Source organism: Pagrus major, chromosome 6 (assembly GCF_040436345.1).
Source record: "Pagrus major chromosome 6, Pma_NU_1.0".
Lineage (NCBI taxonomy): Eukaryota > Metazoa > Chordata > Actinopteri > Spariformes > Sparidae > Pagrus > Pagrus major.
This window is the reverse complement of record NC_133220.1, coordinates 25662112-25806290: the sequence shown is the minus strand read 5'-3', so window position 1 is coordinate 25806290 and position 144179 is coordinate 25662112. Positions and strand designations below refer to the sequence as shown.

Sequence of the window (144179 nt, the reverse complement as noted above, 5' to 3'; positions counted from 1 at the left end):
GATTGTTAAGATACATTTTACCTTTAATAAATGCCTGAGCACTGAATCGTTGCGAGTAAAGTAATCGACAACGTGCAGAGTTTTCTGGCCCTCAGTGTTTTCAATCTGACTTCATGGTGTTCGAGAACTTTGCAGTTAATTGTCAATTTTGCCAGCTTTCCTCCGAGAAGTTCGAGTGGGCCTGGTTGGATCCCTCAACCACATAAGATTTAACTCGTAATTAGACGAAAGAAGCGGACACAAATTGAATATTTAACTGGAGCAGAAAATCCCTGACTTCACCCTTGCATCCTGGGAGTAATGGCCTCCATCTTGTCTATAATTTCACTAACCTATGTCCAACAGGAGGAGGTCCTTTAAAACATCCCCTTGCCCTCAGTCCGACCTGAAATCAAGGTAGTGTGAGCCCGGAGCAATTACCTCTCTCTCTCCGTAGCTCTCTATCTCTCTCTCTCTCCCCAAGAGGGAAGCACATCTCCATAAGTTATTTCATTATCTCACCGGCTCTGCTTTCTCCCTCTCTGCTTTGTTTTTCTATCTCCCTGTGTGTATTGCTTCCTTTGGGAGGTCACATAGAAGGGTATGGGGATTATCTACCAAATGGAGGGCATTCCAGAAATGATTTTGCTTATTTGTTTGATATAATAATCTCAGCTGCCACACGTCGACACCATTTAGAGACTATTTGCCAAATGAGTTTGTTTTAGTCGTCACTCTTTAATTCATCACGCAGGAATGCTGTACCCTTTTTGTTTCCTTTATTTTGCCTGTATGTAGACGATTATCACGAGCCTGATGGCTAAATTTGAGATTAATTCAAGGTTGTAGAACCGGCTGATGCCGACTAAAAGAAAGAAATGAACACAGAGGCTGTGAAATAGTCAACAGTCAGATGGATACAAGTGTGAAATGGTCAAAAACACAACTTGAGCATTCAAAATAACACTCATTAAATCCTCGCAGGGCACCAGATATTTAGCTCCTTTATTATTTCATAGCTAAATAATCCGCAGGACTGTTAAGTGGGAGGTGGTTTAATGACTTTCGAGTGCCATTAGGATGCAAAGAGTAGAAATTGCCGGATCTGTTGAGTGTGAGGAGCTACAGAAAATCACCTTTTGATTGTCTTATAATGTAGCGTAGGCTGTTATGTTGTAATTAGCAGAAGTTTGTAATCTGAGGGAGACAAAACAGTGTCTCCCGATACAGCCTTGTGTGGTAAACAACAGCTTCGGAAATGCCGCAGTGAAATCAGTTATGCAGTTAAAGCTTAACTCTTGCAGCAAGTGAGCTCTCATTGTAAAAAGTGACTTTTAATCATGATTTTCCTGTGTTTAGACGTGTTCGTGTCTGAGTCTGATGACCACACGAGGCGGCTTGTGGCCCTCTGGATTTTTTAAAGTGTGTTTGAGGGTGTGTGTGCATACAGTATGACTGTGAGTGTTTGAAAGTGTGTGTTCCTGCATGTCTCCCTTCTCTCCTGGTCTGACTCTGTAGTGCTTTGATTTGAGCGCGGTGATCCAGCTAAGACTCGGAGCAAATACACGGATTAGGCCGCAGCGGTGCAGATAACACTCTGATCAAAGTGGCCCCGCTGCTCCGACAGGCACAGAGAGGAAAATATGTTAAAGGAAGAGGCACTGCACACACACACACACACACACACACACAGTCAGAGTCACACATTTTTTTTTATCTCCACCAACAGACGGACAGATAGACAGGGGGAGATTGTCCTGCTTTATTTTCCTATTTTCCGACCGCTCTGCTGTCGATAGCTCGGCAGAAAATTCACTCCAATCAGTCCGGGCAGGGTCCGTCCCCAGGGTCGCCGAGACCAATAAGAAGATGCTCTTCTTCCCTAATGGGGCGCACTCAGTCACTCCCTCTCCCTCCGTTTTCTTTCTTATTGTCTTATTTTACAGTCCTGTCATTCTTCAACTCATGCACGCTGATTTAAAAAAGAAGAGGCTGCAGAATCTCAGCAAACACTTATCAGTTTTTACACCTGTGTAATGGTCAAAAGGGGCCACACATTATACACTTGACTTCTTTGCTGCACCTCCACCTACATGGTCCAGCCACACAGGTGTTTTTACTCATGTTACCTCACTAAAACGTTACTCAGGGCAGTGTGGGCGTCTACAAACTGTGCTTGACTGACATCTCTCTCAACCTCGTGTTGGTTTTGTTTCATCTGAGGGACGACTCACATCACTGCAGGTTTCACAGCGGACATTTTGACCTGTTATAGAAGGAAAAGCACAGGTGTTACTAATAACATTAATGATGGTTAAAGTACCTGTCCAAGGGGCCGTCTTCCCTGCATGTTTTAGTGAGTTCCCTGCTCCGACACACCTGATTCAAATGATCAGCTCATCATCAACGACCCGTTCGTTTCAATCGGGTGTTTAGCAGCAGGATGTAACTAAAACATGCAGGGCAGGAGGCCCCTGGACCAGGTTTGAAAAACACAGCTTTACTGGTTTACCACCTCGAAACTTCGATGACTTTTCAGTGACACATAATAGCAGTGATGGGATGTAACTAAGTAAATTTACTAAAGTACTGTACTCAAGTACAATTGTGAGGTATTTGTACTCGAGTATTTCAATATTCTGCTACTTTATACTTCCACTCCACTAGAATTGTGCTTTGTACAAATATTGTGCTTTTTACTCACTACATGTATTTGATAACTTTAGTTACTAGTTACTTTGCAGATTACACATATTATTTACTTTTTCATGTACTGTTGATTCTTAAGTAAATTTTTTGGCAAAAAATTACTTTTAATACTTAATTACATTTAATATCAGATACTTCAAGACTTTTAATGTATGACTTTTGGGTTCTTTCTACAACACTGCATAATAGTCACTCATCACATTACTCATATTTTTTGGCTTGACAGTAGGAAGAGAGAAGCTGCAGTCGTTTGTCTGCCTGGCTGAGGAACATGAGCAAACTTAGATCATTTTAAATTCAGGATGATGTTTAAATGCTGAGATATGTTTTACTATAAATTGCTTACATAACTGCAATTATATTGAGCTACCTAGAAAGTCTTTAAGAGATTTACAGTGAAGAGTTTGACCACAAAGACCTTTGACACCGCATCATCCAAGTCATTTTCCTTGTGTTACCTCACCCTCATATATCAGCTTTATGTTTTATAGTGTTACAGTCAAACATTTGACTGATTCTTATTGTGTATTATTTGTCCACATTGTATTTATTCCTATGAGGTACTTGGACTGCATCTATGCAGCTAAAGTTATAATTATTCTTTGTTTCTCATTACATTTATAATTTCTGCAGTTTGTTAAAGTTCTCGTTATATTAGTTTTTTGTTACACCCAAAACCGGCAGTTGCATCGACTCTGTCCTTCAGAATTGGGATGAGCCGGTCAATAATGGCTCTGTTGGCTTTTGAGTCAATCTTTGGCTCGATAAATGTCAGTAGGAACAGAGAAAATCAACTTTCTACCAACTTGTCAACTGAGAGGATGGTTTCTAATATAATTGTAAATTTCCACTCCAGCCTGTATATGCAACTCAATCACCAGAATAAATGTTGCTTTCTGATAACCACAGATATGCTGAAACTATAGTTCTTTATATTGCAGCTTCAGGTTTCTTTAGGTCCAATTTTTTTTTATTTTATTTAGTGACAAAGCTCTGGAGCTTGTGCTCTGGTCAGGTTAAGGCACAAAAACCACTTGGTGAGGGTGAGGAAAAGATCATGTTTTAGCTTAAAATACCTGTTTTGGTTGCTACAAACACGACTGGAGATGTCCCGAGGTCTGGTGGTATCACACTTAGAAATTTTGGCAAGAATCTTGGCAGACTTCTTGCTTATCTCTACCATCCTCCTCTCCACCTGCCAATATGAAAGTGAGGACATGAACTGTGAACCTGATATGACACATATTGTAGAAATGTCAGTGTTGTAGCCTGTGATATGCGCAAATAGGTGGTTTGCAGAAACCTTAACTGCCTACATTTTACCCTGGTGTCTGGGCCGGTGGATGTATATGGATGATAATCAAAGTAAAGACTGAAATTTAAATTGTACTTTGGCACGCAGCTCGTTAATGTAATACTGAGTGTCATGCCCCCACCCAACTGTATACCATATTTCAATTGATTACCGTCACACTCACTCCTGCTGCCACAGAGCGGTACAGTACCAATCATCAGAGTAACTTGCTGCAGTCCAGCAGCAGAGCTGAGGAGTTAAAGGGTTGAAGTGCTCTCCCTCCATCAGCAGCAGCTCATTACTTATCCATGAAGGACTGTTAACCACACTGAAATGGAATCAGATCTATTCACAACAATGGTTTTAATTAGATCTGTGTGTGGGTGTGGGTGTGGGTGTGGGAGTGTGTGTCTTGATGTACACTACAGCGCATGTTTGTGTGTGTACAGAGCGCGCACTTGTCAGTGGACGGCAGCAACCTTGAAACCCAGGAATCCCATGTGAAACGTGATGGCGCGCTTCTTGTGTTTATCACCTAAGACTAATTGATTAATGTGTTTCACCGCTGATGTCGTCTCGAAAACAAATGGCCTCCCCCGCACACACACACACGCGCCTGCGCACACACACATCACTGAACTTTATGTAATTAACGTCTGAATGGACCATGTTTTTCAGATGCGCCAGTGCTGATGTGGAAAATAAGAGGGGATTAATGCAGCCCTCTGTTAATTCCACAGCCTGCTTCAACACAAGAGGCTGACCCAATATAGACAGTGAATCCTATGTAGTTAATAGGGTAATTAATACTTAAGTCTTCTTAACACTGTTCTCTATGGTAGCGTGACGCTACACCTTGTGCCCACGAAGGTTGTCCAGGGATTTTGGTACAAATCTCCTCTTAATCATCCAATTAAAAAATCCATCAGCCCTCTTATATACTGTGTTTTGCTGTTTGGTGTGGCAGCTAAATGTTTTGACGAGTGCAATCAAGTTTATTAGTGTTATTAATGTTAGATTTGTTTTTAAAAAATAATAAGAGAAAAATACATTTTCAGCCATGAAAGTGTAAAAAAAAACACTGTTTAAGATGATTTAAAGCTGGAAAATATCTCACATTAACACCGTCACATATCATATTTCATAGTCTGATGTCCAGTCCAGTCTGATCTTTGAGCAACACAAAGTGTGACATGTCAAGGACTCGCGTGAAAGAAAAAGAAGCTAAAAGTGTCCCTGTTGGCCGAGAAAGGATCAGAGGGATGGATGACAGAGGAAATGGGGAGTGGAAAATAGAGAAGAAGAGTACGAGGGAGGGAAGGTGAGAGGCAGAGAGGGAGAGAGGGAGAGAGGGAGAGAGAGAGCGTGGTGTGATTTCCTGTGCGACAGAGCCCCACAGCAGACATGGGAGGAATAGCAGGTAACCAGGCGATGGAGAGAGGCTTAAAGAAAATGATACAATTTTTGTTTTGTCACATCACTTGATCCAGTGTGGCCTGAGAAGTCATGTTTTTTTTTTTTTTTTGTCCTTTTGTCTAAAGACTAGTGGACCAACAGTCCAACAGGTAGATGATTTTTCACCTAGAACTAAATTTGATGATCATGTAGAAGACTGACAGTGCCAGCTGGGCCGAACGCACCGCTAAATGCTAAATTATGAATCAGAGCTAAACATTTACAAACCTCTCATCGACGGGAATAAAAGCCACTGGGAAGGGGAAAAACATAATTTCACTATTGTCTTCTAAAAGAACCGAGGAGGCTGCTGGGTAATAAACCTAAGCCTTTAGTAATTCTTTAAATCCCGTTTGATTTAAACTGTTGGGAGCTCTCTTGATGACTGTCTTTTTGGCAGTTTTACACTCTACACACTTCCCGCTTCCTTCAGCACTGTACAAACTGAATGCTCTCACTCACATAACACACATACACAGTGTCTATTTAAAAGTATTCATGAATATTGTATTGTGTATTGTTCTTTTGTGTCTAATCCCCACAGGTGATTGGTTAAATATTCATCGCTGCATGCAACTGTATTATGTCAAACTATAGTAGATATGTTTCAGGACGTTGTGAATGTTCAACTATACTTTTTATTTTTTAGACTCAGTACAGTTTGATTTAAAACTGTTGAATGCAATATACATATGATGTAATATTATATGATTTAATTGTATAATATATCAAAAGTTCCATTTCTCATCTACTGAATTTATGTTGCTCGGTACACGGAGGGATTTCTCAGTCAATCGAATAAGAAATTAATCAATTGCTATATAAGAGTAGAGTGGTATCCACATTTTGATGAATGTAGAGACACTGTTGAAAAAAAGGAAGTTGAAATCAGTCAATGTAAATGTATCTCTCAAACAGTTCATGTTAATTGTTAATGTTTCCCCTCCATGATTAAGACAGACCGCTAAGACCTGCAACATGAGGACCAGCTTGTCTGCTGGCGTTGTAGAAGACGGTAAACAGTAAAGAAACACAGACACAACTGTTCTCTGAAAATTACTTAAAACACAGATAAGCTTGGTAATCAACTGCAGTTTTCTCTTCTCCCCTCTATTTACTTTTGACAAAGAGTCATTCAAACCATGCAAAAAAATGACAAATGTAAAAGCACTGATCATGAGAGAAACAAACTTGTAGCGAAATATGACATTATATCAGCTATACATTTGAAAACCACATTCAAGGACCGTGTCACGGTTTCTGTATTCCAGTTGTATTATGACATCATTTTCCCTCAGATACTGTAATGTTTGGGTCAGCGTCACTCGGCAAGACATCCACCAACTCTGTTCAGGATGTCGATGTGGAGAATCAAATTCCATTGTAATAGACATCAAAACTTACTTTTACCTACTGTAATGATCCCCTTCCTTATATTTTTTAATAAAGATTCATGAAACATATTGTTCTCTTTTACATAACATTGTGATAGTAGCTCAAGCAGCCAATGGTTACCCAGCAGTAAACATGCTACCAGACTGGCTAGCAGTAAGCTAGCTTGGCTACCTCCATCCACATGTGGAATGTCCAATGCACATGTGACGTTTTTATTTTCACATGTTAAAATTTTAGCTGTGAAACTCACATGTAAAGGAGCAGATTTCACTTTCGCTTTCTTGTGCGGCATTTTGTTTCTTCTTCGAATTCTAATCCACATGTTAGAAAAAAGTGACTCACATATGGACGGATGTAATTCACATGTGAAAATGTAAATTCGACATTTGCATTCATATGTGGAAAAACAGACTCGCTTGTGAAGTGATCCAATTCAGATGTGACATTATTTTCTTTACACCTGTAAAAATCGCAGCTTCATTTAGTTTAGCAACTTAATCTAATGTGACATTGTGATTTTTCACATGTCGAAAGGTATATTTCACATGTTGGTCACCATTTTTACATATTGCCACACAAAATATGAAACTACAATAAAAATAAATAACATCCTAAACCTGTTCTCAGTTGCATTCTCTCACATTCCTCACAGCAAACATACAGCAGACGAGCACAAAGAGGTTTGTTTACTTAGAGGTAACCGGCGCTAACAGGCTTGTGTCATTAACCCTCACCAGGCTGGCAACGCAGACAAAGACCGGCTTTGAACTCGGCAGCAGACTAAACAAATGACATCACTACAACAATATACAGAATGGCTGGCTTTGTCACGTTCAAGCAGCAGCCGTGTCTTAGTAGCACATTAATTCTGGTGGTAGGAACTGGTGAATCACTGCAGCCTTAGTGGGGCTTTGTTGTGACTTCTCACCTCTGAATGAGTGTTATTACACAGATTTGTCATATTTCGCACAAGATGATATTGCTAATTTCCTATTGTGCTTCAGGAGCGACTATTTGCATGTGGATAAGAACAGATATTTAGTCCAAGGTTATAATGAAAGACTATGAAAGCTGCTGAAAGGTCAGTGTGGTCAACACAGTGACCACAATACTCACGGACTGTTCGACATAGCCTGTATCTTTGGAACAAGAGCATTTTCAACCTTTAAATATGACACGTCCAGGGAAAAGCCTATGAGACAAGTGTGACCACTCTCAATTGTGTGCCTCCTCCAAATGTGATGACTACACACAACGCTGCGGCACAATAGTAAGTGGCATAGCCGGGTCCAAATAATCAGCTGAATGAATGCATTTTTCAGAAACCATTATTCGGATGTGGCGATGCGCGCACAACAAACGTACCCCACAACAAACGGAGGCATCTGGAGGAGGGAAAAAAGTTCCTTTCACTGAGCTGGCATGATAAGAGTGTCTGTATTTCCACTCCCTTTATCACTTCCCGTCCCAGACAATGGATTGAATTTCAAAAGCCAATAAACAAGGGAGATGTCCATTCTGCATGGCAGTTATCACAAGCCAGCGTCCCACTCTCATTTGCTCACCCTCCCCTACCCCTCCCTCCGTCTTCTCCTTCCCCCTTTTTTTTCTGAAATGAGTAGGAAAAGAGAGATGAAAATTAAAAGTGGGGAGGGAGAGTTGAGAGAGAAGAAAAGGAGCAGAGGAGATGAGACGCCTTCATGCTCCGGCTCTCCTTTCATTGGACTGATAAAGGAAAGCATCAAGGCCAGGAGTGGATGTGTTTTTTTCTGTTAACTGAATGAGGCTTTTGAGGGTGATAGTGAGGAGCCGCTCCCCTGAGAGATGTTTGGAGGAACGGGGAGTGGTGAGCCAACATAATAAATATTCTTATCTGTTATTGTCATTGTAATGGGACAGGGCAGAGGGAGGGAGGATGCGACAGCGGATAGCTCTGTCGGTGCCAAGGGACCTGACTGTGTTGACATGCAGAGGAGAGAAAATCAAAGGAGAGATGGAAAGTGAGAGAGGAAGGAGAGGGCGAGAAAGATTTTAAGCCAGAGGGAGTTTGCGTGTAATTATTGATGGGTCGTCCTGGTGGGAAAGAGGATATAAACAAGAAAAGGTGACAATGAGGCTTTTCTCCTGCAGCCTATTGCTTTACTGTATCGCTCACTGCCAGGTGTTCTCAACAGGAGGGAGGACGTGTGGTTAAATTCCAGGCATATCATAAATGGGCAATTATGTCGGCTTTCTTATAGCGTCACTTTGATTGAGGAACGATCCACCGTACGACTGTTTAAGAGCCCGGTCACACCGGCGTTTGTGACAGAATACCAAAATCAGTGGAAGTGGATTCGTTTAAGGAGGGCATGTGTGAGGAGCGGTCACGTATAGTTCAATTCTGACACACAAATTCATGTCATTGACCAGGTGCGAGCCGTCTCTGCAGTGCTAACCTTTGAGGAAAATGTGACACAGAGAGTCCAAAGTGGAGGAAACTCATCACAGCTGTGTCACACCATCCAATTTTATATGATCCCGCTCTGTTGGATTATAAACCACTCCACAAAGGAGAGGCACTGTGATCTCCAGCCAGCCATGACACAGAGTGGATGGGACAAGTATGTTCCCCTGAATTAACTGTGTCATCAACCGGTTAGCAACCCTGTGTCTGCTAGAAATGTATATACTACTAAATAGTTTTCACAATTACGTTTGGTCCACACAAGCACGATGGTTAAGGTTAGGCAAAGATTGTGGCAGGACATGATCTTAACCATAACCATGTGCTGCCAGTGTCCCAACAGAACCATACAGAGGTTTAATAATGCTGAAGTTGATGTTCTTAAGTTGATGACTTCCCAGGTACACAGATTAACATTTCTTCATAAAATAAAAATAATAATAATTTGGACAGCAGTTACCTTAGCATTCTGGAAATGGAAATGGAAATCACTCTGTCCAATGGAAACTAAATTCAGGCTGGCTGTTGATGCCTGTTTTTAGTCTTTTGGCAGTAAAGGTAATAAGATTATTCCTCAAAATGTCAAACTGTTGCTTCAAAATAAACACAAACATTAAAGGTGCAGCGTGTAAGAATTGGCCACCTGTCCAATTCATACTACATCAAGTAAGGGGGCAGCATATCACAGAGTAACCGCTAACTGCTGCGAACTGTGACTGTCATTAGGTAGTTAGCTCAGTTAGTTAGCTTTGGACCGTGATGGGGGCTAGCTGGTTAGCATGCTATCTACAGTAGATATCTCTGCAACAATACACAGACATCACAACATCAAAACAGTTATTTTCCTCACACTTGTTTATAATCTGTTCATATTTGAATGTTGTCAACTAAAACTTTTAACATTTCCACACAAAGGGCACACTACTTCACTGGCAGTCAGTGTAAGCTTAGCGTGTGTGCTACCATTGTTAGCTATCTTGTTCCTTTGGGGCAAGAAGTGACCATATTTGAACAAGAGGGTGGAGCTGTGGAGATAACCGTAATTGGATCTGACTGAAAACCCAAGGACACACCGTCGTAGCAACTTGTCAATTACAAGGTAGCAATGCCCTAAAGAGTACCCTGCTTTGTTGTCTATTTAAATGAGACCATAATTTACAAAATAAACATCATGATGGATTGAGGAAAACTTCAAACTAAAGATTTGAGATCATAAACTCATTAGGAAACTGTTTACTGAGGTAAATAATCAAGTAAGATGTGGGGTCATTTTCTCATAAGCTTAAATACAATCAAAATTATTTTTGCAACCACTGGAGTTGCTGCTGGTCGTTAGAAAGAATGCAAATTTAAGGCACTTCTTCACTGGCACCATTTTCAGATTGGAAAGCTCTGTCCACATTTATTCTGCAAAGGATGTTACAGATGTTATGTTCATCCGTGTCCATTTGTTGGTTGGTTGGTTGGTTTGTCAGCAGGATTACACAAAAACTACTGAACGGATTTCCATGAAACTTGTATGGAGGAAGTGTCTCAGCCCAGAATAGACCCCATTAACTTTTGGTGCCGATCCGGATAAAGGGACGGATCCAGGAATTTGCAAGATGGAGCATATTTCAATATTTTTTGGTTAATTTCTCAGGGAGTGTATTGATGTGATGGGCCTCAGTGGAGGTATGTGCTCTAGTGAGTGCCATTCTAACACTAGTTGTCACCGCCGCACGAGAAGATGTTAATGATAACACCATTCCTATCAGTCAATAACAAGTATTTTAAAAAGAAGGCTCCACTCTGTCTTTTAATCAAACCCCGAAGATTAACTTTGTTGAGCACCTGAGGAGGTTTACTCTGAGGAGCAATAAGGAGGCAGCAGGTGAGTCAGGGGGCTTGTATAGAGCAACCATCAATCCACAGACTTCGACGAACGCTTCCCAATTTCTCCTCCCAGAGTAAGACTCTGCTGATGGCCCCCTAATGGAGCGTCATTTTTGTGCACATCTCCTCCCCTTCATATATTATCATCCAATATATTGATTCATCATCCGTACACAGCACGCTCCGAGTCTCCTCTCTCCCTTCCCCTGTTAAATGGTCTGCTGTGGACAGTTAATGTGAGTTATCATGGTGAGGTTCCACCTATAGGCTCAACAGACTATGGTCTCCAATGCCCAGTGGACAATTACAGTGTCCAGTGTGCAACAATGTATTTTCAGCTAAATGGACTTGCTGTAACATATCACTTTAGCCCTGGGACTTAAACGTATATACATTCTATTAACAAGTTCTTGATGTATGTGATGTATATGCCATTTAAAGCACACCTTAACTCTCTTCTTTATAGACAAGACGTCACGCGGAGCTTTTAAAACATGAAATAGTCTGTGTTCTGGTGGTCTCACAGCCCGATACACTGACACGTCAAAGCTCCTCTCAGGGACTGCCTTGCTCTCCCTCGCTTGTTTTCCATAAAAGAGAGGAGGGAAAATCATTGTAGAGAGAAGCAATTGTGTGTGTGTGTGTGTGTGTGTGTGTGTGTGTGTGTGTGTGTGTGTGTGTGTGTGTGTGTGTGTGTGTGTATACGTGTGTGTTTGCATGCCTTGGTTGTCTGTGAGTTCTAAGGCAGAGAAAACAAAGAGCGTGGTTGCTCTACTTTGTATGTGTTTGGCTGTGCTTTCATGCGTACATGTTGCTTTAAAATTTGTATTACAAAAATCCACCTACGTTATTGATTTTGTGGTGAGGCTTCACAAAGAATGAGCACGAGCTCGTGCACAAACACACAAGCAAACACAGACGTATAGTGTTCTCTATCTTATTGTGATTTCCTTGTATATTAGGCAAGCTGGCTGCCAGGCTGCATGCTCAGTCTGATCAATTATTTAAGCTACCTTGAGCTCTCTGGGTTTTCCCAGGATTTATTAGGTCCAGCTGCTGGAAGTTTGGCACAATGAAAAACATGATGCATGGAGAGGGAGAGACAAATACCACAGAGACTCTTCAGCCATGTGCCACTTATTGCAAAGCGGGGAACGTGAGAAGTGTAACATCAGATTTTTAAAGCGGCGAAAAGGGATGATGTCTTTGCTTCTCAGAGATGGGGTAAAGTTTGGTTGGCTCCCACTTCGACATGGTAGCAAACTGTGCTGGAGATATGTTGCTTTTAACTGGAGAGAATGAGATATGTGTGTGTTTGTTTGCTTGAGCACAGTGCATGTGTGCACACACGTTACAGTATTTAGCATTTGTGTGTGTGTGCATGTTTTCTGCCGCACAGTGGCAGCCTGCAGCTGTAATAAATGGGGCCTGGGGATAGCTGAGAGGATGGGAGGTGGCAGATCATAAATAATCATTTATCCCACCGTTTCCCCTGCTTCGCCGCCTGACAGACCACTGGGTACAGGCAGGGAGCAGCCAGCAGCGCGAGCCGAGACGCAGCTGCAGCGTCCGCGACGCACATGTGGCCTCAATGCTCTGGGGCAGATTTTCTTCACAGCGGGTCTATCTTGCTGATACACCAGTGAAATAAGCAGAGAGAGAAACTAGACAATTGTGCAGATACGGGGCGAGGTGTGATCGGTGTGACAAAAAAAAAAGAAAGAGAACATTTGCAAGGAGACGAGCTATCTGATGAGAAAGGCTGCCATGAACAAAGAGAGAGGGGTATGAAGTAATGAAAAGGTAAATGAAAATCAAAAAGCTGGCCTGTATTGTTATGTGTGTTATTTATCTTAAAATCAATAGCCACCTTACCCATTAACTTTTAATGTGTACTTCCAATTGGAGCCTGAAATTAAACAGTGCTGGAGGAAATCAGCAGCACCTAATGGCAGAGCCCTGGGGGGAAATTCACTCATAAACACAGGTTCACTGTTCCTGCAGAGGAGGAGTATTGGCTTGTGAGTGGCAAAAATTCATTCTGAACACAGGGGTGATAAACTGAAGATCTATGATGCACTTAGGACCATTGTCAAAAAGCTTAGTGCTATTAGTCAAGCAACATGAAGCATTCACAATCATTCACAGTAGTGTAGCCCATTGAAGTGCAATGGCTTGTGTATCACAGCAGCATGACGCTGATGAAAGGAGATGCAGAGATAGAGTATTCTCAGTATCCACAAGTCCCAGTGCGCCAAACTTTGTATTGCATTTACATTTGATGTAGGAAGACATGGGAATGAAACAGAATTTTGTGAGAGAAGTGCATTATTCAGGCTTGTACAGGGCTAGGTTGACACAGGGAGGCTTTTTGTAAATGCAGTTTTAAGCCAGAGGTATGATTTGATCTTCTTTGCTTCCCCAGCTTCAGTCGGTCTCTGTCCTCGTCTGTCAGTCCGTCTGACCACACGCAGACACATGTGTGAGCTCTAACTAATACGAAGTACCATGACGGTGCTCAGCACTCAAAGGGAAACATTAATCAGCGCTCCAACACCTCGGCCTTCTCCAGCCAAGCAAAGTAAATCAGGAAGAAGTTGGACGGAGAGAAAAGAGGAAATAGCTTTGATTTAATTTATGGCCTCCGCTTTCATGTCGCCACACGCCTGACTAAGTGTCAAAGTGGCATTTATGATGTATGAAATTAAATTACGGAGGAACACCACCACACACAAAGCACAACACACCTGCAATGTGTTCTCATCTCAGCGGCTTTACTGAAAAGGCCCTTCATTTCTCTGAGTGTAATAAGTCGCTCTCCATTCATCTCTTTTTGCCTGTTTCTGCACAACATAAATTTGGCCAACATCAAAACCTAAGAGAAGTCAAATTGATGTGTTGAAATGATGCAGAAGTGCTCCTTATGTTCAACAGCTGCCCGGGCAGACCTAGGAATTAAAATCCCACACTTATAAACTTCACTAAGAAAATTATATGATTCTACCTTTAGGTTCAGACCAAAGAAAAGAGAATTTGATTTGAATTTTTTGTAACAAACTACTCCTGCCAGTGACCAGTGGAGCAGAGGTCAGAGAGGGAACATGCAGTAAAGACTGGAACTTCTACAAGAAATAATGATGTGACACTTTAGGGATCCCAGTTAAGAAATTCTCTTTATGCTCTCTCCTACTAGGTGCTTCAAAGCAGAGGGTCAGCTACAGTTCAGTGCCACTACAGCAGGCAAATACCCAGTGGGTAGTTCATTTGTTTTGTTGTGCTGTACAGTATGTCTGCCATAAGCACAGTTTGCAAGGTGAAAGTATGCAGGCTGGAGTGTCTATAAATTATATGTTAAGGGAGCTAGTGGCTAGCAGCACCAATGTCAGTCGGTGGTCCACTATTTTGGTCCAGGCTGAAATATCTCAGCAACTATTGGATTGATTCCCAATTCATTTTCTTCAAACATTCATGATCCCCAGAGGGGATCTCAAGTCATATTCAGGTCAAACTTTTAGCTTGTCCAATATTTTGGGTTATGATGTATACAGTACCTGCAAAACCAATAACATTGCAATTGGCTTCAGCTGTACATGGCTTATTGTGTTTAGTACTGATTAGCAAATGCACTAGAGACTTCCACCGACTGAGCCGGCTAACTTTCTAACTAGAAAAGCAATAAAATGAAAAATCTTACGGCTCTTCTAGACTTTCCAAATTATATTAGACCAAATGGCTCGAATTATGAAAGTCGAACGAGTCATTTTGCAGGGGTTGTGAAAATACTTTATGTAACATTTTATAACGGCTTCTTTCAGAATGTAAGCTTATGGGAAAAGTCATTTTGAGCCGCGGTGAATCACGTGACGTTGCAGTTACTCGGTTTGGCCACTGTAAAAGTTGGCTTCAAAGTCTGGCAAAGCTGGGGGCTTGATGTGCACACTCCATGAGCTATGCAGCAGATCCTGGTAATTTCAACCCAGGAAGTCACACTTTTTTGGCTTCATGTGCCACAGAGCAGCTTCAATAGGACTGAAGAAGAATCAGCCTCATTGTTATTAGATGCATGGCAAAACTTCAGCATCTTAGCTTGTCACTGTGAGCATGCTGGCATGCCGACGGTAGCATTTAGCTGAGAACACCGCTGTTCATACTGTAGTCATAGAGCAGCTAGCATGGCTGTGGCCTCTTCACCTTGTTTTAATTCAATACATGTCAGAAGTTTATCTTTCTGCCCTGCCAACTTCACTTTACTACGTTCTTTATGTGTTCACAGCATGCAGGAAAGCTATTCATAAGGGTTATGCACACGATCACATCAGTAATAGCATTGCTAGTAATTACATCCATGACATTTTTCATGCTACCTGGGTTGCAGAGCTGGCGATCATAAAACCACAGGCTGTTACACTGCCCTCCGTTGTAAAGTCGTCATGGCATTTATTTCTACAAAGCTGCCCTCTTCTTGGTGATTTTACACAGCAAAAGAGAGAAATTACACTAATGTGGCCTTACAGCTGTACATATTAATGTCACTATTCCTCTGTCTGTCGCTGAAGCACAAAGTCCAGTGCCCATCTCCACAAAAGCACAACACCTGCGTCCATCTTCCTTGTTTATGTCGGCCTTAGGCACTCGGATGCACGGCCAGTCATAATTATGACTCCGCAAGTTGCGAGTTTACGACGAGCCCATGAAGGCACGCCCTGCCTTTCATATGCTGGGCTGACAGTGACAGACTGCTTCTGCCTGGCATAAACTGTCAGAGAGTCACCCCAACAAATTAACACATGCTGCCTTCAGTTGCCTGGTGGAAATAACAAAATTACAAGTTATGGTGTAAATATGAGGCAATATTGGTTCTATCCAAGCTCAAAATCACAGATTTATGTCAAACATTGTAAAGTGTGAGGTGGCTATCTGCATGTGGGCTGGTTGGAATGGTTCAGATACCCAGGACTGTGTTTTTTAACTTAGTCTGAGGCTACAGTTATGTAGTGTAGGTGTATGAGAGGTGTGTAGATATGACACTTATGAGACATTAGATTAGAGTGAGTCATTATTCGGACATACTAACAAGCCTAAAGGCCCACTTCATTCACTTCATAGTGAGGGTGCAGGTTGAACTGTTGATTCATACAGTTAGAATAGAGTAATATACACTTATCATAGACAAACAAAGTTGGTAAAAAAAAATACATTTCCCCATTATAAATGTGCTTCTAAACTGTTAAATAGACTGCATTGTGAAGACCTTTCCTGCATCGCTGCACAGCATCACAGCTGCGGTCAGTCAGTCTCTTTATCTTCTTCTGCGTTGGATCACAGACGTTTTGATAAAACCCACATCCCACCACGAAATCTATACAGCAACAGTACACCGTGAAAGTTGGGAGAAAAATAGACTTTGAAAGAGTCTAGAAAAAAAAAGCTTCTTGACACAATTATGTGCATAAAGTTTCAAGTGTAGGTGTAGACAGCTGCACTGATTAAAACTGAAGGTATTTATTTTGACGCAGTGGCGGACTCGGGGGGTTTGAGGGGCAGGGGCGAAAAAAATAAAAAAGGCAACATATGTATGGGGGGGTTGGGGGGAAGTCGCTTGATTTAATATACTGTTTTCCTTTGAATGCAGAGGGTCCTTATGGTCTAAGTGAGCACTGAATCGCTGTCACTGAACACAGAAGCTTTGGATAAGCTGTTTCCAAGTTACCATTCATTACCACACACAGTTCAGTTGTGTTGTGAAAACTAGCCTCCCAAAGACCTGTTGCATTACTTATTGTACAATTTGCAACATAGAGGCGGATATATCAGCTCAAATCATGTGTTTTATATGACGTGATAACTGAATCTATTACTTTGCCCCATAACTTTTCTTCCAGTGGGTGAAAGTAACTGAACCTCTACTTAAGACAGTTTGACCTAGCGTTTTAGATTTTATGCAGTACTTAGCTGTGACCAGAGGCGTTAATCTTTGGCTAAAATTCATCCTGGCCCTTCCAGTCTGAATAATGAGCCTGCTTCTAATCCCCCACCTGCTAATGCTTCCCCTCGTTTCCTCTGCGCTTGGACTCTTCCCACTCCAACTTACCGTCCTTAATCTTGTGTCTGCTTCTTCTCACAGGCAGAGGCCACCTTTTTTACAGGGCTGGGGAAAAAAACTGCTGAGTAACTTCACCCCCCTTCCTCCACCTCTTCCTTCCTCCTCACCCCCCACACACATACACACACACACACGCACACACACACACACACACAAACACACCCACTGGGCACCTACAGAAAGTGATGGGAGGAAGAAGGGAGGAGAAGGTGCAGGGGGGCTTGCTGCTGCTGCTGACGTTACGCGGCTCACAGGACTTGCCCGTAAATGAACTCATTTTTCATCCTGCCTCTCTCCCTCCTCCCCCTCCTGTTAATGACTGGCACTTTCCTCATACGGAGCACCGGCCCTCTGAAGAGCCTGGCGAGTGACAGAGCACCATTCATCTCCTCATGACGGAGGACGGGGGGGTAGGGTGAGAGCGGGAGGTATAGGGCTGGCAGACGGACACGTGGACAGATGCTGGGGAAGAAAGAGACAGAGACAGGTTGCAAGCAAGGCTAGATTAAGGAACACTTCTAACAGTGGGAGCAGGTAGGAGATAAAAGAGTGGAGGAGAGAGGAAGTGGCTGCCACAGATGGGACAGGCACATGTCCTCCCTCTTTTTTCTGATGTGCCAAACAGCTCAAATGCCAGATGAGCCATCAAGTAAACCAATAATCAGCATGTTTTGATATAGATTTTTCAATCTTTGGTTAAAACAATAGGCATCCTGCCTTTACCCGGCTAATGAAAGCTTTTGTACTTGCTGCTCTAAACACCTGGTACCCACAAGGACGTTTCTCAGAACAACCCTCCGAGGCACAGAGGGTGATGCAGTTTATGTTTACAGAAAGAGCAACGGCAGCTTGTCTGGAATAAATATGATGCTGCTGTCAGGTTCAAAACTTTTCCCCATGATGTCAACTTTTCAAGAAAATCAGCAATGATTTCAGAGTTAAAGATCCCCTCAAAAGATGTTTTAAGATGCACGTAAAATACTCTTCTTTGACAAATAAGATATATTTTTGTTCACAAAAAGTTTAATTAGTCTGTTAAAATCCTGAAGATGAGATCTGTACTTCTTCTCCCTCATTAAAACAAATCCAAAGTGTTCAACTTGTACTAGTGGACACAAGATGTCCATTTCTTCACTGTGAAGTGCTCAGTGTCACAAAGCTTGCTCATAGCTGCTGCTTAAAATCAGATTTTCAGTGATCACAGAGAAAATTACACAAAGAAAACAGCCTTTAGCCTTCATTCCACATAACCGTTGTATAAAGTACCCAAAAGTCGTACTTGACTAAAAGTAAAGCTATTGTGTTCAAATATTAATTTGGTAAAAGTGAAAGTCACCCATAAGTATAGTACTGAGTGAAAGTCTCTGATATTAAATGTACTTAAGTATTAAAAAATAATTTTCTGGTCAAAAAATGTTCTTACATCTAAGAAGAACAAGTAAAAGTAAAAATGACAAATATTCTTACTTTATTTATGTATGTAGATACTGTACACTGTGGGTCGACCGATTAAGATCAAATCTGATATCTAGCATTTTTCTCATAATCAGAATGTGTTTTCTTTGTTTTGTTTTTGTAATTTATGTAATCTGAAAAGTAAGTTGTAACTACAGTTATCACATAAACGTAGTGGAGTAAAAAGTACAATATTTGTAAAGTACAACATACAAAGTATAAAGTAGCAGAACATAGAAATATTCAAGTAAAGTACAAGTACCTAAAAAATTCTACTGAAGTTCATTACTTGAGTAAATTTAGTAAATAACATCCCATCACTGTGCACAACGAAGCTCAAACATTCAACTGTAGGAACAAGAAGAAAAACACATTTGTGAGTGGAGGCGGATCTTAATGGAAACGATGCAACGTGAACATAATGGAGGTGTTAGATTCTCACATGACAGCACGGTTAGGAACAGTAGTTAGATTACCCAGTAATCAGAAAAATTATAAATAAAAGGCTGTTAACCATAGAAACTCAAATAGAGGAAAGCAATCATCTCCAGTCATCTTCAGTCAATTTAGGCCTAATTGATTTTTTTTTAAATGCATATAAGTAACAAAACATGAGCAATAATTGCAGGTGAATTAAATGTACGGTTGAATATGATGACTGTGTGTCCGACCTACCATTTAGGCAGAGTCCTGCTTTTTGTTTCACTGAGTCACAATATGCCTTGTCTCTTGCTGTCGATGTCGGCACAAATCTCAGATGCTCAGCAACGCTCCACTCAACAGGACAGTCTATCCTTTAAGTATCAAAGACTTGCCCTCTGTGGGTTACAGAGATGGCTGGTTAAACTTAAAAGTTTCCTTCTTCGGAGCACAGCAGCTGTGGTCAGCTTGAGTTCAGCTACATTGTATTGGAAACATGTTTTTGGTGGAAAAAATATAAAACACGAACACTGCTTCTGTTTTGTAACTTGCTAGTCATGAAGGATTGACAAATTGAAACTCTTGAGGTTTAGGAGGGTTTAGGAGGGTTTCAAGTGTCAAAAGTCACATGTCAGGCTTGACCCATGTTATGTGACTGGGGAACATGGTAATACCACAATTTCAACATGTTTTATGATTATATATACATATTATCCTACAGACTACAACACTGTCATGAACATTCACTAGCATTGTGCGATCTGCAGTCTATTTTCCTCTGCGTGCATATTCCAAAGAGGAAAAAGCTATGTAGTGATAGATCAACAAGTGTGGTTGATGATGGTATGATACTGAACTTGTTTGCTTACCGTCTGTTTAACAGTCACCGCAGGATGATCAGGTTTTCTGCTTTTTAGCATCTCTATGAGGCTGAATTCAGACATATCTTTTCTTTGATTTAAATGCTAACATGCAATGGCAATGCTGTCATGTGGTTTGGCTGCTAGTATTTACCAGGTTTCCATCTTGATTTAGCCTGTTAACATGCTAAAATTAACCAACTAGCACTAGAGACAGAATGCAATAGAAACTGATATGATGCATTAGTTTTGCAGGTATTTAGTCATTAAAGTGTTGGGTAGAGTCAAATTCTGACCTGATATGAAGCTAGGTGAACATTCAAAAGGTCACCAAAGTCTGTAGGTTTCATCATCTGGAATCATGCACAGGACTTTGTGCACTGCAAATTTTAAAAGTCGATAGTTTCAAAAAGTCAGGAAACAGATTACCTCAGAATTGCAGAGTAAAGTAGAATATTAAAATTTAAGTTTACGAGGTACAGTAAGAAGTTTTAACAACTTCAAATTATTAGTCTACTTTACTTGGTAATTTTGAGGTAATCGGGTTCCTCGATTTTGAAAAGTAAAGTCACTCTGTCAGATTTTACAGTGTAGACATGGAGCTGTTTCACAGAATAAATGGAAACTGTTCGACTAGATTATATTTTTTTTTATTATATACTTTATTCCAGTTCCTGCAGACCTTTCAGCTGGTTTATGGCACTTTTGTGTCCACTTTTCTATCTCTTATCGCTGCTGTAAATACAATTCAAACAATAATATATATACTTTTTAGACATGAAGTTTGCGTTAATTAGAATTTAATTAAAAGATCACAAACCCTGATTGTAGACAATTTCATGCACCAAATATTTTTTCAATGCAAAAGACAATTAAAGATAATTCTCATACACATACAGTAACAGAACGTATGTCAAAAACTAGCAAGTCGCTGGAGCTTCATTATATTTATAAGGTTATTTGTAAGGAATCTGTGCAGTTAGTCCCACATAAGCCCCGAGCCAACATCTCAAATATCAAATTACCATAAGCGCTTGGAAGATGTCTGCCTTTGGTAGACTAGAAAATCATCCCCAGCTCTTGATTAAGAGCACAGTGCAGATCAAATACACCCTCTCTCATTACATATAATTAAATAAAGTATAAATATGCATGAGCCAGTGATGAGCATCTCCATCTCTTGATCACTTTTCGGGGTCGACCTTTTGCTCTTTCGCAGACTCTGGAACGCTGGCAGGTGTTTGCCAAAATAGAAGCGTTATTAAAAATTCAAGCATGCGGTGGAGAAAAACACGCCCCACTGTTCAACACAAATCTAATTGTGCTGCCTGTTTCCTCCACTATCGTATTACCTGTTGGTGGGATGACGGATCGCTGAGCCCAAACAATGCTATTAGGATGGGATGCATGTGACTCAGATCCGAGGTTCGGTTTTGGAAGTAAACAACATTATTGTGATACTGGAGAGCGTGATTAATTATGATTATACAATTATGATTATAAAACAGACGATGTGCATCAGAGAACTTGTGGTATCTTGCATCTTTGAATTATTATTTTTTATTTATTTTTTTGTGAAAGTGTCTGAGAGCTGGCGTGTTTTTAATGAAATCTGTCAATTGTAAAGTTATGTGACCTAACAATTCATGTGAGATCAGTGCTGAAGCTTAATAAAAGTGACAGATGGATTGGTGGCTGCTTCACCAAGGAGGGTTTATGGTCAAAATAGATCAACCACCAATCACACAACAAAGACTGATGTGTGTTCAAAGGGCTGAGCATCCTTTTTGAGCTATAATGTTGCGTAAAGAACATTTAAAAGAAAATAAATTGAACCAGAGCGAGCACGAAAGACAACAGAGGAACCACCATATAAATAAAAATAGATGAATTTAGAATGAAAATCGGAATGTGTAAACACATGTGATGTGATAAGATAAACAGATGATACCAAACCTTAGAATACGCATAATCTGCTGTGAGCACATCAATGTCTGTATGTATTTGTGTGTGTGTGTACACGCTGTGAAAAAGAGTTTGTTTTTGTTTTTTTTGTCTTTTCGCCTGCTGAGTGTGGCAGATGGAGTCAGGCTCAAAGTGACACAGCTATAAAGCAACACCTGGTGGAGATGGGCTGGTCACTGCTACATCTGTGGCCATCAGGACTGAGTGTGCGTATGGGTGCGCATGTGTTTGTGTGTGTGTCCTACGGCCAGCACAAGTGTTGGCACACCGTGGCCGGTGCGGGTGACGGTGCCAACCTGAATTCTCTGTGAGAGGCGCCAAAAAAGCAGGAAAACACATCAGCTTGAAGATGCAAACGAAGAAGAAGAAGAAAAAAGATAGAGGCAGCTGTGGAAGTATTCGCTGTCTGAACTGGCAGATTTGAGCCTATTTTATTTTATTTCCTAATATTTTGCCTCCGAGGAGCGTTTGTAACTGTTAGATCTTCTGGGCTTTTTCATAAGAAAAAGAATATAAGAAGATATATGTTCTTGTTTGAATAGGAGTTGAAACAAGCTCTTCATACTTCATACAAAGCATCCAAACTCTTGCCACGATGACTTCTTGAACTACTGCTGTAATCTCACTAAAAAGATATGTCTGGTTTGCCATCTAGTGTCAGCAACATTCATTTTTCATGTCATCTTTGGTTGAAACTATGCAATGGAGAGAGAAACATCAGGCTGTAGAAGCTTTCCAGCGCGCTCGAAATGTTTTTATGTTTCATCATCGCACAACTGTCGTTCAACAGATTCCACATTACGGCACTGTGAGGAGGGAAATGTGTCCATGTGGGCTGGGAGGAACAGATGATATAAGATCCACATAAGAAGAGCTTTTTTCAAACGTTAAAGATTCTCAGTAGACATTTTAAAATAACTGCATACGTAGTGTTTATAATGCATACATAATAAAAATCCATACTATAGTAGAATAAAATTAAGGTAGGATAAATTATGCATACATTAAAATGCAGGGTAGCGTTTACATAAAATAAATTACAAGCAATGGGGAGAAAAGACACAAAAAGACAGGGCCGTAGCATATCATTTTAAGGGTAAGAGGGGTCTGTTGGGCCCAGGACAGACTGACCTGGTCAATCCTGTCCATGTGCGTTGTTGCTTTTCTGCTGGCGTTCATGCTAATGCTAACACAAGCAGCTATGTACGAGGGGCACAAACTGGAGCTACGGCTGTCAGGGGATTCAGCATGGGCTGATTATAATAACGTTGGAGATTTGCTTATTTTGTCCCAGTTAGTGAGCAGCGAAGAAATATGTTCAATATGTTCTGGTCGGATAATCAAGTAACTAGCTGACTGATTGATGAATGTAGGCTAATATTGCTCAATTTACACATTTTTTTCTTTGTGAAAGGTTTGAGGACACATTTTGCTAACATTGGTAGCATGCTAGCTGTGTAAGAAAGTAGTGCTTCATATGTCTTTCATCAAAATATTTCATAAAACCAGCTACACACCTGGCAGGCCGACCTCCTCACTCATTTGTCGCAGTGCATTATTGATCCTGTACTTTTCTTGATCATGCTCCATACGCCCAGAAGATTAGTTTGTCTCCCACGTCTGCGGTGGCAAAGAGCTGTCCTACTGTGTCTATTTTACATCTGGTGCTTTTGTCCTTTACTGCACCATGAAACACTTAATGACATCTGATCTAGAACGTCGCTACATAAACTTTATTTACTGTCTGCCCTGTAACAATCTACCATTCCTGCTCCTGAGACAATAATGCTATTCTAATCTTTGACAGAAAACATATGTGCATCAACACACACGTGAATTGCTGAGTAAAGTTCCTTAAGTACTGAGTCCAGCTTCCCTCTGTTTGCTCTGTCAACCACAGAGTGTTTCCCTACCTGCCTGTGCCCACCTTGCTCCACAGTTAGCCATTCGGAGCCTCTCCTGTCCCGGCAGCCCGCAGCCCAGCCAGTCAGAAGTCATTACACCCGCTATTAACTCCTGCTCAGCTTCATTAGGCATGCAAATTGAGGAGGGACAAAGACTTGAAAAACTTTACTCTGTCTGACGCCCTCCTCCTCCTCCTCCTCCACCTCCCTTCTCTCTCTCTCCCTCTCTCTCGTCCTCGTTCTCCCCGCTGCTAAACTCTCACCTGTGTTCAATTAAGCCTGGATCTGCATCGAATGGTCTGATGTGAGAATTCGTGTCGTGTCTCCAACCGTGGAGACTCTAATTGGCAAAGTACATGAGAACCGCAGGCTCAGTGGTATGACCTTAAAGTCCTCGAAACAAAAACTTGTGTGATTTGCGTCAGTCTTCTGCCGTCACACGCAGCTTCACCATCAGTTGAAAGAGTACATAAATGCATTTTAATGCTTCTTCTCACGCCGTACAGATTTACTGGGTTGATGTCACCTTCCTCTCAAAGATTTCTAGATTCGTTAAATTTTATATTATGAATATGAATCATTTAAAATCGTGCCATTTTTTTTTTTCTCAGAGGAAGGATGCTACAAATATCCTCTTGAAATATTCATGAAGTTCACACTTAACTCAAACTGTGGCAATGAAATTACACTCGGTTATATTTGATCATGTGCGCCTGAAAACTAACACGGAGCTCCACGATTTATTAATGCACTGGCTTGTCATAATTTTAAGTGGAGGAGGTTTCTCTTCTCACACTGTTGACCTCCATCCCTCTTTAGTAACCCTCTCTCTGTCCCTGCTGTCGAAAGCCACCAACATCAGAGGCGAGGCCAGCATGGGTCAGGGCCAATCCTTTGCTCTGACGGAGCATAAATGCATTACCAGCGGGCTGAATTACCAAGGGATAACACGGTGTGTCGCGCCGTGCCACTGTGCATCACACAACAGGTTCAAACAGGTAGAAAATGTATTCAGAGGAGAGGAATAAAAATCAGCCTCTGTCAGGTTGCACAAGAAACACACCTTTAACATAATCTGGATTCGAGTGTGTGTCGCACTGCGAGACGAGCTCCGAGCAGCGGTTTTAAGATTAAGACGTAGATTGATTTCACGTCTCAGATAATGAGAATTGTTGATTTAATGTCAGAAACAATTAAACCATTTTGAAGGCTGTCACTGGGTTAGAGTTCTTTTACAAAAGGGGTCAATAAAATCTTCAAATGTTTATATCTTCATGTGTTAATCTTGTGATCTCGTGATTTTTACCAAAAGCCAATGAGTCCATCCACATTTGTCATCTGGGTTGAAGCGTTGTGAGCTGTGACTGTTTCAGCAGTCAGCTCAGCTGTGGAGCTGTGGAGCAGGTATTCTGTAGTAAACAGTGCCTTCCGCTGATTCTTAAAAGAACTACACTGACATGACTGTCATCTAAAACAGAGGGAACGTCATGTTAAGGTGTTACTGAGATCATTGGTGCGCTGCAGAGTCCTCTTTTTACTCTTGATTTCTGCAGACGTTGATGATTGACTTGTAAATCTATAAACCAGTGGGACCTGTAGAGATAATGTGTGAATAAACAAAGCCTGTGACTGAAACTAAATCAATCATCTGATTTAAAAGTTTGGACTTTTCCAACATAACTTTTGACATTACTTTTAACGAAGCATAGGTTTCATAAATTCCTGCGTAATTTTTCGAGACCTTCTCTCCATCAGGCCCACAGTGATGAAGCATGTCTCTCTGAAAATCTTGCCAGTGCTAAATGGTGCCGTGACGCGCGCGGCCCGGAGGGCAAGGGCCAGCCGGAGGACAGGTGGCAAGCTAATCATGTGGAAAATGAGAGCCTGGAAGGCAAGTGTAGGGGTGGGGAATGGGGGCTGATGAGGGGTGTCCACCTTGTGCTCACAGGTCCTGGCCCAACTGGGAACAAGACCAGCGCTGTGATCCTCCATTCCGTCTGCCAGCTCGCCCCCTTTCCACCCGACAGTCCCACAACTCTATTTCCCATCCAGCGCTTCCCATCCGGCCTGTTGCTCCACCGGCCTTATCTTTTCCTCGTTAAACAAATTCATAAGACACTCACTCATTAAGTCATTATACTGAAGTAAAGAGGATGAATGATATTTTAACCAACCTGTCTGGTCAATCCAGTGTTTTCCATTTGTTCATTATGTAAAACAAATCAACAAGTCATTACACAAAGCCCACACAGTAACAACGACATGCTGATACTTAACCCTCACAATGCAGCTAATTGCTACTGAGCTGTTTTTGGTTCGAGCTTTGTCACTGTCTCATAGAGAGGTCAGCAGTGTTATGCTAAACTATGTAACTTTCGCTGGACAGCAGCCACTGCAGCCACAAGTAATAATTAGCTATATTTATTTATTGTTGCAGTATTTGTGCCTCTTTAGTCTGTGATAAGTGTCTCTGGGCGTAGCAATCCACTCTACTCCTCCAGCCCGCTGCAGTCAGCTCACCTGTTCCTCATCAGCTCATCAGCCTGCGTTTAAAGCCTGGTTTCTCACTCGTCACCAGATTGTTCAGTCTGCCTGCGTGGTCCAGATGTTCAGGCCTCCTTGTGCTTTGTTGCTTAGGTTTATGTTTAGTTGTGTGTTTCTTCATTTTCAGTATTTGAATATCTTCTGCACTCCAGGTCCACTTCTCATCCTGCCTGCTGATCAACATCTCCACTGTGACACTCATCGCCTGCCCGCCTCTCATTCCACCTCATCGTACTCATCTTGCTTTGCCTTTACAATAAACCCTGTTCTAATTAATCACCAGAGTCTGTGTGGCGCTTCTGGGCCCTTGCACTCATTGGTTTTAACAGAAGTTAATTTGTTGTTTTCTATTTCATAGGGTACTTAGTCTCACTTTAAACTTGGAAAAATCAGCATAAGACATGTAACATAAGACGTAAAACAGTACATCGCAGTCAGATGAAGAAACATTTTTGAACATTTACTTTATTTGGACTCCCTGTGATGCCAAAGAGCTGCTAGTACCACCGTCACCACTGTGAATCAACACAACACTATTCCAAGTGCGGTTTTGGTACACTGGAACCACAAAGCTCAATCATCAGTGGGTAATCACTGTCAGCCTAGAAGTGCTAATGGATAACACCACTAACATGTGGTCTTGATCCAAAAACAAATATCACCAGTGTAGGTCTTGTCAATACTCATTTAAAGGTTTGGCGACATTTAGTGGTGAATGTTACAGATTGCAACCAACAAAATAGCCCTCGCCTCACCATGAAAGACCCTCTCTAGAGCCAGTGTTTGGTTTGTCCATTCTAAGCTACTGAAGAAACATGGTAAACCCTGCGGAGGACGACCTGCTTCCTCTGTAGATAAAATAGGCTCATTCGAAGGTTACAAAAACACCACGATTCTTTTTTTAACACCTCTGAAATCATAATTATGAGTATTACAGTCCATTTCTACCGATAGATCCCCCAAAATCCTACCACTTTGAAGCCACTGGTTCAGATATGTGTCTGATACCTGAGTGAAAGAAAGAAGCTGCAAGATAGTGGCTTTCACAAAACACATCAACTCAGAGAATGATAACATCAATCTTACAACAGAGGGCATGTCAAAAAACAAACAGGTATTTCTAGGCTGTGTTGTCTCCCTAAAGAAAGTGTGTGTGGGGGGAGGGGGGGTGAAATTGAGAGCCTGTACCTTCTGTTTGATTCCCACCATCCACATGATAAATTAGTAACTCAAAGCCTGCACCGTCAAGCAGAAACAGAATGACTATCACGTCTCACATGGGTGCCACGTGAGAACAATTATCACGTAGCCTCGACAACTACCATGTGACATCAGAGTGTGAATGAAGCACAGAGGTTTTAAATGCTTGGACGAGGCATCCGTGTGAAATGGGTTCGGATCAATGAGGCCTCAATGTTTCTCCTTCTTGCGGGCGAGTGTGCTCAAACTCTAGATTTATTCTGATATATTTCAAACAACATTTTTGTATTAGGACTATCACTGAGGGCTGGGGACTGTATCGATTCATTTAGAGGAAGGCAATTTGGTAAAGCAGGGCATGGTGGGTAGTTATACAATGCACGACAACAGCTATTTTTTTTCTTTGACCATAGGTAATTATGTGATTTGGTAACAATTTAGCAGTAAGTGGAACTAGAAATAGGATCAGTGCTTTTGTGCAAAAAAAAGGAGGAGGGAGACTGCGTTTTTTATACTTCTCATATCGATCCCACTCTTTTGAAAATCAATAGTTTTCTAAATGACACCAGTATTACACGATCAATACTTTTGGTATTGATCTGTTCATCACTAATACCTGCAAGCTCACACAAGCCATTTGTACACTCCCTGTCCATCTTGAATGGGCAGGAGCCAAAGTAAACAGACGACTGAAGAAAGTAGAACATTTAAAAATAGCTAGGACGAGCACTTAAAAAGATTTTTCCTACATTTTTGAAAAAATGCAAGTGTTTGAGTGCTCTCTTTATCTTACTTGTGAATCCTATGGATTTTTTGCTGCTGGCTGTTAGTACCCAAACAGACTTTTGATTTTAAAAAAGGTAATGAGTAGAGCCTGGTGGTCTCTAGATATTTTTTCCTGGAGTTGATGAACCAGATCAGAGCTAAAGGGTGAGTAAAGATAACACTTACTGCCCAGTCAACAGGTGACAAATGACATGACAGAAGCACAGGTGTAATAAATAACATTAATGATGGTTGGGGTGAACCATGCCCTTACAGTTGAATGGAACAGAATCAACATTAATGGGTTTAATTTGAATTTGTTTCAGCTGTTGTAATCACCTGTTTCCCCTCCTTCATGCTGGGAGTTTTTCATTGTCTTTGTAGTGGTCAAAATTGGGTAATTTCATACAAACTCACCTCAGGCCTCCAGGTTAATGTCATGGATTTTCTTTAACAAAAACAAAATCATGTTGAAACTTCTATTAAATTCACAGGACCTTGTAAAATCCAATACGCCAAATAATTTTTAAGTAATGAATTTTTGAAGTTTGTCTGTTAGAGCTAAATCTCAGCATTTTTGTGGTTCTTTGTATGTGTACTGTAAGCCTTGGCAATTGCTTATTTTTCACTGGATTGGGTCAAAATTTGTCCTGAACATCCAAGAGACCATGTCATATCTTACCAGAATGAAAAAATGTGTTATTCTTGTGTTGTCATTTTCAAAAATCAATTTTCACTTTCCTGAAAACAAAGTTTGATTCAGTGTAGTATTAATGTAGCTCTCTCACATCTAAAAGTTATTTGGTCCTGCATAAAAAATTAAGTGCCACAGAGCCTGTTAAATATAGCTTCTGAGCTGAAAACCCCAATTTTTTTTATTTTAATTTCCTTGAATTTCTTTTATCTGAAAATGTTGCAGAATTAGCATTTATTTGGAATGATGTTTCAGGCAAAGTGTTGAATGCAAATCCAATATTCTCTCTCCTTTCAGTTTGGTTCTGCTCTCCACCGAATCCTGTGGAGAATTATCCGGCTCTTTCACTGCTCAATGCTCCACTATGTTCACCAGCTAGTCGTTAACTTTGTCTGTGAGATATTTGGTGCTAGATAAGGGGTTTTGTTTCTGAGGGGGGGATTTCATAACTAAAATATACTGTCTACTGCAGCTGGAAGTAAGGGTGATGGGGGCAGTGAGACTGAATCAAAACATTAAAGCCCTGTGCCATAAAACCAAAACAATCAGCTAAAATGCTAAAAAGCTTCATACCACTGAGAGCAGCTGTGATAACTGTCTGTGGGGTGTTGTCTCTGCAAGCTTTCACATTTAATCTCTTTTTTTCCCATTTCTTTCATTTCCATAAAATATTGAGTAGTGAAGCTTTAAAGGTTTTACACCAGTGCAGATTATACCATTCATCACCATGGATGAGATGCTGGAGTAACTAAAAGTTTTGTTACTCTCACCAGTGAAACTCAGAGTGTAGCAACACTGATAAGTCCCCTAAAAACAAATTGCAGGTGGACTAACAAGCTCAGATAAAACACCTATTATTAAATTGTACTTTTCCTTTAAAACTCTCCTAAATGTCAACCGCAAAGAATTTATTGCAGGAGTGTGACGGAGAAACTGCGACAGAGAGCCTTGGAGTTTGAGCCATTAAAGCCGGAAAACCTGCACAGAACAGAGGGCCACAACAATGTCTGTCTCCTGGGTTAGCCCTTCTTTGAGAAAATAAGAAGGGCTGCGGGGCAGGAAAAACGGGTCAATATCACAGTGTTTTTCAGGAAGGAATATTGCTGTATGTGTGTTTGAATAACATCCTGAGGGGAATTATCGATCAACACTACAGCATGAAAGAGAAAGGTCCCTCAATGGCTTCAAATTGTTCCTAAATTGCTGTCAAATGAATGCCACTCACATTAGGTTAGCTGCATTCGAGGAGGAAGAGAGCCTTGGGTGAAATCGAGTGTGTTGCATTTGCGAATAATATTTGTTTTTTGTTTTGATGCGCGTCGGAATATTCAGATATTAAAGCAAATGTTTTCTGTGACTGTGATCTTGCATTCATTATATAGTCCCTATAAATATAAACTGAGAAACCCCCTGATCATATACGCATAATTTAGCTTCTTACCAAAATAAAATGGAGTCCTCATTAAGCAGCTCATATTAATGTCATGTTGGCGAGAAAATCTGCTCTGTTTTTTTGATCAACATAATCGATTTTGCCACAATTGATGTGATCGGTGGGAACAGCAACAGCAGCTCTATCTCATCTTCTCTCCACGGGGAAGAAAAACAAAAAAAACAATACAACGCGGTGTGATGACATGAATTGCAATTTAGGAGTAGCTTTGCCCCCCCCGACTTGAGAAAGCAGAGGAAAATTAAATCCTGTAACTGAGGGGTTCTTTTTCAGTGCAGAACCCAAATTAGAAATTTTTCGTCTCTCTTTCTCTCATCCTAGGATACAGGCTCATTAATATTTATTGGTACTTTTACTTTGTGGGACGACACTAAAAGTAGAGCCGTGACCCACTTCGGGCTCTGATCCATCGTTTAAGAATACACATTATGCTCCATTTCAGATGCGACAAAATAACCCCCGCATTAAAAACAAGAAATAAACTGCAAAAAAAGGAAGAATTTCAATGACATCAAATCCCATTTAGTGGACATGACAAGCGGAATATGAAAGTGAGGAGAGTGAGAGACACGGGGAGGCAGAGAAGATGTGTTATCGAACTTGCCAGAAGGGGAATCAACTCCCCTGTCCCTATCCATATGTTGCTACGGTGATGTTCCATGACATCCATCCTGACGCAGACACCTGCCAGCCGGAGGTTCTCGCACTGTTCCCCTGCACGTCCATCTGGACCACTACTACCATTGGCAGCTGGAAAAGCAGGACAGGAAGAGGGAGGTTAAAGTAAAAATGTGAAAAGGAAATAAAGAATAGTCTGCTCTGGTGAGGTCTTTTTCTCTTCGAGAGTTCAACAACATTGTTTCAGCTATCAGATGTTATGAAGCGTGCAAGGTGTTCTTTTTGAAATGAGCTTTAATGGCGTATTCATTCATCCCAGCTCGAGTAGAGTGTTTGGCTGTACTCTAAGCAGCAGCTCCCTGTCTGTTAAAGATAGATCAGCAGGCGAGACAAGGAGAGAAATAACGGAGGAAACAGAGGAGGAAGGAGAAAAGCCGTTTTGTCCCTGTCGCCCTATTAATTTGAGGAGAACTAGGAAATGCCAGCAGGATTAAATGTGTTGCTCCCACGGCTTCCCCCCCCCACTCCCCTCCCCCCCTTACTTATTCTTTCTCTCTCCGAGTTCAAATTAAAGCATGGGGTGGGGGGGGGGGTGTTGGGTGGGGCAAGGAGGAGGGTGGAAAAAGAGAAGAAAGGTGTTAATTGCTTGCCAATCGATAATTCTATAATTACTTTGTGACAAATGGCTGGCTTGCGGTGCTAGGGTAGGTTCAGAGGAGGGTGGGAGGAGGAGGAGGAGGAGGAGGAGGGTGGTCAGTGGGTGGGGATGTTAAAAGGGATTGGCCATGATCAGGAACGGAAATATTTGCTTTTCTGCCTACAAGCCTGGCTGCCCCGGGGATTTGTGACAGGGAATTTATGTCAGGTTTAAACGTGAAGCTGAGCCTCCCTGGGGGGGGAGGGCGTTGAGGGGGTGCAGGGCGCGTACACACATGCACATAATGACACCACACAAAGTAGTTTTTGCCTCAGCATACTTTATCCATCAGGTTGGATGAGTTACAGAATCCCTTTATACCGCAGTACACGAGACAATAGCCACACAGAGTATGAAAGCATATTAAAGACAGGCTGGCAGATTATCATTTTTGCACCATTAAATTGTCAGACCGGTTCAAGAGAAGAGCGAGCTGTGAAAGGAAACCTGGAGCGAGTGGTTCTGAATTTGGCTTGAAGACTTTGAGTCCACTACCGCCTGTCACAGTTCACTATCTTCCAATCACAGTTTCATTATGCCAGCCGAGCGTGAAGTGATGGGAGTCTCTTCTAGCCGTAGGGGGAGCTTTAGGCAGACAGCAGGTGGGCTATCTGGAGGCCTGTACAGGTCAGGGCACCATGACACCTGGCGCCCCCTAGCTGCTACAGCTGGGCGGGGGAGGGTCATAGGGGCCAACGTGAGATTGATGGCCCACCTTCACTCATGTCAAATCACCTGTCAGCACGCCCCTGGCACTGAATCCATTTTGTTCCGAGCCACCATTAACCTTGGACCAGTTGGATTCATTCCCCCTCTCCATGGACCGGGCCCCCGCAACCTTTGTCTACTACAGCTGCCAAACTAGTTACTGGCCTCAACTTTTATCATGTTCACTGAGCTTCCATCAACATGGCTGACTTTTAAACAGTAAACAACGAGATAGTTGAGGCAGAGTTGTGCTATCTCAACCAAGTCATTGGGCACAGAAAAACAAGACGGACGGCTTTATGCGACGTAAATTTTGGCTTTATTGACCCAAAGCCTTAAAAAGTGACTCTGTTGCTGATGAAGTCAACCTCAAGGCCTCTTACACCCCAATCTATGGCTGTGCACACCTTTGGATAAATGCACTGTATGGTCATTGTTATGTCCTGTTGTGCAGCCTGATATCATGCAGAATTTGATATTGTGTATGTATGATCCATCTATATATGAAGCATGGTTATGAGCAGATGTTTGATCATTTCACAGGCCTATAAAAGGGCGATTGGGCTGCCAGTGGCCGCTGTAATATTGATTGATGGTGGGCAGGTGGGGGCCACAGTGCTGCCCTCAGACAGACTCTGTTTATTTATACAGTCTGCCGTCTGCCCACCTTACCCACCACAGGGCTACATTCACTGAATTTACAGTCGTCAGGAGGGGAGAAAAAATATGCTAATGATGCCGCGTAGCCCTGAGGAGAAACAAAAACATTTTCAATCCAAACTTTCCACACCCGTGTCAGTTATATCGGCCCGGATCTCGTGCACGTTCGCCACCAACACGGCGCATACAGTATCTCGGCTCTCCACAGTACAAATCCATTATTTGCTACTCTGTCCCCTGGGGCATACATAAATTGGATCCAATAATGAGAGGCAGTAATGATTGTCTTTGCATATTTGGTCTTGATTTTCAATTATATATCGCTGATATTATTGTTCTGGATGCTGTGCGTTGTGGTATTAAATTGAACTTCTCTGTAAAAAATTGACTCTTATTGAGCATGCAAAGGAGGCAGCAGTTTCAGGCAAGGACCTTCCAACAGACTTATTCCAATAATGAATCTGTGTGACCACTGCATGAACGTTTGCATCATCTCAAAGGTGCTACTATAACGTCTGCATCTAACCTTGATCAGATAATGAACGCACTGTAAAATCTTGTCACACAATGCCAATATAAGTCTAAGTGTATATTCCCTTGCTGTGACACACACAGAGACAGAACAAATGAGAGAGGGGAGATAGTCCTCTCCACACCATTAAGGATGCTGAATAGTGAAGTCCTTGTTCCATTCCAATTTTCTAAGCTTTGAAGGAGTCAGTGGTTGGATGCGGGCTGCCTCACAGAGCGTGTCTTCTGTTCCACTGAGCACACAGTAGCTTAGGGATCAGCCTGTGTCCCTGACAGGAATGTGTGCCACTGAGTGTTGGCCTGTCCACTGAACAGAGCTGCGAGCCTCAGATCAGTGGCATTGGCTGGCCCACGGGTTGTTCTTTATGGCTGTGTCGCTGAGTGGCTGGCTCTCCGCTGTGCACACGGCAGCCCTCCAGATGGATGCTGGGACAGCGGAGGCCACAGGGCTGAAAATCCCATCAAGCGGCAGTTCCAGGCCCTTGCACTGAGAAGATGAAGCGCACCGGCTCGCCAGGGGACACGGGCCAAACCCTTCTGCACCTCCATCACCCCCCAACCCCAATCCCTTCATGCCCCTCTTTTCCTTCCTCCCTTCATCCCTCTCTTCCTCTTTTTTCTTCCTTTTACAGGAGAAGACTGCGAGCCCAACCAGCCAGAATATGGAGTGTGGCCCTCGGGGTCTGTGGCCCTCGCTTGTTAAATAAAGGAGCTGACTGGTTGATTGATAGACCCTCAGCAGTCCCTGCACCTCACATGTTTCCCGGTTCGCTGCCTTATATACGAATCCTTTGTTGGCCAGGCCTGCGTTAGCGTTTGTTAAATGCAGTGTTTGATGGATGGCACCAATTTTCCTCCAAAACCCAGATGAGCCACCTAAGCACCTTTCCCCCTCCCCTGGTTTCTCCCCAGGTAAACCCCATGAGCACAAGGGGACAGGAGTGTTCTAAAACGGTATCAATCAAACAACCTTGTGCACGGCTGCAGCGGCAACGCAATGTTTCAATTATGCATCTGTTCCTCAGCGCCTGACATTTCGTTCAACCTCTCACCCCCACCAAGGCACAGAGGAAGTGCCCTGCCTGTTGTCCTCACCTAAGTCCTTAATTTTTTGTATGCATATCTGTCACCATTTGCTTTAGCTCTATACCACATCTACTATCTGCATGGACTCAAGATTCAACAGGGTTTTATTGTTATTGCCCCAAAAAACACAAAACAAACAAAAGGAGAGGAGGGCTACAACTAACAATGGCTCAAACTAATGGTTTTCACTATCAAATCATTTGCCAGTTATTTTCGTGATTAATCGATTGTTCATTAAGAAAACAGTGAAAAATCTCCATGATAATTACCTAAAGCTCAGTGTGTTGGTCATCAGTTTGCTTATTTTGTCAGAAAATAAGTCAGTTTAGAAAACAAAGAGAAAGCAGCAAATCACCACATTTAGTCAGTGAACAATGAGAATCTTTAGCAATCTTTTGCAAAATTAAAGCTGCAATATGTAAGAATTTACATCTATGTATTGTGTTGCCAAGATACGTACTGATATTAGCATGCTAACCAGCTAGCCTGACCTGTCCCGGTCTAAAGCTCCTGTGCTAGTAATGTGAACATTTAAGTTCCCCCGAGTTCTCCAGTTTGGACTGCTAGAAGCACGGCTACCTGAGCTAAATAGCTAATGGCAGCTACAGTTAGCAGCAGTTGATGGCTGATATGCTGCCACCTATTTGTTTTGAGGATAATCTCAACAGGTTACATAGTGCACCTTTAACCATATGTGAAAATATGTTTATGTCAATCCACTGATAACTTAATCAAAGTTTTAGAATTGGTGGACAAAAACACAATAAGAAAACAAATATTTAATTGGACCCACGATGCCACCATGTCCAGTCATAAAGTTAACAAACAGTGCCACCAGCCAATACTGACTATCTCTGTCCCTGTAATGCCAGAGGCATGCTCTGAAACCCACAAAGGCTGCAGAGGAGTGTAAGCCTGATGCAGTGCAGCGAACCGACAGGTGAAAAAGATAAACAGATGCGAGACCAGTCTCTGGGGTGTTGGGTTCATTTGTTACCTAGCGAGGACAGACATATTCCTGTCAGACAAGCCGTGGCAGCACCAGATGCGAGGTCATTCTAGTTACGGAGTGAAAATCTTGGGTTAAGGACAAAGATTCTCGCTTCACACAAGAGACGGCCATGGGGTTTTATTTCCCCTGTGGTCCCCTACAATAAACGTTCATTCCACACTTAACTCCAAGAAGCCGGAAAGCTTTTTTAATAAAACTGAAGCTTATTCATCATTGTTTGTCTCTTGTTCATTTCGGTCTATAATTGTGATCAAACAGCAATTTCGATGATGGATTCAGTAGTTGTAATGTTCATCTAGAATTATTTTAGTGATTTATTTTTTATGTGGGTATAAAAGTGCAATATATTTTCCATTAATTAGCTTGTAGCGATTGTTAATTCAAGTCCAACTGAGCTTGGCTGCACAAATTACAACATACATTGATGTAATGGCACTGTAACCCACAGAAACATACACTACAATACAGCATACAAATACTTATATTTCACACTAATTTTTAAGCATGCTCATTAAGTAAGCTGGTGCAAAAGATGTATTTATTTTAACACGTGCTTTCTGAGTCAGCAGTGTTTTTATGGTTTTTGTCCTGAGCACCACTTCTCTTTCTTTGTGTAATATATATATTTGCCTTACTGGGGAGGACAGACAGCAGACAGGCTCATAGAAGGAGGATATGGGACGGTACTTGAGACACACTGGCTCCTAACCAGAACAACTGGCGTCTCTCCTCTGCAGATGGACACACAGGTGGGCTCACAGGTGGGGAAGGAAGGGGGGGAGTGCTCTGCCAGTTTTGTGTCCTGCTTGGTGTGTGCGCGTGTGTGTGTTTGTCTGCATACAGTAACATCTGGACCATGGTCCACTGACATGTCAGAGAGTGGAATTATCAATGAAGCTACACTGCACCCTTCTGGACGTCTGCAGCACCACATTGCCAAAACAGCCACAGATTTAATGTCATTGTTTAGATTGCAATGTCTAAATTCTCTTTTATCTTTATTCTAACTGCTCAGTATTATAGTTTCATACCGTTACCTGCCATCAACAACAGGTAAATCTGCATTTTCTCCTTCATTTAAATCAACAAATTCATAAGATAGTGAAAAAGGTAAAGCATGCGCCTCCACACACTGAGCTAGGCACAAATATAATTACTACAGGCCCAACTGTTTTAACATAAAATGGTCCTTTTTTCTAATCTTCTTTTTCAGCCCTTCCTATAGAAAGTTCCCCTTAAAGCTTCTGCATAAATGAATCGTCCAGTCTATGAAAATATGGGCAGAACCAAACAATATGATTGCAGAAAGCAAACTGACAAATAATATTGATCGCTGCAACACACAGACAGCAAATCAATGAATGTATGTCCTCCCCGCACAGGCTGCGAGTCTAGATCAATGTTGAAGAAAGATGAGGCATTGGCAAATAAAGCAAAGTAGTTCTGAAGCATATCCCGCTGCTGTGAAATGGAATAAATTCCCCAAACACGTGAAAGATCGACCATAGCTGCAAGAAGTGGTCCAGCCAGGCTGTTTGAACTCAAAAACAACAATCATACTTAATGCTGTAATTTTACTAAATACTGCTCTGCTGCTGTTTATCGTTTTCATTCTTGGTGTCTGGTTGTACATTTTTATATCACTTGCTCCCTGGCCTCACATCATGAACCACCAGATGATTTATTGATCTGAACACCGCCTCCAAATAACCTGCACAATTGTTTCATCACCTTGTCATTATTGCCCCATGATGAGGTGGCCGCCAAAAGTTGGAAAAGTCCCTCAAGGGTGTCTCTTTCAATAGTGAATTGATAGGCATATCAGTTTTCATGTGTTGCAGACTCATAAGAGGTTACAGGTTGTTATTGGCTTGCCGGTTGCACGGTCAGCTTACTGACCTGAATGTCACGTCCATGTGTCATTTCTTCTTCTATTTGATTTGTAGGTGTGTGTAAAAAAGTAATCGGGCATATATTGACCACTCTGGGAGGATTTTAAATCAGTCATCTGGTATTGGTAGTCGTGGCAGCACAATGTAAAATGTGATCTTTAAAAAAAAAGATTCATGTGTACTCCATGCAAGTTAAGCACACAACAACAAACAGCAAAAGTCAAACTTGTATCTTTTAATACATTCACAAAAGATTACATCAATTATGCACTCTTGTGGAAATTAGTTCTGCCCTTAAGTAACATGCAAATGTTGCCAATGTTCCGTTACAATAACTCGAAGCAAATAACAGCACACAGTGGGTCAAAGAGCCAAAAAGCAAAGAAACATTCAGTCTGAGACAAGGCGTCTCAATGTTGTCATAAACCAAGACTGGCTGGGACAGAAATAGCCTCAGAGGTTGGCCTGGCCCAGATGCTGAGTGAGAACTGCTATAAATAGGCAGTGATGTTACGATGAAACTATGTCAAAAGGCACAAACAAAACCCACTTAGGTCAACCCGTGAGCCACAAGTGAAAGTCAGCACAGGCACACATAATGGCTGAAAGGCAGTCACCATTTAATTACCTCCAAATGAGAAAATTGCACCATAAGAATTTGCTGAACCATGTTACCAATATTATTCTTTATTGGTGTTCCTTTGTGAGAAGTTACTTAAAGGGTAACTCCGCCAATTTAACACATTAAAGTTTGTTTACAGGTCTTGAGGCATACTAGTGTGTATGTCATAATAGTAGTATAAAGTCTTTTGTGTAATCTGAAAAATTGCCTCCAACGATGTCACAAAGTGGCTAAGTTGCCTTGTGGGTAATGTAGGTGCCAGGCTTTTGAAAAGGAATAAGAATGTGTGGAATAACAAATACGATTTTTGTGGTTCTGCTCTATGGATTTTGATCATTTGTTTATAAACTGTCCATAGTGAGTCAAACAGTGTTAGAGGAGTGCTATGCTAAACCAATGGACTGCTTTTCAAAACCTGGTGCCTATATAACCCACAATGCAACTTTATCAATGAGTGACATCACTGGAGGCAATTTATCAGATTACATACAGGTTCCTCTGGAGACACAAAACTTTACTGCTACTGCTGGTTTTTACTTTTACTACCTTTTCCCATATATTCATTAGTACTCCCCAAGACCTGCAAACTTTAAAAAGGTGCATATGTGTAAGAATTGGCCAATTGTCATATTCATACTCAAAACAAATAGGGTACAGGCAGCAGATCACTGGAGTAACTGCTAATTGCTGCTAACTGTAGCTGCTCTTAGCTAGTTAGCTTAGTAAGCCATGTAGCTACTGGGTCAGGCTGGGAGGGAAGTGTTAGTATTTACACTGCTAGCACAGGAGCTATGGATCGGGACAGGACGGGGCTAGCTGCTTAGCATGCTAACTTCTGTAATGATCTATGCGACACCACACATACACATCAATGTCAAAACTGCTATTTATTCACATTCTGTTGATAATTGAGTTTTTCACTAAAATTCTAATGTATTGCCCCTTTAAGGAGAATAACTGGGGGAGTTACCCTTTAAAGGAATACACTTGTAATCTTAAAAGGAAAACTTTTGTTCTGTTGACCATGTCATTGCACATAAAGGTTAACTTACCCCATTAAGGGTGAAAATAACAATAATATTGCATAATGAATGTACAATATGCAACAGTGTAACAATAATGAATATAGCATAACAGCATATCACACAAAGTACGTGGCAGTAATTATTAACATATGGCACTGGGCGACATCACTGCAGTTTCAAAATATTCACATTAACAAAACACAAGGTGACAAAGAACCCTGTAGTCAATTCATTTGATCATTGACTGCTGCTAAATTCATTGCATCTATAGACTTCCACACTACATACCAGACAAGTATTAAGTAATAGTGTTTCAGAATTACAAAACATCAGAAAATCTTCCAAAGAGACTTATTATTTTGGATGTGGAAGTCAATGTATTATACATTATAGCAATAGCTGTTTAGCTGCATTCGGAGGTCAGCAAAGCACAATAAAGGCAATTACCAGACACTTAAAAAAAAAACACTACAGCCAGAAAAAGCTGTTACCTGAGGAGGATCATAAAATATTTAGTGCCTAATAAAAGGCATCTTCTACTGGGCTAAGAGTAGTTACATGACACTGTTACACAAATGAGAGCACATGCCGTTTGTAATGATTAAGCTTCAAGCATTCATCCTGTTAAGTGAAGCATAAAACCTGACTTCCTGAAAAGTATCTGGTAGCAGACGAGCAGAGAAGTCATTAGTGTCAAAGGAAAGTAGGATATCTCAGTCAAACTAAGATGTTTTTTCATCAATGAAGAAAGTGTTATGTGGCCTACTCCCTGCTTAATGACAAAAATGACACCCCTTCACAGTTGTCCTCCCATAACAAAGTCTGTTTGGCTTTCATTTAAGTTAAAAGTGCAGTGACAATCAATGATTATAACAACTTTATGGCACACAATGGCAATTATGCCTTACTCAGTTCACAGTTTGCACATTCCCTTTATGACAAATGACAAAAAAGTAAGACTAACTTATGAAAGATTGAGAAACACATCCTTCCTTGTATAAATGAAAATCTGAATTCATATGCATTAAAAACATATCCTCATTCACTTTTTTACATGCTGGGGTTTTGCACAGCCTTACTTGGTAGCTTATGGTGGTGAATACTAGCTAATGTTAGCAAACTTTAAGTAATTGGTTAACCGACATTATTAGGTCAGTTTGTTGACTTTACGACTTTTCTCTACTTGTGCTACTGTCATATTATATTTTACCATTTTGTTAACTCATGATTATCACTTATGGCTAGAGTAGCTGCCAGTGAGCAACAGTTACATTGTAAAGAACACTTAAACCACGAACGACGCAAAAGCATTAATTAGTTTAAATGAAATAAAACATTCATGAGGTTTTGAGCATGTCACGTAGTGTTAAAACTTTGTTGCAGAAATGCTTTTCCATTTTCAGACAATGTCCCTCCTGTCAACCATAAAAGCTAAATTTGCTAAGCTTGTCTTACAAGCAAATTGGATCATAGGCTAATCAAGTCTGTTTGGCTCAACATTCCCTTCTTGCTACACCCAAACAAAGTAAGCAATCTCATCCAGATCCACAGGATAGTCTGTGAGGTGTAGTGGCTCCTTGATATCAAATCTCTCCCCCTTGTAACTTTTCCAACGGCCGGCAGGGAGGTAGATGTCACGTTCTTGCTTTCCAGGCTCTAAAACTGGGGCTACCATGAGGTCATCCCCAATCAGGAACTGGGAGTCGATTTTATAGGCCGTCTCATCACCTGTGGCAATCCACCACAGGGGCCGTATGATTGGATCCCCAGTGTCCAGCACCTCACCAGCCAGCTCCAGGACCCGTGGCGCCACAATACTCTCATGGAGGGCTGTGTATTTCCGAGCAATTTCAACCACCTCGTTGTCGTATTCCCATGGCGGAATAGAAAACTGCATGGAGGGCATGAAGGCTGACAGCTCCAGCCAGCGGATATAGAGTTCTCGATCAGGTAATACACGATTCCCATCTGTGCGGTTCAGATAGGCATTCCCTCCGATCATGTCTGGTAGAATAAATTGATAGCCAAGAATGCTGATGGTGAGGACTGTGGGGATAAGAGACTTGAGACCCAACTCATATCCCCACACAGAGTCTCTGTCAATTGGTCTGAAGAAGCAGGATATGTTCTGGGACTGGTAGCCGCTGCGCAGCTCGGCTCTGTCATTATAAGGAATAGCCATTTCCGTGTAACGTCTTGTGAAGAAACTTGGGTCCCGAATGGGAGTTCTGGTACTAAATTTCCATGGTAAGTAGTTGGTCTCCCCTGCGTCAAATTTAAAAGATGACACCCCATACCTGGATCGCAGCGAACGTAGCTCATAAGAAAACCAATCACGGGCTTCTGGATTTGTAAAGTCCAAAATGCCGCCAATGCCATTCCACCAGCGCACCAAGGCTGGCAGCTGGCCAGTTGGTTCCCGCACAAACAGCCCCCTCTCTACACAAGTATGGAAGTTTTTCGAGTCGTAGTTAACAAATGGGTGAATCCATAGTGACACCAGAACTCCATCTGATTTAAGCTTTTGGAACATGTCCGAGGCATTGGGGAACTTTGTCTGGTCAAACTCAAATTCTCCGTATCGGCTGGTGTAGCGATCGTCTAGTTCCAGGTGGCTACAGTTAAAGCTGTACTTGCGGATGTTGGCAGCGTACGCCAAGAGTTTCTCTTGGTCAATGTCAGTCTTATGTAGCGCCCAAGTCGACCATATAGGATGGCGAAACATGACTTTGGCAGGCACTTTGTTTGGTTTGTTGAAGTATCTACGGACCATGTACTTGTGAATGGATGTAACATCCAAGCCCACGCATACTCTGTAGCTAAGTTCAGCACATGGTATCTCTCCTGGGTTTGACTTGAAGGGACTGTCGTTGTATCGTGCCTGGAAGGACATGGTCTTCTCTGTGTCATTCCAGCCCAGGTGGAAGGGCACAGAATTGTTGATCTTGATTGCCGTAGCGTTGGATGAAAGCCAGTAACTCTCCAAAATTCCACCAAATTCATTGCGGTTTTTGTAGATGTCACTAGTAACAAAGGGTTTGGGAGCCTGTTGGCCAGAAATAGAAATAGGCCAGTGCTGAATTGCTGACACTGCACCACCATACCAGTGTGCAAACTTGTATGTCATGGCATGCTCAACAGGAATGTCAGGAACGAGTTCCTCCCAACGCACACGGTAGCATTGTACCGTGTCCTTGGGTCGTACTGTCTCGATGAAGAAGTTCAGTTTTCTGTCTGTGGTGCTTTCACAGCTCAGCATCTCCCCCTCTTTGGAGCATGAATCCAAATCCAGCGTACCTGACCTGTCAAAATTTAAATATAATTATATTTTCAAGCAATCTCTCTCAACACACACCTCGAATTTGTATTGTATCAGTGAAATAACTGAAATTACATGTGTGTATTGACATTTTACTTTTCTAAAATATTTTTCATTACAGAACATCAAATTTCAAAGACCGTTGTAAATACCAACCTGAAATCCATTCTGAAAACAATAGACCCTCCCTGGTTGCGGATAATGTAGCCATCTTTATTCAGATCCAGCAACTGAGTCTTAAGCAGCTCAGCTTTGCGCAGGGAGGCTATGTAGTAACACCATGCAGTCACTGCCGCAATCACCAGCACCAGGCCAATCACTCCAGCTCCGACTAAGGGTCGAGTGTCCTTGCTGTGTTTCTGCTTGGGGATAACATCTGTGATTGTCCCTCCCGCTCCTCCCGGTACAACTTGGTACATGACTTGTGCTGTTCAGTGGGCAAATCTGAGAGTTGCTGTTCTACAGGTCATTGAAATGTTTTCCAGGGAAACCTGTGTCGTTATGTCAGCTTGTCTTACCTGTATTGAGAGAGAGATAATCAACATTAAAAAGTCAGTGTCGAGGTCTTATATGCAATATTTGCTCTTCCTATATAAACATTGTTTTTAGGAAAATTGTGTTAAAAATAAAATAATTGCTACAAAAAGAGCCTTTGTGTAGTACGTTCACCTAATATTGGTCACTAGTTCTGGTCAGCCAAGAAATATCAGCTTTAAAACCACCTAACTATCAGAGGCATTCAAATAAACAGTCCCAGTCAGACCAACAGATGAGATGTCAACCTGCTTCTCAGTCTATCTTGTTTCCCTGTCAGTTCAAAGCCTCCATTACATTTCTAGAATTGTCTTACATGATCTGCATTGCTGCACAAAGTGATTTCACAGCACTTAGAGGTATTACGCTGTCAGGAAGTAAACTTTAAAGATGTGTCTGAGATTTAACAAAACAAATCTGCTGCCAATTACCCATAAGAGGATAAAGTGGATGTTCCCAGCAGTAATTCTAACATATGAGTTCGATTGAAAGAAAACTCATTAGTATGTAAGGAAGTAGAGAAGCAGAAAAAGGGGATTTTGGCCTTAAAGCTCTGCCAGTGCCGGGAAGGAGAGGAAAGAATAATAAACTTTGTGCTCCATCAAGCCGGTCTAACTAAACCTGGACATAACCTGGTTCGTTCTCACGAAAAATCGGACATTTTATCAATCCTGGCAACATATCCAACAAAAACAGAAAGACTGACGTTCATTTCTACTGCAGCAGGGATACAGCAAAAACTCTTATGGGTAATTAAGTAGTTGATGTTCATTATTATGGCTTTAGCTCGTCAGAATAGATTAGATTAAAGTGCACAGCTGACCGAGGGGAGTTCAGTCTACTGCAGATTCCCTGTCTGCTGACTGGTCCTCACTGCAATTGACCCTCGTGGTCTGCCATGGCAGCCAGGGTCGATAATAAAACATGCTTGCTATTAATTAGCAATCTAATTGACTAATTCTGTGTTCAACCACCCTTTGTATAGATTTCCCCCAACAACAGGAGTGATAACATAAGCCCACCATTAATTAACAGAGAACTAACCATTTGTTCCTTAGAGATCCTCTCAGGCTGCTGGACTTGGGGAAAATTTGACCCCGAAAGTCATGGGAAGACTAACTAGATATTAGGCCTATTCTATAAAATGCATGTCTTTTCATATATAGAATTTTTTTTTTTATTAGAAAAGTGCATTGTCATAAGAACTTATGACAAACAAACACTTTAGTGGTTGCTTGTCTATGTCTGCTTTATTGTTAGTTTTTATGTCAGTAGTATTTGAGTGTTGTGCCTCAAAAGCCTAACCAAGGATTGCAAATTAGCCACAGCTAAAGCCCAATGTACACTGCATCGGTTGCATTTGAATTAGATGTAACGATGCCTACATGCCAACATTTGATTCCCAGCTAGGGAAGAAAGTTTGCATGTTCTCGCCGTGCTTGTGTGGCTTCTGTTTTCCCCCCACTATCAACACATGTATGTTAGGTTAATTCCTAGCGGTCAGGATCTAATTAGCTTAAATCCTGTCAGGCATAGATCTTTAGATAGTCCCCGGGTTGAACAGGACAATGTGTTAAATACAGACAACAAGTTCCACTGTGTTGTACTCAGTAGGCACTTTATTAATTTTTAACATGGGGGCGGACCTGTTTCAGTTCATTCACCCATGACTAGCAAACTTTTGGTTCTTTTGGTTTCAGAGCCATCGTCCGGGCCATAGATTCCAACTCGCACAAACCTGAGGAAGAGGATCAATAACTCAAGCAGACTAGGCAAACATATTCAAATACACAACCCATCTGCCCCTGCACTCTCTCTGCTACTGGGGAATGGAGAGGGGGGGTGGCAGGTTAACAAGGTCATTTTGGCATCCCACCTCACCCCCTCGTCAAATCGCCCACTGACTGTACTCAGTATTAATCCATTTATCATCACAGCTCTAGAGCAAATATTCACATTTGGAACCAGAGGAAGAAATAATTGATACAAACGACAATCAATTATCAAATGAATAAAATAATAATAATAATAATATTAATTTTCTGTCACTTAACTAACTGAAGACTGACTTTTCATTCCAGCTCTAAATAAATGTGTCTGTGTGCACGTTTTTCACACATCTAGGGGCTTTTCTGAACAACAATCTTTAACACAAACATGATTTTCTCACTGAAATAGTGTGAGAAAGGCAGAAAAAGCTCAGACTGGTACATTTCTCTGTTTTGGGTGTGATCACGGGGGTTCATATCTGCCACTTCAGCCTATTCCCTATCTGATCTGACAGGAGGGGAAAACAAACACAGGAGTGCTGATGCAGTCAAACAAGTCTGGGAAAGACTCACTACCTTAAAAAAACAACAACAAAAAAAAAAAACTGGGAATTGAGTAACTCGATACTTGAATGTTAAAGTAGCTTCCTAGCAGAAGTTAAGCAGATATAAACAGTGGCGACCTTCACTGTGGACGTGTCTATTTTTGTTTGACTGATTACGAGCTGAGCTTTCTACGTGCGTATTTTTTGTTTTTTCCATTAAATGCAAACCTACAATGCATGCGAGGAGTGTTTTTTGAGCTAAGAGCCTAATAACACAGACGAGAAATGTCTTCTTAGCTAATGTACCCGCAACTTCTACACACGTCTCGTGTACAGAAAGACCCCGTCGTGGCGCGTCGTGGTGGGCTGTGCTCGAAAGTTAACGAAGGAAAAGTAACGGAATGAGTGCAACTAAAATGGCGTTTAAATATCTTTTGTATTAGTCCTGTTTTACTTTCAGCTGCTCGTTTAAAAAGTAGTGTTTACCTACCGTCAGCAGCCCCCCTCTGCAGCTCCAGCCTCAACTTGTTTTGCACAGTTCACAGAAAAAGACCATCAAGGTATCTTGTTGCGTTTCCGTCTTGGCAACGCCCACGGTAGCATGGGAAATGTAGTCCTGTCGGTATTTTCTCACTCAGCACAAATTAGCCCACAGTTGTTGTTGTTGTTGTTGTTTTTACATGATTTGAGCAAATCACACAGGTTGAAAAACATTTTTAAAGGAGCTGGACAACAATTAAAAAGAAATTGCACGTTTAGAAAAAAATATCTTTTGGTATTTCTATGCAACATTATGACTTTATTAGCACTGGTTGTTTATTGTGTCTAATGTATGGTAGGTGTCACTACTAAGCGCTTAATAATAATAATCACCTTAATAATAATCACCATTTTTGTGATGTTGTAGGTGGCAAAGCTGAGTAAGGAACAGGACACAGTTGCTACAGCGTGGTACTAAACTGTCACTACACAGGACGAGAAAAAAGTAAATGACAGCCAATTCATCTTGTCAGAGCTTTGCAGGGATATTGTGGAACATGATTTGATTTCATTAGTCGAGAAGATACTGGTTTGAAATGAGGCATCCGAATGAAGCTGCATGAAATCAGCTCACTTGATTGTAGGAGAAGAGGTTGTCTTGGTGCCACTCATGCCATCTTCATTGGTAAAATGAGCTCATTCATTTATTAGTCATTAATCAAACCAGCAGTTTATCCAACAACCTGTGTACAACACTAAAATTATAATCCAGCTACTGTATTTCAAATTATTCTGTTGGCAGTAATCATACACGATCATAGTTTCCATTCTGACTTTCATACAGTTTATTTCTAACAAATGGTCACAGAAACTTTTGTTTTACTGTAATAAAACGTTTTACAATATGAGTTAAAATATGTTACTGTTGTTGCTCAGCAAGTCATTATTAGACCCACAAGTAAGATAAATGCCAGGTACTGACTGTTAAGGAAAAATATATTTTTTAAACAAGATTAAAATTTTCAAACCACACCAACAGATGTCAAACCACTGCAAAAACAACTGTAGATACTTCTTTTATCCAGCACTGTCTCTGTTATGCTAATTTTTTTGTTGTAAATATATTATTCACTGTAGAGAAAATCAATAATATCTGAACAAATAAAGATTTGGATACAACTGTTATTCTTTTATTTTCTATTTTTATTTATTTATCTTTTTAAGTTTTGAAGAGTGGGGTAATATGAGGATGAGGGAAACTGAAGGAGGAGTTTTTTCCCTAAATTACAGACAGTGTCTCAGAGGAGGTTACAGGTCCTTTGAGACATTGCATATCCAGCCCACGCTCTCTAAGAAGACAAGGAAAAAAGAGGGAAGAAACCTTGGAAGACGCAATTCAAAGAGAGATCCGTCTTCACGGATGGCTGGGAGGGCAGTACCCAGAAAGCAAAACTGGTGCTGCCCAGATCTGGCCCACACCAGATCTGAGTCACAAGCAGGCCATAGCATGGCCAGATGTCAGCCAAGAGCGAACAGAATAAACTGGAACTGCTGCTCTTGGCTGACATTTGGCCATGCTATGGCCTGCTTGTAACTCAGATCTGGCAAACAGGAGTGGACCGTCCAAGTGCCATCATTCCACAGGGTATGTGGGCTGGATGAAGGTGTCTGCAACAATTTTGCTATCTGGATATCATCTGGACAACATGATAAGTCAAAAAGTAATGTTTCATTTTTCTCAGTGCCATTTCTGTATTTAAAGCTTCAAACACGTAATGAAGAATATCACGTCGGGGAGATATCATTTTAAAGGATAAGTTCACTCAAAAATGATTATTCAGTCATTATCTACTCATCTCCTTGACGATTAAAAATTAGGTATGTTTTTGATGTCCATATGATATTTTGGAGTTTCACAACTAAACAGAATTCCAGCATGCTGCAAAACAACTGAAGTGGATGGGGACTTGTTTTAAAGCATTAAAACAAACAACTAAAAAGTGGCTCCATGCAGCTTGTCCAGTGTAATCAAAGCCTCCAGAAGCCCTGAGATCCCTAACTGTTCTGAAAAGACGTTACTTACAACCTTGACGTCAGGTGGAGTTTGTGCACCCAGTTCAGACAGAGTGCATGCAATTGCTTTTAGCATAGCAGCTACAGTGAAAATGTCAGCTTTCAAAAGGATGTAAATAATATGTTTTCAAATCAATGTGGGATCTCTGGGCTTGTAGAGACTTGGATTCCGCAGAATGAGCTGTATGGAGCCGTCTTGTGTTTTTTGGTTGTTTGTTTTTTGCATTCTTGACTGACTTATAAAGTGCATACTGCCACCTACTGCACCGGAGTATGTAGTACGGGAGATAAGACACTACTTCACATCATAGAACAAAATAAAATTAAATAGAATCCTCCCTTCATTCTATGGAATATCCCCATCTCATTATTTTTATTTAGATAATAACTGCATTTTTATTTTTGGGTGAACTGTTCCTTTAGTGTCATTGACTGACACACGTTAGGCCCACAGGGCCTCATTCAATTTGATCACGACAAGCCCCCTTGTGGGGAGAAGATCTTTGCTGCTGATTCAGTACTGAATTGTAAGTGTCCATGCTGTATGTAGGGAGATAATGGTGGTGAGAGTGCAGCCGGCAGTCACATTATTCATTCTTGCACCTTGTCTCACTGGGTTAATTTGTAGAGAATTAAACAATAGTGAATTTAATGATCCCTCATTTTGCTGGGGAGCCTCCAGAGCCCGTCAAAGACCTCTGTAGGTCCCCAATCCCCACACTGGAAGCCCGTGCTCTAATAGTCCTAACGAAGGCACTCAGACACAAACTCCGGGTGTATGATGTAGTGGCCAGCCTGGTAGGGCTTCACCACGTGGAAGCAGCTGTAGCACCCGCTGTTGAGAGATCATCAGAGCAAAAGTGGTCATTATTTATAGCACTAGGAAATCTTTCCATCAACACAATATTTAAAATGAAATACGCACCTATAATCCAGGCTGCTATTGGAACTCGACCTCCAGTATTGTGTCCGTGGAAAGTGGCGTTGAGGGTTGCTGGTTTGAGGTCTTGTCCGAAGCTGAATAGCTGAATGTTGCCTGTGAAAAACAATGTCGAGTTTCAGTTTTTTTTCACACAGTAACAGGATTCAGATATCACCCAATAATGTTCATCAACTTATCTGGAGTTTTCAGGGTTTAAAGGCTATGAAAAGAGGTCAGAGGTCGTTCTCTCACCTGAGTTGCTGTGCTGAGAGTGAATAAATATTCCTCTGGTAATCCACTCTAATGCAAAGAAAATCAATTAGAATCAATGAGTATTTAGTGTTATCTTTGGACCAAAGATTAAACTGATCAACTGCTACCTTGCTGGGTTCTTCAAAGCCTGGTGGAGTGTAAATCCAGGGCCCACAGGCGGCTCAGTCAGCTGTAGTTTCTGCATGCCGTCAGCAGAGGGCAGGGCCTGTGCTGTGGATGGGTTGACAGGAGGCATGTGGTTTGGTTTGTCCGTGTCCACTGTATTCAAGTGGTTGTCAGGATAAGTCATAACTGGACTGTGGAATGACAAATGTCTGACAGGGGGGAAGAGAGGGCGGCCAGCGTCCACAGGGGTTGAGGGGGGTGGAAGTGTGCGGTGCGACCTGTAGTTGGGCTGGAGACTCCGAGGGAACAGAAAGTCCTGCAGAGGTGTGGGAAAGACGGACATGTACAGTGTAGGCAGTGATGTAAAGTAACTAAGTACATTTAATCAAGTACTGTACTAGTAAGTACTAGTACTAGTGTTATTTTGAAGTACATGTACTTTACTTGAGTACAGAACTTAAAAGTAAATGCACTTAGTTACATTCCATCACTGTACTTAAGTACATTCAATATCAGATACTGTAACACTTTTACAAGTACTTATGGGTGACTTCCACTTTTACCAAAATAATATTTTGACACAATATGTTTACTTTTACTCGAGTATGACTTTTGGGTACTTTTTACAACACTGCGTACAGTTAGAAATACAAGAAGAAGAAGATATGGGGAAGAAACTGGATAGCACTGTCACAGATAACCTCTCCTCCTCATTATCTGATGGAACATCTTTACATGTACTGTGTACAGAGGCATTTGAATTGGTTTAATATGGCAATTTTTATTTATATTTTTTTTCTTTTTTTTCATTATTCTCATTAAATGAATCATTTGGATTTCTCCTGCGTGGCTTTCTTATCTGTAATCATTAAAACACACTGAAAACTGTGAACAAAATGAGACCTTAATGTGCAGTCATTAAGTTGTTCTTTTCTTTACAGTAGAGTGACTGTACTCTCCTCCTTGCTCTGTTTACTGCGTGTCAGGATAAATAAATAGGCATGAAGGAGGTACTGAATAATAGATGGGATACAGCTTTCAATGAGCACAGGGAAATGTAAACAACCAGTCGCCAATTAGTGTAAGACACCTTACTCTGGCTGTATAAAGAGCAATAAAGAGAGTGCCAATAATAAGTGACCCGTTTAGTCTTGCTTGACCTTAAATGCACCACCAGAAATGAAATGCTATGTTACATTAGTTTGGAGACATTATTTGCTAAATCATATCACATATCAACATTTTTTTTTAACAATCATAGATAAATACATCGTCCTTGGTTGTGCCTCTTACCGGCCGGGGCTGGGGGTTGTTCCTGCGGTTGGCAGAGGTGGGTCGAAGTGGTTCTCGTTTGGTCCTGCCGGGAGATGCAAACTGCTCTTTGTACGCAGTGATGTAGAGCTGGGGAGCCATCTTCACTGATTGTCTTACTTATTTTCCACTGCTCTCCTCCTGTCCGTCTGAAAGTCATGAACATCCTTCTCCTCCCCTGTCACCTGCTGGCTCCTCCCTTCCCCTCATACATTTGTATATGTTTAACTTCCACTTTTGTCTGCACAAATGCCAAATATGTGTTTTTTTCTGCTTGAATTTGTTGCTATGTTGCCACCTACGTTGCTTGTATATATCACTCTCACTCTGTTTAATGCATCACAACATAGTATTTATATTATGCATGCATCAGTTGATATAAATCCTGCGTGGATCCTACCCAGTAGGTAAAAAGATGGTAAAAATGTTATAAAAACGTGTAGCTATTGTGATGAATCTGCTATGTTGGAGGTAGAGACAGGTGAAGAGCATCCTTGCTGAACCAGAACAACTCTTTGTTGCTACCTGAGCACTCAGCCACTAATCCTCCTAAGCCCCGGGCCCCCTGCAGAGACACACATACCTGGGGTCACTGTCCATGACCTACTTCCCCTCACAGGGGCTCTCGCAAACCATTCAGCACTGATCTCAAAACACTAACGCTCAGCTCCCAGCTGTTTAGCCGCCTTGCAGTTAAAACAGAATCAGTCTTATCAGATCCACAGAACTGGAGCAAACCAGGAGAGATTTCTAAAAATCTCCCACCACCACCACCACCACCCAGGGTCACCTCCACTCACTGTCAGCATGCCACACGAGCATCAATAATTCACCAAGCGCTGTAGGGTGCCTTTGTGTCTCCACTGCTCCCTCTGAGTTCTCTGTGACAGGAACTGGCTGTTCATCTCGCTGCAGTGGCTGGGCCTTGTTTGACAGCCATGTTAAGCCCAGTCAAATCCATGTCAACAGATGCAGAGCAGAGGACAGGGGGAATCATAGCAATGATGTGGCAGGAACGTCCTTCACGGCTGCTCAAATCAAATCCTATCTCTAGCTCGTGTTCCCTTCTGCAGCACACTTTGATGCGAGGAAAATCCCGAACGTCTCTTTTTATTTGTTTCATTTACAATACAATGGATTTATGAATAATGAAAGGTACAAAAATCTTTTAAACAATATACATTTCACAGCAAATACACACTGTATAAGACGTGCACATGAGCAGTCTGGGCAGATTCTTGTTGCAACGCTTTCATGTCCTGCGCAGGCTGTGTAGCATAAGTCCATCATGTGCAGTGCAGACTTCAAAGCCCTTGTCATCATACACTCGGTGTGCACAGTCTTATTTACTGGTGCTTGGATTTCACTGCTGCTTTGAGCTTTGTGTAGAGATAGCCGAAATTCTGGAAGACAGAGCAAACAGATACTGTAAGAAAACAAACCCAATACATCAACCTGCCAGCGCTTTGAAAGTATTCGACAACATCCAAGGTAATGCAATACAATATGAATGATGTATAAAAGGTGCATTAACAAACCTGAATGGCATAGTAAACAATCCCCAGATAACCAGCAATGCAGCCGCCAAGGAACAGATCAAAGGCTGCAGGCTTCACTCTGGAATAAAAAGTGTCATTGTCCAAGTGTCTATTGAAATTTACCACATGCACAAACTGCATAAGAACACAGATATTTACCTGTACATAACTATTGGTTGGTTCATTTGATCAAAAAAGGTAATATCAGGGTCCCTGTATGAAGAAATATAGATGATTAATTGTTGTATTTCTTTCCTACAGTACAACTGAGGACATAGGAGAGGCTTCTTTCACCATGTGTTACCTCTTGTCCTGTCGGAAAGTGTGTCTGTGAACCTGCTGCAGGTAACGTTTGAACTCGTGTTCCAGCGAGTTGACCAGCAGGATGTGACTGGGCTCCTTATCCAGCAGCTGGGTGGCCCGAGGGACTGATGTGAGGAAGGACATCAGACTGGACATGCGGCCGTCATGAAAGTCCTGCGTCAGGGTTAAGACGTGGATTTAAGGAAAGGAGCATGTAGGAAACGTCTCATGTGCCAAAACTAAAATATAAAAGTCATTGTATCTCAAGGAGTGCCAACATTTATCACTGAAATCCAGACATCAAGCTGAACCTAAAATACAAAACTTTCTACATTTTAAACCCTTTACAGTCCAAATACACTCAAACAAATGATTTTATCAAATGCTCCCAGTATTCAAATGAATCAAATTAACAAGCAAAGGTTATTACTAAGACTCAGGCCTCAAGACACAAACACATTCTGCAATTCCTGTAAAGTAACACCAGAGGTCAGCATTTATCTTTGCATATTGATCAAAATAACTGGGAACTTACCATCTGGCCCTTAAAGACCTGCACATCTTTTGGCGTGCCCTTGTAGAAGGTTAAAAAAGATGAGACACACGTTAAAATCTTGACGAAAAAATAAATAAATAAATGATGAGAACCACAGTTTCAGTATTCGGACACATGCACTCTGTTTCCATGCATTTAGCTACCTTGTCAGAGAGATTGTACATGTAACGTGCCAGTGCTTCAGCTATGATTACGCCATTGCGCTTTAGTTTCCTGAAGTCCACTTGTGACCTGTGAGAAGATACAAGACGGATGGTAAATTGACTGTATTTATATAGAGCTTCTGTAGTCTTACCAACCACTCAACCCACAAGTTAGCAATCACACACATTCATACACTGGTGACAGAGGCTAGCATCAGGAGCAATAACCATTCATACACACACTCACACACCAGTGGAAGAGCCACCAGGATTTGGGGTGTGGACATGTCAACTGCAGGGGCGAGGGATCGAACCACCAACCCTCCTATTAGTAAACAACTGCTCTACCTGCTGAGTCACAGCAGCTCTGTATCACTTGATTGTGTAATTCCTAACAAAATTACAATGTGATTGCTTCAGTGTGATGGCTGAAGCCTTGTGCACTTGTTCTGGGGATCGAACCGGCAGCCTTGTGAATGGTAGTCAACCTGCTCAACCACTCAGTTCACTGCCACCACTACCATCTCATATCATCGCATAGTTAACAAAGCCTTTGAGGACATAGTCATGTAGTCAATCACACAATAAATGTAGTATAGTACAATTTATTTCAATGAATGTTACTGTGCAATTTCAACTAGCTATTTTTGTGGTTACTTTGTAAATTAGGACCCCAGGAACACTAGCAATCACTTTGTGGAAGCTAATGTGGATCCAATAAAGAATGAACAGAATCTGGAGCCTACATGGTGTCCAGCATGGAGCCACGGAGCTCAGATTTGGGGTCTTCCAGGTGAGACAGAGTGAAACTGGGTATCCTGCGCAGGCTGTAGCGCTCATGCTCCCAGGCCACTGTGGACTCCACAAGATTGATCTTCTTATGGACCAGTCCCACCCTCACCCAGGGAAATCTGTAGGTAACCACCTGGAGGAGGGATCACAAATTTAAATTCATAAGGACTAACATAAGTCTACTCCATATTTTGCAACTGGCAGTAGAGCTTGTTACCTCCTCCAGCTGCTGAATGAAAGCATGTATGGGAGTGTCAGGTTTAGGAGGGCGGGACACGTGCATGTACAGCTCATCACTGTTGGCCAGTGTGTCCAAACACAGAACAAATGCCACATTGTCGTGGAGAAGGCTGGACTCTGGAGAGGAAAAGTTTGGATGAAATGCATCAAGCTGGGCTGCTCATATTCAGATATGTTAGTACTGTTTGGCACAGGATAGGCCCCAAATCCCAAACGCTTGAAGAAAAACTCACCAGCATGGTCCAGATTCTCTTCAATCCATCTCTTTGTGCCAAGGAAATTGTATTTTCCTCCTCCGGTTAAGGAGAACATTAAATTATATCTAAAAGACCAAAAGGAAATCTCACATCAAATATTTTATTCATGATAAACCCAATTCTATAATATGATTTGTACCAAAAAACATGAGTCAGTCTGAAGATAACGAGATAAGCAGACATTTGTTTATCTAGCAGTATCCTCCTAAACAGATGGTGATCGTCTACAGATGTCTTGAGAATGGGACTAGGTTAGATTTGTTATTTTCTGACTATTACTTTCTTCACTCATAATAAAATTGCATGTTGTCATAGTTACTTACATTTCAGCATTACTGGCTGCTTTGGATACATGACCAAATAGCATACGTTTGGTTATGTTAAAAAGTCCTTCTATGTGGGAATTATAACTCACGGTGGTCTGGTGCTTGGGCTGCTAAAAAGCTTCTGGAAGAGACGTGCCAGCTCCAGCAGGATGGTGACCCCACTGCCATTAGAGTCTGCTCCATACGACAACCACTGTGTAACACACACACACACACACACACACACACACACACACACACAAAAAACATGCATGAATATAGTATTATTATAGTGCAAGCAGGGCCGGATCAAATGGATACATTCGCTGGGCAGACTGTATTTTTGCCCCCCCCTACACACACATTTTGATATCTAGTAAATAACCCCAAAAATATAATTATTATTTAATCTATTATTTAAAAATGTAGTTAGGCTTACACAAGCATATCACTTAATATTGTTGTATTCATATGTCATTGATTAGTAACCGTTCTCTACGAAAAGTAAAGCCCTACATTGTATATATTTAGTTTATATGCATGTTATATTTGAATGTCTTTACTTATTCAGATGTTAATATTTAAATACAATTAAATAAATGATAAATAAGGTAAAACAACAATGACCTTAACGCTAACATTGTGTATGTTTTAAAAAATGAATAAATATATAAACATTGAAATAAAGTTTTAAGTCAGGGATTTTTTTTGTTTTAGAATTTTATGTCTATAAAATATGTGAAACATTATTTTATGTAGGTAGTTGATGTTCCTTGCCCCTCTCTCTGGGCCCCCTAGTGGCAAAGAGGCCCTAGACATGTACCTAGAATGCCTGTGCCAAGATCCAGGCCTCAGTGCCAGAGTGCAGAGGCTGTAATTTTTGTCTCCGCGTGGTAGAGCTTTGGAACCTGTGGCTAACACATGTTTCATGAAGCGTTTCATCAGTTTTATGTAGCTCACCGGTGCCAGCCCATAGGAATCATAGTGGGCAGTGATGACGATAGTGGGCACATCCTCTCCTGCACCAGGGAGCACTCCCTGAAATAAACATTAGCGATTATATAGTGCAGGACTGAGGAGCCAAAGTAATCAGGTTTGTCTGAAATACAAAATCTCACCTCCAGTGCAACTATGGTGTTGTCAGTGATGGCTTTAATAGGGACATTGTTGCTCACTAGGATCTGAAAGGCCGTAGCTGTGACCATGCTTCGAAGGACTGCCAACAGTGAAAGCGTACAAAGTAAACATGCTGTTGTTTTTAATGTAAATGTAGATCCATGTTTCATCTTGCTCCTCTCACCTCTGATGAATATAGATGAGGTCCTGGTGGCTGCAGCTTGCTTAACCTCCTCATACATGTAAAGCAGCTGCTCATCCTCAGGCGCCACGTACACCGGCATGAGAGTCTCCTTCAGCAAGGCTTCACTCTCACCCACCATGAAGGACTGAGAGGGAAAAAGAGATATCATTTCACAAGGCACAAATCATTAATATTCTTTTTCTCATAACACAAGCTGTTACATAATACTCTGGAGCACTTGGATAAGATTATATTCAGAAACTCTTAATAGTGTCTGATGTCATTTTTTCCTTGTTGCCTTGCAGCAGGTCCTGGAGCACACCGTCTGATGACTTGTTACCTGTAAGGTGTCATGGGGGACACCAGTGATATTTTTGGGCAGCAGGATCAGAACAGCAGCAGCGTTTTGCCTCTGGGCCTCGAGGTATTTCTCAGTGGTGAAGTCCAGCACCTTCATGATGACACAGCGGCGGGTCAGCACCGGCTCGTCGGCTGAGCGTGCCTCGGCCACCACAATGGCTCCACGGCAACCTGAGCAAACACAAAAATACACTCAAACTTCATGATGAAACTTTTCTCCACTAGATTGTGGTTTGAAATAATGTCATTTTTGCTCCACTACTCTTATCTGACCGCTAGATTAGAATTATTAGAATTAATTTTTTTTAAATCATGATTTTACATATAGGATAGATGTTACATAAATGCATCAGTAATTATCCAACCCTACAATAGGCCGACATATAATATTTTGCACTCTGAATGAATCTCTGGATAATACAAAGTGTAATATGTGTTAATACAGTACGGAAATTTTAACCTTTTCATTTTCTTTGCTAGACTCAGCTCTTCATGTTGATGGATCTGTCCCTGAAGATAGGACCGACATCTACAGTTTTAGAAGATTTACTTAAAAGCACTAAATAATATGTGTGAAGTTAGTGAAAGTACCAATACAACAGTGTAAATAGAACCAATGAGAAGTCTTGTATTCAGAGTCCTACTTATGTAAAAGTATAGAAGCATTATCAGCTAAATTAAATTTAAGTTTTGAAAGTAATAGTGCTCAGTCAGCAGAAAAAGGGACTTCGGCTGATATCTATGACATTAAAAAATTGCAATTAACAAAGTTATGCGCCACAAATTTATATTAATTTTTCAGACCTTCCTCTGACCTTTGCTTTTTGGGAAATATTGGATAATTTTATCTATTTGGGCCTTACACAGTTATTCAAAGGAAACCACCAGAGAAGTTAGAGGGGAAATCTCTCTTTAACACCCCAACTATACACTGCTTTGGAATGAGGGGTCACAAGCCAAAAAGGTTGGGATACTAGTTTGATCTTTAATAATACATTGTAATTTATAAGATTATTGTTTGTTGTTGGGTGTAAAATGTGGATCTATAGTCTATAAGTGGTAACTATAAGCTGTCAGATAAACATAGTTGAGTAAAATGTACAACACTTCTCTTTTGAAATCTTGTGGAGTACAACTATAAAGTAGCATGAAATGGAAATATTCAAGTAAACTACCACAAAACTGTACTCAAGTACAGAGCTTGACTACTGGTATTCATTTGCCACCACTAGAGGTGAGGATTAGCTCTCTTAACCAGCCCAGTTTACATTTCTGCAAACCCCAGATACATTCAAATTTGTATGTATCATAGGCGACGTACCGTTTTTGACATTTCCACAAAAATGTCTCATATCACAGTCACATTACATGTCTTACATTACCTGACTTTCATGTCGGGAGTTAAAGGGGGCAGCAAAGCCAGTGACCGCAGTTCGAGTCTGTGTTTCAACATTTGTAAGTCTGAAGCCACTGGATATAAATTCCAGCTGCGTTTGTGTTGACAAAACACCTCTTTAAGCTATAACATGATGTTACCAAGTGGGTTTTGTGCCTAAACCTAACCAGACGAGTGTTGTTATAACATAAGAAATGTAAAGTTGCAACATAAAGAAATATAGATTTTATCTTATCTGCAGAAACATACTTTGCCAACATTTATTTTGGCAACTGGGTTGCTCTGAACTTACCATGCTTCTGTTGTACCAAGTTGTACTGCTGCATCCTGTAGGCAGTAAACTCATAGGAGGACACAGCAGGAAGAGCAGAGCCGTGCAGACTCTGGACACAGAGCAGCAGCAGAACGGCGGCTACACTCACATCTCTCGGTGACATGATGTCACGTCCTGCCTCGCTTTTGCTATAGTTTCAATCTACGAAGGAAGACTAATGTTACAATCACTTCGTACAAGGCCAGGCAGTCTACTAGTATCATACTGGGCATGGAAGTTTTCCTCACCTCTCTCCTCGGAGTCCTGTGTCATGAGCTCTTCTTACTATGTCTTCCTCAACTTCACTGCTACTGCTTACAGCGTGGACACAAACTAAGGCTTCTTCTGTAGGTAAGCCACCATTCACCATCTGCTCCCAAGGGATCAACTCAAGGCTAATCACAAATACCCAACCCCCCACCCCTCACACTCACTACTCCTCTTTCTATCATCTATCCATCTATCTCTCTATCTAGCCATCCCTCCTCCTCCTCATCCTCTCTTTCCTGGCTGCAGTGTTACACCCATTCACTCCAGTAGGTAATCACATATCTCCAGCAGAGACTGTGTGGGAGGCAGGCAAACTGTTTCATACAGCAGCTATTTGCTTCGTCTCCTGCAGAGACAACAGTTTGGAGAGACTGAGGCTTTACAGAGCCTTCATGCCTCTAATCATTGTGTCTGAAACATGTAACATACTGTTTTAAAGAAATGTCTGTAAAAGGTATTATTAAAGGTGCAATACGTAAGAATTGCATTCATATTCTCAACAATTAGGAGCAGCACATCACCAGAGTGACTGCTAACTGCTGCTAACTGTACTCTGTTTATACATCCTTGACTGTAGCTACAGTTAGCTCATTAGCTCAGTTAGCCGTGCAGCTAACCAGGCTACTAGGGGAGTGTCGGTATACATTGCTGAGCACAGGAGCTTTGGACCGCGGGGCGAAAGAGTCTTACAGGCCAGCATGCTGACTTCAGGAGATTCTGTATCTCTGTAACACATTACACAGACGTCTATGACACAACATCAATATCTGAAATTCTTACACGTTGCACCTTTAAAAATGATAGAAAGACGTGGCACAGTCAAACTTGAGATATCTAATATTTATTTTTTGATATGTTGCACTATACACGGAACTTTGAACACTGTTAAAATCTAAATGGAACCAGTTCACAATCATCATAATAAGCACCTGACAAATAAAAAGCATCTGTCTGCATATGAATTACTTCCCATTCTTGAAAAATAAATTAAAAAAACGCACAACTGCAAATAAATAGCTTATCTGTTACAATGCATTACTTTAGACTCCCCAAGTGAGACGACATTGGCCAGAAGTAGTGCACTCAATAGGACCTGTGTGTGAATCTATTAGGATGTTAATGATAGAAATAAAAAAAGAAAAGAAATCAGCACCAGTCAATCACACAGTCAGTCCCTCAGTGTTAATGTTAACTGAACACAGCTACAGGTATCAGTGACATATTACCTGACCTTCTTCGTTCTACCTAATGCAAGTCATTTAATTATCTACACACATGGCACCGTATTTGCAAATGAAATGTTATTTTTTTAAGCTTGTTTACTCTTGTGACTCAAATGCTGTAGAAACATTGAGGCTATATCAGATATATCAGTGACGAGAGAAGTTAATAGTCAGAAATAACATCTTGTTTTCTCTTTCCCAGTAGGTTTTAGTTCCGTTCACTCTCCACATACGACACAAACATGTCCTTTCTTTACCACACGCTCTCTGAACAAGACTCTCAAGAGATGCAGTCATTTGAAGTCTTACATATCACACTGTATCACCATTCAGTGACTTACATAAGTTTTGCTGTATGGATTTTCATAAAAATGCAAAAGCTCAACAAAATAAGAAGCGCATCAGTTACGAAAGATAAACGCAAAGTTTCCCCAAAACACTGCGACATATCCACAGAGATAATCAAAAAGAGACTGTTGAGAGTCGATGCACAGAGTATTTCAGAAGTAACTTCACATCTTTATCTGAAATCCTGTGTACAAAAGTCAACAGAATATTCTGAATGTTACCATGAGAGTGTAAAATGCACACATGCTTCAGGATCAGTGGCGGACTCAGGATGTTTGAGGGGCAGACACTTTCAAAGCATTTTTTTCAAACATGGAGATTGCCCCGCCTGCTCCCCCCTACCTGAGTCCACCAGTGAGCGGGATCAAGTTTAAAGTTATTTTAAAGAATGAAGAATGCTTTTCAGGTGTCATACTAGTCAAAATATGCACAATCAGTGAGTATTTTACATTTTACAAACTCTCATTGTTACTGTGTTTTTGGGAAACTCAGCCTGATCTTCCACTGTCATTTGTTGCGGAGCAGATTCACATTCCAGCCCAGTCACCACGATAAAACGTTGACAGTTAACATTTCTGCAAACCACCGATTCACATTTGTACAAGTCATCAGCTGCGTACCATCAGCTGCGTACCGTCAGCTGCGTACCATACCACATCATGTTCACTGACTTTCACATTGGGAGGTGGAGGTAACGATGGTGGAGTTAGTGGCGAGAAGGCTGCAAAGCCAGTAATGGCCGTTCAAGGCTGCGTTTCAACATTTCTAAGTGTGACACTGCTGGATATTTTTAAAAGGGGACATTGGGATCATTTCCAGCTTTGTTTGGGTTGAACAAAGCAGGTATTTTAATAGTTTCCATAGTTTGCAGAAACGTACACTGCCAACATTTATTCTGGTGGTTGGGTTGCACTTGAAGGTGACTTTTATGTCTGTAAAGCTCTACAGAGGTCTTCAGAGTGATGTAAACATGACAAATAAACAGTATTCTTTCAGTTACAGCAATCACTATTTCCTTTTTAACATCATGGAAAAACATCCATTGGCATGAAGCAGTGACAATACACAGCTGTGTCCGGTGCTACATATACAGTTCTCGTCCCCAAATCAGACAAATTGGCTATATTAAAACTCAAGGGGAATATGCACAAATGTACAGCCATACAAAACAAACACACTGACAACTAAACCTAAAAGAAAGGAAAGCTTTTTATACTTTCCTTGGTTTGTATTAAAAAACAAAACAAAACAGAAATCCCCTTTCATTTCCATCCAGGCGATATGGAATCACTTTACAGACATTCTTCAGAACCAAAAGTGCACAACTTTCTATGTATCTGCACGTATTCTACGCCGTTTATCAATTCATGTATTCTTTTGTAGCCACATTCACTGGTGGTGACCGCCTTCGAGATCCACTTAAACATCCACTCATGTCGGGGACAAAAACAAAGAATTACACACCAACTCATGAACTGTTTCTCTATATCTACTGATATTACAGCAGGTGAACCTAAATGTGACTAACTTGATGTTGTTCAAAGCACGCCTCACATAATGTCTCATCGGCACAAGGATGTGATCAGGGGTCAATAAAAACTGAGAAATTATCTGCACAGGCTGGTCATCAGGACACAGTGTTAACAGGCAACATGCAAAACTATTTGTTTTCAGCTTCTTTTAACTGAATGTGAAACAATCGAGCAGTACAACCTTGGTGTAACAGACAAACTTTAAATAAAAGGAAATCTTGGACATGAGATCTTAGTGTAAGCATTAGTGTTTTATCAGCAGCTGGATGGTTGAGCACTACTCTTGTGGACATATTTAGACACACACACATCTTTTTCATGTTTGACACGTATACACAGGAAGATGAAGCAGACCGGCTGAAAGAAATGAGAGAGAGAAAACAAATGGCCACTATAAAACCTCCAATTTCCTCTCGTTCATCGACCATCAATGACACACCAGCAGAAGAAGATTCCACGGATGATGCACTGATGTTATGGTAATGTTCCCTTGTCACCATTTCAGGTGTTTTGGTTGAATCGTTCCGTTTCTGTTCTTCCACCATGTCGCACAATCCTTCACGGTCCTTGTAAACCAAAAATATCCACAAGCATGAGATGGAAGTCAAATGAAGGAGAAGCAAAAGTAACATGTTTTCCTCAGAGGTAATGTTTCTGCCATCAGTCGAGTCCTTCGCTAAACCAACAATGCAGAAGTAAGATGCACAGATCCTACCATAGGAGGAACGTGCACGGATACTGTACATATTGACTCTTTTCTCAAGACTTGACCCATCTCCATTACTTATTTTAGCATTTAGAAACCCTTGTTTTCCCTTTGTGCCATTGCCAGCCGATAGTTCTTCCTCCCTGCTGCCACTCTGGTCGGTGGTTGGCCTCAGTGCAGGTGGCAGGCAGGAGATTTTTTTGGGGGGTGGGGGGTTAATGGTGCTACTGGATTTGACAGGCCGTGGAGGGAGCAGCCTGGCAGCACATGCAGGTGGGGTTGACCGCTTTTGGGGGGATCAGATCCAGGTCCTCGTCATCCGGGATCTCATCGAGCCGGTACCCATCCTTCAGGAGCTGGATGTTCAGGTCCTGGTTGATCTGCTGTAGCAGCAAAGCAGAGGAGATCAGCATCAGCAGGAGCTTCAGGACAATTTCGACAAACTCTTAAGCTAGAAACGACCTTGTTAGTTAAATTAGTTATTACGTTGGATCTAAAAATATTATTGAAAGTGTTCAAGAACATGGTGATCCAAATCAATCAAATTTTACAGAAACAAAAAAAACAGGAAAATGGAGTACAGTCAGGTTATTGGTGGAAATGGAGTGAGGTAAGAAGCAAAAACAAACTCTAAGAGGAAGAAAGGAACAGGAATTTGGATGAGAATTATGGATAAATATTTACACAAGACTGTGACTGTGAATGGGTGCACATATACCTGGTGTGGGTGGTGTGACAATGGAACTGGGTGTTCGGGTGGTGATGATTGTGGATTCACCAAATGACGCTGTGAAACAGTATAATGTGTGTATAGATACCTGGTCCCTCAGACATCTCACCTCGGCTGAGGAGTATCCTGATGAGGAGTATCTGGACATGTCGAAGTCATCGTCACTGAAAAACAGAAGACATCAGCAGTTAGACACGACAGTCTCAAACGGGGAGGGTCGAAGTAAAAGTAACCGAGGGTGGACGAGCAATGTACTGTTGTCTGCACAATTTTAAAAATGGGTCTGAGTTTGTGTAGGGATTTTCCGAACAACTAATATCCCAGATGTTTAAGAAAAGTTTAAAAGGTGCACTATGTAGTTTTAGGGAAGAAATTTTAACTCAGAAAGTTAACATTTGCAATCTTAATGAGGCAATAATACAAACTCTGAAATATGTATTTGATATCTTTACATAAAACATCTGTGACACAACAGTTAGCCAGCGTTGCTAACGTTAGCAATGGATGCTCGTCATTTATAAAGCAACATTTCATCAGGAGGACATGACATTTCAGTGCTCATTATGTCAATAAGTCATTTAAATATGTAGGTTTATAAAATAATATAATAATCATAATAAGTTTAACTGACCACTATTTCAGGTGCAGACTAGTGAAGCTATCAACGTTCAACCAACTGGAAGACTAATCGCACACATGCCAAAACTGAAATATCCTGACTTTTAGATCAAGTATCAGTCAAATGTAAAAATAAATAAATAAATAAAATGCCGGATCCTGCATTTCCCATAATGCAACTCTGTAAGATTTTTTTGTTCTACGCATCCTGCCTGGTAAACACCCACGTCTTAGGTAAAGGTGCAATATGAAGGATATTTAGTTTAACACATTCAACAATGAAGTAAAATGATCACAAGAATTTGAAGAAATTACAGTTATGATGCTGTGTTGCAGAGATAGCTACTGAAGTTAGCATGCTAACCAGCTAGTGATAATCGATAGTAAACAACATATAGACTTCTCTGGTGCTCTGAGCTCCCAGTACAAGCAGAGTCAGCTAATAGGACGACAAGATGAATGGGTAACCGAGCTTATGAGCTAATGGCAGATACAGTTAGCAGCAGTCATAGGTCACTCTGATGGTATTAGCCTATACTCCTCATGCAATTTTAAAAAGTTCCAGTATTAGTTAGAGGTTGTATCTCTTATTTGATGTCACAGATTAGTAAACATGAAGTGGTGACACTTCCAAGGATTTGATTTGATTTCATATTCTAACCCACAGAGACAATCTGCTGCGACTGCCTGTAATAATGAGGCTGGATGAACAGACATACTGTAGCGCATATTAAATAACAAACGGTACGCTGACAACCTTTTCCACACAAAATATGATCCAAGGAGTGGTAATATCATGCTAATGCTAGCAAGCTAACAGTTTTTTTCCCCCTCCAAATGAGTAATCTGACTTTTCACACACTGTACACAGACAGAACAGAGCGACAGTGTGCTGAAGCTGTGCACGTGAATCTAAAATGTGGACAACGAACAAAGACCGTCATGTGTAGTCATGAGTCAGAAAGCTTGTCAGAGGGTGTGTATGATGCAATACATGCTATGAGCTCGGATTGGCTTCCAGTGTGCTCATTTCACATGAGAGTGTTTTCCCCCCATGTCGCGGCGTACAGAGGGCACAAAGGCTGGGGACTCATCTGTGACAAATACAGACCTGCTGGTATGGGGTGGAAGCGTGCACTCCCTCTGAGCTGCTTTTCCCCGTCCAAATCCTCACCTCCCTATCCTCTAATCCTGCGCCCTGGGAGAGGCTTTGCCCCTTTTTAGGATCCCTTCTGTTAAGAACTCTCTCAAGTTACTCTATGGATTAATGTACCATCATGACAGAGTGAGACCTACAAAAACTAAAAGTTAGCATTTTTTCCCCTTTTTTTCCGCTCCTTTTAGGTCAGCCTGTCATGTTTGCTCTTCTGGCTGTGTCGTATTTTAGTGTTATAGAACTTCTTATGAAGAAACTGAAGATAGTACATACCTGTCAGTGTCCAGTGCCACAAGGGGCTTCTCATCTGGGCTCTGGTCTAAAGAGGAGTAGCCTTTGTTTGGCACCACCAACCTAAAGATGAGCACAGAAAACAAGACAAAACACAAGGAGAACACACACAGGAGACAAAACTTGAAAAAGTGTTCAGCACCCACAAACATATTTCAGAACATTTTACGTCATGGAGGAAGTGAAATAATGAGATGTAAAACAGCCGCACACAAAATAGGATAACTGTCCCGAGTATGGCGCTCTCCCTACAGGCCACAAAGAAAACAAAAATTGGGGCTAATCTGTAGCAGTCAGACTGCAGGCGTTGCCAGATTATCTTCCCCCCTCAGAGACTCGGGGTCCAGACCAGTCGGTAGCCTTTCTTACATTTCCACTAATCCACTGGGGAGTGGGATTAGACAGATGAGCCAGTTGTCAATACTGTGGGTTGCATTGGCTTTATGTTCAGCACGCTGACTCTTTTATCAGCATTCACACTCACAAAAACATCCAATTCCCCCTCCTCTAAAAAGCCTTGTTGTCTGTGTGGCTGTAATATTAGGAAGTCTGATGGCGTCCCGAGCAGGCTGGCAGTGAAGAACGCATTCAGTAGCGGGACGACATTGAAGGTGGAGTAGAGGTTACAGAAACATACTGCGCGAGATGCTAATCGAGGGAGAGTTTAACATCTGTGCTTGTGCTGGACATCATAACTGAGAAACAAACAGGCAGTGGAAGCTGTTACCTTGTCCTGGCATTCTTCTTGGGTTGTTGATTGACAGGACTTCCCACGGTGCCATTCTTCACTGATCCCTTCCTGGCAAGGTCCCTCTGTTTCTCTGGGAAAACACAGGATGTGAGTTCATCAATAAATGCATCAATAAATGTCAACATCATGACCACCAATTGTAGATTTATAGGTTTTTGTTTCTTGAAAAAAGACTTCTAGTTATCTGTGATACCAGTGCTTTACAGTATACAGCCGGCATAGAAGTGAAAGTGACTTAAATATGGCCTCTGATGGCGGTGATGGTTGGAAATTCTTGCGTTGTTGCAGCATTTAGTCAGTGAGTCTTCATTAGCAAATACATATATGGATAAAAACCATGAAAATATGGTGTTTTCTAACAATAGGGATTATACAGTTGAATGCTAATCTCTTGGCCCTTTCACACTGGACAAAAAAACATTAATACCCGCTAACATCTGGCTTTTGTCTGCAATGTCAGTGTACATAATCGGCATTTACTCCCGCAGCAACTGATCTGCAGTAGTCACGGGTATGTATCGGCTCCAGCTTCGATCGGCTGTGATGAAAACGCAACATCCGGGTGAACGCGCTAATATTTGCCCCTCTTCAGGCGCGATGCTTTGACGTCTGTTGAAGATTATCCCGTTGGCTTGTCAATACTTTTCCATCCGTCTCTGTTCAAGCAGCACTTTAACATCGTTTAGCCGTTGCTGAGTTTGAAAAATAGACTGTAATGAAATATATTAAGAAGTAACCGCCGTTAGTGGCATCAGTTCTTGTCAGCTGCTTGATCAGTACTGCACATGTGCGACTCTCAACAGAGATGAGAAAGAAGCGAGATGTCTCACTCCTTAGCAACTTCCATTCTCAGCTCCGGAAAAAAAAAATGGTGTGTCTAATTCAGAATTGAACTTTTCTAAAACACGTTTTACTGTCTTCTGGATGTAGTCTGATCTGCTGCTATCTACTGTTCCCTTTTCTGATGCAGTCGTGATGACAAACATGACACACAAGGGGAAAAAAAGAAGAGGGAGGCACACTCGTCTCCTGGCAATGCACGGTAATTTTGGTGCAATGTGATTTTTGAGAGCGTACATGTGGCAAGAAAACCTTCTGGATTTCTCAGATGGTGGAATGTGGACTGTACTTCAGTAAAATTTGGAGGTGCCTGTACTCTACTTGAGTTTCGGCTTTTTGAGCATTATCTCTTTTCTCTCTCGACATGTAGCACCACTTTCAAATATATTTCTGTCTTTCTTCGGCATAGACCGATCAGTTTTATACAAGGGCCATCCTTTCAGTGGTGAAATACTTCTTTAATGAAAGATCTGAGTACTTCCTCCACCACTGGTGCTACTGAGATCTGAGTTCATCTTGAGACCGTTAGTTTCTATTTAAATATGCTTTTGAGGAAGGAATTCTTTGGAAAAACTGAACATTATTTATATATTGACTGGTGAGTTTCAGGAAACAATATTTTCCAGCAGGCTTTTTAAAAACGGAGCCGTTAGGACTACATAAAAATGAGGAATCCTGAGTGCGACAAGGCTTTCTCAGTGCTGTGGCGGCACAATAAAGGAGGCAGCTCAGAAATGTTCCGACACCTCTGACAGTAGAGATAAATTGCAATGCAGGAGAATATTATTTCACTGACGTACAACACCCCTAGTGAATTTCATACCATGCTGGCTATGAATTTATGTTGAACAGACTCTGCTGATCTTGACCTTGTATGGTGGAGTTCAGTAAACACTGCCCACTGTGGTCGCCTGTGACACGTTTATTGTATGTGCTAAATGCATCAAATGCATAGGAGCTTTCCATTATTTGCTTCTGCTTCCTGTTAAACCTTAATAATAGAGGGTGAAGTGAAGTATGTCATTTATTGATGTAGTGTGTTGATTGCTGATACCTATTTGGACTTGCAGGGGTGAGGGCTTGTAGTTCATGGCCACAGTCTCTCCCTTGGTGTCAGGGTCCGCCTCGGAGGTGGAGGAAGCTGCTGGGTCCTAGGAAAACAATGCCACAGTGTAGAGCGTTTTAGCTTTGATACAACCAAATAACAACATTCACAGCATGTGATATTACTTTAGTACAATCTCATACGTATCCCGTCTCTTCATAGATAATCCTTGTTGTGTCACTGCTGCAGTGTTTGCTAATTCACTAGCTGACAGGGATTAAACTTGGACCCAAGCTGTTTTCTGGTAATACACTTCCAAATTAACTTGTACTATACTGCCACTGGGAACCTGGAAAAAAGCAGTCCTGAGGGCACAATCAACTAGGCACCGAGAGCAACCCACTGAGCTATCACCAAGCAAACACAGGCCGGAAAATCTGCTCTTTTTCACAACCTGCTTGTGTCCAATACCCTGGCGAGATTTCCCAAGCCTGTATGTGCGACTATAGCCGGCTGGTTTTGCAGCATCAATAGGCTGCCTATGTCACCGGCTCTGTCTCTTTTATGTGTGAGCGGTGACGGCATGGGGAGGAGGCCGTGGGAGAACAGAGGGGGTTGCTGTTGGAGCCACGGTTTCCCCAGATTGAGAGTGGGGAGCTGGGCCCGCACTTGGCCTGCTTCTGCTGACAGAGCTCCACATTATGTTGATCCTACAGGCCTCCCCTTGTTGCACTCTGAGGGACTCCACGGGCCACATGTGGACGAAAGCGACCACCAGGAGTTTGGCTTCCAATAACTCTGTATTCTCTGCAGAGAAATGGCTGCTATATTTAAAAGGATCCTCCAAAGAGTTAAATAACTGGAGCTGAAACATGGAACTTTACAGCTAAAGCTGAAAATTCAAATAAGCAGCTGCTTTTTCACTGAGATACAGGATGCTACTTGTAATAATATCTTTTAATAATGTAAAATAATTCTGAGAATCAAGGTGTGGAATATCTATGAGACATATAACAGGCCTAGGCATGTTTATACTTCATAAAAACTTGATAAAAGCTGCGTGAAGGGATTACAAAATAAATAGGTCTAGACACAGGTATGCCTGAATCTGTTTTCATCGAACTGCTTTCATGGTATTATTGTGAAATACTTTAAGAATTTAGGCCAATTCCAGGAAACCAATTGAGCTTATCCAATCTCACAGGAGCTTATGAAAAATTCATGAGTATGTAGCAGGGACAGTGCGGAGCTTATTTTGCATATCGCTTTTCATGTCACACATTAAAGAACAAGCTGCCAACAACACTATTTGGTAAAATAGCAGAGTGAAGCACAACATGTTTAGATGTCTTGTTACAAGCAAAATCCGGGACTGCACAATATATTATTATTATTATATCGTAATCGTGATATGCAACTTAACATCGTCTTAGATTTAGGATATCGTTATATATCACGATATAGTGTAAGTGTTGTCTTTTACTGGTTTTAAAGGCTCCATTAACCATATTCACCCAGCGGCCATTTTCTTTTGACGTCATGCTCAAGGTGGGAAGTTCGACTGTAGTAGTGCTGTGTTGCAGATAAACATAGGGAATCTGACAAATCAGTATTATTTCACTGCTTCCAGATTGATCAGCAACTGAAAAAGACCATAGATAGTGAAAATCCGGAGGGACATCGTGCCATTCTTCAATGTTAAACAGCTTCTGTTCGACCAGAATTTAAGCTTCCCACCACCAGGAAAATGGTCGCCGTGTGAACAGGGTCAATTACAGTGAAGTGATGGAATTTTCCGAACTTAAAAGACTCTTCTACTTGTTCTCATACTTGACTGATGATTATCTATCAAAAATCTCCTTGTATTAATATTTTGTGAAAGTATCATTAGTCAACCCTACAATATTGTCGCAATATCGATATCGAAGTATTGGGTCAAAAACATTGTGATATAGGATTTTGTCACCCAGTCATCCTGTAGCATTTGTGAAGTGCTTTTGACAAGATTTCAAAATATCAAGATACGTTTATATAGACAGTGTATATCATGTATCGTGATACAGCCTAAAAATAATGCAAAAATGTTTTAAGTTTATTTCTATCGCCCAGCCCTGGTTTATTATTTCCATCAGAGCAGAAGGCTAACTCTGTCTTGTGACAGACAAGTTACCATTTTCCATTTCCCAACTAATTTGTCATTCATGTCGGTGGTCCAATATGGCCGAACACACATTCAATGGATCCAACAGTCTCATCCTCATCTGGTGATGAAGCACTGTTCACTCAGCTGGAATAATTAATGACAGCTGCAACAGTGAATTCATTACATACACTAGCAGGAGCAATGACAGCACAGTGTGCAGATGAGGTATTCCCGCTGTAACAGGCACAAACATGAGCTCTCTCTGTTCTGCGACAGGCCCGTCCCTTGGATCACTGGGCTAACCCGTTGGATTTTTTTCTTTTTTATCATTCTTGTTTTTCACACTTCCCATCCGCTACAGGAAGATACTGTGATGAAGTAGGGACATATTGTCTGTCAAAGACATCCCTTTGAACATTTTTCAGCAGAGCTAGCTGTGAATAATGAAAGGGATTTTGTATTAAGCTGTCTATGACAGAATCGGCTGCCACTTCTCAAACGTAAGACAGCATATTCACCAATGGCAAGTAGCGGGGAGCCCACGATAAACAAGTTAAAACTCCTCTTAACGAATAGGACATTTTATTATCAGTGTAAAGTTTGGCCCCAAGAAATGCTGGCAAAAGTTCCCAAACCTAAATACATTACAAAAAATGTAGATATGACCTGCTAGATTATTATTCCCTTACTTTGATGAGTAGTCAGTCACAACTAGAGCTTCAACCATTAGTCGATTACCTGATAAGACTGTCAAATTGCCAACTATTTTGATAATTAATTATTTAAATCCTTTTTCAAGCTTCTGAAATGTAAAGATTTGCTGATTTTCTGAGTCACACATGATAGTAAATGAGAGTCTTTGGGTTTTGGACTGTTGGTTGTACAAAAGAAGGATTTTGCAGACATCACTTTGGCATTTTTCAAATCATTTGACTTTTATAGACAAAACAATTAATTGATCAGTCATAAAATAAAAATCTGCAGATTAGTTGATAATAAAAATAGTCATTAGATAACAACAGCTATCTGAAGTGGGCCTATAGTTCCATGTAAATATATACGAGTGCTGACAGCCACTAACAAATGACTAGACCTGACCTGTGACACTTGGCGGTGACACATTGATTTTGATGTATTAAAGTAAAACATGTCCAGTGGCCCTGACCTTCAACATGCACTCACATACACCTACACTCACCCATGGTCTCACACACACAAATGTGTACACACACACACATATATAAATGAAATGACCTCTTAGTTTCATCAGCCTGTCCTCCTGTTAGTGACTCCTTTACTGCCTCTGATGATGAAGAGCCACAAGGTTGCTGACACAGCACAGACACCAAGCGATTGGTGGGATTATACATCATGGCCTCCCACTGGCCAATAGCAGTGTGGACTGATACATCAGGTGACCATTAAAACAGTTGCATGCTATCCTTATTACAATGGCAACTGGGCTGGACTGCAGTCTAAATATGTTGTGAGGCAATCTGTCATAAAAGTAATCGTCTTCAAAGGCCCCAAACTTCATATGAAGGTTAATTAGAAATAACTGACATGTTTATATTTCAATCTAGAGCCTGAAACATCGACCTGATAAGAGACAAACACGTCTACATAAAGCTGCTTAATTTGTGTGAAATTCATTCTGAACAAGGAGGCAGGTGCCGAGTGCATTCATGCGGTTTAGGAATCACAATGAAGTTATTAGCATTAAAATGCACAGCCATGTGCGCCACAGCAACTGTGATCCTGACACAATCAGGTATGGCATAAATACAAAGTGAGGGAGGCAGGAACTGCAAACGACAGGAGGGAGATAATTACACGAGGTGATAAAGAATAAAATATAAAATTTTAGAACCGAAGCTGACCACTGCAGCCACAACCCAAGTATCTCTGATCCAGAAGTATAAAGAAAAATCTCACTGGATGAAACATGAGAGCATCAAATCTTCATAGGGAGAGGCAATTGCTGCTGCATAATAAAGCAGACTTTCTGTACCAGAGAAAGTATGTTCTTTCTGTGATTTCTGCTGGAGTTTAGCCTCAGGGGGAGCAGGCCCGGGGAAGCACGGGTGTGATAATGAACATAAGAAGTTGGAGCTGTGCTTTTGCCTAAAAAGCCCCAGAGGCAAACAAAAAAGGGACAGCTGTTTGAGACTGCTTTGTTTGAAGTGTAGAGAAAGAAAGCCGGCAAATCAGAATCAATAGTCATGAGCTGTATTATCAACTCCAGAGGAAGCGTATGGAATAAGAGCAAGCGGATCAGTTGCTTATTGGTGGCCATGACTTATCATTTTGGATCTCGTCCCATGTGCAGGTTGGGCCTGTATTATAATGGCATTACAACACAGAGAAATGTATGTCATAAACAGTGCGATGGAGAATAGAGCAGAGAAAACATTAATGTCATGATGATTGGCTACTGTATTCTAATTTCACTAGCAGATCTGACACTGTGATAAATCATGGGAGGAGGAGGAGAGACTATTACTATGGGCCTGCTCGGGCTAGTCCTCATCAGGGTTGCAGTCTGCAGTGTCGGTTTTGGACAGAGCTCCTATTCACATGTAGGCTCACAGCTCACACTGCCATTCAGACCCAAATAACACGTCACCAAATGACGAGATGTAAAAACAGCGGGCCGTGTCAGCTATTGATGTAAACAAGCGCATACAGACGTGGATTTAAACAGAAATCGTGATTCTAGTCAAGTGCGTAGTTTATTCATTTGATACGAGAAAGTGTAGGCTCGTTTAATTATTTACTTATGATATGTATTATTAATGTAAGCATTCTATAGAGGGAGATCCACCGCTAGCTGCCTGTCCTTTCATCTATAGAAAATCAATTTACACCCCATCCCAAAGCTCCAGTTTGTGCCGCAGCTGTAGATTGCTATCGGCTAGCTCTCACGCGCAGATTATGTGACACAGCTGTCGCGATAACCCGCACAAACGAGATAAAGAAATGAAAATAAAACAGTGTTGTCGTTTGCATTCAAAGGAACCATTTGAATAATATGTGTTTTTGTTCTGTCCTCTTACCAAAGGCTGTGTCTCTCCGTTGACTGGAGGTACTTGGAACCGGTCGATCTCTTCCATCATTTTGGCAAAGCGTTACAGAAACGACGCAGCAGAGCGAAGACAAACGATGACTTGTGTCTTAACTGTCCCGGTTTATGATGCTCGATTGTCGGGATCCTTCGTTTTTCAGCATGATAGCAGTTCGTTTTCCTCCATCCTGACAGAGGTGACTCGACAGCAAAACAGCAGTACCGCCCCACTTCCGGGTCTATTAAATATTCATGACAAGTCCGTCCAATCACAGAGGAGATCATATTGAAATGCGTAGTGAAGCAAATTCATGTACTGACGGTGAATTTAAATATTTGATTGACATATTTACCCAAGCCTGTACTTAAAAACTGTATTATTATTTTTTTGCTTCCATATATTTGTGTCCGCCCTCATTTGTTTATGTCTTAATATTTTCAGGAAAAACATAGCCACCCTTTCTGCCTTCAGCAATGCAATGTAGCATAGCGATTTCCCTCCTAGCTTTCTGTTTTAATTAGCTTCCTTAGGCAGGAAAGCTGTCGTTCAAACGGTTAACAACAGTGACGGTGGCTTTCAAGACATATAAAATGTTCTCATGATATGATTCAATTAAAGTGTATTTGCTAATATACAGTAATGACAAACTGGAAAACAAAACAACAGACGTCAGCCCAACCCATGTGAGCGCCATGTGATGGGAACTATCTTGACTTGATTATGATCTTTGCTCTCTTCAGTGACCGACAGAGACGGCTGGTTGTCTTGGCAACCCATATACAGCAGCAGGCAGCTGCTGAGGAGCGAGTCGTCTCTGCGTTTGACGATTTAAAAGTTTATTTAAAAATACCGAAATTGTTGTCAAACCGGACTCATTTCACAATGCCCCTGCCTAACAATAACGTTGCAGCATTTGCGAGAAAGGTAAAAGGTCAACTTAGTTTAGCTAGCCTAAACGTTAAAAAGCTTACGTTAGCAAAGTCACAAAGCTAGCTACAACAACTGCATTAGAGTAAAAGCAGTAGCTACCAGTTGACGTTGAGTGCACTGACAGTGTTTTCATTATGCTAATGTCAGGGCTTACCATTTAGTTGGTTTTCATTCGTTTTCACACAGGGCTCGATTGTTCAGAAGGCACCTGGTGCGAAGCCAGCTAAAGCTGCGAATAAGAAAAAGGTGGGTGAACCTCCAACTCACAAACCTTTTAAAAAAATCATAAATTCCATTAACACTTCTGAATTTTGGCATCTGGCTCTATGAGAAACACATGTGCTTTTACAACTTGATGTACTTTTTAATTGAACCAAGATATAAATCTCTCTTCTCTCTCTGTATGTAACGTTGCAGGATGAGGACGAGGGTGTGGATGCGGGAGATGGGTGGGATGACTGGTCTCATGGGAAAGCACTTATTAAGCCTCAAGATCAACTGGAGCTCACTGAAGCTGTAAGCAGATAGGGATCTTCATCGCTCAAGTTTGAGACATCCATATGCGCTTGTCGAGGGAATTGGCTCAGACTTTGCTGCTGTTGCATAATTCTTCTTTTCCAACTAGAAAAGTTCATTATCCTCTTTTTGGTCATTGTTTTTGCAAATAATACCTCTGCAAAATTATGCAGGCCTTTGTAACCTGTACTGTTATGGTCTCTGCTTTATCTATAATGTTGCCATTAGGAGCTGAAAGAGGAAATCACCAGGATCCTGACTGCAAACAACCCACATGCCCCCCAAAATATTGTGCGCTACAGCTTCAAGGTAAAGTGATATCAAGGCTTATAACTTCACATGACTCACTGTAGATGCAGTCATCACTGCAGTGCTGAAGCCACCTTGTACTGAAGAATTTTTTCATGAAAAAGGCAGAGATTGTTACTTACCTTATATGTATTCACCTTTAAAAGATGACAGTAAGTGATTCAATGCCAATGTTATTGTGCCTTTTTGTGTCAATATGTTTGAGACCATGTAAGTAGTTGATTAACATACATTTCTAATTTCCTAATACCTTTAAACAAAACAGGAAAACAGGTTTCTCTGCTCGCTGTTCCTAACATCATAGCTTCTTGTGTTTCCCAGGAACGTTCCTTCAAGTCTACAAGTGTCGTGGATCAGATGACTGTTCACTTTGTGTTGGAGGGCAGCCTCCTGCATCAAGACTCCGATGAGGCTCGTAGACTGAGGGCCAAGGAGGGTCTCTCTGAGGGTAGGTACTGAAACATGCTGCAGTAATATTATGTGTCTATACATATTCAAGGCTCATAATGTTCCATATTGTGTTTTTGTTACATTAAGTGTTTGCTGGTGTAGTGCATAGTTGGTGCCACAAGGTGTCACTTGCAACATGTGCCATCAAATTCAAGACAAAAGTGACAAGTTCATTTTCTACACAGTCAAATCATGATGTAATATTTCGCATGTGTACAGAGACTGCAACAGTCGACGCTGGAGCAGAGCCTGATGAGGAGAAACCAGAAACCCCGGTAAAAATATGTTTTATATGACATTTTATATGTTGAACTAAAATCAGAGCAATGCTTTGTGCTGGACAGTATACTCCAATCTGAACAGGATCCTGTGTCCCTCACAAGGTCAATAACTTTACACTCCCCCCTGTTGGTTTTCCACAGGCAACACCTGTAGAGGATGGAGGGGAAGTGGAGGAAGCTGGAGAAGAGGACAGACCAGACAGTGTTGTCTCCAAAACTGACAAGAAGGAGCCAAAACTTACTAACCAGTTCAACTTCAGTGAGAGGGCCTCCCAGACTCTCAATAACCCACTAAGGGTAGGAAGAAAGATAATCAGTCTCTCACCTGTCATCACAACTGTAGTTATCACAACTGACATAGTAGTTGAGATAACTACATTTAGGAAAAAGGCAAAGTTTTAATATTGGAGGGTCTGAAAAACACAATATTGTTGTTTGTGTAATAAAATATTCATAGCCTCAAGAGTTTCTCTGGAGTCATTGTTTATTTTCCTGTAGGAAAGAAGCTGCCAGACTGAACCTCCCCCACGCAGCGTCTTCTCTGCCACCGCTACTCAGGTACTGGATAACCTGATGTGTTTAAAAGAGATGTTTAAGGAAGGCTCATTTTCACACAGTTGAGCATCAGTGAATATATATGCCCACATGGGCTGACTGGAATAACTCAATTCTCTTTGCAGTGGGAGATCTATGACGCGTATGTGGAGGAGCTGCAGAAGCAAGAAAAGAATAAAGAGAAGCAGAAAGCGGCACCATCAAAGAAAGATAGTGACAAAAGCAAGAAGAAGACGATGCTGACAGAAGCTCAGGTAAATTGAGACTTAAACTTTCCAGCCTAAATATAACATGTTTCTATGTATGTATTGGAATCTTAACACAGTTACAGCTCATATTAATCTTGTCGCCATACATACCATACATACATTGCTATACATACATTATTAATGGCTGTTAAATCATAGTATCTTCAAAGTTAACAATATGGCTACCCAGCACACATGGTGATACTTTATCATCATACTCATAATGTTATTAGGGATGGGATGATAAAACGCTCACAATAAGTTAATTGTGGTGAATTTTCATTATGGGGATAATTGTGAATTGAGAGAATCTTGAATACCCATCCAACATGAGACGAGTGATTTGAAAAAGCTGTCTAGCTCAGTGACATACAGTCCTACATTGTTTTTTTCTGATTTATTTTGAATTGCCAAAGCCTGTCACCATGGCTGAAGGCATGGCTTGCACATTGTATCCCTCACAAAAAACAAGTTAAATTGGATGGTTGTAAATACTACAGATTCCAAACGAAAAAATGACAGAGAGCTGAGGTTACCATTTATTTATTAAAGTGATTCCAGTTTGTTTAGTAATATCGTCAATCACAATTGTGTTATACAGGATAATTGTGACATGAAATTTTGATATTGTTTCATGCCTAGTCCTTGTTAAGTCTGTAACAATGTTTATCTTCTATAGATGGATGACATGAGCAAAGTGGGCAAGTTGTTGAAGAAGTCAACGATCCTAGAACGAATGGTCAATCAGAATACATTTGATGATGTAGCACAAGGTATGCTTCAGTAAATATGTTAAGTGACACAATAATAAACCACAATCCCACTTTATATTCAAGTTGCTACACTTTCTCTTCTCTTCTCTTCTCTTCTTTTCTTTCTCTCTCTCTTCCTTGACCTCCTTTCACGCCTCTTCAGATTTCAAATACTTTGAGGATGAGTCTGATGAGTTCAGGGACGAGGAGGGCACCCTTCTCCCTTTGTGGAAGTTCCAATATGACAAAGCCAAAAGACTGTCTGTCACTGCCCTCTGCTGGTAGGTTTGATCATCAAGTCTGCTGATATTCCCTTCAAATTATGTTTTTATTACGGGGAAAAATATGCAGCTGCAACTCTCACTCTATCTAGTGTTTTAAAGATAATGTCTTCGACTGTTTACCTCAACTATCTGTGTTTGTTCTTCAGTTTTATCCCTTCTGCTGTTAAAAGGGAGAATAACTGATTGATGCACCTCTCCTCAACAGGAATAAGAAATATCAGGACCTATTTGCTGTAGGAATGGGATCCTGTAAGTACACCTAATAAAAATGAAGATCCATACATTTGTATGTTAATCCAATTTAATCCAAATTTTAATTGCTGCTTTTTTATAAAGCATATTTGGTATTTGACCTGATCGTCCACTCTCCTCTCTCTCTCTCCCTGTCAGACGACTTCAGTAAACAGGGGCGTGGCATGCTTGTCTTCTACTCATTGAAGAAGTCTGCCTTCCCAGAGTACACCTACCCCACCACCTCTGGCATCTTGTGCCTTGACATACATGAGCAGCATTCCTACCTGGTGGTGGTCGGCTTCTATGATGGCTGTGTGGCTGTCTACAACTTGCAGGAGGAGGGACTGGAGCCCATGTATAAGAGCACAGCCAAGACTGGCAAGCACACTGACCCCGTCTGGCAGGTGAGAGTAGGGGACAATGGTAGAGGTGATGGGAGTTCAGGCCATTTAGTTCCTGTCATTAAATCCTTGCACTGTTACTTTGTCTTCATTTACATGGGAGCTCTTTCATTTTTTCTGCCATGAGAGCCATCCCAAACCAGTTTATTAGGAGTAGAAGTGGACTATTCAACTTTAACACCAGTTATGCTACCCCCCTAACCTAACAGAGAATTTAATGTACAAGAAAATAAAGGAAATGTCACATAAATGTATTTTTTCATTCAGGTGTGCTGGCAGAACGATGACATGGACAATAACCACAATTTCTATTCTGTGTCATCTGATGGCCGAGTTGTGTCCTGGACACTCGTCAAGGTTAGCTAAGGAATACTACTTACTACTACTACATTACTTTCTCTGTAACTCTTATGTGGTCTAATTAGAGGCAGTTTTTCCTCTTTTCGTGTTATCTCAGCAAAATGAAAATATGATGCAAGTTGGAAGACGCTAATTAGTTGCTCTTTGTTTGCCCTCTGGATAAGTTTGTCTGTGTGCTTCTTCACATTTGCAATTATTATCTTCAATTTATTTGGTTGTTTTCATTTGCATGTCTTTTATCTATTAGTATCTATTACTTCATCACTGTGTGTTTTCATGCTTGCAGAATGAGCTGGTCTTTACAGACATTATCAGACTGTCAGTGAATGGAGCTGTCTCTGAGGGGCCAGAGGGTGTACAGCAGCCCAGCATCGGTAAGGGCTCCATTACACTGCATGTCATCTTGCGCATGTATATGAAAATGTACTGTATGTTTTTAATTTTGAATCTATCACTTTAAATATTATCTGATATCAGATCAGATTTGCTTCAGTCCAGTACATCAGGTCAGTGTCTGCAACAGTGCGTGTCTAATTAATGTGTTCAATCCCTCTTGTCCACAGCCTGTGGAACATCGTTTGACTTCCATAAACAGATCGACTATCTCTTCCTAGTTGGCACAGAGGAGGGGAAAATACACAAGGTATGTATCAATGATTCCACTACACTAGTTTTACAGTTACATTAATTAAGCATCTTGTTAACAGGGCTCACTTAGGCAGCCAAATGTCCAGTGGGGAAGCGAATCACAGCATAACTTGTGATACAATACCATCAAGCTATTGCACATTGGCATGAGTAATACATTAAAATATAGTGTATGTGTAACTGATTAAAACATAACCCTATTAAATGTATTTTATAGGGTTATGTTAATAAGGCACTGTATTATTCCACCTCATTTACAATCTTTAACGGACCGTTTCATTCAGTGCAAATAGCGTATAATTAGTGTTATTATATAAAATTTTAGATTGGTTTTCAAACACACAGGCAGCCATGGGTATTAGATCATTTCAGTAGAGACTTCAAACTTGCTTGAGATAATCCCATAATGAGACAGATGTGTCCCAGTTTCATACTATGTACTACATACACCATGTATTAATGTTGTTATTATCGTTTAAATATATTTTTAGGCAAATGAACAAAAGGTATCCTTACTTGCCATCATCCTCATTCATAGCTTGTAACCCTTAGAGCCAATATATTGTATAACTTTTTGGTAGTATTCTGTATTATGTATTCTCTATTGATTTGTCCTGCTTGACAATGCTATAGGAATCAGTTCAAAACAGAGCCAGTGTGAAATTAAATGCAATACTTGATTTCAGGTATGCATCACAACAGTGGTGCTACCCATCGTGCATATGAATGAGCACTGACAACAGAGCTAGAAGAAAGTCAGACAGACAAAACAAGTCTGAAAATTTAAACATATTGACAGTGAAATGTGTCAAAAGCCCAGTGATCGTGTTAAATTATGTTTTTGACCCATCATTAGGCCCTGCAGTGGGTATCAAGCTGTGACATCATAAATCTACTGGGCCCTCTGACAGACGACACCATTTTCTAGATCTGACATAATGTACCTTTAAGCTGCCTTTAAATCCTAGAGCAGATACTCTGCGGCTTGACCCGGCTTTATATCTACATTATATCTGCTTAGACTACACTACAGCAGCTGGCTCGACTGGCTTGAATGGTAACTTTATGTGAATGGTTGTGTTGTCCAACCACCATCACTGCCTACCTGGGTCGGCTAGACTTACTGCCATGCCGTTACTCGTTTGTGCCCACGATTATCTCCAAATGCACCCCTCCCTCCTTGTGCAGGAGGGAGGGGTATATTTGTATACAGGTTTCTGACTAACTGACTGAATGGCCGTAATGCACACACACAATGCATGTTTCATTTGCGCACAACAGAAGAGCTCTCCACACACTATTTAATCCAAATATAGGCATACTTAAAAGGGTAGGCTGCAGGCTGGGTCTCTCCTCCCTTGTGCAGCTACTTCCATCTCAAGACTGTCACAGAATGCACTGTGTTAGGCTTTTCTACTGTACAAGATAATAACTGGACGTTGAAGTTAAAGCAAGGGGGTATCTATTAGTGGCTGTGTTGCTGACTCAATAGCTGTCTTACCTTTCTCTTAATTAATTCTCTACACCCCTGTTGCAGGTGGTGCTGAACTAGTTGCTCCTGCATCCACTTCAACATCCATTTTCAAATACCTGGCCATAGAGTCCCTTCTTTCTTATCATCTTCTCATATCAAACTCCTGACTTTTTGACTTTTGATGACTGGCCATTAGAGTGACTAGTAATTACTAACTGGCCAAAAAATAACAATCTTTCACATGACTCACAAATACCATATAACTTTTCACAAATATGTCTGGTTTTCCAAAGTTCGCCGGCTTAAGAAAATTTGTAACAAAAATTCTGCTGGTGCTGTTCAGCAAAGCTGCATCCCTTTATTGTGTTTTCTTTCTGTACCACCTCTGAATGACATTAGGACCATCTTGGGGATTTACACTGTCTCCCTGAAAAATGTAAGCTCATTTTGTTTGTGCTGCACTCAGATATCCTGCTGGGCTTGCACTCTGAAGGGTACAGAAGCGAGAAAGTTTCCATTAATAGTATGTGCATGTGTTTGCTGGTGTATGTGTGCGGCTGTAGAATTGTGCATGTGCACTTGTGTGTGTCTGTTAAGCCCATTGGGAGCCCCTCAGGCTTGACGTTAAGGGTTTAATGAGTCTTCTTAAGCAGAGGCTCTCTCCGTCCACATCAGACAGCTGGTAGTTTTTGGTTGGCCTCCCACCTTTTCTCTGCTTTTCTCCCTCGTGTTCTTGTTACCGTAGGCAGAAAGACACTCGTGAACGTCTCATTTATTTGCAGTTACCAGCCCTTATTCTATTGATTTAATAAAAGTGCCGCTCACGGACAAATGCCCACTTTATTGAAATTGGCAGATGTTTATAATATTAAACCTACTGCTTCAGGGAAGACTCTCTTACGTGAACATAAAGAGAATGCAGCGTTTGGTAGTGAGATGATGAGAATTGAGTTTAATTCCTGGCTACAAGAACACAGACACAAATGCACCAGTTTAAGTACACACGGAGACAGGTGAACACACTGTTAGGAGATAATATATATTGTAAAGTTAAAGGACAAGGCTGCTTTATGTTATCTTTTTAATATTCTCAACATCTCAACTGATTGAAATTGCAAGCCAGTATTGTCTGTGTTGCTGCAGCCCAACACAGTCTGATCTCCAGTGCTTAAGAACTTCACTGTCATCCAAAAACAATTTAAAAAAAATATTTTTCCTCTTACCTGTAGTGCTATCTATCTAGATTGTTCTGGTGTGAGCTGTTGAGTTTTGGAGATACTGGCTGTAGAGATGTCTGCCTGGAACGAGATGGTGCTCAGCTTGCAGTGCTCAGAGTGCCAAAAATGCATTTGAAAACCTCAACAGGGTGTCTTTTTCAAGAAATCATGACCCAGTTACTCAAGGTAATCAACAGACCTCGTTGTGAACAGTTTCATGTAGCAAGTTTCTTTTTTTTTCTGCCGATCTACACAGCATTACCACACAGTAGGAAGCGTGCATCTAGTCATGAATGAGAGGCTCGTGCTCGTGACTGTTCAGGATGTTAACATAAATGCCGTACTCCTCGGCTTAGCTGCAGTGTTAGCTAGCTTAGTTAGCTTAGTTAGCTGCACACTTCCTTCTGTACAGTGATACAGAAAGACAGTAGTTCCTGAATGAAACTGCAAGTCTGTGAATTTTCTTAAGTAACCAGGCCATGATTTCTGAAAAACATGGCTGTTCACTTTTTCATCCATCCAGTTCCATTAAATTGGAGAGAGGGCAGACATCTCTCCTGCCGATATCTCCGAAACTCACAAATTCACACCAAAACAATATAGATGGATGAAATCTAGATGGAGAAAAAGCACTACAAGTTTGATTGTGAATGGTCACATTGAATCATCTAAAAAAAAAAAAAAGCTGGAAAAGATCCAATAACCATTTTTGATATGGTGCATAAACAGTATTCAATTCAAGATGCTCATTAGTTTCACTTGTCTTGTTGTGTTGTCAGTGAAACCACTGTCAGTTTTCCCCTCACTTCAGACATGAATTGTGTTTGCTACCTTCGAATTCCTCACTGTGAAATGTACCTCTTTGCTTATCCCTGATTAGCTTACTCACTGGAGTTAATCGTGAGGAGACACGTCTGAAACATGTCTGATTGCATCTTGGTGGCTTTTTACCTGGCAACATGATTGAGGTCGCAAATGAAGCAGCAGACTGAATCTGCTTCCTATGATGGCTGTGTCTTAGATGCATGCTGTGTTTATAGAGACACACATCACCTTCCTTGCAGACATATAGGCAGACACCCACCCAGTCTGTGAGATGAAATACGTTCTGTCTGTCACCTCAAGGTTCAGCAGCACAGAAACCCCAGGAGAGGACAGATTAAGAATCTTTCACCTAGCTGCAGGGCAACAATCAAACTGTCAGTGCTTAGAAGTGCAACAGCTGTCCCCACAAGCCATGCTGTTTTATCCTGGCTCGTCCAGTTAATTTATTACTTAAATCTAACTCTGCTGCTGTGGTGGTACTTTTAATCCTATTCTGTTGATTGCAAACTAACTGGAAATTTACAGCGTAATTCAACATTGATTTACAGAGAACTAGAATGCTCTTTTTGTGTCCGAAACTGTCACACATATTAGACTTCTAGCCTCTCTGTAACCAGCAATGTCACAGCAAGACCCTTTCAGCTTCCAATGCAAAATGAAATGTGCCCAGATACATAAAGCATTCTCAAGAAAATACTGTACTGTCTTTTAAGTTTTGCTAAGACTTGCATGGAAAATGTGTTTACAAATATACAAAAAAAAAATAATGTCTTCTGAAACGCTGGAGGGACATTTGTCAAGTCATAGTGATGTCCAGTTCAGGCTAGTTTTTAGTCTGATTGCCACACAGCATTTGTACTAACCAGACCTTACTGTACAAAAACCAACAACAATAACAGTTCAGATAACAGTCAAGATTTGATTAAGCTGAGCAGGAAAGGTGTTACCATGGGAACTTTAATGTGTACCTCCTGGGCTGTTGAGTTATCACTTAATATTTTAGGAATCTTTTTGAGATGTTTTTAAAGCCCTCAAGTGAACAGTTTGCTTAAGGAAAATTTGCCTTGGAAGAATTGGCCACCTGTCATACTCAAAACAATTATGGGACACTATGTCGCTAAAGTAACTGCTGGCAGCTGGTAGCTGAGCTGCAGTTAGCCAGTTAGCTCAGTTAGCCATGCAGCTAGCGGTCCAGACTTGGAGCTTTGGGCACCAAGGAAGTGTTTGTGTTTCCACCGCTAGCACAAGAGCTTTAGACTGGGACAGGATGGGGCTAGCTGGTTATCATGCTAACACCAGCAGATATCTCTGCAATGCATTACATAGATATCATAATTTCAAAATTGTTATTTCTTCAGATTTTGTCATTAAATTTTAATTTTTTAATGTTTTTAACTAAAAATCTTACATATTGCACCTTTTGGAGAAAATCCTGCATTTACAGATCATCCATTTTGGTCCAAGTCAAGACTTTGCTTTTATTCCACAGTGCTCCAAGACTTACTCAAGCCAGTTTCTGGAGACCTATATTGCCCACAGCATGGCAGTGGATGCTGTTAAGTGGAACCACTTCCACCCGAAGGTCTTCATCTCTTGCAGTTCAGACTGGACCGTCAAGATCTGGGACCATACCATCAAGTAAGACAGCTTGCAGCTACTGTAGATATGACACCACTCTAGACACTGTACTGTATATTGCATCACAGCTGTCAAAATTCTCATTCCATTTTGTCTTTAGAACCAATCCCAATGGCTTAAAACCTATAATTACATTTTTCTTTTGTCGTGATGTTAGTTCAAAGTGCATACATCTCATTCATCTAAGATGCATGTTTGATGCTTTCATATCTCATTAAACAACTTTTTCACTAACATTAGGTTGTAGACCTAATTTAACTATTGTGGTACATGTCGGGAAAATGTTGTGGCATTTGGAGGTAATGGTGATATTATTAATATTGGGTGTCAGCACTCGCCTGCTGTCACAGCAACTAGGGTCCCACCTCCGACACTGCTGGCATCCCATCAAACGCAGCTGGCAGTGTGGGCTGGTGGGAAGCTGTTGAGGGATTGTGTGCTTGTTGCTGCACTAGTGACTCCTCCTGGTTGGCTTGAGTGTATTTGAAGAGGAGGGTGACATCTCTGGGGAAATGCTTGAAATACTCAGTGCCACAATCTCCCTGTGAAGCTCTTTAATGTTGAGTGAAAAGGAGCTTATGACTCCATATGTGTTAGAGTTGACACATGGAAGGCAGTGGGAGTAAAGAGGTGACAAGAACTACAGTGCATATGGAACTGACCATCTTCATTTGGGATTAAAAGGAGAACAAATGTAAAGACAAGTACGTAGGAAAATTGCGATTGCAAATTTGGTTCATTGAACTGGTTATTAATGTGTGATTAATATTTTAGTCTTAGTATCATTCAAGTAACATCACTACTCTCTCAGGTTTTAAGGAAATGGAAGATAAATACATTTCTGTTTAGCTACAGCATAGCAACTGCAATTTTATACTGTATGTATATTTTTGTAGATAGCAACATCACTTATGTTCTGTGATCAATTGTGTACATTCAGTGAAGAGGGGACTAGATAATCATTACTCCTGTAATATTTCATTAGTATTTAAGTTTGTCTTCAGTCTTTATTACCTTCTGATTCTCATCATGAACCCAGAATGATTTGACTAACATGCAGTGCCTCCCACTTCTTGTCAGCACAGGCAGCTTGACTGAATAATGATAGTAATCATCTGCCCATTATGGGAGACCGGGTTTTCAAAAGTGATCCATTACATCCCATAGATACAAGACATATTGTGTCGGGGAGAGGCTGATGACTGGATCAAGCAACTTTTCACTTTGCCAAACTGTTCAGAAGTGTGTGAAAGCTTTACACTAAAAGTCTTTACGCTGAGGCTAGTATATTCTGTAAAACTATCCGATGATGTTAGCCAGTTCTGAATGAACTGAAGGGTTTGTAGCTTTATAGAAGAGACTTGCATCAAGTCTGTTAATCAGTCAGTTAGCTTTATATATTTGCGGCTCAGCCTGGTGATAAACTTGGACATTATTTATGAATCCTAATAGCTTGGACTCTCGATTTACAGTATTTGCAGTGTCAGTCTGCAGTAAAAAGCCCCCTCTTTTTATTTATTAGCCTTTTGCACCTAATTTCAGACATATTCTATGCCTGCCAGAATGCATGTTATCTATCAAACAGGCACAGCAGCATGGCAGCACATTTGTTTGTCTGTCATCTGGGGGACATCTTGAACAAAATCAATAAGGGAGGCTGTTACAAAAAATGAGATGAGGAGTGTTAAGTGTGGATTATTGTGCATTCTGGTCTGTTAACCAAGGTTAATGCAATTTGTGAGGGTCAGTTTTGCACGGTAAATACTCGACATCTCTTTAATGCATTCTTGATAACACATTCCAACATTATTACTTTTTCATTTGTTTTTTTGGAGCTTGCTGGTAGTAAACATCTTCACAGCTGTGAGCTCTAATTCACTTGCAGAATGTGCCCAGAAGGCTTCGGGTGTTGATTAGTTCCTCCCTTAGTAAGTCAAACACTTTACTATTACTCAGAGACTGCAAGTGCAGATTGCTTTCATGTACGTATTCAAGTCTCCGTCTAAGAAAGTTTTGTTACCCGGTCTGTCTCGCTCACACACACACACACTTTCTCCTCAAAGTGTGTGTTGGATTTAGCATATAGTGGTCAGGTTGCACATTGCAACCAACTGAATACCTCTTGTGTCACCATTCCTATAATGGCCACTAAAAGAGTAAAAAACACACAAGGCCCTCTCTAGAGCCAGTGTGGGGTTTGTCCGTTGCAGGCTACTGTAGAAACATGGCTCCATGAAAGAGGGCCAAAGAAAATTCTTAGTATCAGGTCATTATACACTAATGACACATAACTGTGAATATTACATTCTGGTTTTTACGAATAGATCCCCATAAATCCACCTAAATTCTCCTTCTTGATTTTTATTTTGAAGATTACCTTTATGCGCCTGTTTCAGCTCTCGGAAAATTTTCATTCTTCATCCTGCTTCCAGTTATGTTTTTTATAAGTAAACAATCGGAGGAAGTAGTGTGCAGGTGGCTTGTGTTTCATCTTCACCCGTTTCCTCTGCCAGGCTTTGATGAGGCATCAGTGACTAGACAGATTGCAACTGATTACCATGGATGACAGTCTAAAGATGGTGTTCTACTGCTTGAAACTTGTCAGAAGAAACCACAGACGTACCGTCTGTATAGAAACAAAATGTGCTGTTTCATATGTATAATGCAGAATATGATAGTTATCCTGAAGTATTTCTCTGACTCCAGACTCTATAGAGAGCACCAACTCTGGATGACTCTATTTCAGAGGCACATTGCGTTTTATGCAGTATAATGAAAAATGCAGATTTCCTGTCTGACCTTGGCTGTCCGTGTGTTTTTCCAGCACTCCAATGTTCACCTTTGACCTGAATGCAGCTGTTGGTGACGTTGCCTGGTCTCCATACTCCTCCACTGTATTTGCAGCTGTCACAACAGATGGAACGGTAAGTGTTGACTTGAACTTGAGTTTAACAGTTCATCATGCTTTGTTTTTTTTGCTTGTTTTGGTCTTTAAAAGACTCTGGGTCAATCTACAGTGCATGGTTTATGCTTGGAGTAATTAAGAATATCACATTATTGATTGTACATTCAAGTGTTTTACATTTATAGTTGAGGAAAGCAGATTTTGCGCTGACTACATTTGATACAGAATGTAGAGCTGGGCAATATAATTTAGATAAATGGGGTGGACAAAATAATAGAAAGAACACAGAGGATATAATTCAACACAAGTCAATAGCGCCACAGAGTACAGCCTCCAAAATGCCAATGCAGCTGAATCAACACCTCTCTGAGACGGTCTCAACAAATACTGAACAATATAACCTTCATGAAGGTAGGATTTATTACAGTCGTATCAAACTGCATTGGTTTAAGCTAGGTGTACATATGGAACTTAAAAGTTGTTTTCCTTTAACTATGATTGAAGAAGGGACACATTACTAATGATCATAAAGTTATCAAATATGTAATTACATAGGAAATCTAAGATATATAAACCATCTATACCACTAGTCTCAGACCTATGTGACTTCATATACTGTAGGATGCTTTGTCTGAAGGCTAGCATTATCTCCACCTCACATCTGCTGTGTGCCTAAGATAATAATCACAAACAGCTGTGCCATCTACCACCTGCCATCCTCTTCATTATGATCCTTATAACACAGTTACACACTCAGCTGACTTAACCATTGCTATTGATCAAGCCCCAGATTAGTGCACTGGAACCTCGGGCAATAGAGTTTGATCAAACACAGTTTCTTGCCACAAAGGCGGCTTCCTACCCTGCCAGTGGTTATTGATTCCAGCCAGAAGTAATTTCAGTGGATGCCTTGTTGCTTATCTCCACATATTTTCTTAATATGGCTGCAAGCTGTCCCCATCTGTTTGTCTTCGCACCAGTCTGTGCCATCGCTCTAAAGTCCAATGTGTTGTGTCTGACACATTTCCTGTCCGGTGTGCCAAGTGAAGTCGAGTGAGAGTGACAAAAAGGAAATGAGAGCTGAGCAATTTGAAAGACACCTTATGTGATAGTGTGTGCATGTGTGTCCCGTCTTCTCCGATGCCAGGAGTCAGTCACCACAGGCACAATACATACTGTAGCATATCCAAGGTTAGGTAAATTATGTCACAACCAAACATATCAGTCTTGGTAGGATATGGAAGAGAGGAAACATCAAAAATTCACAAATCAAATGTCTCTTTTATCGTAAATTGCAGATAAATAACCTACAATGCATACTGCTGATGTTTAAACCCAGAATAAAACCAGCAGTTTGTTTAACTGTAAACATCATCTGCAGAAATAAAACATTTAATTAAATGACTTTGTTAGAAAGCATATCAAGTCTCAGTCCTTTTTGTAATGATGGTAATTTATTCTCTCAAACTGGATCAAAAGCAGTTTTCAGAAGCTATTAAAAAACTCATTAAAATCTCATCAGTTGGCATACATTTTACAGGCACAATATCCTCTCCTTTCAAAGCGGCAGGAACGACAAGAATATTAAATTGAAGTCGATCGAGGTCAGTGTGCCTGGTCCATTTTTTCTCAGTCTGCAGATCTTAAAATTGAACCATCATCCCGGTCAGATTTTAAAGGATGAGCTGGGGCGAAAATAGCTTAGATTTTGTTGACGGGAGCTAGTCATTATATATAGGTATACTGGAATTTACTATACTGCCACAATTTTAGGTAGGTGAATGTCAGCCCGGGGTGTGCAGAATTAACTGCGCCCATTAAATAACCATACTATATTAAGTCCAAGGCCACGCTTAACTCTCCTTGACATTTGGTTGTATTGAAGAATGACAGAATATTGTCAGAATTCCCACATTCACTGGTTCTATCACAGTACATGATATTAATCGCCATAATCTTCCCACAGGATAGCAGATTCTTTGCAGTACATTTTTCATTTTCTGTTGACAAGTGTCTGATAGAGCTTGAGTGACTCAGCATGAGTTGTGCACTGCATGACGTGTATTTACTGTTGATGACAACCTGGCCTGCTGCTGCTGCTGCCACACTGCGAAATGTCAGAGACACAATGGCTCACGTGTGTGTGTGTGTGTGTGTGTGTGTGTGTGTGTGTGTGTGTGTGTGTGTGTGTGTGTGTGTGTGTGTGTGTGTGTGCGCGCATGTGCATGTGTACGTGTGTTCATAAGGATAATGACTTGCCTGGCCGGCTGAGGTGTAAGAATGACACTGAGCCTGTGCCACTGCAAACAAATATCTCTTGGTTCTCTCTGTCCTTGCCTCTCCATCTGAGCCGACTGTTGAAGAAATAAAGTGTCAGGATGAAATAATGAGTCCAGGCTCATCCCCCCGTGATTTGTCTCCAAATCCATATTTGCTCTCTGCGCAGCTCCCTTAACCCCCTGCACATGGACTGCCACATATTGCAGGTAGTATACCTGCATCAGCTCATGCTAGATTATTAGATCTAATACTTTAACGACATCAACCTGAAGCAATAAAAACTGACTAAATGATTTAACTCATTTAAAGCAGTAACAGGTGACCTTTCAAATTCACCCCTCCTAGCATTACCCTGTGGTATTACTGTTGGTGCTGCTGCCACAAAGCGTAAGCTTATAGACTAGAGAGTTACTGTCAAAACCAAAAAACAATCGTAAGAATCACAATTTGACCGAGAAACCACGATCTCAGTGCTATAAAAAGGCAGAGTCAAACACCCAGTTGTATTAATAAGTAGGCAGGTTTTGTTGCTTACTAATGTAGTAGAAAGAATGCCATTTTTCTAGTCCCAGTGGTAAGAGGGAACACATATCCACAGGGGGACCAACTTCGACACAACACCGGAGCGCTCTCCATTGAGTGAATGCGGTGACTTTTTCTAGGACTGCTCCATGGTTCACCTCAGAACTCCGCCAACTTAAAGCACATGGTCGCCGCCTTGAGCGTTTTGCCAAGAAAACTGGACTCACTGTTCACTCTCAAATGTACTCGGACCACATCACCTCTTACAAGACTACTCTAAATGCTGCCAAATCTGCCTTCTACTCCAACATCATCCACCGCGACGGAAACAATACCAGGATTCTATTCTCCACAGTAAATAACTCAACTACTCAAGCCCAAAGAAACTGCCACCCGCTTCACATCAGCCCTTCAGTGTCAACAATTCTTGGACTTCATCAATCACAAAGTTTACTCCATTCTTCACCATCTCACCCCCTGCCTGTCTTCTCAGTCATACACTCCTTGGCTCAATGCTACTGTCCAGCCCACCAGTACCCTGTCTGCCTTCCATCTTCCCTCGAATCAACAGATATCTCAACTGATCATGTCTTCCAGGTCTACTACTTGTCTACTCGATCCACTTCCTACCACATTGGTCAAGGCTTGTCTCTCCACACTCTCCTCACTCATCACACAAATTGTGCACTCCTCCCTGTCAAATGGTATTGTTCCCTCCCTACTCAAAACTGCCTCAGTCACACCCATATTAAAGAAACCTGGCCTAGACCCGAATGAATTCAATAACTATCGCTCTATCTCAAACCTCCCATTCATCTCAAAAGTTATTGAACATACAGTAGCCTGCCAACTTCAAGACCATCTATCAAACAATAACCTCTTTGAGCCTTTCCAGTCTGGTTTCCGTCCCAATCACAGCATAGAAACAGCTCTCACTCAAATTACAAATGACCTTCTTTTAGCAGCGGATTCTGGCCTACTCACCATCCTCATACTCCTAGACCTCAGTGCCGCCTTCAACACAATATCTCACACCATCCTCTTAGATCGTTTGGCCGGCACTGGGGTCTCTGGCATTCCTCGTCAATGGTTCCATTCTTACCCGTCTGACCATTCACAGTTTATCCTAGGAGAAAATACCAGATCATCACCCTCACCACTCCCTCACGGAGTTCCACAAGGTGCTGTCCTCTGCCCCCTACTCTTTATCATCTATATCCTCCCTCTTGGCAATATCTTCCGTCATTTTGGTATCCACTTTCACTGTTATGCTGACGACACCCAAATCTACATCACCACCAAACCAGACACTACATCACCACCTACTGCCCTTATGGACTGCCTGCAAACCATCACAAACTGGATGTCAAACAACAAGCTCAAACTCAATGGCAATAAAAGTGAAATTCTTCTCATCGGATCCAAATCATCACTCTCCAAATCCCACCCCCTCAGTATTCTCATTGACGGCTGTTTGGTCCCCACTTCAACCGAAGTTAAAAGTCTTGGCGTTATTTTGGACAGTACCCTCTCATTCACATCTCACATCAATAACATCTCACGCACAGCCTTTTTCCATCTCCGCAATATCTCCAGACTCCGCCCCTCCCTCACCCAGCACTCCACCGAAATCCTCATAAATGCCCTGGTCACTTCCCGCCTGGATTATTGCAACTCCCTCCTCACCGGTCTACCACAGAAACTTATCCACCGTCTACAAACCATCCAGAACACCACCGCCAGAATCATCACCCGTACGAAGTCCTCGGATCATATTACACCAGTCCTCATGTAACTCCACTGGCTCCCTGTCCATCAGCGTATACATTACAAGCTCCTTCTGCTAACATTCAAAGCTCTCCATACCCAGGCCCCCCCATATCTCTCTAATATGCTACACTCTTATATCCCACCCCGTTCACTCCGTTCCTCATCTGCCGCCCTGCTTTCCACCCCTTCATTTTCACTCACCTCACTGGGCGCTCGGGCTTTTAGCTGTTCTGCACCTAGACTCTGGAACTCACTCCCTCTACACATACACACTCTGGACTCCATCGACACCTTCAAATCCCACCTCAAAACACACCTTTTTAAGTTGTCCTACTCCCTATAATACTCTGTCCCCCAACCGTTTTATCCACCTTATCTATTTATCTAGCCACATTGTATTTTCTTTGTATGTTTTTATATTATGTGATATTGTATTTTTATCTGTTTTGTTTTTTGTTTTCTGTTTCTTACATGTAAGGTGACCTTGGGTGTTAGAAAGGCGCCAACAAATAAAATGTATTATCATTATTATTATTATTATTATTATTAATGCCCATACGTTCACTCTTGTTTTACCTCGGTTTCTATCAATCTCCCTCTTCACCTTTTTTGCCTCCTTCATGAGCAGGGATCTTTATCTTTAGCAGTGTAGAGTTTCCACAGTTATTCCAGTTGTTCCACTGTTACCTGGGGGTAGCAACAAGGGAAAACAATGCAGCTTCCTGGTTTGGTTGCAGAATGACAGACATGCTCAATTTTTGCAGCAAAAAAGCCAAATTTGGCAGACCAAATGGCATATTGAAAGCAAGGTTTATAGGGAACCAATCTGTGGTGGTGGATGGTGTCAATTTCTACAGCCATTACACTGCAATCAGTTTTTGCTCCAGAATGATAAGTTAAAACAAAAAGTCTCAGTTATCTATTGCTAGTTAAATATACTAAAATAAATTAAATTAAAATATGTAATACATTTTAAGTTTGATAAATCATAAGAAACCATTTTAACACAGTAATATGTCTCTGTGCTCAAGTTCATGCATGAATTGCAAATAGTCACTGTGTACTGCAATCAGTCATGACTAATGTTACATTAGTGCTTATATATCAAAAGCGAAAACACTACAGATAATGGCTGTAGTGATGGAGGTCACAGAAAGTCATACCCTGGTAGAATATGATGATTCGTTGCAAGTGATGACTGCGATGCTTTGTGTGGTGATGGTACACACAGACAGTGTGAACCCTGGCAACCCGATCACAGTCATCTCCCTGGTAAAAGGAGTGGGCTGTGCTTTGAAGTGGGCTCATTTGTTGTCGACAGATTGTCCAAATGCACTTAGGCTGACAGAAGAATATCTGTGATCTGGTTCCCTCTGGATGACGATGTCCATGATTTTGTATTGGGGCTGCCAAACACACACAAACACACATATACTCGCACATAGGGACAGAAATGCACACTCATTGAATTACTGGGAACACGCTTCCTTGCAGCAGATGGTCCGGCTTGCATCCCTGCAGAGGCTTGTGCTCCACTATTCTCCCTCTCACATTAAAGAAGACACAAGCATGAGATATGAGAAGACAACAGATTTAGTTTAGTTTTTCTAATTATGCTCATTTCAGGTTAATACTTTTATTTTGGGTGTGTACTATAAAGTGTTTTCGTGCTTCAATGTTCAAGAATCTCATTATGTTTCTCATACTGACAATTGCTGCAGCAGTCCTATTCACCCTCTGTCTGATCACTTCAGTGCCTGTCTCTTTAAGGCCCCCCTCCAAAAGAGCCCAGTCTGCTCTGACTGGTCAGCTCTCACAAACCTGAGCAAGCACCACCCACTGTGTTTCAGAATCAGCTCTGTCTGTGTTTTTGCAACCATGGCTGTGCTGGGGGGCGTGGCTGAGGGCGGTGACTGTGCAGTTGTGACATCACAACTTTATGGAAGTCCTGAGTGCTTATTTGAAGCAAAGGCTGTGTGCACTTCTGTTTTGACACTTTCACAGTATTTATATAGCAGATGCCAGAGTCCTGAATTGTCAGTTCAGTTACAGAGTCAGAACTGTACAACATATCATAAACAAAATGTTAAATCTTTTTCAATCACTCACCTTTTTCAGGTTCACGTTTTTGACCTCAACATCAACAAATATAAGGCCATCTGCCAGCAGCTAGTGGCCAAAAAGAAGACCAAGCTGACTCACATTGAGTTTAATCCCATCCACCCGATCATCATAGTGGGTGATGACCGAGGATATGTCACCAGCTTCAAACTCTCCCCTAACCTCCGCCAGAAACCTAAGGTAAGAGTCTTATCAAGTTGCCAGAGAGTGACTTTCACTTTCACATTTAACTACATTAAATTCATTTGAGCTAATATAGTCCAAAGCTAATGCCAATGTTGAGCCTGCTAAAAAGAAGATAAACCTGCCTTTCTGCAGCTTCACCATTTTATGTTTCTGCTCTTGCTGCTTTGTCTTTATAATCAGGCTGTAATGTCACATACAAATGGACCTCTTCCACAACAGCACTGAAGAGTGTGTTCTGCAGTGTTATCATTGCACTTGAATGGCCTGTTGTGTTCTTTCACCTTATATACCATTTTATCTGTAAACAGTCTGGATATATGTCTGGCCTTTTGCATTATTTACGACTGCCACTTGTTCCACATCAATAAAAGCAGATAAGATGATTAATTCTTCGCGGAGTGCTGACCTCGAGCTAATTTCACCAAATTACAATTGAATGGAGGCCAGAACACCCCCCCCTCAGCAGCTCATTATCAGCATCACTAATCGGCCTGTATTTCTTTCTCCCTTGCTCATTTAGGCCAGTTAGCAATTAGCCGCAGAGAAGCAGTGTTGTTTATAATTGAATAAGCTTGTTAGAAAAGATAACTCGAAGGAGAAGCAGAATATGAATTGTTATGTATTGGAACTTTTACTGGAAATCACATAACTGTGACCACCCTGGTCTCACATGTACCCTGTCTGTTTCTACCTTTACATCCTGTCACTCATACTGTCAAACTGCCAATTAATGTTAAGACACGATGGGAACAAAAAACTTGAAGCAAAGCTAAGTAATTCTGTATTCAAGCCAAGTTGTATCCCACTTTAGCCCCATTCACAATTGATGAGTCACTGAAGGCTCTGTTGCCACTCATGACAATGGTTAATGAGCTGCGGAGTAATCACAGCGGTCCTACTAAACACAGGAGGAAACCAAATGGCACACTGAGTCACAACACTTTAATCAGGGCCCATTTACAGTCAGCTCTGCAGTCTCTCCAGTCTCCTTTGTGTTCTTCACAATTGATGCATGTAAACTAGAAGAAATGCTAACGACTCGAGCAATACATGTTTATTCTCACGACACGTTTTTGTGCATTATACGTTGCCGCATCTGGGTGCTACACACATCAACAGTTTTCCTTCAACCGCACGCATAAATACAGTTTGGATGGGTACAGCATAAGAAAAAGTACACACACACACACATTCAGTGCTACCCTTATTAGCGACCTCAGACTGTAGCACTAAAGCGTACAATTGGGAAATAATTGCACAGTTCAGCACCACTGACAGTGCTCAGAGCATTTTGGAAACCCAGTGTGGCAAATAAGCATCAGGCACAAAGACCCACTGCAAATATTTTCAATAATATGTCTTAGAAAATTGGCACAGAAACCCTCTAAGAAGAGCACAATGGGCGTGGTGGCTCATGAATATACCCAAAGCACTGGCACAGTGGCCTAGCACACTAACAATAGAGGTGTGCTGTACTCACTTATTTGAAGAGCGTTGGGTAAAGCTGGCAACAGAACTCCTTGGCTCGTTGACTCTCATTATACTAGTTCAGTCCGCTTGACCTCTCGCTTCTTGTGGTGTTCCCTTAAAGACTTTTTAATTATCAGAAAAAGATAACAGAAGTTTACTTTAGGATGTACCTTCCAAAGTATGTTCTAAAATGGTCTCTTGTTTTGCTGAAGTGAGCAGTTACTTCCCAGCTGTAAGCTCGAGGGCCACAGTCACTAATGAGGTAATGTCAGGTGTGCGTGCTGTTATGCTGTACTCACAGAAATGTACAGGCCTGTGGGTATGTGGTGATATCGTGTAGGGTTTGTGTCAACCCAAGTGTCCATGTCCCATGTAACAAGAGATCACTGTGATTAAGAAGGTTTGTGTAGTCATCACTTGCTAGTTGAATCTGGTCTGAAAGTGCACATAACACTCCAAATGCTCATCATCTTTAGATAACCACTAACATTAAATGAACCCTGCCTGTGTTTAACTCAACACACTGCTGTGTGTGCAGCATCAATGTGTTCATCTCATCTGTCCTCTTTTCACTGCCCTCATTCTGTGTTGCCCGCAAATCATAAGTGGCTGTTGCGTTATAAAAGCAGCCTTATGCAATATTTTGTTATTGTCTACTAATCACTACTGTGTCCCAGAATTTTACATCTATAAAGACGTTTACGTTTGTATTAATGCTGAGTGCCAATCACAAAATTCTGTGATGTATACAAAGCAGGTATCTGTATGCAGAACAAGAGTGGGGTTTTACTGCTGCTGTAAGCAAACCAGCAAGGAAAAATAGAATTATAAAATATATCAGAACACGTGTTGAGAGATGAGGAATGTTTATTGTTCTGATAAATTCTGAAGTTGTATTCATTTGAAGCACCACTGTATGCCCAGTCAGCCTTTCTCGCATGTGCTTTATTGGGCCATTCATCATGGCAGAGATATTATGTTGCATAGAGTTTTGACACTCATATGTTTAGGGAACGCAGCTGTCTGTCTGGATCAGCCCCGCTCGCTGTATCCATTTCACAGTTCAAAATAGCTACACCAAAATATAGATATTAATGTTCCAAGCTTCAAAGGAGGAGTCAGCAAGACCCACCCCTCATTTGTTCATTGTTTTCATACTAGTAGAATTTAAAAAAAAAACATACTGTACATTATGTGCTAATTTTGCACTTGCAGAATATGGTGAAAGGTCCACAGACAGACTGCAAATAAAGGCTCATGGCCACATCCATTAACACCACACTCAAACTGGTGTATTTATCCTTAATGTTGACATTTTTCCAGTGTAAACATAATGCTCTTGAATGTAACAGCAGGCATTAATGTTATTAGTCACACCTGTGTTTTTCCTGCACTAACAATGGAAGACGACACAGGAAGCGTCTCGACGCATTTCTCCAGCGGTCTGTATTATAAGCACAAATAAATTGTGGACTGCTTCCATTTTTCATTCTTGAGTCAGTTCGTTGAAAGTTTATGAGAGCAGAACAGTCAATTATATTTAAATAAATAGAATTCTTTGTTTTTTCTACGGTGCTATCTGAATTTCACGCAATCTCAGAATGATTTAGGCTTTTGCACAACACTTTTTCTTAAACCTGAGAATCCGATAAACTCTAATCATGCTAATCATTATTAGTAACAGGCCTCTCTTCAAATGCACTAAACATAAAAATACGAATTATCTATTGTTTACCTGAAATTGGAAGTCCATCAGCATATCTAGCATATTCAATAAATTCTAGTACCCTTATGTTTACAGTTGCATTATTACAGTGATACAAACTGTAATACATGTTGCCTCTTAAATTCCCAAAAGTGTTAATTCCTGATTAAAATGGTTAAAATCTGTGGCTTTATGGGCTGAAACTAAACGTATTAACAGGTAAATATTTATTCATCTCATTAAGCATTTAATTATATAATTATATAATCATTTATGTATTTTTTTCAGCGCTTGGATCCCTCTGTAAAAATCAAGTGAAGCTTTGTTGAACTATAAGATTCTATCAAGCTCCTTTAATCAAAGTCCAGTTCAGTTGAGGAAAACCTGTGGCAATGGTAAATGAGCCTGGATAACGACAGGCCTGTTTAATATCCTTTAACGGAGGTAGAATGAGCTCACGCAGCAAGACAAGACAAACATTCAGCCATATTATGTGGTTCTAAAGTGGCTTTGCTTTTCTACACACAGGAGTACTTAATGTGCCAGTAGTAATTACAACAAACCACAAACTTTGGAGGATATCTTTGAATTTGTCCTTTGTAATGGCACCCACAGGCAGCAGCTACATGTTTTCAAAGGACATCTCACAAAAGGGTGGAAAGAAATTATGATATAATTTAGTATTATAACCACTTTGCTACTATTGACCTTACATCTCTTTAGATTTCTGTCTGATTATTGTATGCCTTCCTGCTGGTTTTGTGGTCTCCCCCAGCATGAGGTCAAGTCATTTCTGAGTCCTTTTTCTCTCTCTTTATATGTGTGTGTGTGTGTGTGTGTGTGTGTGTGTGTGTAGGTCAAGAAGGGACAGGAGCTTCCTAAGGGTCCAGAAGCGGAAGTAGCCAAGATGGAGAAGCTCCTCAGCCTGCTGAGGGAACCCGAGCAAAGCACAGTTTAGGGCGGCCACTGTGGCTTGTCTCCCCAATACAACAACATGGTACAATCCTTAATTCTCATTCAGAAAAAAAACAGAAAAACTTTTTTGCTCACTGTGTGCACCAGTAAACAACATCAACATAACAAGAAAACCGTTTGTATATGTTTATTAAAAAATGTTTTCTTCAGATCTCTCGTAAGCTGTTAATAAATTATTCATTTTTAATCAATAATGCATGTATTTATACTGCAGTACTTGATACATATTAAACAGGCAACATTAGAACTCCATTGACTCAAGTGACCTCTTCTGCAGAGATTTATTAAACCCATTGCGTATGTATTGTACAAGTTGATTAAGCTGAAAAGTGAGGGGGTGAGGTACTGCAAGTGAATGGGGAGATAAATTAGCGTAATAGATTGAACATTTATGGACCACATCCAGACGACTTATCTTGGCTGGCACATGCCGTCCTGGGCACCCATCCAGGGATGAGACAGGAGCCCGTTAATATCCCATGTACGGGGAGAACTTTGATTTGACTCATAGCGGTGTCCGTCTTTATTTTTCCTTTTTCTCATACCCTCCCTGTCTTAATGATCTTGTCCTTCAGGGAAGTACCACCCAGTGCTCTGATGCTCAACTGGACTCAGACGCTGCCTCGGTGTCCCGGGCTCTCTGCCTTTCTCTCTCTTCTCATCTTCCTGCGAAAACACATGCAGCGGTCTCTCCCTTAAGTGTGATTCATTGCTTCATCTCCACGAGTTTAGCGAGAGAGGGCCGCTCAATCACCTCATTTTTACAGACAATGCATAACAAATGATTGTGGCCGTGGGGTGGTAATGAGAATACAGCTGCGACAGTTAGTTCATTACTGCGGTAATGGGGAGCATACTGCAGGGTTGGTCAAATAACTGTTTGTTCTGCTGTTTCTCACATTTGTTTATGTTGTATTTTTGTAGATTGCTGTAGCAGCATTTATTGGATTCGGGTTTGGTGGCAGGTTAGCTGCATGGCAGAAGACACAACTGTAATATTTTAAATTAAACCCTTGTGTACTATTACTTTTATGTTTTGTCAATATGTGAGTTCCAGGCGCTAATTGATAAGGTGCTGTTAGTTGATTTATTTTATACTCACTTTTTTTTGTGTTGTTGACATCTTCTTCAATACAATATTTTACCAAACTGATTCCAACAACCTCCTGGGGGGAATAAACTTATTGGTCTCAAGGTTTCCTCTTAAGACAGAAAGTCACCTTTTTTTTTCATGGCTGCATTGGATTCTGGTCTACTGAGGATATTGCCGTAGGAGAAATACAATACAATACAATATACTTTATTGTCCCCTTAGGGAAATTTGTCTTAGGCTCAGTGCTGCATTGACTGCATTGAATAGGTGTTTCTATGGGTTTCCCTTGTTCATTGATTCTGGTATTTAATTCCAACAGTTTGTCTTAACGTTGTCAAATGTTGTCAGATGATAGTTTCTTTCGGGCCATGGCTTGTAGAATATTTTTGTGATTGCAGCACGTTTTGAATTATTCTGAAAAATTATCCGATCCGGGTGTACACTGGTGCTGTGTAGGGAAGAATTGTCGGCCCGATACTGCAAAACTTATATTACCTGTTATCAGCTGATGATGAAATTACAGCTGATAAATGGAGATGATAACACCAAGCCAGAGTGCTTTCATTGCCTTAACAAGCACAGCATCTGCACACTCTGAAACAGTCGGTGGCAATATGCACCTTTAATGTTGTTTTTCAATCCGACAATAAACACAGAAGGAAGGAGGAGAGTGCAGCAAGGTGTTGTCATGATCATGACGTCAAACTGCCCTACCTGGGTAGAGTCACTCAGCGTAGACGAGAGAACCAGACATGTCATCGTCGGTGTGAACATTTTTCACAGTTTGGGAGAACACGATTGACAATCGTGTTCTGAGAGAAGGGAAAAAGTCTACAAGTTTGAACACAACACATCTTATAAGAGCTGTGGAATATTAAATCATCCAACTTTGCTTACTACATCTCAGGCGTTCTTACCCTCAATGTGCAATATTACAGGTGAGGAACTTCTTTTTAAACACAAAAATATTAAATTCATTCGTTATGGTACTTCCTGTCTGTCAGCTAAAAACCTGGATGTATCATGAAGTTTTAAATACACATCATAAAATATTTTGACTCTACAACATGCCTTGTTGAGTCACAAGTGATACAGGTTAAATACTTTATTAATTTGAGGGGAATGGTGGGCAGTTTCTGTTTGCGACGTGTAGAATTCCATACGACAAAATCCCTCTGTATGCGAGCGTCCTGTGATTCGGTCCAAAGTGAGTGGGCCATCGTGGATGGCCACAAGCAGATGTCAGTGAGCGGCCGTGTTGAAGAGGACACAAATCTCAACTAAGCCTCTCTTGTCCTTATATAACACTCTCAGCAAGGCGTTATGCCTCACAGATCGCTGGTATTTATGAGTGACAATGACACACACACTCCACACAGGCTCAAGTCCCTGTTCTCAGCAATAGACTCTGTTATTTTTTTATTTTTTTTCAGGAGAGAGTATGAAATAGGAGGATATATTTAGAAACCTCCAACAAGAGCAACCGCTCTTTGTGTACTGAACGCTCCATTCTCTCGGTCTCTGTGCAACCTGAATCCATCCGTGTGGTCCTTTTTCATCAGGCTGCGTGTGTGTCTGCATCCCTCCATGCGCTTTGTCAAACCAAGGACGAGGTCTGACAATTGATATCTGCTTAAAAAAAGTTCCCTCTCTCCACCGCCATTTATCCTTGCTGTCTTTTTGAGGCGAAGCCATTTGTGCCATCAGATCGGCAGCTGACTTTAAAAACTATGAAGGACGAGCCTGATTATTGTTCGCAGTTGGTCCCAGTGCTCCCTCGGTCTCCTCTCCTGTGGAGGAGCCTGTCGCTCCGTTGCTACATTTGACTCATCCTTCTGCAGTCATGAGGTCAACAGGTACTTGTGCTCGTTCATCTGCTGAGTTTCTCCTGCACTCGGAGCTGCCAGCACCGGCAGCCTCTCCGGGCTGGAGGGGACCATGCAGGCTCGGTAGAGGATCAGACAGAGAAGGAGCAGGAGGATGGCGACAAACGTGTTGCAGGCGATGGCCACCAATGCAGCTGTGGACAGTCCTGTCATCCTCTCCTCAGATTCCATCATTAAACTGGACTGCAGTGTCCAGAGATTTTAAGTTGGTTCCATGATGTAGTATGGGGAATGAGTGACACTGAGCATCATCCAAGTCTTGATTTAAGAATTAGGATTATTATTACTCATTTCCACAGATGAACTTACTTTACTCCCATCACATAGTCTCAGGTACTGTGAGGCAAAAAACTCAATATATGTGTTGTGACTGTAAAAGGGGAGTGTTCCTTGGCACGACGCACATTGTGTTTTGCTGAATATTTATGTCAGACGAGAACAGTGAAGCCTGTCTGTACCTCTCGCTGCAGATATGAATGTCTGCTCCTCAAGGCTCTGTTTTTTCTTTTTAGCTGCTGTCAGGTGACAGGCCACCACTCCGCCATATAGATGAGCCTCGCAGCATTTTCTGGAAATGCAGATTTCACAGTCGTGAAGGTAGACGATCAAAACACAGCTTACGATTCCAGGAAATGACTACCAGTGCCTGTAAGAGAAAAACAGATAGAACAATTAGAAAGCCAGAGTATGTGGAGCAACGGATGAAAAAGCTTTGTGTCAGTCAGTAAACGTATTAACATTCATCCAGTGCGCAGACAGATAGCTGCATCATTTAACTTTTCACATGGCTGCATCTGAGCTTGTGTGACCCGGTGATCAGAGACTGTTTCTAGGGTTTGTGTCATTTGGTTTTGGAAATTAGATGAATTCATTTTGTGAGGGATTAGTATACCTGCCAACATTAGGCTGTGAAAAAAAGGAGATTTACTGGGGGTATTTGGAAGCGTATTCTTCTTGGGACATGTTTTATCCATTTTCAGCGGCAAACTGAGCGGAGGGCCTCTGGGTTGGGTTGCCAGGTACTGATATCCCACACAGAACTGAGAGACACCTGTTTGATTTGTATCACTATGAAACCAGAAGATTAACAGGAGAAATTACCAGTCAGGAGCACAGCAGAATTGATAGGTATGAAATTAGAAACAAGTACCAAAGATGGCAGCAGACAGAGTTTCGGTTTGGCGCCCAGCCACGAGTCCTGGAAGATTTCAATGTCCCTAAAACACTGGAGAAATTCCAGTCCAATATTATCTGTGTTTACTGAGCGTAAAAACAATTGAGGGGGACCGCTGATGCCTTGACCTCCTGGGAATGAGACACAGCAATCAACTGGCTTGCTACAGAACCACTTACTCCACCTTAGTACACTTTAAATTTTGCTTTTAGAGAATCATTTTCACCAGACATTATGACAGAGAGATTTAGATATGGTAGACTTCAACAGCTTGTCCTAGAAAAAAAGTAATTGCTGGATAACACCAGGCACCAGATCCACTGTGGTTAGATTCAGTAAATTTTGCATCAAGCACTCAAAGGCTGTACAACTCTGCATGCCACACACTTTGTTGTGTTTCCCTCTTTAAAGTTGCTTATCTTGACTCTCCCCTCCATTACCTCAGCTGTCTGCATGCACTACTTTTAAAGTGATGATATCAACGTCTGTGATTGTTACGAGCCCAAAACCAATTCCTAAGGAACCCACTGATAAGGTGTGATGATGGATTCCTCCTAATCCCATCCCAACGTGCACTGCTGGGAATCTGCAAACCTTTAACTACACACCAAAAAATGCGACTGTGCGTTGCACTGCGTGATTTGATTCACCTAAATTAGCTCAACCTCTGTGTCAAATCAGATGCTGCCTTGCCTTTGTTCCACATGCGCTCTCATACGGCTCTACACACAACCTCCATGTGCTCATCTTTCTTCATAATCCTTCAAATTAACATCTGCAGACGGCCCACATGCTAATGTGTATCAGTATCAGGAACTAGATTGAAAATTCACTTCCCATTATTTTTCCCATTTTGGTAAATTAGCATATCCATAAATTTACATGGGAATAGCACTCGCAGTGTGAATAGTTAACAATGAACTTACGCCACAGTGAGTGAAATAGGTGAATGGTGTTTACCTGGAGAGTGCTCACTGAGTCCTTCTGAATTCATAAAATTCATCCAGAGAAATAGAAAGCAGAAATACAAAAAGTATCACTTATTCTGAGAATTGATTAAAGAAATTCAGGTTAGAGTATCTGACTAATTTGAGATTCGATTGTGATGCGCGTTCTGGTCCTTTGATAGTCGACACAAAACATTGACGACACCTGTCATTTCGTTTTGTTTTCTTTCACCATGAATGTCATGAAAAGGCGACACTCTGACAGAACATCAAAATGTGTGTCCTTATAAAGTCACGTTGGATAAAAGTCCAATTAACAATGTAAATTATAATTATTAATTGCGTCAGTCAGGGCAACAGCTTGTACTGAGCCTTTGATATGAAATGTAAAAACATGCAGAGAGTGGGAGCTGTCAAATTGAATTTTGATCTGCCTTAAGGCGCAAAAAGAAAAGGTGCACTTTTTTGGGGCGGAAGAATTTTTAATTAGAAAAGAAAAATCTTCAGAGACTGATTTTTTATTATGCCTAAACAAACTAAATAAAGAATCTCTCTTCATTTTCATGACTGAATAAACTGAACAAAAATAAATAAACAAACAGACCTTAAAGGACAATTTCATACTGTTTTACTTTTTTTATATGTGGCGGACCCTGCCACCTTTCTAGCTTCAAACAGTGTTCTGGGGACCTTATTTTCCTCTGAGAACAGCTTGTTTATTCACTTATGGAGAAAATAAACATTTCTGAGTTTTTATTACTACCTCATTAATATTGTAAATATTAAGATTCTGACGTTGAATTTCTTCTCCAAAACTACACAGTGCCCCTTTAAAGCTCAAAAATTGTGGCCCGAGTTCTCAATTCAGGAGTTTCTCTCTCTATTCTCAAGTAAGTAGTAAATAACATCACTTCCCATGAGAAAAGCGTATGCGTCACGAGTATGTAACCCCCCAGCAAAATAACTCACTTGAATCTCTCTCTTCCTGTCAGTGGATTTTTAATCTGTTTGTCTCTTTCCCTCTCGGGGTTACACTTTGCTGGAAAACAGGTCTTCCTAGAAGTGTTGAGAAGCCCCGCCACAATGCTTTTCTTACAAAAAACGACAACATACAAAACATCTGCATGTAAGTGACAGCACTATCACACACACACACACACACATCTGTTTATCAATCAGTCTGATCATGTACATCAGATTCCCCTGCCTCGGCCAATTTCATACTCCCAATAGCTGTAATAGGAGACCCGGCTGTCCACAGAGTGTGACGGGTGGATTTGATCAGAGAGCGTTTGATGTGGCTTTGGTGCAGCCGTCAACCCTCAGGTGGAGAGGAGCCTCCCTTCCATCACTCTCAGGAGTGTTAAGGAGGGTTGTTATTCATGACAAACACTTCAAAACTTCTCCTGAGAGTCTGAGGCTGCAGCAGTCACAACCGGAGATCTCTTGTGTGGATCGCTGCTTAATTCTAGTGTCTAATTGTGTCCCATTTTAAGAGGCTCGGTTTGCCTCCAGTGCTGTGGGAAAAAAAATGTCAACTTCGGCTCACAAGGATGCTAAGACTTTTGAATTTTGTGTGTTGTCACATGCCAGAGCAAAGTACTAGTTGCTCACTTACCCCACAGCCAACAGTTTGTCTTCTGAATAAATATCCCACTGTATCTTTCAGTCGTCCTCTGTTCTCTGTTACATAGATAACAGTTCCCCTCCTCAGCTGTCCACCATGCTCTTTTCCCCTCCTCTCATCTCTGCTGCCTCTGTCTCCCCCTTCTCCCTTTCCATCTCCATCTGCTCTGCTGCACCACGCACACACACAGCTGAAGACGAGGCAGGACTGCACACTCACTGGCTTGTGAGCGAGCTTTAAAGTAGAAGAGAGACAGAGAGAGAGCGAGGAGGGGCTGTGCTAGTGGATGTCAGCAGTGATATCAAGCGTAGGGGAGAGGGGAACGGGTTGGATGTAATTACACAGGGCTGCTGCGGCTGCAGACAGGAGTGGAGGGAGGGGTGGAGGTTGTTACGGAGAACAAGCACGGCCGCCTGTCAGACAAAAACAATGACTTCCGCCTCGCAACGCAGTGCAGAGTACAGCCAAACAAATTATTTCAGCTGTTCAGCACAACAGAGGGAGGCACGCTCGGCTATTATGAGAGGAATCCAAATTAAGGCTCCGTCAAGTCAATTGTATTGTCTATATATGGCTCACCCAGGGCAAAGTTTAAACAGTTTCCAAAATGGGAACTTTGTCCTAGTCAAATGGGTGTTCCTCCATCCTGATGATGCTCCCATTTTCTCCAGCACCACCCCTCCTTTTGTGGTTCTGCTAATGACGCACCCTTCAGGGTTTGATAGTGCTCCATGACCCGATAGTCCTGAAACACACCGGAGGGAGCATTTTTATATGAGTTTATATAAGTTGGAACACTGTAAAACATAGATAAAACAGAATGTAATAACTTGATTATTCTTTTCGTCATATACACAATTGAAAACACTACACAAAGAGTTTATTTAATGTTTTACCTCATCAACTACATGTATTTTGTTAAATATTTTCTTATTCTGAATTCAATGCCAGCAACTTATTTCTAAACATTTGTGACAGGGGCAACAAAAAGACTAGAAAAGTTTCGGAATGCCCTTGAGCTCTAATACAAGATACAAGTGTTTTAAATCTAAGTAAGCTGCAAAATGATCACTGTGTCATGGTTTCCAATAAGTGACTCCATTAGATGAACTGCTTACAATAGGATTTCAGCACAGAGATGTCTGTAAGAATGAAAAGCAGCAGGCAGAGAGTGAAACAATTAGCTGTGCAGCATTTGAGGAATGTTCAGTTTACCCACACAGAAATGCTCCACGAGGAGATCATTGCAAATGAAAACTCAGGGTTGTTTTCATCTGAGGTTTCTGCAGCAGATTGATGATGCTTCTTTGTCAGTCACAGTGATGTCTCTCATGGGATCAAGTCGCTCCGACTTCCCAGTTATTTGAAGGGGGGAAATGACGATGCAGTGTGTGCTCAGCGCGAGGACATGAACCTACATCTGGCTGGTGTGCAAAAAGCCAAATAAAAGTGTTTTTATCTCAATAGTTTTGGTTGTAGTTTTAATCCACATTTATTTTTAGGATTAATTATGGTTTAATCTAATCTTGTGCAGCCCTCACTAAGAAAGTAACAGGATTAGAGCTGTTTCAGGCGCAGGTGGAATAAGTAAGACTCTAATTATACTGTTTACTGAGGCTGACGTCGGTAATATTCAGAGCACAGCTTCATTATGGCTGGCTGACAAAGACAAAACAAAATATTAAAAGATGAATTAAAGAACGAATTAAAACACTCCATCAACTGATATGAAATGTTTCATTTATTTTCAAATTGAAAAAGATTTGTTGAAGCAATTCCAGTTAACTATTAACATTATTAGTTCTGACTTCAGTATATACAGTCAACTGTCAAACACAAGAAACAATTATTTTAGCAAATTTCTTAAAGGGGCACTATGTTGTTTTAAAGAAGAAATTAAAACTTTTCCAAGCTGTTCTCAGAGGAAAATAAGGTCCCCAGAACACCGTTTGAAGCAAGAAAGGTGGCAGGGTCCGCCACATGTAAACAAAGTAAAACAATATGAAAGTGTGTTGTCCTTTAAGGTCAATTTGTTTATTCAGTCATGAAAACGAAGAAAGTTTGTTTTATTTAGTTTGTTTAGGCATAAAGAATCAGTGTTTCGCTGATTCATTAAAATGTCTTCCTCAAAACTACATAATGCACTTTTAAGTACAAAGTGATGGAGTTTTAAATTCATTATTGTTGTCATGTAGACATGTAGCATTAATAACTGCAGCTGGGATTAAAATAAGTTGTTTTCTCACCAAGATACCTGCTTCTGTCTTTAGACTCTGTACAGAAGTAGCTTGCTCTGTGTTCAATACAAATACAGGTGTTGCATTCGGTTGATTTGTTACAGCTTCTCTTCCGCTTCCTTAATGATGACATTTAAAACCATGAATATACAATCTGCATATGTTTACCCTCATCTGTTCACTGTTTAACTTACTGGAAGGTAGGATCAGTGCTGGGGAAAATATTTAGCTTGAGGCCCCTCTACAGGCCAAAAATATTATTACTGGCAATTGTAGACAGGTCCAGGTTATAACTTTGGAGAACAGCTTTGTAGACTAACAGGCTTCACAGGAAAAGTCAAGAATCTTCAGCCTCCCAGCGGTAGGACTGTTAGGCATCCGCATCTTAAAGTCATCAATCGTATAACAAACTATTAATATAAACTGTGATTAATGGCAAAACAACACAGGCTACTGTTTTGTACCAAAAAACAGCAGAATTTACCAGAAAAGGCTACATGTTGGTCTCCTGTGAAACTCTCTCCTCGGCTGTCTCTGTCTCTCACACACACAACTCTAAATGCCAGGATCTGGGATCAAAGTCAGTTATGACTTTGAGAGAGAGAAGCTGTTGCAAAACAGATTGGCACCTTGGCAGCGCGTAGGCAGGACATACTGTAACTCTCTGTTAGCTCCCAAAACGTGACAGCAGACATATTTTTATAAGCAGGTTTTCCCAGAAGCAAAGACAGAAGAAGATCGGGAAAAGATAGGGAAAAAAGCCGCACACAGCTGTGACGGCACAAAATAAGACTTCTTACACTTTCATCTGTCATCTGGTCGCTATAAATCTAAATTCCCTGCACCTGTGGGATGAATATTAAAATCATGGAAAATATGCGGGAGGAAATCTGTCTTCATGCTGATTTTGCTGCCAGACAGATGCTGAAACTCTCCAGAAGACAGAAAACAATACAAGCAGAGGTCTGTTGGAAAAATCGGCTCTTATTATTGTTTTCTTGAAGTGCACCTACTCCTCTATGTCGGTCGGTTTGACATGTTTTGAAGATTAAAGTTTCATCATCAAGGACTTTACTGTGAATACAAATGTGCTTATTGAATGTTCTGTTCGCACAGAAAGACAATCTAACTAACCCTCCTAAGATTACATCACTTGAGACTTCAGTTGTATTGAGGTTTGTCACTTGAAGTTCAGCAAATGCAAATCTAGAGGCACCAGCATATTCACTTTGTTTTCTCTGTGGCCTTCTACCTGATCCTAAAGAGTCATAACTTAACAATGTGGCAACGTGACCTCCCTTCATGAGCTTTATATTATCAGGGGTTGTATGAACTTAAACGCACAATATGTATTTTCTGCCACTAGGGGTCTCTCAGTCAAAACAAAAGTCATTTGCCGAGTGTTGTGTGGAGAGGGCATGGCTGCTGCAGCTGCTCAGAGCCAGCCAGCTTTGGAGCAAAGTGTCTGGGTAGAGCCAGACCCACTGGAGGTTTTGGGTTTTGGGATTAAAAAGTGGCTTTATCTTCCCTCCTGTTTATCAACCTGACTGCAGCAGTGATCCTTGGAGCTGACCTCCATTGTTAGGTGTTTATGGACTGTAATGTCTCATGTCGACCGCAGCTGGAACCGGAGTCTCTGCTGAGCGCTGAGTTCATTGAGAGGTTGACCTGAATTCAAACATACAGACACACATTTGTTAAGTCTCATTTGCCGACTTGCCTCCTCACTGTCTCACTCTATCCCGGAAGTTATAGCGACAGGCCACCAAATGAGTAAACATTTGGATTTCTCTGGGTTTGAACATTGTTGAAAATATTTGGGAAATATTTGGGATAAAGTACGCAACTCAACAAAAAATATAAAAAAAAGGTCAAGTTGTTTTTCGACCTTTTAATGATGTGTTTGATTTAAGCTGTCGCATCATTAGGAATTTCTTTATTACCAAAAATCCCAGCGATTTATTCTTATATTTTGGGACACAACACACCGGCCTGTGACTGCTCAGTAACCCATTGCCTGACTAAATGTAAACGTAAACCTTCAATAAGCACATCTCGTCATCTTGTCAATGAATATACAACCGAAACAGTCGGTTATTTTCCCTTCATCTTTGTTCGTCTTTGCTTCCCACAGATAAGCCTGGGTGTCTCTTCACTGCAGTGTTAGTAATCTCCCCTAGCACACCACACACCACCGTGCTGCAGATATCAGTGGCCGCTCAGAACGACTCCTCCAGCTGAAACACACCCACACACGTGAAGCTGATAAGCACAACGTTTCAGAATGGAACTAAGGAACCGCAGGACGTGTAATTCACAAAAAACTGTTTTCAGAGTGGGTGCAGTGTGCTCAGTCATAGCCTGTGTAAGTGTCGATGATGTAGCAGGCAGGAGTGTGTTGATGTTGGCATATTGATGTGATATCCAGTGAACTCTTCATACATGCCTGCGTAGTAACAGCCATTATTTGTGTGATGACAGTATACTCTACAAGATGAATCATCCATACTTACTAATATGTGTCATAGCCACAGCTATGACCAAGTTTGTGGCAAATAATTTTTCTACCACGTGTGTTTTCAAAGGTCATTTCTGTCATACAGAGGACACTGCAGCAGGTCAGAAAGGGTCATTTCTTACAGGTCACTCTTAAGTGAACAGTTGTAATGTATTTTTAAAAAGGCAAGATCATATAAAAGCTAATGAAAAGAAACTAACAAAAAATATGCCAACGGTGTATCTGATTTCATATTTAAATGCAAAATACACCAAATATGTAACTTCTCACTTAGTCTTTTAATTAAAACATTTCCATTTTAGAAATGACAGTCTTGTTGGTCATCAACAGTCTGGTTGCTCAGTGTGTGCTCAATAATTTCATGGTCCTCACCATAACTGTCACTTTAAAATATTTTATTCCCCCAGACTCCAGGCCTAGACTAACGGGACACGGATCAGTCAGTATTGCCACACAAGTGTTCAAATATAGCTGCCACTGGAAGACATTTGGAACAAGCATACAAGCCGCCCCCTTTTTATTTATTTCTGCACCATGTTGGAACCAGTGACAAACCACAAATATGTTGAAATCAAGGTTTAAGAAGATTTTAACACAGTCGACTTCTCAGGCTGTCTGTGCCTCACTTCAGCGGGACAGTGTCCCATTGTCTGTGTGTAGGCCTCAGTTTTATTTTTTTTAAAAAGAAAAAAAGATTCATTTAGATTTAGCACACCAAGATGAACGAGATTATTTGACATAACGTAACAAAATAATCAGATCTCCCTTGACAACCATCCAGCCACGCTGCTATTAGCATCCATAACAATCGATGGTGGGCGCCACTTCAAGTGGATAAAGATATGGGTCGACATAAGCAATATCGGTGTAGACGTGGGTGTCAAAACACTCTGTGAACGCATTTATGCAAAGAGTGAAACGCATCTCAACAGCAGACAGCTGCAAATAGATGGTGACAGTTTGTCAAATGACTGTCAGAGATATTCACTGACCCACTGCATCAACGACAACAAACAATGAGTATGACCATGTTGTAGCTAGCTTTTTGAGGTTAAAGCAGCTATAATCAGTATGTGTTTATTAACTTTGGATCACAGAACTAAGTGCATGTGAATTGGGTGATTCAGTGATGAATCAACAATGTTTTAGTGTTGTTTAGCTCAGTCTTCTGGGTTTTCTGGCAGGTCATTTTACTATTTTGGTTTCCCTCCCACAGCTCTCATCAGGTACAATCCCAGATGCACAAAACTGTGTGCAGATTCCTGACTAAAACTGAATATACCTACCCATTGTTTTCCTCAGATTAATAAGGCTGTGTGTATGCCTGATTCTGTTTTATAAATCTCAGTCTTTGTGGAAACGGCCGCACAGTCGTGAGCTTGATTTTCTGATGTAGAAACACCCTTAAACACTGTTTGCATATTGATACTTGTGCCCACACCATCCCTGCAAATGATCAAATGAAAAGATCAGCAGGGAAGTTATTGTTCAAGTGTAAATTAAAAGCGTGATAAAATTGATCACTCATGAATGATTTTAAATTAAGTTTATAAATGTGCCTCTGAGTTACCTTTTACTGAAGAGCAAACAACCTAAGCAAACATGTTTCAGTCTAAGGTTACATCTCTCACCTTATATTTCATGTCCACCTCATCATTTCACCCACAGGAAAATGTGTGCACGCCCTGTCTGAACTATGCGTGAGGTACACCCATTCTTCCTTTATGAATATCAATCTATGTGGGGTAAAAGGCGCACGCATCGTTTTATACATCCAGCCCTGGATGTTCTGCCACCATGTACTTCCTTCCCGGCACAAAAACAAATGACAAACTTGGAAAAGGAGGAGATGGAGGGGACCAAAAACAGAGCTAAAAGGAGAGTAAATGTTGGACTACAGAATGTTAGGTGGACACATGACCCCAAATGTTAATGTTGTTCTGTATCTGCTCACTGTATAGAGAGGCAACTGTTTGGTAACGCATTTGTCTTAGCAATTCTGTAAGGTGACAGTATGTCCAATACTGTGTCTTCAGTCATTTAAATAGCTTTTAAAAAAAACAAAAACAAACTCGTTGCCATAAAATAACATTAAAGAATATATTTTGTCGGTATAGAAACTGGATTCTTTGTGGAGTTTCGATGGCTTCAGGTACCTGAATGCATGTTTACCCTTCCTGCTCTGCATCGTTCCCACAGATATCCTCTTTCATTTATTCAAACTGGATTAAACTGCTGCTCCCTGGGAGGAATGTGTCATGGGATATGTAGGTATGGAGGCTCTATCTGTTGCTAATGGAAGCAGCTGGTTAGAGTGGCCTATTTATGAGCACTTCATGTGAGTCATGGAGTGCTCTCCGGCTATAGTGCGGCTAGCAACACAACAGCACAGCTTCAGGTGAGCCGCCGCTGTGAATGCAAGCTGGAAAACAGTGTAATTCATTATTATGGCACAGGAGGGGAAAAGAAGCAGCTGTCTCACAAAGCTGGTAAACAGCATCTTTCTAATGTATCATAAAAAAATGCATGAAAACTATATTAATGAATTGTGATTGTGTGAATTTACAACACAAAGAAGCTTCATTATACGGTAAGGTAATCAGCTTCCTGTCACAAAGTCTACCTTTATCCCTAGATAATCGCGCTAAGTGCTTTCAAGTCGCCTAATCCCTGCACTCATTTCATTTTTCATCTTGTTCTCCTGTGCTTTGCTTTGGTGCCACATCAAAGAGGTGCCACTACAAACACGTTGCATTTCTCTTTCAAGTAATGGGAGTTAATAGTACAAGATTACTGCCAAGACTCATTTGTCCAAGCGCAATAGAATAACTGCTGAAACTTGGCAGACAGCCTGTTACATCAGAGGCACTGCTTTTTGGGTTGCACCTGCACACAGAAGATTGCTTTGATGGAAAAGGCAAACAGTACATTTTGTTTTGCTTTGTGTAGAGCATGTAAATATAATGTGAAGGTCATTGTTCCGCCGTGGAGAGCTGTGAAAATAAATGTTTGAACACAGCCTGAAAGTGTTGCTCAAGAGAAACAATGAAAAGCTGAGGTGAGTTTAAAATGGGCGCACAGGATCACGACCCTCCTGCTTGAACCCCTCTGAATCATCACTTCATTTCCACCCACCTTTTATGACACTTTTCATATGTTTCAGTTACCTCGCAACAGGGTCAGTTCTGCTTGACCACATGACATGCCGGGTCGGGAAGTCTTCTATATTTAGTTGGGGATATACTATGACATATCCAACTACATGAACATTTTCCAAGCCTGGGTGGTTGTAGTTCCAGGTTCAGGGGGAACTCGAGTGAAAAAGAAATATTTCAAATAGGCCTGAGTCTGTTTCTTTAAATAATTCTAATAATCATAATGCATTTAATACTCATTGTAAACATGGTTAAAAGATTAAAAGGAGGGGTGGGGTGTGAGGATCTAATAGGCAACAGGTGTAGAGGATCTCACAGACATGTAATGTGATCTTTTGGTTTTGTTCACTATGATATCATCGCTTTGATGCCAAAGTCTGCTGTTCTGGCATGGCATGTCAATCCACACAGGAAACACTAGTCATTAACAAGATGAAATTAATTGAGCTTGTGAAATATTCCCCGTGCTTACCAGGAAAGGTCAGAAATCATTTTAATATGTTGATACATTTTACCTTAAAATAGCAGCTTCAAAATCATGTTGATGGTACTCCCCTCCGTTACTGCTTCTACAATTCAACAAACGCTTAACATTTTGTAACAGCAACACAAGTAGAGAAGAGTAACAAAGTCAGTGAAATCAATCTGTCTAACCAAGGTTTGCTAACATTAGCTAACAGTGGCTAACACGAGCTACTGGTCATACCACGCCACGTATAGCTGTATCAGCAAAATCCCTGACTGTATTGAATGGAACAAGGGTGAGTTTTATTGCTCATGAGCTTAATTTTTCATCTGTGAGAGGAACACTGTGTTATTATCTATTTTAAGGGTTAATAGTCTCATTTTAAAAAGCTTGCCTCAAAGCCACAAAAAGACATAAAACTGCGTTCCCAGGCTGAGTGGTACTCCTACCGTCAAGTGAACAGATTCACATGTAAAATTGGTTGAGTGCCCCTTGAGAGTAAAACTGGAATAATGACAACAAAATGAACCAACGACAGGTTTGTTTCTATAGTAATTCTTAGACACAAGCTCGATGTACAGCAGGAAAAATCTAGACATGTTAAAGTAAATAAAGGACACTGCTGTTATCAATAAAAAGCATCGAAACACTGTCAGTCAGACACATTATAATAGTGATGAATATAAACGTTCAGAACATCAGCATAATTGTGGAAATAAAAGTAGTATGTTCTTTTCTTAAGATCAATATCAAGCCCTCTTGTCAAGTGTGTTATCTTTCTGGAGGAAGTAGGCCGTCTTCTGAAGTTAGACAGGTCATTGTCATCGTTTAAGTTTTGAACAAAAAAGTGAAAATACATTCATTACATGAGGGCCACAGCCTGACAAAAACTTGCTGTAGGAAGCTGCCATTTTATCGACATCAATCCCTGAAATGTATACATGCACCAGATTTTATAGTCCTCGACTGTCCATATGAAGAATGTTAAACATGAGAGGAAACGACGAACAGAAGAAGGAAAGTCAGAGTCCTTTCACCGGCAGACGTTGCAGTATGAACCAGCCACCCCGAGCCCATTCAGACATCATCATCATCAGTTATCTGTTCAAGTGTTTGTTTGTTTGTTCTCTACCTCCTCGCTCCACTTCCACATCACTAAAAATCCATCTGGAACACAGACAGAAGCACATTAAAAAAATGTAAAGAACATTTTTATGAATCATATCTATATATTAATGATACCTACAAGGAGACACATCTGGTAGAATATTAAAGAAATGTATTTACTTTCATTTGCACAGACTGATAAGATGTTTTGTCTCACATAATGTTGCACTCGTAAATGCATATTTCATATATTTTCATTCGTTCATAATTTTATATACAGTCATACTTTCTCTTCCACCTATGTGCTGCATCATAGGAGACGTCATGTGTCACCATCGCAGATTTGACACAAAATATTCTGCATGACTTAAGAAACCCAAAAAGTGCTCTATGTTAATATTAATTAGTGAATAATTAGCCTATGAAACTGCCATTTTCATATCTACAGTTATCCACAAACTGATGTAGAAACACCCTTAAACGCTGTTTGCATATTGATACTTGTGCCCACACCATTACTGCAAATGATCAAATGATGAGATCATCAGCAGGGAAGTAATTGTTCCTGTGTGAATAAAAAGAGTGATAAAATACATCACTCATAAATAATTTTAAATTAAGTTTATACATGCGCCTCTGAGTCACCTTTTACTGAATAATAACTTATTTATAAATTTACATTCTGCCCTGTATCTAATAGGAGTAATAATTCAAGCTCACAAGCTGGCCTAGCTTATACCAGGTGAAAGATGACATGGAGTGTGTCTTACAGTGGTAAAATGAACGATGCAGGTGATAGCAATGATTAGAAGGCCGATGATGATGGAGGCAACAGCAACGTAGAGAGCGTTCTTCCCCAGCCGCATCGACCCGTCATAGTCACCTTGATAATAGCTGTTCCTAGACTGAGAAGGGTTAGGGTCAGAGTCAGAGTTACACATAGATTAAGGATTTTACTGTAGAAACCGTAACAAACCTGCTGATCAGTTTAAAAAGCCAGTAAACGCTTTTACTCCAAGATTTGCAGATAACTCATTTAAACTGACCCAAACTTAATCATCTGCAGCAACCTGGTCACGTGGTTTAACAGTTAAACTCTGTTCTATAAAATGTTGGCAGACCAACACTTGCCAGGCCTGCAGACAGATCACCAGTCTGGTAACAGAATACAGTGTTTACCGTCTGGTTTGTAGTTCGCCGGCTGACTTAATGTTCAGATCGTCAGTTTGCAACATGGACATTTTGTTTCATTTTCCAAAATGTAATGTCAGGCAGGTTTGTTTGATGGGCAGAGCAGGTGTGTGTGACTCGGTTTCATCTCAGTGTCCAACACACTGACTCACACCACGACACGTCAGAACACTGTGAGACTGAAACACATTGAACACCCTGAAGACTGAATACATTTCTGTTCTCTGCGACACATTTTTTTTCCTGAACCATACATAGCAGTACTGGAAACTATGAGATGTTATGTACATATTCCATGCTCACCATGATAGAGAAGACCAGGGCCACAATGTTGACGGGGTATGCAGGACAAAAGCAGGTGAAAATAGTCAAACACAGGTAGCTACGCAGTGGAGGCGGAGGTTCCTGTTCTACTATAGAACTGCCGTCAAAAAACACGCTCTCACTCAGGGAACTTTTCACTTGTGGATTCAGCACTCCAAGAGCCATTCTACCTCACAGCAATAAAACACAGTCAGAGGCCGAAAAACATCCAAATCAGAAAGGGTGACAAGTTGCAAATACGCAGAACCTGAAGCGACAGAAATCCAACTCGAGGAGTTGAAGTCCCTCTTTGAACCAGAACCCAGAAGTTCAAAGATCTGGTTGATGCGTCTGATATGTTGTGTGTTGGTTCTTGTCCTCTTTCAAAGCTGGAAAAAAATGAAGTTTGTGGGGGGAGAGGGAGCAGGAGAGAGGTGGGAGAGGATCAGTAACCCCTGCTGGCCTCCGTCCAGGACACTGCCCTCAGATGATGTGTGAGGAATCAGACTCTGTTTACCACTGTTGGCACCTCACAGAACCACACAACGTGCTGGTGCATCATGAAAGTAATCCAGGTCAACAGTTCAGTGCCGTGTAACATGTATGAATGTTGTAATCACAGTATACCATCTACAGTTTACGAGGGTCAGAGATTCAGCTGTACCATGCACCCCTCCCTTTTGTTTGAAACTGTCACACTTTGGTTTTAAACTGATTAAAACACTGTTGAAAATATCAGGCTGCAGTTGGCAAAGAATGGGTTTACATGCTTTAATGATCAAAAAACACATCAGTTTTCTCAAACTGTCCAGTGTTGCAGAGCTGTATTCCCCCTCCGTCTGAAACGCTCCGTTTTAGCTCCTGTCTCTTTAAGGCCCGCCCTCCCAAATACCCAGCCCCCTTTGATTGGTCAGTTCACACACGTCTGACCTAGCACCACTAACAACAGAGCAGCTGTGCTAAATTAATTCTTACTTGCCAAACTAGCCATTAGGCATAAACTATGCAAATGTGTGACATAGTGTGATGTCACAATGTCGCGGAATTAAGGGCAGGATGACTGATGAGGCGTTTCAGGAGCAGTGTTTTCTGTGGGAGAGAGGAGCTGCCTATGGTGGGGACTTTGGGCTTTCTAACATCATTCAAGATCTTTTACCTGCACGAGAACACATATTAAACAGTGAAGGACAGGAAAAAAAACAAAAAAAGCATAATAGGTCTCATTTAAGGAGGTAAATGTTAAGTTTAATGAGTGAAAAGCTAAAATAACATTCAAGATATAGTTGTAAAAACAAAGAATGCCTCCTGATCTTAGAGGCACAGGCTTCACAGGCATGTGGGCCATGTGAAAAACTACTAAGGGTCAGGACTGGGGTCACGACCAGGGTTGGCCAAACAATGAAGGAGGGGTCACAATATAACTGTCACAAGTTTCTTTTGTGTTTAAAGCCTCTATGTTAAAGAGTTTTCATGTGATTATTGCATCCCTCAAAATTGCTCTGGTGGCAACTTTGTGTTAAAAGAAAAATAACCCTGGTGAAGACTGGTCTAGTCTATTTATGTGTTGTTTTTTGACCAATCATCTGTGTTGGTGGTCTCAGACCACACACAAACAGCAGCACATTGAATGTCAAGCTGCACAAATTATTAACTAACACTTTTCTGCCATACTTGAGATATTTTTGCTTAAGTGCAGCTGATCAGGGAGTAGTTTTAACCGTGAATTCAAAGATACATGTAATATGATCCACTTTTGCATTCAAATTGTCGCTGCCTTAAGCTCTACCTGCATTGGGAAGGCAGTGCCGAGGTCAGAATAGTTAAGTTCAAAGATAAAGTCAAATTTTTGCTTTACAACTTTGCATAAAAACCACCATATGTGCACTGCATGTTTGCTACATTGCTGCAATTGTATATTGTTATATTATATATTGTAATCTGCTTGGGGCGGGGCGTCTTTTTGATACTTCCACTCTTTTTTTGCCAAATTGAGACATGTTCAAATCTCCTAGGCCAGCCAAAGTTGGAGTCCATTTGATAAAGAGCATTTGCATGAGAAGTTAAAAAGGGCTCTGCCCCTCAGGCTGATGCTGGTCAACTGGTGTGGTGTGACGTCAGCGTGCCTGCATTGACTGTCAACTGTGAAATAAAGAAAAACAATCACAACAGAATGCTTTAGAATAATTTATTAGGATTTTAAAATTGAAATTATCAGAAAAATAAAACAAGGAAAAAAAGAAAAGCATTGCTGTAAAGCTTGGCGGGGGACAGCCCAAATCTTAACTTTAACTGAGCTCATGTAGAGCTACAAGCTCCATCCAAAGCATTGGCCCTTTTCCTTACATCAACACAATAAAAGACATCAGTAAAATCAAATATACAAGGGGAACAAGATCTCAAAACAGAAAAATATAGTTTATTTTTTTTTTTTCTGAAAATAAGTCTTAATGCCGCAGAATTATCCACACGTCGTCTGCTATTACCAATAATAGTACTATTTTCATTTGTAAGGTAAAAAATAACTTATTGCTTTATTGTAAGTTAAAAAGTTACAGTGTTGGTGTCCAGCAGTAGTTTTGTCGTGTCCCAGGCAGTCCGACAGAGGAGCTACCGGCTGGGTCAGGAAGTTTTCTGCTGTGCTTAACATCAAACAGGCTGCAGCAAGAAGGCTGAACAAACAGGCTTCTTGTTTCTGCGAACGTTGAATTTGTTCCAGCTTTTTGACTTTTCCTGCCAGCCGGTGTCGTCTGTACTGAGGTCCTGTATCAGAGCCGACTGGGAGCGAGACCCTGTTCCATTTCTGGTTCCCTGCCCAAACCCCCTCTGTTCACCACTACACGGAGCAGCAACTGTATATAAACAATAATATGTCGGTTCCAGAGGAGCCCGAATTTATCCAACCTAAATATGAAATGGGAGGGAGGCAGGGTGGAGGAGCAGATGAGCCAAAATAGAACAGGGCGATCGTTTTTTTTTTTTTTTCAGTACCAAAAACACAGGCAATCGAAATGCTCCTTCGTTTGCCGAAAGTAGTTCCATATTACACCTTGATGTATGCGTACAAACACTCACTCACACACACTCAGACGCAATCACATGCACCTTCAATAGTGATAAGAGGACAGAACATGATTGTGATGTTTTCTACAATTGCTTCTCTGAGAATGTCCTTCATTTTGTTTTCACGGTGGAGAACACCGCATAAAAGAACTTTTTAAAAAAGAAAACAATAAACAAAACAAAAAAAAAACATTAAGAAGTGAATCGCGCAAAAAAATATATATAATATTTTCAAAAAAGAGGAAGTCAAGTCAACCCCCGACCCCGCGAACCCCTGATTTCTCCTGTTTAAGGTTGTGATTCTTCCGTAGTCCATCGTCTCAAATCTGACCTGGTTTTCATTAAGATGCAAGAAATCTGGTTCATTGTGGTGTTAAAATCGTAGAGTCAAAGTTGCTTTTTCAAGAAGCAAAGTGACGACTTCGTAACAAAACTGTTAAACTGAACGAGTACGCCAGACGGACTCCCGGAAGTTTTATTTCTCGACAGCTATCGACGACAGCTCTGCGCTGAAGCGTCGCCGGAGCATCGCCGGAGCGGACTGGTCAGCAACGTACACATATACCATATGCATACTGATCAAAGTAGTGAGATGACCACACATAGTAGTAGATGACATCCAGTCAAATTGCTGTTAACCCTTTCCAAACCAACCAATGACATGCCAGCCGGTTCAGTAACCCCTCCACCCCCCCCACACCCCAACGATTATGTACAATATCTTACAGGAAGACATAAAAACATTGCTTTAAAACCAATTACAGAATAAAATACCTTACAGATTATCATTATTATGTCAATATTAATAACAATATTACAAAGGTTTTGTTTTTAAAGACTACCAAAATATACATTTTAGCTTTTTTTCGTGTTTCCGTGATGCTCGAGTTAAAAAACGGACTTTGTTGTGTTTGTTCTTCCTTAGTTAAAAATGGTTTTTCGGACAAAGACCCATCTCGCACGGCTTTTTCTCTCTCTGTTCACATCAGTAACAGCTTTGAAGGATTTCATGATGAAACGACATATCACATTGAAATAAAATAATAATAATAATAAAAAAACTCAAAATAGTCCTCTGTGTCTTTGTCAAAGATGACAAGTGTTTCCTCAGAGATTTTTTTTTTGTTTTTCGCAGTTTTCTTGTCTCAGCTTCAAAAGAGAAATAAAGGATAACGGATGGAGGGAGGGGGATCTAGTTATTAGACTACATGAGGACAAAAAAGGAGAAGACGGGGACGTTATGTTTGAAGTGAGATTAGTACAGCAAAACAGAGTTCAGGATTTAAAAAGATATTCAGTCGGTGGGTGGAGCCACAGGGAGCCAGGAGAGCCCGGTAGAGCCTGTGGCCGGCCAATCAGGTTTGTGCCATCAGTGGGCAGCCAGCATTTCGATTGGCTCGTCAGCAGAGGAGAAGCCCTCCCGTCTTCAGTAACCTGAGCTGTCTCAGTGGTAGCCATTAGTGAACGCAGTAGCAATCAGAGGACCCTGAGGACACAAGAGAGGACACACTCTCTGTTAGCTCTGTGGATAATATGTGCATCCATGCATGTACTCAAGTATGTGCGTGTGTGACCTACCCCTAGACCGTGGCCGAACCCTGTGCTAGGGGCGGGGCTAGCGGCGCTGATGTAGCTGCTGACTCCTGAGTCCTGATTGGCTGCAGCATACAGGTCAGCCATTGGTCCAGGGCTGCTGGTTCCCAGGAAACCAGCTGTGCGTGAAGGGGTGGAGCCTGTGAGACAGGAGAGGAGACGAGTCAGGCTTCGACACTCCGGGCTTCACACACGCTCACACACACACATTAACACACACACACGTCTAAAAATATTCTTTTATTTGTCCACGCAGGACATTGTTCACACATTCTACCTCGGGCAAGCATACAAGTATGAACACACAGTCCTTTTCTTACACGCACACGTACCTCTAACTACTGCTGCTGCTGCGGCTGCTGCCATTGGTCCATATGCAGTCAGGGGAATGGCTGAGGGTTACAAACATGGTGTTATTGTGGATCGCTCTCATATCAGATCATAAGTAACAATCCACCGCTCAGCGTCAGCTGATCTGACATCTGCTCAAACACCTGCCATCCGATCTAAATCCAACTGGTGGAAGACGCAAAATCCCAAACCAACTGTATCAGTGTTATAACATCCAATAAAATCTGAATTTAGACTAAAATATTGCTCATGGTAAAAATGTGGAGGATGACGTCTCCAAGTAAAGATGCAAGTACAACTCAGCGCCACTAGATGGCAGCGTAGAAAGAGCTGCAGGAGCTGCTTGTAGATGTATTCACTAAACATCCTGAGGCTAAAAATAGCTCCTAAGTAGGGAGCTGGGAGAAACTCTTTAAAATAAGGAGAGTATTAGTCCTTAACTTTAGGTCTAACATTTCTACACTACATTTTTGGTCCAAGAGTAATTCACAAAGCATTTTTAACACTAACTCTGAGAGAATTTAGAGGGAAGTCAGTAAAAACCTACTTAATTGTAATTTTTACCAAGTTCTCTCAGTTGCTTTGCAAATATCTCTAAGACAAAACTTTGCTAGCAGTTTTAGCGCCGTTCAGGAGGACAGCAAGATGAGGCACAGGATTCACAGACAGTAAAGCTCATTGTAAGTTTAAAGGATTATTTGTGGGCTAACAGGATCACACACTCTCTAAAGATGCATTTTCACAGCAACATTTGACTGGAAGATACAGAGCTTGTTGTCATTTTTGCCCCATTTTACCACCACAGTAAAATGGTCCCTTGTTCCGGTAAACTACCTGACTATTCTCATCAAAGGAATAGTCAGGTTACATTTAGTGAAATGCACTTTCTTGCCAGCAGTTTCACTCACTGCTGCTGAACAGTTATTATTTGTTCTCTAGGTGAGGAGCCACTGACCTGCCAGCTCAGGGGGGTGGGATGATGTCAGGAGGGGGGTCCTCTCTAAATGGAATTCTAGAAACAGAGAAGGTCAAGAGAGAGCGCTTTGTAAGTACAGTCACCATCCACCGGCCACGCTACAAAGCCACATACACAGAGACATTTAGCCACGGCAGAAGGCTAGCGTGGAAGTTAAAAAATCTACTGTGGGGACAGACAGGAAGGTCGGAGCAAAAAGGAAAAGGAGGGGCGGTACGGGCAAATGAAAGGGGGTTACATAAGCAGATAAATAAACACAGAAGAATATAAAGGGAACGCGGGCAAATAAAAGACAAGACGTGAGGAGATATTTTAGAGAGGGAGGAGGTTTTGCAAAGACATTTTAGAAACACAATCTTAACTCTACAAGCAGCCACTCTGCTCAAATTAAGAATAAGTGTGAATATGTGTGTATGTGCTCTTGTAGTTTGTATACATTTCATTTGTACATCATCTACATGCTACAGACTGCACCCTTTAACCGTTCTTCTCACCCCTCTAACGCCGGGATGTACATGGACTTACCTGGGAACTGGTAAGTGTAACCAGGAGCAATGCCGGAGTAACTGCGGCTGGTGTAGGTAGTAGTCTGGAAGCCCGGGTAGCCTGTTAGAAAGAGAGAATAATCAGTTCAGTTAACCTGGCTGAATAAAGATGTGAAGACATAAATATGCCAAACTTTATGATAATTTCAGAAGGTTGATCAACTCTTTGACATTAAAATGTGTTAACCACAGAGACACCAAACACTAAATAGCTAAAACGCTATGTTGATTAATCAATAAGTCAATCAAAAGAAAGTTAGTTGCCAACTATTCTGCTAATAAATCCATCATTACAGTCTTTTTTATGCAAGAAAGTCACAAATTTGCCATTTTGGACTGTTGGTTGGACAAAAGAAGCAATTTTATAGTTGTCACTCTGGTAAATTGTGTTGAGTATTTTTCTAATTGTTTGCCTGCTGGAAAGGTTCTTATCTAACCAGTCTCCACTCAAGTATTTACATCTGCTCTGGTGCAGCCAGTATGCAAAGTATTCAAAATGTGTAATGTCACATCTTGTCATATCTCCAACATATCAGGAACAGTCCGACTACAGAGGCAGCAGCACTTCATGTCAACGTCATTATTATGTCGTATTTGTCACTCTGTGACGAGCTGGGCACAAGCGTCCTGCACAACACTTAAGCCTGAACAGTGAGTACAACAAAAACACCATCCTCATTGTTACTGCCTGAGAACCAAACAGACAGGTGCTTGTCTGGTCTGCAACCCTGACTCTAAAAAGGTTCAAATAAAATCGACTTGAGTAGCACATTTACAGAAGTGTTGATTAATTCTGCACCATAACTTAAACTGTTTTAAGACATATTATGGATGTTTGCTTGGGCGTTTAAATTATACACAATAAATACATTTTGTTCTGTATTTCTTTAAGGGTCTGGGTCATCATCGAGTAATTACAACTAAACCAGGCCTAATGAGCAATCGACGACCGATACTGTAAAATTCAAATGTCCAGTAGAGGGAGCCAAACAACCATAAATGGCACATGCCACTCTCAGTTTGTTTTCTCAATGAGAGATTTTACTCCAGTGTGTAAAACTGTATCGCCCTTCAGACTGTGACCTCTAAATTTATGATACATCAGAGCCTCATTCACTGGAGGTTTGCATGTGAGAATCAGCTCAGAGAATAATATCAACCAAATTAAAACACCAGCTTTAGTTCGAGGCAACAGGATTATTTTATCTTTAATATTTTAAAGTCAAGAAATATTACATGTAAGGACCCGTGGAAGACACTGTTCACTTGGGGGGTGTTTAGTTTTATATTGCAGAAAAAGATAAAGAGCACTAAACTGCACTCGACTAAGATTAAATGAGATCTAAAGGTGGAGCTGGTGACAGATATTTAGTTTCTGGATATAACATTCAAATATCCAACAAAGTTTTCTGACATTTAGAAATATTGTTAGATGTAGAATATTCTTCTTCATGTGAAAATGCCCTTAAATTTATCACACTTAACCTAAAACATATCTGATAAAACTGTCATTACAGTCAGTGTTTATGTTGTGTTAAGCTTCTGCTCTAAAGCACAACACCCACTGCTTATGGAGTAAACCTTTAAAGAGACCCCTCAGTGGCTGCTAGATTAGGCATGTGTATATGTACATACACTGTATTCACACATGTTTCTGGTTAAGTGTATATATTTGATTCTGGATCTTACCCAGCATGCCGATTCCCAGCATGAAGGCATCCATCCCGTAAGGCATCACTCTGGAGCGGCCTCTGGCTGAGCCTGTCGGCGTCATCACCTCCTTGGGCTGGGCTTTCTTACACTCGACCTAAGATACAGGAAGCCAGTGTTCATTAACAAGCTCAGTAAAAAATAACTATGTGACATAAACCAAACATACATTGGAGATTTCTTCCTTAAAGGAGTTTTAGTTCTGTTAGTGTGACATGCGTACCATTTTGTTGTTGATCTCATGGAAGTGGATCTCACACACTTTTTCCACCACATCTTCATTCTCAAAGGTAACAAAGCCAAAACCTGGAAGACACACAAACACACTCTTTTTCCAACACTTGACATCCCTGTTTGTCCCTTCCCCGAGGAGGTTATGTTTTCACCGTGTCTGATTGTTTGTTGGTTGGTTTGTCAGCAGGATCACACAAAAACTACTGAACGGATTTCCACGAAAACTGGACAGAGAATAGGTTTCAGCCCAGAAGAGACCCCTTTCACTTTTGACGCAGACCCGGATTACTTCTCACTTTCCTTAACATTGCGAGAGTTTTTCAACATTTTGGTAATTTGTCAGATTATAATGCATGGATCTGGATGACAATAAATCAGCTGTTTTTAGGTGGCTGGTATCTTTAAGAGAGTACAATCTGAAGTGAATAAAGGGCACTGTTGGCCCTCGGCCTTTATTCGCATTCGAGGTATTCGCTCTGCTGAGTGCCATTCTAGTTACATTCTGCGCTACCGCTCTGTCACAAAGACATGAAGCTCTCGTCAGTTATATTAAAAAAAAATGTTGTAAAAACACAGAATTTTCCATTTCAACAGTTCTCCTCAAAGAGTATATTTTCAAAAACATTTTCCTGATTCAACATCCCAGAAACTTTTAAAAACAGGTCACCTATGAGTGGATATAATACGACCATCACCGGCTATTTCTAACACAAGGAGCTGCCTACGTCAGGCCCGCCTGTCAATCAGCTGTTGGCATCCAGGAGCAGCAGCTCTGGGGTGTGGTTCAGCGAAAGCTGCGCCCAGATTTACTGTCTTCTACTACCAATTATCACATCCAATCTCTCCATCTCCGCCCTCCTCCTCTCCCTCTCCCTCTTCTCTCACTTGTCTCATTAAGTTACACCCTGGCCTGTAACCACCTGACCCCGTATCATGACCCTCAGCGGGCGCTGCACTTCTAACGAGCTGGGAGAGGACAGAGATAGATGATAGAGGGAGCGGCGGAGAGACAAAAGAGTGTGATATCCCCCCTTACACTTATGAGAACGTGTCTGTAGGTGTATGTCGACACACGTTAACATGATGTGCGTGTGCGAATCCTGACTCTGGTTACGTACCTCTGTGTCTGTTGGTTGTTTTGTCGAACATTAGCATGGCATCGTCGACCTGTGAGAACAAAGCAAAGAGTGGATGAGCTTGGACATACACACACACACATCATTACACAGCATGGGGTGCCATTGTCCCTCTTTAGCATTGGAGTAAGAGGGGAAAACAGATGGAGAGGGCGGAGGGGAGGGAGGGAGGGAGGGGTGACAGGTGACGAAGGAGAAAAGAAAAAGAAAAGCATGAGAGGGGGAGAAAGGAAGAGAGTGATGGGGAAGGCAGAGAGGGAGGGAGGGAGAGGGAGGGAGGGAGGGGGTGGACGCTGTGTAAAAATAAAATGAAATGCAATCTATCAAGGTGAAAAAGAAGTGAACGCTTCCCGTTCGCGAGGCGCTGGAGGAAATTCTTTCCCATTCTTTGCTCTGTCTGTCTTTCTCCCGAGTTCTCACAAACTGCTCTCTCGCTCTCTTTTCTTTCCCCTTTCATTCGTTCACCCTCGCTGTCTTTCTTTCCCCTCTCCACAAAGTTTACTATTCCCATGGAGACCCTGTAAAGAATTTCAATTAGAAGAACTTGCCCCCCCCCCCCCCACACCCCTCCTCGACTAATTTCAATGAATAGAATGGAGAGACGGGAGAAAAAGAGAGAGGGAGAGTTAGCATGTGACAGAAGAGGAGAGAAAGGGAAACAGTGACGAATAATGGGGCTGATAGAGAAACAAAGTTTTGACGGAGGATAGAAATTCTGTCAACCAACGTTTCAGAGCAGAGAGGGTAGAACAAAGTGAACTGGGGTCTTTGTCAACACGCTCTCCTTTTATTCTCCTTTTTTTTCAACTTTCCTTTTTGCACTCACTCCACTGCCCTATTCATATTCCTCCTCCTCCTCCTCCTCCTCCTCCCCCTTTTCACCCTCTATCCTCCCTCCCTCCCTCCCTCTCTCACTTGTCCTTCACTGGCAGGAAAGTTAGCAGCTTCGGCTCGAGCTCTGACGGCATGAGGAGAGGGCAGCCGAGGCCTGGGATCACTGTGGAAATTTTGTGTTTTCTGTCCTTTACCTGCAAAAACCACCGCGGCGGCAGCATTCACAAAAAACCTGCGACACGGCCTTCCTTCATCACATGGCGACACATGTGGATTATGACTACATGGCTATTTTCATGAGGCACCGAGCACTGAAACTCAAACCAGTGTAACATGAGTGGCGGAGGCCTCTGGATGACGAGGCCATCCGATTTCTAACCTTTACCTCAGATGAAAAACACCTCCAGAGCGTCTTCTGCTCTGATTGAGATCACGCCTGTGCCTCTAAAAGTGGCACATTTTCAGATTTTCCCTCCCAAATGATGAATAAAGATAGGATCAAGGTTGCATCCACCACCTCCCTGACCCTTTCAGCTCTCATCCTTATCAACATATAGCTCACACACACACAGAGCACCCCCTCCTCTTTCTGTCCTTCATTCAGTTTTTACACCCCCCTCCTCCTCCTCCTCCTCCTCCTCCCACCACCTCCTCTCCTCTCCCCTCATGCCTGCCTTCCACCCTTCCGGTCGTCCAAACTCAATGACACAGCAGAGAGAGCCAGGGAACAGGACAGTAAGTAGACAGCTGCAAGCCAACATGTTATCATAAGAGTAGAGTTACACGCACAGCTAGCCCTCCTGTTAGCATTAGCGACGTCTATTCTGGAAGAGATGACCGGTGGTTAGCATTACCAGGCCGGGGAGCTGCTCTGAAGCCAGATTTGAAGCCAGGAAGGAGATAACATTCTCTGCTAATATGGTTCATCTAATTGTCCTCCACTGGAACACAATGGTGTGCTGACTTGAGAAGTATTCTGTCACGTGTGTGAGCTTATGCTGTGGTCGCACACCAGCCCCTTGCCCTTGCCAAAACCAATAAGAAGACGATCTCCGATGTCCACTGCCCAGGGTGCTGTAAGACAATCTGATTGGATAGCTGTGGGGGTCTGAGATTGGCTTAGCAGCGGCTCAGTTGTTAACCAGTCCGCACGCATGCAGAGAGTGGAGAAAAGTTAAGGTCATTTTCTCATGAAGTTTCTGACATTCGCCAAAACAAGGGTCGCCTGAGATCATGTGCAGCTTTTTTTCCCGTGCGCAGAGTCGAAAATATCCAGTTTTTAGTGAAGCGTGCAGCTATTGTCTGAAGAACAAGCGTTTGCTGACAAGTCCATTACACTATTTGCCAGATTATGAAAGGTGGCATTCACATTTTTTCCCCTTCTGTCTCCTCACATCTCCCTCTTTCATTCTCTCCTCTCTCTCCGGCCATCTCTCTCTAAACAGGCCAGCAGACAAAGTGTTCAGTCAAGCCTCCTAATCGCCAGCTCACATGGGTGAGTGGAGTCCCAACTTTTCCCGTCTGCCCTGTCCATGCTGCATTTTTCATCTTATCCAGTCCTTCCTCTGCTCAGGCCTGTTCTCTCTTTTGATTCCAGAGGAGTTTAAAGGAGGAGGGGTTTAGATGGTAGTTCTTCATGTAAGGTAGTTTTAAGTGCGCAGCGCAGCGAGAGAGGGATAAAAAGCGTGAAAACAGGGATTTCACGTGGATTAAACATAATTGACTGTATGACAGAAACGCCTGAAATTCCAATTATCAAATTACCTAAATGCAACACATTTCCCTGCTTGACAAAAAAAAAAAGAAGGGAGGTTCTCTCAGCTCTCCGCCAGGTTGAGGGGGATTACAAGACCTCCACCTCAGGATTCAGGCTCACACAAACATGGCTGCTGTGGTCTTATAGGCCCGGGGACATTTAAGCACTAGGAGCTCAGATTTGTTCAAACCACACATTAACATCTGCCTTTGACTCCTCGGTTTGCTCCAAAACACCTGACGTGTCAACCGAGCCTCCATTTCAGTCGGCTCTAATGAAGTTTGTATAGGTGTGCTTTCAGAGGCGCGCGCCAAAAAAACAAACAACAGCATGTATCAAAGAGTTGCAGAAAATGCATAGTGCATTCTGTGTTTTCCTATGCGAGGCGGTGCCACAGTATGAAAATAAACAGGACACTGAGTCCTACTCCATCCTAACCTGCACCTTGTAACCAGGCTCAGATAATAAACAAGAAATACCTCCCGCTCAGCAGGAATGCACTGTGGGATTGGCGCTATCCTTGATACAGCTTTGGTCTCACGTGTCCAAACAGTCCAAATATTCCCTCATCCTGCGGAGGGAGTGTTGTCTTAGATATGAGTGTCTGTGATCACCAGGGAGAACTGATTCGGCACAGAGCTGCCATTTTATAAAGCACAGTCAGGAGGAAGCGTGACACATGTCACAACATGCACCTTACAACGAGCCGAACTGTGTGGTGGTCACACACGTAATCCACCGGGATCCGGGCACCAGAATTAGAAGGCGTCATTTTAAATTTGAACTAGCAGCACCTAAGATATGTTAATAGCCCAAACATGAGTCAGAGGCCAACTGAGAGGAAACGCAGCCAGACATCAGGCAGAAGGAGGTTCGTGCTGTTAATTTCTTCCAACCCATTAGGCCGACATCCTGAAGCCATGTTCATTTTCAGACTCTTTCCTGATCACCAACAGCAGAAACACACACTTAATGTTTGTGAAACTGGATCACTGGCTGTGAGTCTTACAGTCTTACAGTGCAAATGTATGCAAGCTCGCCTCCCTCCGCGGCGATGTCACACTTTCATGCGCGCACACACACACATATACACACACCCCTCTTTCCATTCATGCAAATGCACACTTCTTACACATTTTTTTTAAAGGAAACAAAAAAACACTGGATTACAGCGGGACAATGGGCAAAAGCAGGTCACCACGGCAACAAGCTGAGAGGGACTGGAGCAGGGTGTGTGTATGTGGGATGGGAGGGGAGTTGGTGTCTGAGGTACTGATTTTGGGTAAGGTGGAGGAGGGGGGGGCTGTTACAGGAGCAGCTGTTGCATTTGATTAGTTAATACTGAGGAGCCTGAACTCGACTCAAACACACTCCCAAACCCCCCAAAGTGGTAGTTAGCTAAAAAGTAACCAAACATTTCACGCATGGTGGATTCTTTGATACATTTATGGCCCATCAGATTGCTGTTTTTCCCTTTCACAGTCACTTTTCCTCCTCACTATCTCAACATTCCTCTTTTTCTCTGCCCTTCAACCCTTCCGAGTTCCCCTCCCTCTCTCTCCATGGGGGGTTGCTTCTTCCCTTTCAGTCCCCCGCCATCTCCCTCTCCTCCTCCCCTCCTCTCGCTGTTTTTTTTTTTTTTTTTTTGTCCTCCCTCTCCCCAGCCACTCATCTGTCTCCACAGCATGTGTTTGCCTTTCACCAAATTTCATTCAAAGGAGCAGAGCAGGACAAATGTAGCAGGCCAAAAACACTAAGATGCGATTGGAAAAAGAGCAAACCAGCTAACAAAAGGGATAAACTAACAAACTAACACTGTGGCTGGCAGAGCGGGCCGTCAGTGACCACACAGCATCTTCTTTTCCTTCCTTCTAGTTCTTCCTCTCACTTCTCACAACTTCTTTTCTGAAATTTTTAGCACTTTCTGAACATTTTGCCGTGCCTCAAGTGAAATGAAATGGGGAAAGGAGTAAAACAAGAGGCGAAAAACAAGCTGAAGCTGAAAGATGTCAAAGGGATAGGGCCAGTAGATTAATATAATCTATCAAAGGCACAGAGTCCATTAGAGCAGTGGTTCCCATCCAGGGGTAATTGTACCCCGGGGGGTACTTCTGCAGTTGCTGGGGGGTAAGTGGAAAGATTGCGCAGTAGCTCAAGTAATTTGATAAAATAGAAATCTTGATTTGATTTAAAATATATGTCCACATATTGAGTCGGCTTTAACACCAAAAGTTGCCACTGAGTGTGTGACAACTAGCAAGAGTGTGGAGAAGCATAGTGAAACAGTTGACATTAGCTTAAATTAATAGATGAATAGCTATAAAGTTATCAATAAAACTGAAATAGACTATTTAGTTATTAACAGATTACTGAAATAGTTAATAGTAATGGACACAGACGTTGAAATGGATAGCTTGAAGTTGTGGTTAATGGTTAAATAGTTAGCTGAAATGTAATGGATATTTGGTTGACTTAGCTAAAAGTAAAATGGCTGAAATAGTGCACACTAGCTAAAAGTAACGAATTACATAGATAGCCTAGAGTTATAGATAACCAGTTGAAATGGTTAACTAGTAGATAGGCTAAATAACATAGCCAAGAGTAATGGATACACAGTTGAAATAGTTCGCTAAAAGTAATGACTTAACAGTTGAAACCGTTAGCTTATCGCTAAACAATTAAAATAGTTAATAGCAGGCCAAATGGTTCAAATGTGTAGTTAGTAAACAGTTAGCTAAAAGTAGGCACTTAACAGTTGTAACGTTAGCTAATGGACAAATTGTTGAAATAGCTAATAATTAAAGAACTGTGTGATTGTAAGTCAAAAGACAAACTGAAACAGCTTATAGCAATGGATAAACTACTGAAATAGCTAATAGTAATTGATGAACAATTGAAATAGTTAGCTTTAAGTTATTCATATATTTTTGAAATAGTTGGCTAAAGAATAAAACACTGTTGAAATAAAAAGCTTCAAATAAAGCTTCAAAAAGTAATTATCTTGTCTGCTAGCTTCTGCCACTCCAAGAGTCGCACTATTACAAATGTAAACTTAACAAAACCGGTCAACTGTATATATTGTTGTCAGATGCATCATATTCGATTTTATAACATTATTAGTTAAATGACATCCTGTTTAAACTCAATTCAATGTGAACAAATATGTATAGTGATTGTGGGCGGCTGGTGGTGAAGGGTTAAGTTTATCTGACCAGGCTGTTGGTCTGACACAAAAGATTGGGAACCACTGCACTAGAGAATCTGACAGACAGGAGCTTATCACAGGGTCCGATGGACACAAACAGATGCCAGATTTGTGTATAGTTTACCTTTCCAAACTGGTCGAAGTAATGCTTCACATCTTCAATGGTGGTATTGACTGACAGTCCTCCGACAAAGATCTTCTTTGTCCTGGTCACCAGCTAGAAACACAGCACAAGAAGAAGGCATCGTTTACCACTAATCACATTAGGCAGGGGGTAGATGCCAGTTGATAAGAGACTTGTGTTTGTTGGTGTTTATCTAATCTCAGAGCTTTTCTGAAAGCTCTTCTGAGCATTCAACCGATTTCCCTTCAGCTGAAAGTTTGCTACATTTAGGGCTCGGAGGTGTGTGCATGCATACAGGTGACTACTGTGCATAGGCATTCACCGATGTGTGTGCCAGGACATAAATGAGCGTGTGCGTGCATGTGTAAGATGCTGGCTGCTGACGGGTTGGGGGGGTTGGGTGGGGTCAGGGAACGGGGTCACGGTGTCAAGATGGACAAGTGGATTGCCGCTCCTCTTTGGTCACTGCCTGACTCTAATCCCAGCCAACCAGGGCTGAGCGATGAGAGGCGACAGATGACATCATCACTACTCCTCCCTGCTGTTAACCCCTTCAGGGTGCACTCACCTTAGGCTGAGCCCGGCGGGGGAACGCCACCTTTGGGTCGATCTGTAGGGGAGAGACGAGTTGAGATGAGTTTTGAAGTAGAGGAAAAACATTCCTCTTCTTGAAATGAGGTACACATTTAAAGACATCCTATTGTGGATTTGATTGCAGTTGTGATGAATTGTGCAAATCGTGATAGGCCGGCGCTACTTTATTACAGATATTTCGAGGATTCTATTAGAAGTGAGCTTTTGTTGAAGCTTGGTTTGCTTCTCATTGTGTGGAGACTCAGACCCAACCAAAAATAATACTTTTTTCCCCTCCTGGCCTTAAAGAGGCTCTGTGGAAGTTCTATGTTGTTGAAGTTTATGTTAGCGGACTCCATTTTTAAAATAACATTAGCTACTGTTGCTCTCCGTTAGCGGGGTGGAGAGAGGCACTGCGACAAGGGAGAGCAATAGAAGAAGAACAATAAGAAAAACGACTTAAATTATTAAAAATCCAACCCGAGTCCTTCACAAAGAAGTCCAGCAGCATCAAACAACTTAAACAAATAGTCCACAGGCTTCAATAGGCAGAATTTTACATTGAGCCCCTTTAATCAAGCGCAAAATGTGGGAAAGTATTGATGTGGTAACCCTCACAAACTTGGCTTTAATGAAGGTGCCAAATTGGAAATGCATGCATCAAATTATGTAAGGAAATATTTCACAATTGATGTGTTACATGGTAACAAATATAACATATATTTCTTAGATTTGCAACACCAATCACAGATGTAGAGCAGATATTATACGTGACCATGTTTTACAGCAAAAGTGAGATTTTAACACGTCAAAATCATGTTCATAAGAGACATGATTGAAATGAATCAAAGTAATAAAGTACCAATTTGTTAAAACAATGTTAAACGTGCTTTTTGGGCTGCTAAAGAGCACTTTAGGGTTCAGGTTATGGATCCGTCTCTTCCTGGACCGGGAGGTAGACCTCTTCTTGCACAGAACACCCACCTTTAAAATCCCCTCCCCTCCCCCAGCGTAAGTTTCTTTGAGCAAAGACACCAAATCTCGACCATGTCCGGATATGTAGTTCAGCAGCTGATCCTGTGCTTGTGTAAACTGAATTTCACTCTGGGCGCCAATGAATTATCACACTGTTAACCAACTAGAATAAGTTACAACACAGAGCCTCTAAGTCTGAACCAATCTGAAGGCCTGCAAGTCCAAAAATAGAGCGTATGCTAATCTGCGCGTATGTATAGTAGACCCTTGTTTATGCAAGCCCCAAAAAATCCAAACACACCAGCCAAACAAACAGGCGGCAGGGAACAAAATACACAGTGAGACGTGAATATGTACATTTACAAACTGACACAACTAAATGCATCTTAGCTACAGAACTAGACAGAGCAGGACAGTCTGGAATCCAAAATGAGCATTTAATATTCTGAATACATTTCAGATGGATATATGTTTTTTTTAAATCTCACAAATCCAGACAACCTCCATTTTGGATTAGCCAGATTTGACTGCATCCATATTTCTCCCAAGTGGAATGTCTCAGCAGTGGTCAAGGTTACAGATAAAATTAGAAGCAAATGAGTTTTGAATGAGCTGGCCTTTAATAATGCTAAATATGCAAAGCCTGGCCTGGCATTTTAAATTTGCGAGGAATCTTGTGTTATTCTCACTCAAGCCAACGAGAGAGATGATTTTAGGTCACAGGACCTTGTGGTGTATTATGGTCTTAGACTTCCATCTTTGTTCTAGTAATTGGATGTGTGAAGCGAAACCCCTTGTGTCTCACACGGCCGCTATCAGAGGTATTGAATTGATATTGGCTACTAAAAGGAGCCTATCAAATGGCCAGGAATAAGCACTTATCATGTGAATAATACACACAATACAGGGCAGGGTGTTCATCCAATATTCAAGCAATCCTTTCATCTCTTTCCTGTGATAATGCCCTGCTTCTGATGACAAATCTACAGACAGAAATATCCCACGAGGACCTTTAAGAACCTCAGATTTAACACTGCTTCGAGAGCACAGCGCTGTGTAACTAAGATGCAGCTGCAGCGTCCTTGGAAGGGATTGCAGAAGGACTTTGCACCTTGAAGTGGGACAAAAAGACGAGGAGAGCCATGTCACCTCCAGCTGGTCTGAGCACAAAAGACAAAGGTGACAAGGACACGCGAAGCCACCGGCGACTATCGGCAACAGCAGTGCGCCAACAGAGCGCGCTCACAAACAATGACAACACCGCATTTCTTACCAGATCTGTGCTTAATGTTACATTACAGATATGTGGCTTTATACTGTGGGATTACCAACACTGTACCAGCTGAGGAGAGCAAAAGACACAAATGCTGTAGATGTAGTCATCTCAACATACTGCATGTCTCACTGTTTAAATCTTTGCAGTACTAGCGAATCTGTACTACTGAAACACTCCTGTATTCCTGTTGTCCATGTATTTAATGAGAAAAATACAACAAGCGGAGAAACGTAATAAAAAGGAGAGCTGCAGTGACCTCTGAAGCAGAACACAATGACAGACCCACAATAGAAGACTACTACAACAGGCAGTAATGTAGATAGTCACGAGGGGAAATAAAATCATAATGCGATTATTTTTACGATAGGATTCAGTGGGAATGATCATTTTTGCATCCCCATTTTCATTGTCATTGAAAAGAATCTATTATGATGATGTGTGTTTGTTGAGGTCTGTAACAAACAAACACGTTTTCCTACATCTGTAGAACATTTAGTGGGTCAGGGCATCTCTGCAGCTCTACAGTACTTCATTATAATGCTGTTTTTTTCACACATTTTACATTTATCAAAAAAAATGCTGCTTCTGCGTTTTGGATATTGCACTTGACATGTGCAGCCCTGTGAATCACAACATATTATATTGTGCAACGTTTTTTTTCATACATTTTTCTGAAGACTTTACAAAATCTGGTGTGGAGTGGTAGAAAATTCAGGCAACATGTCCACTGTTTCCTCCTAACTGAAAGTGCTGAGAGGTAAACGGCCTCTCGTGTTCAGGTCGGCCCACCTGCCTTTAACTGCTTTAGTCAAGACTAGAGGGCAGGTGCTGCCCCGAGGCCATTATGTGGCAGAGACACAGACCAGGAGTTGACAATGACAGCAGTCAGAAACCAGCCCTCACATCTGACACGAGGCTGCAGTCACGTCCAGTGTGTACAGAATGTGAGGTGGTTGGTGAAATATTCTCAAAAACAATCTGTACACGCTGAAAAACACTAATGTCCAACAGCCCTTTCATTTATTAAACAGCATGTGGTGATTTTGAAAATCAGTCTTTGTACGATCTAGTTCCTCTCCGGCTCGGCTGGAAACACTGGCAATTTTTTGAAATCCAGTGTGGGCTATCAGAAAATGTGAAGTTCAATTGAAATATTGTTTATTAACTGGACGCTTCATTTTTTGGCTCATTCAGTAAATTAAGCACCTGACGAATCTTGCTGTGTCATCGTCTTGATCCTACAATCGTGTTAAACGTCAGTGTAATCAGAGAGTTTACAGTGAAGGATACCTGGGCTGTGCGATATGACGATATATATCGTGTGACTATACAAAACACTGTGCTCTATCGTTTATATTGTGTCGCTTATCACAATCTTTATTGCATTTTTTTCTGTCATTTGGACAATTCTCTGTGCTCTTCCGCACAGCGCGGGTGCGGGCAGGAAATTTGCATGAAGGCAACACGAAAGAGACTGAACCTGACACAGAACAGGATCGTTCCAACCAGGAATCTTACCAGCAAAGACAAAACAAGCAGCTCGTACCTAAAAGAGGAGCTACTTCTAAAACGGACCAGAAAACAGTACTTTGACTGTTTTTCATTTTTATTTTTTACATTTTTATTTTGTATTTTGTTTCATACTTAATTGAATTTTATTTCTAGCTTCAAAATAAAAGAGTAATCCCCCTTTATTGGACAGTTATATAATTTAAAGGTGCATTATGTAGTTTTGGGGAAGGAATTTTAATCAGAAGAGAAAAATTCATTCATTTGCTGATTTTTTCTATGCCTAAACAAACTCTCTTTGTTTCCATGTTTGAATAAACAAACTGACCTCAAATTCTGAGTTTGAATTTCATCGTCAAAACTACATAGTGCCCCTTTAAAGTGTAATAAGAAGTAATTTTTTTCTGTGTAGTCGATTTGTATACTATATAAATCTGACTATTTATTCATCGAATTAACAGAAAATGTGCTTTATCGTGATATGTATCATTATCTGCATATGAAATGACCCATATCATGATTTTGGTCATATTGCACAGCCCTACCGGTAGACAGTAGAGAAAAGTCGGGTTACAAATATACAAGTTGGTATATATCATCATTTTCCCGCCCATATTTCACATATTGTCAAAACACCAATTATTTCATAGCTTTCAGATGATCAAGAGCTCTGAAAAAACAGCCTAAAATACAGAAGGTTACCAACTAGACTAGGTTAGGCCTAATGCAATATCTGTAGTAGTGCTACTACGGCTACATTCATGCCATGCTGTTAAAAAATCATTCCACTTCAGCGAAATAACAGAATATATCTAACATGTAATTTCTACATCTGGCTGTACTCAGAGGAAGGCTGTAATAAATGAAAAACTAAAGCATCTATCAGACTGGCGGATTAGCCTCGAGGAAGACAGATAGGCCACAAAGCAAAAAGTAAAATGACTTAGCCAGGTCACCGTTTGCAACACTCAGAAATAACTCTTCAGAGGCTTGACATTAAGAAGTGGCTCTGCAATATAGCAGTCCCAATCAGCAGCCTCGAACAGTGCTGGAAATGTAACGTCTCAGGGAGGAAAAAAAGTTGCTCTTCCCAGACTGACACAGAAGAGTTATGACTGAGTGTTCGTGAAATGGTCTGACTAACATCCTGCTTCATGACATCCAACCTCCGCTCAATATCTATGTAGCATAGTGACGGCAGAGCCTACGATATGATTTAGGTGGTTTAGCTTTGAAGACTAGACTAATCTACGACCAATAGTCACCTCACGTGGCCCAGCGCTTCCACCAGTGTTACAAACTGGAAAACAAAAAAAAAAAAAAAAATAGAACGTCAGATCAATAGATGGAGGGGTGAGAGGAAAGGGAGTGTGAAAATGAGAAAGCACAGGGAGAAAGAGAAGGCATTCATTTGGAAAACAGAGGCAGCCCATGAGAAAGTGGGCCTGTCCAGTGTAGCGGTGCAGTGGGGCCGTCCCAGCAGGCAGCCCCTCTGATTTCATTAATTAACAGGACAAAGAGTACAAAACAGATGGGCCCGTAGAGGAACTGGGGCTCCCGTGCTACCCCCACAGGCACATATACTCACGAGCACCATCAAACATAAACACCAACACATGTATACAAAGTGACACACATATACAGGCAGGAAAACATGAAATATTCACCCTAATCCACCTCATCCAACAAGTGTATCCCCGTCATGCATATAGACATTAAAGCTGACACATTTTGGCCAACCTGCCAAGACATCCTTGCAACAAAATGGCAAACACCCACGCTGATAAAAAGGCACCACAGGCTGCCCCATTATGCCAATATAATCAATATAAGCTAAACAAAAAGCTATAAACAGAAGAGGAGACAAAAGGAGCTGGCATGTCAATGCATGCACACAGAGTGAGAGGGAGAGACTTGGTTTGGGCTCAGGCCAGCAGGGTCAATCTGCACAGCTGAACAATGGCACAGTAATTAGTTAACGAAGCTCACTAATGAGGACCCCCCCCCAACCCCCCAACCCAACCCCACCCCTATCCCTGTTACCCTGCGAAGGCGCTTCGCCAGGGCGGGTGTGTGTGGTGGTAGTGGTAGCGGGGTGGGGTTGTGCACATGTAGCATGTGGAGAGAACCCTGGATCCACCTTCAGAGCAGGTCCAGGCTTTATCCCCGGATCTGAGGCCGCAGCGCATGGACCTCGGAAGCCCAATCCAGTTTGTTTCCTTCAATCCGATTAGTTGCTTTTCAGATCTATACTAATTACAGCACGGGAGCTGGGCCTCCCACTCTCTCTCTCTCTCTCTCCTCCACCTTCTCCACACCCCCCCTCTCTCTCCAGTTTTGTCCACGTCAGCATTAACAGCTAATCTCCAGTCAGGAGCGAGGAGCTACAGTGCTAGCATCTCCACTCTCCATTTACCAGGTGTTAGTTAGACCAGTGGGCACGGCAGACTGTGGTGCCAGTGGTCCACAGAGGCTGCTGCTGACATGTGTTGTTAGAGAGCAGCTACATTAGCACCTTGCTGATGACTACGACTGCACAATCACAGGCGGCCGTGCAATTACCACCTACTAAAACAGACTTGCAAAGGGCATACCTGTTTACTTTGTGTAAAAAACAAAAAGATAATACGAATCTTCTGTATATTCTTCACTTTTGCCATTCCCTTCATCTTTATCTTTTAAAGGTGCAGGTGTAGTTTTAGGGAAGACATTTTAATCAGAAGAGAAAGATCTACATTGACTGATTTTCTTTTATTCCTGAACAAACTACATAAACAAACTGTCTTTGTTTTCATGACTGAATAAAGTGTAATAAACAAACTGACCTTGAAGGACAACACAATTTCATACTGTTTCACTTTGTTTATATCTGGCGGACCCTGCCACCTTTCTAGCTTCAAACGGTGTTCTGGGGACCTTATTTTCCGCTGTGAACAGCTCGTTTATTCAGTTTAATACAGAGTTTCTATTATTGCCTCAATAATATCGTAAACATTTCAGTTCTGAGTTTGAATTTCTTCTCAAAAAACAACATAGTGCCCCTTAAAAGTAATGATATTTGTTGTGTTACACTTTTTGGGGTCATTTTGGGATACGACCCTTAAAAACATAACACATATGTAATCACACATCACCCCTGAATGCATAAATCCTAAGCACTCACTGATGCACTCTGAATATGGCTAAAGAAACAAGTTAATTTCTCATCAGGCCAGAAAAATACACAATAATCACCTTATTCACCTGTTTCCGTGACGCAAATTTGTGTTGACAAATCTGATGTCATACTCTACATAAATGACCCTTTGTCTCATCTGAAAACTAAAATCACCCTGCACGAATCTGAGTGAAGAATAGGCGGTTTTGGAGAATATCTGGCCTCATCTCTTCTTCTTCTTCCCGTAACTGGTTCCAGTAAAGGATCTCTCAGAGAAAACAAATACCAGTTGTGCCCTTCTTCTCTGTCCAGGGAAACACAACAGCACGCCACTGCCCTCGGGCCAAACTCGGCCCGACAGGAAATCTAACCTCCAACCAAAACAACAACCTCAACAGAGCTCCCTCTAAAAGCAACAGACAACTCTCTCATTTGTTGCATTTACATTTACAGCCACACAGGTACTGACAGTATTCAGTCGGTGGCTTTTTGCTCTCTAAGGCTGGATGAAACAATACAGAACATGACAGAACTGTAAATGTTTAATACCACATGTAACCAGCGGTGTGGACCTTGCACCACCAAATGCAGTTCACTTCTCACCATGTGTGACCTCACCCAGCACCCTGCTGCTCTCTCACATCCCTTTCATTCACCTTCCTCGTCTTCCTGCTTCAGGTCTTGTATCGCGTCACAAACCAAAGGCTCAGCATAAAAAGGGGGAAAAAAATCAGAGTGTTGAATATTCTTCCTCATTCCAGAAGGAGGAATGTCTTTCTCACATCTCACATGCTGATCAAACAATAGTTATTCTCCTCTAAATGTGGAGAGAGGGAGTGGAGAAGAGGCCAGGTGTGAGAACACAGAAGAATAAATAAATAGCAGAAATAATTCAAAGGTGTGGGAAATGTTGGACAAGAGGTTGATACCGTAATGCTTCGCTAGAATTTAGGGCTGCAACTAACCATTTACTAGCACAATAAATCGAGTCATTGTTTAGTATAAAATGTCTTCAGATTACTTCTTTTGTCCAACCAACAGTCCAAAACCCAAAGAAAAGATTTATTATCATAAATGACAAAGTAAAGCAACAAATCCTCACATTTAAGGAGCGGGAACAGCTAATGTTTGACATTTTTTTGTGTCGACAAAACAAACAGCGAGTCATTTTTCTTTCTACTGACTGATCCACTAATGATTGCACCTCTGCTAGTTATTACAAATATTCAGTCCAACACTGTGGAATTTGACCCATAGTTGGCTTTAAGCTACCTTCGATTTTACAATTATTTACAACACCCAAAATGGGAAACTGTGTTGCCTAATACAGTGGTTGGAGCTCCAAATGAGCCGTTTTGCTGCTGCACAACATTCGCTCATTTTGCGTCAGTGGTATTTTACGTATCGTCGTGGAATTAGGCTGTAAGCAACAAAAAACACAGTCGAAGTTGCTGCTGCCTTTAACGACACAGCCCTCACAAACCTGAGAGGTTTGTAAACGCACGCGGAAGGAAAAAACAATCACGGGCTCCTGTTTCCAAAATGGAATGACAAAATGGCAACCATACCCGTGTTTAAACCGCCTGGTTGGATAAATGGCACCACGGCGCGCTTCCCCTGCAGACTGCTGCCACAACAACCTGAGCAACCAAAGCTGCATTTGAGTGGGGCATTATAATTATTATTGTTTAGCCTTGTGCTGTATTTTGGTTTATAATAGGGCAACGCCTAACCCCACCACCAGTGGCCTGCCAGGCTGAGCTTCCAAAGGCTTCTGCCTCCAAACTAATGTTCACATCACACACACACATGCACACACACACATGGTCCGGCTCTCAAAGGCTCTGGCTGTACCTAGTTTTAATAGGTAATATGACTCACCAAGTAACACTTTTCAGTTTCTAAGAACTCACACTCAAGCTAAATGAAAAAACTTGACAGATTACCAGCAGCAGTACTTATTTTGTAATAAAAATTAAGCAACTGTGCAGAAAGATCCAAATCTTTAAAGCTGCAACAGAAGACACACAAACCAAGTGTAAAGGTCTGTCATGACGTAACATTATCTGTGTGTGTTAGGGCTCTGCTACCCAACCGAGCCTGGTGTCTTAAGTTAATGCAAAATAGCCGAGAAGTTGTTATGGAGACATAAATCCCATCAGGCTGTGCAAGTTACAGGACTGTCTCCTGTGGCCGGCGTCCCCCATGGCAACAGGCTTGCTCCAACAACTAACCAACTCTACCTTTCTCCACCCCTGGGCTCGGCTGCCTTTCTGTGCCACCGATTTTCACTCTCAAATGATCCTATTGTGTGGGTGTGTGTGTGTGTGTGTGTGTGTGTGGAGGCCTATGTATGTATGTGTGTGGTTAGGAAATGCCAGCAACTGACGAAGACACACCCAGTCAGTCGCCCATCTCTACGGCCGATCTACATGACCAAGACAGCGACATTCACACCTTCATAGATATTTAAATCTGACTCAGCAGCCTTGAATCCCACTAAACGGCCGAGCCGCAGGGAGCCCATGCAACTGAACGCGAGCATAACGTGAGCTCTGGCCTCTATTTGGTGACTGATTTGTCCCAATTACCCACATTTGAAATTTCATGTGTCGGCTGTGTAGGAGGGGAAATCACAGAGAAACCCCCTGATCGCAGTAGTTGTAAAAACAAACCACAGCATCAATATTTAAATTCAGACTCATTTGGACCTCACAGGCTTCCCCCCCTGACACCAGTTTGGGAACCACTGCCACAACTGTTTCCTCCCCTCAAACTTTCTTTTCCTCCCCGCTCCTCTGCTGCCATTAGAGAAAGGGTGCAGTTATTTTCTATGAAGAGCAAACTTGCAAGCCCTCTGCATAAACCCTTTGAGGGTTTTTGCAGGGGCTCCTACCCCATTCAGGTCCCCAGGTAACCATGGCAATGAAGACCAAGAAAGAACGCTTTCATGTTGGCGCCCTGAACCGGGATTTGGAGGGGGAAATGAGCAGAGAGAGGAGGAGGAGGAGGACGGAGGAGGGGGGCAACACTCCCCAACCTTACAAGCCATACGGTTGGAGGCAAAAAAAAAAAAAAAAAAAGCACTGAAGGGGGGAAAAACATGCGACACAGAATGAGAAAAGTTACCCAAGACAAGTCAGTGGCAGGGTCCTGCTCCTCTACTCACCGTTTTGGAGTCCAACTCGTGTCTGTTTTGCGCCAAAACCTTCTCCACACCGGCTTGTTCTGCGTATGTTACAAACCCAAACCCCCTGAAAAAGAGACGAGAACATATACAAGTTGTATTTAAAACAAAAAAAAAAATCAAAACGCAAACTCACTTCACCTTAAAAACAAGTCTCATGGAAAAAAGCATGGCAGAGCGTGAGGCATCCAGTGATAGGACGGCGGAGCGCACACGCCTCCTTCTTACCTCGACCGCTTGGTAACGGGATCCCGCATCACCATACACTCCTTCACCTCGCCAAATTTACAGAAGTACTCCTTCAAGCCCTCTGCGGGGAGACAGCAATGGGGGGAACAGTGGTTAAACACATATCAAAGCAGAGGTGACTTTCCCTACAAGGCCCCGGTTGGTAGGTAGGTAGGTGAGGAGGTGATGTGCTGCTGGCAGTGGCTGGAGAGAGACAATGGGGGTCGGGGCGGACCACGTTGTGTTTGTGTCCCTCCAGTCCTCCAGAGATTGTGCACGGGGGCTATCTGGCCATTCAGCATAATGGCCCATTAGGCCCTGCGGACCACAAACAAAGCTACACTTGGTGACGATTGCTGTTTTGACACAGCAGCAGAGGCAGCGGCGGCAGCAGCAGCGGGATAATAACACGGGCCATCGCAACAAGAACAAACTGTATTCACGCACCAGCCTGCGCTCTTAAAATAAATGAATGGATTCATCGGAGCGCGACAATAAGGAAAACAACACACACACGAGCGCGGGCATCGACGCGAGCCCAACTTGTGCTACAACGCTCGATAATCGATGACTTTTGCTTTAAATGCCCTTCTGTGCGCACAGAGGCAGACAAAGTCGTTGAACGTGCATGCATTTCCCGTGTTAATCTCCCTGCGTCTCGGCAAGTCTAAATCCTAAGAGCTGATCCTTATTGAATAGGAGGCTTTGGTTGAACTATTTACAGTGTCCCCCCCCCCTTAAACTTCAGGAAGCCTCGCGGGTAATATGGCATATATTATGGAGCCAGAGAGGGAAACAGGAGGCTTTCATTCAGACTTATTAAAGTAGCGTGCGGGACAGCTCACCTTGTGTTGTCTGCCAACTCAGACCCCCGATGAACATTTTGCTGAATGAGAAGAAATACAAGCCGTAAGTCACACAGAATAACATTGGAGAGGAGGTGGGGAGGGAGGGGGGGGTAAATGAGAGGAGAATCATGTGTAATATTGCATCAATAAAGTAAGGAGAAAAGCATCGGCCATGTTGCGAAGTCACCAATCGGCCAGTCGGGCCGTTATAATCCCCTAGAGGAAGGGGAGAAAAAAAAAAGGAGAGGATTTTCCAGATGATGGAGGAGAAGTTGCGATGTGGCCTTCTGGAGGAAAAGCGAGATAAATAAACAAACAAGAGGGGGAGAGAGGAGGGGGAGAGAAAAACAGGCGGAAAGCGGCGGCGCGTCTGTGTCTCCTCTGCTGAGTGGATCCATCCCACACATACAGACACACACACACACACACATACACACACAGCGTGCTTGTCTTTTGTCTCGGCGCGGCTCCGCTCCCGCACTGAACTCAACTAAAGTCCAAGGTGAACTCAAACCGGGCCGAGAAGGCGAGCGAAAGGCAGGCGGCCGGGCTGAGGCTGTTACCAGGGGTCGTGGGGGGAGTTGTCCGTGCCGGAGGACAGGCTGCTCTGGCTCCCTTCCGTATCCATTCTGCTCTCCGCTGGTATATTCCCGCACTGTGAGGCGAGGAGAGGCAGTGAAGCTCCACTGCTGCTGCTGCTGCTGCTCTCCAGACTCAGGGGCGGGCAGCCGAGGCAGGGAGGGGAGGGGAGGGGAGGGAGAGGAGGTGGGGGGGGAGAGGTGGGGGTGGGGTGGTTGAAAAGGAGGAGGGGTAAGCGAGGAAACGCACACACACACACATGCATGCACACACGCTCGGAGAGAAGCTCCGCCTCTACCTCGTTTTCCCGTAGCCTACCCGGGCCTCGGACCTCCCTCCTCCCTGCCTGCTGCACGTTGCCTGCCTCTATTCATGCTGCCAGTGGCGCTCTCTCTGTAGTGTTTCCCCGCCGTTCTTGTCATTGGTTGATCACATCAGCATGGCCCATTAAAGCGTTTTGAATGTTTGGAGATCTGCAGAGGGCTAGCTATTTTTTCTCCCTCTCTCTAGTCGATATTGTACCATTATATTGAAGAAAATATCTGGAAATAAAAAAAAAATTTAAAAAAAAATAAAAAAGAACAAGGGAGCCAGTTCAGAAGACAGATAAAAAACATAGCCTACAGGAGCAGCTTTGATGGAAA

At 41.6% G+C, this 144179-nt stretch overlaps 6 protein-coding genes across 7 annotated transcripts; 1 reads left to right on the top strand and 5 right to left on the bottom strand.

Annotated features, from left to right (window-relative positions):
- Positions 1-37935: 37935 nt before the first annotated feature.
- On the bottom strand, positions 37936-46087 carry myorg (myogenesis regulating glycosidase). Its single transcript, XM_073467853.1, has 3 exons — positions 46025-46087; positions 42843-43204; positions 37936-42669 (listed from the first exon to the last, which is right to left on the bottom strand). Exons 2-3 carry the CDS (start codon positions 43103-43105, stop codon positions 40878-40880), a joined length of 2055 nt encoding a protein of 684 aa, XP_073323954.1. The 5' UTR covers positions 43106-43204; positions 46025-46087; the 3' UTR covers positions 37936-40877.
- Positions 46088-52044: 5957 nt separating this feature from the next.
- LOC140998753 (BOS complex subunit ncln) lies at positions 52045-58325 on the bottom strand. Its single transcript, XM_073469124.1, has 15 exons — positions 58181-58325; positions 56473-56663; positions 56133-56277; positions 55951-56048; positions 55793-55870; positions 54943-55046; positions 54504-54592; positions 54248-54387; positions 53985-54163; positions 53239-53326; positions 53075-53113; positions 52541-52713; positions 52396-52449; positions 52237-52315; positions 52045-52101 (listed from the first exon to the last, which is right to left on the bottom strand). The coding sequence occupies exons 1-15, from the start codon at positions 58323-58325 to the stop codon at positions 52045-52047; spliced, it is 1659 nt and encodes a 552-aa protein (XP_073325225.1).
- A 971-nt stretch (positions 58326-59296) lies between these two features.
- Positions 59297-73136, bottom strand: fam219aa (family with sequence similarity 219 member Aa). Of its 2 annotated transcripts, none has more exons than XM_073469223.1 (6): positions 72911-73136; positions 67721-67817; positions 65803-65896; positions 65058-65138; positions 63120-63174; positions 59297-62663 (listed from the first exon to the last, which is right to left on the bottom strand). In XM_073469223.1, exons 1-6 carry the CDS (start codon positions 72968-72970, stop codon positions 62505-62507), a joined length of 546 nt encoding a protein of 181 aa, XP_073325324.1. In that variant the 5' UTR covers positions 72971-73136; the 3' UTR covers positions 59297-62504. The 2 variants fall into 2 exon arrangements, with proteins under 2 accessions (XP_073325324.1, XP_073325322.1); XM_073469221.1 differs by having other exon boundaries at positions 61805-62663; positions 62999-63174; positions 72911-73055.
- Positions 73137-73801: 665 nt separating this feature from the next.
- On the top strand, positions 73802-97958 carry dnai1.2 (dynein, axonemal, intermediate chain 1, paralog 2). Its single transcript, XM_073468056.1, has 20 exons — positions 73802-73843; positions 74036-74095; positions 74267-74365; positions 74594-74674; positions 74996-75122; positions 75344-75399; positions 75547-75702; positions 75904-75963; positions 76086-76214; positions 76888-76981; positions 77124-77241; positions 77450-77493; positions 77635-77882; positions 78147-78236; positions 78526-78613; positions 78803-78882; positions 83893-84041; positions 86866-86965; positions 93637-93819; positions 97857-97958. The coding sequence occupies exons 1-20, from the start codon at positions 73802-73804 to the stop codon at positions 97956-97958; spliced, it is 2106 nt and encodes a 701-aa protein (XP_073324157.1).
- Positions 97959-114913: 16955 nt separating this feature from the next.
- Positions 114914-115865, bottom strand: LOC140997957 (transmembrane protein 233). The gene is made up of 2 exons (XM_073468055.1): positions 115680-115865; positions 114914-115090 (listed from the first exon to the last, which is right to left on the bottom strand). Exons 1-2 carry the CDS (start codon positions 115863-115865, stop codon positions 114914-114916), a joined length of 363 nt encoding a protein of 120 aa, XP_073324156.1.
- A 3762-nt stretch (positions 115866-119627) lies between these two features.
- On the bottom strand, positions 119628-143584 carry LOC140998312 (RNA-binding protein Musashi homolog 1-like). Its single transcript, XM_073468570.1, has 14 exons — positions 143520-143584; positions 142954-142994; positions 142109-142190; positions 141863-141947; positions 131772-131813; positions 131204-131296; positions 125267-125315; positions 124138-124220; positions 123894-124011; positions 122185-122265; positions 121639-121695; positions 120665-120724; positions 120318-120472; positions 119628-120225 (listed from the first exon to the last, which is right to left on the bottom strand). The coding sequence occupies exons 1-14, from the start codon at positions 143582-143584 to the stop codon at positions 120184-120186; spliced, it is 1053 nt and encodes a 350-aa protein (XP_073324671.1). The 3' UTR covers positions 119628-120183.
- Positions 143585-144179: the final 595 nt, after the last annotated feature.

Bases quoted from the DNA above. Each gene is read 5' to 3' on its own strand.
- dnai1.2 (XM_073468056.1), top strand. From the start codon at position 73,802: ATGCCCCTGCCTAACAATAACGTTGCAGCATTTGCGAGAAAG. The intron at 78,614-78,802 runs GTAAGGGCTCCA...TCTTGTCCACAG, and splicing joins TGTACAGCAGCCCAGCATCG to CCTGTGGAACATCGTTTGAC. The intron at 78,883-83,892 runs GTATGTATCAAT...TTTATTCCACAG, and splicing joins AGGAGGGGAAAATACACAAG to TGCTCCAAGACTTACTCAAG.
- LOC140997957 (XM_073468055.1), bottom strand. From the start codon at position 115,865: ATGGCTCTTGGAGTGCTGAATCCACAAGTGAAAAGTTCCCTGAGTGAG. The intron at 115,091-115,679 runs GTGAGCATGGAA...AACCCTTCTCAG, and splicing joins CCCTGGTCTTCTCTATCATG to TCTAGGAACAGCTATTATCA.
- LOC140998312 (XM_073468570.1), bottom strand. From the start codon at position 143,584: ATGGATACGGAAGGGAGCCAGAGCAGCCTGTCCTCCGGCACGGACAAC. The intron at 141,948-142,108 runs GTAAGAAGGAGG...TCTCTTTTTCAG, and splicing joins CCCGTTACCAAGCGGTCGAG to GGGGTTTGGGTTTGTAACAT. The intron at 120,473-120,664 runs GTACGTGTGCGT...CCTGTCTCACAG, and splicing joins AGCAGCAGCAGTAGTTAGAG to GCTCCACCCCTTCACGCACA.
- LOC140998753 (XM_073469124.1), bottom strand. From the start codon at position 58,325: ATGTCACCGAGAGATGTGAGTGTAGCCGCCGTTCTGCTGCTGCTCTGT. The intron at 56,049-56,132 runs GTGAGAGGAGCA...CACTGTTGGCAG, and splicing joins CTCATCTATATTCATCAGAG to TCCTTCGAAGCATGGTCACA. The intron at 52,316-52,395 runs GTAAATATCTGT...TTTTTATTCCAG, and splicing joins CAACCAATAGTTATGTACAG to AGTGAAGCCTGCAGCCTTTG.
- myorg (XM_073467853.1), bottom strand. From the start codon at position 43,105: ATGTACCAAGTTGTACCGGGAGGAGCGGGAGGGACAATCACAGATGTT. The intron at 42,670-42,842 runs GTTGGTATTTAC...AAATTTTGACAG, and splicing joins GTTTTCAGAATGGATTTCAG to GTCAGGTACGCTGGATTTGG.
- fam219aa (XM_073469221.1), bottom strand. From the start codon at position 72,970: ATGATGGAAGAGATCGACCGGTTCCAAGTACCTCCAGTCAACGGAGAG. The intron at 67,818-72,910 runs GTAAGAGGACAG...TTGTTTTCCTAG, and splicing joins ACGGAGAGACACAGCCTTTG to GACCCAGCAGCTTCCTCCAC. The intron at 62,664-62,998 runs GTATATGTGCAC...TTGCTGCTACAG, and splicing joins TGTCACACCACCCACACCAG to CAGATCAACCAGGACCTGAA.